Source organism: Mugil cephalus, chromosome 19 (assembly GCF_022458985.1).
Source record: "Mugil cephalus isolate CIBA_MC_2020 chromosome 19, CIBA_Mcephalus_1.1, whole genome shotgun sequence".
Lineage (NCBI taxonomy): Eukaryota > Metazoa > Chordata > Actinopteri > Mugiliformes > Mugilidae > Mugil > Mugil cephalus.
This window is the reverse complement of record NC_061788.1, coordinates 13,605,302-13,749,109: the sequence shown is the minus strand read 5'-3', so window position 1 is coordinate 13,749,109 and position 143,808 is coordinate 13,605,302. Positions and strand designations below refer to the sequence as shown.

General features: G+C 43.1%; 4 protein-coding genes across 7 annotated transcripts; 2 read left to right on the top strand and 2 right to left on the bottom strand.

The window, feature by feature from the left end:
• Positions 1 to 23,219: 23,219 nt before the first annotated feature.
• noc4l (nucleolar complex associated 4 homolog) lies at positions 23,220 to 27,972 on the bottom strand. The gene is made up of 15 exons (XM_047569193.1): positions 27,788 to 27,972; positions 27,514 to 27,634; positions 27,210 to 27,316; positions 26,796 to 26,903; positions 26,531 to 26,680; positions 26,339 to 26,441; positions 26,222 to 26,256; positions 26,079 to 26,129; positions 25,860 to 25,971; positions 24,614 to 24,674; positions 24,408 to 24,518; positions 24,104 to 24,267; positions 23,938 to 24,020; positions 23,669 to 23,782; positions 23,220 to 23,571 (listed from the first exon to the last, which is right to left on the bottom strand). The coding sequence occupies exons 1-15, from the start codon at positions 27,938 to 27,940 to the stop codon at positions 23,458 to 23,460; spliced, it is 1,587 nt and encodes a 528-aa protein (XP_047425149.1). The 5' UTR covers positions 27,941 to 27,972; the 3' UTR covers positions 23,220 to 23,457.
• A 1,262-nt stretch (positions 27,973 to 29,234) lies between these two features.
• Positions 29,235 to 31,593, bottom strand: pus1 (pseudouridine synthase 1). Of its 2 annotated transcripts, none has more exons than XM_047569195.1 (6): positions 31,480 to 31,593; positions 30,836 to 31,062; positions 30,610 to 30,747; positions 30,334 to 30,436; positions 29,537 to 30,237; positions 29,235 to 29,446 (listed from the first exon to the last, which is right to left on the bottom strand). In XM_047569195.1, exons 2-6 carry the CDS (start codon positions 31,034 to 31,036, stop codon positions 29,414 to 29,416), a joined length of 1,176 nt encoding a protein of 391 aa, XP_047425151.1. In that variant the 5' UTR covers positions 31,037 to 31,062; positions 31,480 to 31,593; the 3' UTR covers positions 29,235 to 29,413. The 2 variants fall into 2 exon arrangements, with proteins under 2 accessions (XP_047425151.1, XP_047425150.1); XM_047569194.1 differs by having other exon boundaries at positions 31,226 to 31,546.
• A 4,313-nt stretch (positions 31,594 to 35,906) lies between these two features.
• Positions 35,907 to 59,246, top strand: atp2a2b (ATPase sarcoplasmic/endoplasmic reticulum Ca2+ transporting 2b). 2 transcript variants are annotated; one of them, XM_047569192.1, is made up of 24 exons: positions 35,907 to 36,557; positions 36,882 to 36,899; positions 37,000 to 37,082; positions 39,468 to 39,572; positions 41,088 to 41,226; positions 47,532 to 47,612; positions 48,358 to 48,443; positions 48,706 to 48,861; positions 48,976 to 49,117; positions 49,346 to 49,512; positions 51,256 to 51,344; positions 51,457 to 51,559; positions 51,647 to 51,778; positions 51,894 to 52,013; positions 52,395 to 52,613; positions 52,703 to 52,826; positions 52,929 to 53,140; positions 53,282 to 53,502; positions 53,627 to 53,829; positions 54,013 to 54,098; positions 54,203 to 54,336; positions 54,467 to 54,584; positions 55,619 to 55,739; positions 58,156 to 59,246. In XM_047569192.1, exons 1-24 carry the CDS (start codon positions 36,440 to 36,442, stop codon positions 58,167 to 58,169), a joined length of 2,991 nt encoding a protein of 996 aa, XP_047425148.1. In that variant the 5' UTR covers positions 35,907 to 36,439; the 3' UTR covers positions 58,170 to 59,246. The 2 variants fall into 2 exon arrangements, with proteins under 2 accessions (XP_047425148.1, XP_047425147.1); XM_047569191.1 differs by lacking the exon at positions 58,156 to 59,246 and having other exon boundaries at positions 35,908 to 36,557; positions 55,619 to 57,250.
• Positions 59,247 to 60,719: 1,473 nt separating this feature from the next.
• On the top strand, positions 60,720 to 140,572 carry bcr (BCR activator of RhoGEF and GTPase). 2 transcript variants are annotated; one of them, XM_047569190.1, is made up of 24 exons: positions 60,753 to 60,786; positions 60,872 to 63,250; positions 108,289 to 108,473; positions 113,202 to 113,306; positions 113,971 to 114,156; positions 118,592 to 118,699; positions 120,053 to 120,110; positions 120,221 to 120,273; positions 121,069 to 121,209; positions 125,774 to 125,895; positions 126,358 to 126,523; positions 126,772 to 126,891; positions 127,205 to 127,280; positions 128,514 to 128,618; positions 129,022 to 129,096; positions 129,289 to 129,386; positions 130,052 to 130,183; positions 133,343 to 133,402; positions 133,750 to 133,859; positions 135,114 to 135,253; positions 135,495 to 135,629; positions 135,824 to 135,929; positions 136,608 to 136,770; positions 136,862 to 140,572. In XM_047569190.1, exons 2-24 carry the CDS (start codon positions 61,630 to 61,632, stop codon positions 136,949 to 136,951), a joined length of 4,155 nt encoding a protein of 1,384 aa, XP_047425146.1. In that variant the 5' UTR covers positions 60,753 to 60,786; positions 60,872 to 61,629; the 3' UTR covers positions 136,952 to 140,572. The 2 variants fall into 2 exon arrangements, with proteins under 2 accessions (XP_047425145.1, XP_047425146.1); XM_047569189.1 differs by having other exon boundaries at positions 60,720 to 63,250.
• Positions 140,573 to 143,808: the final 3,236 nt, after the last annotated feature.

Sequence of the window (143,808 nt, the reverse complement as noted above, 5' to 3'; positions counted from 1 at the left end):
AATAATTAATCCCCTTGTTCGGCTAACCTAGACATATAAAGTACTTAGACACGCTTTTTGGGATAAACACAAACTTCGACATCGTTCTTTAATTAAACTTTTTTTTTTTACTCTGCAAAAGTTTTTGATAAATGAACACGAATAAATGAAAGGACATTGTTCTTTTTTTAGTGGGCAAATAAAGTTTTTTTTTTTTTTTTTTTTAACGGCATGTTTTTTTGGGGTTGAGGAAGGGAAAACCGGGTACCGAGAAAAAAACCCCCCCGGGCACAGGGAGAACATGCCAACCCACCCAATGTGAAACAGACTGGCGGTCACGGAAGTGTGGGGGCCCTCGGACGGCTCGAGCTGGACCCAACCCGGCCCTGCTCGTGGGGGGCGTGGTGCTAGTCACCAGCCGCTGCGCCCCGTGCAATAAATACAATTAATCAAATAAAACGTAGGGAGGGCCCTTGGTGAACGTGTTGTGGGACAAATTACCTCAGTGTAGCATAAAAAAATTGTAAGGGGCTTTTTTCAAAAAATATTTATGTTCGCTCATTCCCGATTTTTTTTTTTTTTTCTAACGTGAAACTTTACCCCAAAAACTGAGCTACCCCACCCCGGTCTTCTCGCTTCGTGTAGTCACCATGCCGCTGTGCCGCCCGTCCAAAAACAAAAAACAACTTTCGAAAGGGCTGGGGGGCCCCTGCGGGGGTACCGTCTAGTCAACATGGGAATTTGCAACTTAGCCTTTTACATGTTGCTTACATTCAGCACAGTTAACCCACATTTAGCCATTAGCCTACATTTTGCAAAGTTGTACGTTAACCCACTTTTTGCACAGTTCTTACATTAGCACATTAACCCCCCATTTAGCTGTTAGCTTAACCTTTCACATTAGCCTCATTTAGCAAAATAAAATTTAAATTTTAACTTTTCCTCCAAAACATTTTAAGCCACAAACCATAGCCACAAATTTTTATTTCATTGTAATAGTAATTTTTTTGACTTACTAGCGTATTACCTTAAACCCTAAAATGACATTTCAAACCCTTTGGTAAAGCACGTTTTTAAAAAATTTTTTCACCCTTATACGAGTTTTTTTTTCATTAAGTTACATAATTCTGTTCAATAACACCTCTGAAACAAAAAAATTCAAAAAAAAAGTTTTCCTTTGAAAAAATTTCCCCCAAACTGTGTCTTCATGTGACGAGCAATTTCTTGCTCTCACTTCCGTTTGAAGAAAAAGCTGAAAAGAACGCCCCAGCGCAGCCCACCTCATGATTTTTTTTTTGCATAGCGCAACAAACCAAGTGCAGAGATGGGTCTTCAGGTTTAGATAAAATCAAAGCATTTTTAATGAATATGTGACCAAATGTCGTCTACCAAACGGAAAAAAGGTTGCAAGAAACCTTAAAGGGGTTTAAATTAAACATAATATTTTTTTTTTTAATCTGCAAATGTTCTAATAAAGAACACAATAAATAAAAAGACGTTGTTCTTTTGTAGTGGTCAATAAAAGTTTTTTTTTTTTTTTTTCCCAACGTGCATGTTTTTGTATTTAGGAAGGAAACGGAGTCCCGGGGAAAACCCCGCGGACACAGGGAGAACATGCAAACCCACCCCAAGGACAGACTCGGACGGGTCACGGAGGTGTGGCTGTCGGGCGGCTCGAGCTGGGCTCGAACCCCCCCGCTCCTGGGGGCCCGTGTGCTACACCCGCCGCTGCGGCCGCCCGTGCAAAAAATCAATTAATCAAAAAAATAGTAGGGAGGACGCACTTGGTGCTAACGCGTTGTCACAAGATTAGCCTCAGTGTAGCATAAAAAAGTGTAAAGGGCTTTTGCAATAAAAATTTTTTTTGTTCGCTCATTCTCCTGATTTATTTTTTTGTTAACGTCAAAAATTACCCAGAAATTGAGCGGACTCGGGCGGCTCACCCCGATTTCTCGCTTCGTGTTAGTCAACCTGCCGCTGGCCCTCCGTGCTCAAACACAATAAACATAACTTTCGAAAGGCCGCTGGGGGCCACTGCCGGGGGGACCGTCTCAGTCAAAAATGGGAATTAGCACACTTTGCCCTTTTTGCATAATTAGCCCCAAATTTTTGCCCAGTTACTTTCGGTTAGCACAGTTGCCCACATTTTTCAAAGTTACATCGGTTAGCACAGTTAACCCAAATTACAGTTAGATACGGTTAGCCAGTTAACCCACATTTGCGTTACATAGGTTTCACAGTTGTGCGCCATCAGGCCTGTCATTGATATAGGGGGGGAGCCTGGTCAAAGTCTGGTGAGTGGTACATGTCTAAGTAACACCACATAAATCCCCGGGCCGAAGCTTTCCCATTTCAACTTCATAAGATGGTCGTGTTTTTTTCTTTCCCTGCAAGGGTTTTTAATGTTGTGGCTGATCAGTGTATCACCTGATTCTTAAAGGGGGGCCATGTACACACTTCCCTCCTGAAACTAGCGAACAACACCAAATGAAAACTGCATTGACTTAATGATCTTTTTCCCTTAATCAGGTTATTTTTTGGTTTAAATGTTAACCCAAATTACTCTTCTTTAAACTGATCCCTGGGCGTTATGAGTATACAGAAATTTTTAATTCTTTCAATGGTATATTAACTACTGAGAAAAATACATCATGGGTTTAATTGTGTCAATGTGTCATTTTTTAAACGTTTCGTCGAGCAAAGGAACAAAAGCTCTATGTTTCATAATAATTGGACGAGAAATAATAGAGACAAACTGAATCAAATCTGAAAATGTTTTTTTTGACAGAAAAAAACGGGCAACATCGACAGTCACAGGAAAAAAACTTTAAAAAAAATAAGAAAAAAAAAAAACTCAAATCTAAAATCTGCGTTTTTTGTTGTGGATGTAGCTGTTGCTTTCCTGACAAAGCAGCGATAATCAAAGCTGTACAAACAATTTAACTTGAAAGGTCGGAAAAGGGGTTTAAGTTTTTTTTTGCTTGTTTTAAACCAGACAGAATGCCCCAAAACCCCCCCCCCCCCTCCTTTTAGTAACTTGGGTGTAAAATATGAATATATATATAGAGGTAATTATAAAAGCCACTGTGGGTTTTTGCTTACACCGACAACATCTGGCAGGCATGAAAATGAGATATTTAACAAAGTAATCAGGAAAAAGAGTCTAGAAACAAGCGCTTCATAAATAGGAAATTAACAGGCCTGGCAAAACCCATGTTGCTCGTAGCGACTTTCGTTCCTATGCAAATGGGGGTGGGGTGAAATTTGGGGGGGTGGTGATTAAATGTTTAAAACAGCAGCAAAAAAAAAACACACCTACAATAACACGTTCACAATACAATCATACAGCTACACACACTTTCTTATGCCTACATCATGGTTTTCAATGGTCTGAAGAAAATTTTCAACTTCCCCAAAAAAGTATTGAATGAAAAGACTGTGCACTTGAACCTGAACAGTAAAATATAAAACAAAAATAATTTAACTGTAGTTTTTTTGCGGAAAACTTTATTACTGAAATATGACTATGCCTTTCTAGCCACTGTACTATGCACTATACACCAATATTTAACTATTTTTGTCTGACAAACGTCAAATTAAACAATTTCCCTTTTTGGGGCCATGCCGTACCCCCCTCCTAATGTCGGCACGGACAACAAAAATGAATTCTTTGGGTACACTTTCCCTTAGCCCGTCATTCTTTCAAAACCAAGAAACAGGAAACTTACGATTTTGTCGTTTGTCCCCTTTAGTTATTTTGAACATCGTTTGGCCCACGTATTCCGTATCTTAACTTTTTAACTTTTCCTCCAAAGACATTGAGGAAAAAGGATTTGAAAGCAAATAATTAATCACCTTTTTTCGTGCTAAACCCAAAACATATAAAAAATTACTAGACACCGCATTAGCGGATAAACACAAACTTTGACATGTTTTTAAATTTAAAATTTTTTTTTTTTCTCTGCAAATGTTTTTGAAAATAAAACCAATAAATGAATGGACATTGTTCTTTTTATGGTCAAGTAAAAGTTTTTTTTTTTTTTTTTTCCCCAACGTGCATGTTTTGGGTTGAGGGGGAAACCGGAGTACCCCGGAGAAAACCCCCCCGGGCACAGGGGGAAAATGCAAACTCCCCCAATGTGAGCGACCGGGCGGCTCACGGGAAATGTGAGCGCCTCGGACGGCCGAAACTGGACTCGAACCCGGGCCCCCTGCTGGGGTGGCAGTGGTGAAATCACCACGCCCCCTGCCCGCCGTGCAATAAATACCAATAAATCAAATAAATACTGTAGGGGGGACCACTTGGGGAACGCTGTTGTGCACAAAATTTGCCCCATGTACATAAAAAAGTAGTAAGGACTTTTGCAACAAATATTTATGTTCCTCATTCTCCTGATTTATTTTTTTTTTCTAACGTGCAAACTTTACCCGAAATCTGAGCTGGACTCGACCCCCGGGTTTTTTCTCCTTTGGTAGTCACCATGCCCCTGTGCCGCCCGTGCATCAAAAACAATAAAAAACAACTTCGAAAGGCCCTGGGGGGCCATGCCGGGGGTACCGTCTCAGTCACCAAAGGGGAAATTTGCACACTTAGCCTTTTTTGCATAGTTAGCTTACTTCAGACAGTTAACCCCATTTAGCACAGTTTGCCTCGGGTTAGCACGTTTTCCTACTTTTTGCAAAGTTAGTACATTAACCCCACATTTAGCACAGTTAGCTTACACTTAGCACAGTTAACCCACATTTAGCAAAGTACAGTAAACTTTCAACTTTTCCTCCAAAGACATTGAAGCGACAAGCCATAGCCACAGAAAATTTTTATTTTTTTGTAAAAACTAATTTTTCTGACATTAGCACGTATCTACCCTTTACCAAAAAAGACATTTTAACCATTTGGTAAAGCACGTTTTTTTTAAAAAAATTTTTTCACCCTTATACGATTTTTTGTTGCATTAAGTTACAAATTCTGTTCAAAACACCTCTAAAAAAAATAATTCAAAAAAAGTTCTTACCTTTGAAAATTCCGCCAAACTGTGTCTTCATGTGACATGCATTTTTTTGCTCTCACTTCCTGTTTGAAAAAAAGCTGAAAAAAACAAATGCTCACAAGACCAGCGCCACCTACAGATTTTTTTTTAGCAACGCAAATAAACCAAATGGCGAGTTTGGGTCATTTAGGTTGAGTTAAAATCAAGCATTATTTAATAGATATAGTGACTCAAATGTCGTTACCAAAAGGAAAACGGTTTTCAAAAAACCTTAAAGGGTTAATTAAACATATTATTTTTTTTTTTAACTCTGCAAATGTTCTAATAAAAGAACACAATAAATGAATAGGCGAGTTTTTTTTGTATGGTCAAGTAAAAGTTTTTTTTTTTTTTTTTTTTTCCCAAAGTGCATGTTTTTTTTATTGAGGAAGGAAAACCGGAGTACCCGGAGAAACCCCCCCGGACACGGGGGGAACATGCAAATCCACCCAATTAGCGACTCGACGGCTCGAGGGGACTCGAGCCCGGGCCCTGCCGCTGGGGGGCAGTGGGGTATCACCACGCCGCTGCGCCGCCCTGCAATAAATACAATTAATCAAATAAATACTGTAGGGGGACGATTGGGGCTAAACGCGTTTTTGCACAAAAAGCCCGTGTAAGCATAAAAATGTAGTAAGGACTTTTGCAATAAATTGTTATGTTCGCTCTTCTCCTGATTTTTATTTTTGTCTAACGTGCAAACTTTCCCCCAAAATGTGAGCTGGACTCGGGCGGCTCGACCCCGGATCTTCTCCTTCCCCTGTTAGCCCATCCGCTGTCGCCGTGCATCAAAACAAAAAAAACATAAATTTCGAAAGGCCGCTGGGGGCCCCGCCGGGGGTACCGTCTCGTCAACATGGAATTTGCCACTTAGCCTTTAGCATAATTAGCCTACATTTAGCCCCTTTTCTTACGGTTAGCACAGTTAGCCTAAAATTTAGCAAAATTTGCATACGGTTAGCCAGTTAACCCACCTTAGCATTGCATCGGTTAACATTTAACCCACATTTTGCAGTTTGCATACGTTGCACAGTTGTGCTGCCATCAAGGGCCCGTCATTGATATGGGTGGGGGGGCCCCGGTCAAAGTCTAGGTGAGTTACATTTTCTAAGTAACATCCAATAAATCCCAGGTCCAAGCTTACCCATTACAACTTCATAGATGCAGTGTTATTTTCTTTTTCCCCGCAAGTGGTTGTAAGTTGTGGTGATCGTGTATCCCTATTTTAAAGTGGTGGCCATGTACACACTTAAAACCTCCCGAAACTACGAACAACAAATGAAACATGCTTTTACTTAAAAACATCTTGTTCCTTAATCAGGGGGATTTTATGGTTAAAATTTCACAAATTTCTCTTCATTTAAAATGATCCCTGGACTTATGATATCAGAAATTTTTTAATTCTTTCAATGGTATTAAATTTAAATACGAGAAAATACATCTGGCTTTAATTTTGTCAAAGTGTCATTTTCAAACGTTTAGTCGAGCAAAGGAACAAAAAACTCTATGTTTCATAATAAAGTGACGAAAATAATAGAGACAAACTGAAACAAAACTGAAAATTTTTTTTTGACAGCAAAGCGGATCAGACTCGACATCACAGAGAAAACACTTTAAAACAAATAAAGAAAAAAACAGAAACCAAATTACAAAACTGCTGTTGTTGTTGTGGGGAAACTGTTGCTTCCTGACAAAGCGAGCGTAATCAAAGCTGCTAAAACATTTTAACTTGAAAAGGTCGAGAAAAGGGGTTGAAGTTTTGTTTTTGCTTGTTTTTAAAACCCAAAAGAAGTGCTGTCCAACAACCCCCCCCCCCCCCCCCCCCCCCCCCCCTCCTTTTTAGTAACTGTGGGAGTAATATAAAATATTTAAAAAAGGTAATGTAAAGCCCCAGTGGGGTTTTTGCTTACACCGATCAGAAAATGCCGGCATGGCATGAAAATGAATATTTAACAAAGTAGACGGCAAGAGTCTAGAAACAAGCGCTTCATAAATAGGGAAAACTAACAGAGCCTGGGAAAACAATGTTGCTCGTAGCGGACTTTTTTTTCCTATGCCGTGGGGGGTGGTGGGAAAATTTTTGGGGGGTGGGATTAATAGTTAACACAGCACAAAAGGACAACACCTACAATACACCAGTTACATCATACAATCATACAGCTACCTCACTTTTTAGTGCTCTACATCAGTGGGTTTTCAACTGGTCGAAAAAAAATTTCAACTTCCCCAAAAAATTTTTTGAATGAAAAAAACGTGCAGCTTTAACCGGACAGTAAAAATAACACAAAAATAATTTAATTTTCAGTTTTGCTGGAAAACTTCACTTTTGAAAATATGACTAGCCCCTTGCTACCACTGTACATGCAGCTTTAAAACACATTTTTATACTATTTTTGTCTACAAACGTGTCAAATTAAACAATTCCTTGTTGGGTCCATGCCGTACCCCCCTCCATAATTCGGCACGGACAACAAAAATGAATTTTTGGGTACACTTGCCCCTTAGCCATCATTCCTTTCAAACCAAGAAACAGGAAACTTCGATTTTGTCGTTTGTCCCTTTGATTATTTGAACATCGTTGGCCGACGTGATTCCAGTTCTTAAATTTCAAAATTTTTCCCCCAAAGACATTGAGGAAATGGATTAGAAAGCAAGTAATTAATCCACCTTGTTCGTGCTAACCATAGACATATAATAGTACTTAGACACCGCATTGAGCGGATAAACACAAACTTCGACGATCGTTCTTAATTAAACTTTTTTTTTTTACTCTGCAAATGTTCTGATAAATGAACACGCGAATAAATGATAGGAAGATTGTTCTTTTTTTATGGTCAAGTAAAAGTTTTTTTTTTTTTTTCCCCTAACGTGCATGTTTTGGGGTTGAGGAAGGAAACCGGGGTTTCCCGGGGAAAACCCCCGGGACACGGGGAAAATGCAAACTCCACCCAATGTGAGCAGACTCGGACGGCTCGACTGGCTCGAACCCGGGGCCCCGTCGCTGGGTGGCAGTGGTGCTAGTCACCACGCCCCCTGCGCCGCCCTAAAAAAAACAATTAATCAAATAAATACTGTAGGGAGGGGGGGCACTTTGGTGCTAACCTGTTGTGACAAGATTAGCCTCTGAGCATAAAAATGTTGAAGGACTTTTGCAAAAAATATTTAGTTCGCTCATTCCCTGATTTATTTTTTGTTAACGGCAAAATTTACCCGAAATGTGAGCTGGGGGTCGGAGGCCGACCCCGGTCTTCTCGCTTGTGTTAGTCACCATTTCCGCTGTGCCGTCCCGGGATCAAAACAATAAAAATAATTTCGAAAGGCCGCTGGGGGCCACTGCCGGGGGGGACCGTCCAGTCAACATGGGAATTACACACTTAGCCTTTTTGCATAATTAGCCTACATTTTCCCAGTTACTTACGGTTAGCACAGTTAGCCTACTTTTTAGCAAATTTTGCAACGGTTAGACAGTTAAACCCCCACTTAGCAGTTTCATACGGTTGCACATTAACCCACTTTAGCGTTTGATACGGTTCACGTTTCTGCTGCCATCAAGGCCGTCATTGTATGAGGTGGGGGGGCCTGGCAAAATCTAGGGGAGTGGTACATGTCTAATAAATCCACATAAATCCCCGGGCCGAGCTTACCCATTACAACTTCATAGATGGTCTGTTTTTACTTTCCCTGCAAGTGTTGTAATGTTGTGGCTGTCAGGTATCACCTGATTCTTAAGGTGTGGCCATGTACACACTTTACGCCTCCTGAAAATAGCGAACAACACCAAAAAGAAAACATGCATTGACTTAAACACTTGTTCCCTTTAAACAGGTGTATTTTATGGTTTAAATGTTACATAATTTTTCTTTTATTTAACTGTCCCGGACTTTTGAGTATACCAAAAATTTTTAATTCTTACAATGGTATTTTTTTTTCTACTGAGAAAAACTCAGGCTTTAATTTTGTCAATGTGTCATTTTTAGAACGTTTCAGTCGAGCAAAAGGAAACAAAAACTCTAGTTTTTATAATAATTTTTGACAGAAAAATAGAGACAAAAGTCAAATCTAAAAAAGTTTTTTTTGACAGTCAAAGACGGATCAAAACATGACAGTACAAAAAAACACTTTAAAAAAAAAATAAAGAAAAAAACAAACTCAAATCTACAAATCTGCTGTTGTTTGTGGATGTAGCTGTTGCTTCTGAGCAAAAACAGCGATAAATCAAGCTGCTAAAACATTCAACTTGAAATGGTCGAGAAAAAGGGTTTAAAATTTTGTTTTTGCTTTTTTAAACCCGACAGAAGTGTGTCCTAACACATCCCCCCCCCCCCCCCCCCTTTCAGTAACTGTGTGGCAGTAAAATTTTAAATATATATAGAGAGTAATAAGAGAAAACCACAGTGGGGTTTTTGTTACCCGATCAGACAGCCGGCATGGCATGAAACTAGTATTTAACAAAATAGATCAGGACAAAAGTCAGAAACAAGTGCTTCTAAAAGGGGAAAACTAACAGAGCCGGAAACACAATGTTTCTCGTAGCGGCTTTCGTTCCTATGCAGTGCGGGGGGGGTGAAATTTTGGGGGGTGGGGATTAAATAGTAACACAGCAGCAAAGAGACATCACCTACAATACAACAGTTACATCATTACAATCAACAGAAACACACATTTTTTAGGCTCTAAAATCATGGTTTTCAACGGTCTGAAGAAAATTTTCAACTTCCAAAAAAGTATTGAAGAAAAAACTGTGCAGCTTTAACCCGAGGGCGAAAAAAAATAACACAATAATAATTTTAACTGTGCATTTTAGCTGGGAAAACTTCATACTGAAACTATGACTTGCCTTGCTAGCCACGTATATGCAGCTTATCACCAATATTTATACTATTTTTGTCTGACAAACGTGTCAAAATTAAACAAATTTCCCTTTTGGGCCCCGCCGTATCCCCCCCCATAATGTCGGGACGGACAACAGAAAGTGAAATTTTTGGTCACTTGCCATTAGCCAGTCATTCCTTTCAAACAAGAAAAAAGGAAACTTACGATTTGTCGTTTTTTCCCTTTGAGTTATTTTAACATCGTTTGGCCGACGTATTCCATATTTAAACTTTTAACTTTTTTTCCAAAACATTGAGGAAATGGTTTGAAAGCAAATAATTAATCCCTTGTTCGTGCTAACCTAGACATTTATAATAGTACTTAGACACCGCATTGAGCGGATAAACACAAACTTCGACGATCGTTCTTAATTAAACTTTTTTTTTTTACTCTGCAAATGTTCTGATAAATGAACACGAATAAATGAATAGGACGATTGTTCTTTTGTAGTGGTCAAGTAAAAGTTTTTTTTTTTTTTTTCCCTAACGTGCATGTTTTGGGATTGAGGAAGGAAACCGGAGTACCCGGAGAAAACCCCGCGGACACAGGGAGAACATGCAAACTCCACCCAATGTGAGCAGACTCGGACGGCTCACGGAAGTGTAAGCTGCCTCGGACGGCTCGAGCTGGGCTCGAACCCGGCCCTGCTCGCTGGGTGGCAGTGGTGCTAGTCACCACGCCGCTGCGCCGCCCGTGCAATAAATACAATAAATCAAATAAATACTGTAGGGAGGACGCACTTGGTGCTAACGCTGTTGTGCACAAGATTAGCCTCAGTGTAGCATAAAAATGTAGTAAGGACTTTTGCAACAAATATGTTATGTTCGCTCATTCTCCTGATTTATTTATTTTTTTCTAACGTGCAAACTTTACCCAGAAATCTGAGCTGGACTCGACCCCGGATCTTCTCGCTTCGTGTTAGTCACCATGCCGCTGTGCCGCCCGTGCATCAAACACAATAAATACAACTTTCGAAAGGCCGCTGGGGGCCACTGCCGGGGGTACCGTCTCAGTCAACATGGGAATTAGCACACTTAGCCTTTTAGCATAGTTAGCTTACATTCCGCACAGTTAACCCACATTTAGCACAGTTAGCCTACATGTAGCAAAGTTAGTACAGTTAACCCACATTTAACACAGTTAGCATACGGTTAGCACAGTTAGCCTACATTTAGCAAAGTACAGTTAACTTTCAACTTTTCCTCCAAAGACATTGAAGCCGACAAGCCATAGCCACAGAAGTTTTTATTTCATTGTAAATAGCTAATTTTACTGACATTAGCTAGCGTATCTACCTTCACCATAAAATGACATTTCAACCATTTGGTAAAGCACGTTTTTAAAAAATTATTTCACCCTTATACGAGTTTTTTGTTGCATTAAGTTACATAATTCTGTTCAATAACACCTCTGAAACAATAATATGTCAAAAAAATGTTCTTACCTTTGAAAATTCCGCCAAACTGTGTCTTCATGTGACGATGCAATTTTCTTGCTCTCACTTCCTGTTTGAAGAAAAGCTGAAAAAGCAGACTGCTCACAGACGCAGCGCCACCTACATGATTTTTTTTTAGCATAGCGCAACTAAACCAAGTGGCAGAGATGGATCATTCAGGTTGAGATAATATCAATGCATTATTTAATGAGATATAGTGACTCAAAGTGTCGTCTACCAAACGGAAAACGGTTGCAAAGAACCTTAAAGGGTTAATTAAACATATATATTTTTTTTTTAACTCTGCAAATGTTCTAATAAATGAACACGAATAAATGAATAGGACGATTGTTCTTTTGTAGTGGTCAAGTAAAAGTTTTTTTTTGTTTTTTTCCTAACGTGCATGTTTTTGTATTGAGGAAGGAAACCGGAGTACCCGGAGAAAACCCCGCGGACACAGGGAGAACATGCAAACTCCACCCAATGTGAGCAGACTCGGACGGCTCACGGAAGTGTGAGCTGCCTCGGACGGCTCGAGCTGGACTCGAACCCGGCCCTGCTCGCTGGGTGGCAGTGGTGCTAGTCACCACGCCGCTGCGCCGCCCGTGCAATAAATACAATTAATCAAATAAATACTGTAGGGAGGACGCACTTGGTGCTAACGCTGTTGTGCACAAGATTAGCCTCAGTGTAGCATAAAAATGTAGTAAGGACTTTTGCAATAAATATGTTATGTTCGCTCATTCTCCTGATTTATTATTTTTGTCTAACGTGCAAACTTTACCCAGAAATGTGAGCTGGACTCGGACGGCTCGACCCCGGATCTTCTCGCTTCGTGTTAGTCACCATGCCGCTGTGCCGTCCGTGCATCAAACACAATAAACATAACTTTCGAAAGGCCGCTGGGGGCCACTGCCGGGGGTACCGTCTCAGTCAACATGGGAATTAGCACACTTAGCCTTTTAGCATAATTAGCCTACATTTAGCCCAGTTAGCTTACGGTTAGCACAGTTAGCCTACATTTAGCAAAGTTAGCATACGGTTAGCACAGTTAACCCACACTTAGCAGTTAGCATACGGTTAGCACAGTTAACCCACATTTAGCAGTTAGCATACGGTTAGCACAGTTGCTGCTGCCATCAAGGCCTGTCATTGATATGAGGTGGGGGAGCCTGGTCAAAGTCTAGGTGAGTGGTACATGTCTAAGTAACATCCACATAAATCCCAGGTCCGAAGCTTACCCATTACAACTTCATAAGATGGTCAGTGTTATTTACTTTCCCTGCAAGTGGTTGTAATGTTGTGGCTGATCAGTGTATCACCTGATTCTTAAAGTGTGTGGCCATGTACACACTTTACGCCTCCTGAAACTAGCGAACAACACCAAATGAAAACATGCATTGACTTAAATGATCTTGTTCCTTAATCAGGTGTATTTTATGGTTTAAATGTTCACATAATTACTCTTCATTTAAACTGATCCCTGGACGTTATGAGTATACAGAAATTTTTAATTCTTACAATGGTATTATTAACTACTGAGAAAATACATCATGGCTTTAATTGTGTCAATGTGTCATTTTCAGAACGTTTCAGTCGAGCAAAAGGAACAAAAGCTCTATGTTTCATAATAATTGTGACGAGAAATAATAGAGACAAACTGAATCAAATCTGAAAATGTTTTTTATTGACAGTCAAAGACGGATCAGACATCGACAGTCACAGAGAAAACACTTTAAAACAAATAAAGAAAAAAACAGAAACTCAAATCTACAAATCTGCTGTTGTTGTTGTGGATGTAGCTGTTGCTTCCTGAGCAAAGCGAGCGATAAGTCAAAGCTGCTACAAACATTCAACTTGAAATGGTCGAGAAAAGGGTTGAAGTTTTGTTTTTGCTTGTTTTAAACCAGACAGAAGTGCCGTCCTAACACACCCCCCCCCCCCCCCTCCTTTCAGTAACTGTGGCAGTAATATATAGAATATATATATAGAGAGTAATATATAGAAGCCACTGTGGGTTTCTGCTTACACCGATCAGACATGCCGGCATGGCATGAAACTGAGATATTTAACAAAGTAGATCAGGACAAGAGTCTAGAAACAAGCTGCTTCATAAATAGGAAATCTAACAGAGCCTGGCAACACAATGTTGCTCGTAGCGGACTTTCGTTCCTATGCAGTGGCGGGTGGTGGTGAAATTTGGTGGGTGGTGATTAAATAGTTAACACAGCAGCAAAAGAGACATCACCTACAATACACACAGTTACATCAATACAATCATACAGCTACACTACACTTTCTTAGTGCTCTACATCAGTGGTTTTCAACTGGTCTGAAGAAAATTTTCAACTTCCCAAAAATGTATTGAATGAAAAGACTGTGCAGCTTGAACCTGAGACAGTAAAATATAACACAATAATAATTTAACTGTGCAGTTTTAGCTGGAAATCTTCACTTACTGAAACTATGACTATGCCTTGCTAGCCACTGTACTATGCAGCTATATCACCAATATTTATACTATTTTTGTCTGACAAACGTGTCAAATTAAACAATTCCTTGTTGGGTCCATGCCGTATCCCCCTCCATAATGTCGGCACGGACAACAGAAAAGTGAATTCTTGGCTACACTTGCCATTAGCCAGTCATTTCTTTCAAACCAAGAAACAGGAAACTTACGATTTTGTCGTTTGTCCCTTTGAGTTATTTGAACATCGTTTGGCCGACGTGATTCCAGTATCTTAACTTTCAACTTTTCCTCCAAAGACATTGAGGAAATGGATTAGAAAGCAAGTAATTAATCCACCTTGTTCGTGCTAACCATAGACATATAACATTACTTAGACACCGCATTGAGCGGATAAACACAAACTTCGACGATCGTTTTAACTCTGCAAATGTTCTGATAAATGAACACGAATAAATGAATAGGACGATTGTTCTTTTGTAGTGGTCAAGTAAAAGTTTTTTTTTTTTTTTCCCTAACGTGCATGTTTTGGGATTGAGGAAGGAAACCGGAGTACCCGGAGAAAACCCCGCGGACACAGGGAGAACATGCAAACTCCACCCAATGTGAGCTGCCTCGGACGGCTCGAGCTGGGCTCGAACCCGGCCCTGCTCGCTGGGTGGCGGTGGTGCTAGTCACCACGCCGCTGCGCCGCCCGTGCAATAAATACAATAAATCAAATAAATACTGTAGGGAGGACGCACTTGGTGCTAACGCTGTTGTGCACAAGATTAGCCTCAGTGTAGCATAAAAATGTAGTAAGGACTTTTGCAACAAATATGTTATGTTCGCTCATTCTCCTGATTTTTTTTTCTTTTTCTAACGTGCAAACTTTACCCAGAAATCTGAGCTGGACTCGACTTCTCGCTTCGTGTTAGTCACCATGCCGCTGTGCCGTCCGTGCATCAAACACAATAAATACAACCCCCTGGGAAATGTCGAAGGGCCACTACCGGGGGTACCGTCTCAGTCAACATGGGAATTAGCACACTTAGCCTACATTTAGCACAGTTAGCTTACACTTAGTGTAGCCAGCACAAGGTTACTAGGGTGCAATCCCCTATTCTACCAGAGGGTGGCGTATACGCCCCGGGGGATTGTCAAAAAAGACGCTTAATTTTCCTTTCTTCCTGTCAAGACGTTGCCCAACGCATGGGCTGGTATGAAAATATCACCAGAATAACAGAAATTCATAAAGTTTCACATCAAAATACTGAAATATTGTGTCCGTTAGGTCGAACGCTGTGAGGAAAAGAGTTGAGCCGCATGGAGTGAAAGCTCCTCAAGATACCTCCGGTGAGGATGATAATGCTAACACGAGTGTTATGCTAAATGTGCAAGCTCATTGTAATGTGAAATGCCGCCGTACAAAACCAATCGGAGATATGACTTTTCTTCTTACTGTTGACGTCTTATAAACACGGTTTCAAGTAGTTTTATATTGTTAAAAATGCTTATAAAAGATCGCGCTAGCCGCGTGCTAATCGCTAGCATTTGAATGTGGATTTGGTTGTTTTAGTTCTGCTGCTAGCACGGTTAAGCTAGTTACCATTGTAGCACATCTTTTTCACCGTTAAATGTGCCTTTAGACTCTGTTTGTAACGTAGAAATCACTTGATTGAGGGAATATTTATCCTCTTGTCTATATGCAAAATATGGGTGATTTAATGCATTTAATTACCAACATGTTACATATGTATGTTATATGGATACGAGAGGTAACAAAATTTATCTAACTGCTAAAATGGTAAATATATTAAAATGTTTAAAAGGTGATGGTTAAAATGTTAAAATGCATAAATAGATTTAAAAGGTTAAAAAACATAAATATATGGTTTCATAAATTTCATGATTTTATTTCCATGCTGTGAGGTGGAAATACATGATTGATTGATTGTTCATTAGAGGTGACCAATCCATGGTGTGATGTGTACATATTCATTTACATAATGATTAGAGTATTCATATCCTTAACAATTGGGTATATTTGATTTGATATTTGAATGGAGATGACTTGATCAGATTTAAACAGAAATGAAATAATAGTAACTAATGCATTCTGGTCTGTATGTCGAGGGCTTGGAGCCAGAAGGGCGTAAGTGGCATTTTGGGCGAATATGAGTTCTATACATCAAAATAAAGGTCTCAATGAGCTCTATCCAATGGTGCAAAAAAGACCTATCTGAGATCAAACTGTATTGAATAAACCAACAAAACAACAAAGACCTAGCACAAAAGTGAGAGTAATGTTTGGAGCTCTGAAAAATACATGTACGTCCACATGTTAGTTCAGAGCCAGAAGGGCGTATGTGTACTTGGCGCCCTTAAATGGCATTCAAAATGGCTGACACAGTTGCAGACATGGAACTGTCTGAGGCAGAAAAGATTTTGATGAACATTATAAAACAAACTGGTGAGTCCTATATTGAAGAAGTTAAGTCAGAGTTGGTTTTGAATGTATTTCCTCACAAGAGTGATGACGATAAGACATAATCCTGCCTTGAGAGCCTTCCCTTGTTAGGCTAGCCTGGCATGGCTAACGCTAATCCACATGTTTTGATCTGATCTGGCTAACTGCGCTTGCTAACTAGCCTAGTGTTCTGACATAGCATATTCTTTTGAACTTTCTCATAATCTACTTTACCCTAGCCTTGAACTCATAGATTCAGGGCACTCGTGTAGGATATTAAAAAAATATTAATGATATGATTTAGGGACACAGCATGAGATGAGGGAGAGAGACGAGGAGATGGAAGAGAGAGAGGGACACATGGAGACAGCGGAAGATGGAGGAAGAGAGACAGATCATGCAATTGTTGAGGGACACATGGAGACAGAAGAGAATCGAGGGACTGAGACGGTAGACACTGTGCTAGAATTTGTTGACGGTGGAGGGGCTAACAGTGACCAGGAAGAGTATGCTAACACACCACAAAGAGGGAGAAAAAGACAGAGAAATGTTGAAAATTGGAAAAGAAACCAACGTAAAAGGCTCAGAAATTCTGGTCAGAGCTACATTAATTCTCATGGTATGCATGTTCAACGAAGGAGGGTGAGGGAGAAGAACTGTGCCTCTTGTCATTACAAATGCAATCAGAACTTCCCAGAGCCAGTGAGGGAAAGTATATTTCAACATTTTTGGGAGATGGGAGATGCAGCAAGGCAGAAAGACTTCATTGTCAACCACGTTATCAAAAGAGGGAAAAGAAACAGTGAAAAAATCTCAAGAAGAACTCATTCATTTGAGTATTATCTAACCTTTGGGGGAAGGCAGATAAGGGTATGCAAAGACTTCTTTTTGAACCCTTGATGGTTCTGAGAAATTTGCGAGGTCTGCTGGTGGCCATCCGTCTACTGAATTGGGAATTTCATCTCCAGGCAAGAAAGGGCGGCATGCACCTCAAAACAAAGTGCCCGAGAGTAGCAAAGACAAAATACGAGAGCATATCAAGTCTTTCCCAAAACTTGAATCCCACTACTCCAGGAAAGAAACAAACAAGCTCTACTTGGAAGGATCTCTGAAGATGCCAAGAATGTATGCACTGTATATCAATGTCAATAAAAAACATTTTCAGATTTGATTCAGTTTGTCTCTATTGTTTCTCGTCACAATTTTTATGAAACATAGAGCTTTTGTTCATTTTGCTCGACTGAAACGTTCTGAAAATGACGCATTGACACAATTAAAGCCATGATGTATTTTCTCAGTAGTTAATAATACCATTGTAAGAATTAAAATTTTCTGTATACTCATAACGTCCAGGAATCAGTTTAAATGAAGAGTAATTATGTAAACATTTAAACCATAAAATACACCTGATTAAGGAACAAGATCATTTAAGTCAATGCATGTTTTCATTTAGTGTTATGCGCTAGTTTCAGGAGGCGTAAAGTGTGTACATGGCCACACACTTTAAAAATCAGGTAATACACTGATCAGCCACAACATTACAACCTCTGACGGGCAAAGTAAATAACACTGACCATCTTATGAAGTTGTAATGGGTAAGCTTCGGACCTGGGATTTATGTGGATGTTACTTAGACATGTACCACTCACCTAGACTTTGACCAGGCTCCCCCACCTCATATCAATGACAGGCCTTGATGGCAGCAGCAACTGTGCTAACCGTATGCTAACTGCTAAATGTGGGTTAACTGTGCTAAATGTAGGCTAAGTGTGCTAATTCCCATGTTGACTGAGACGGTACCCCCGGCAGTGGCCCCCAGCGGCCTTTCGAAAGTTGTATTTATTGTGTTTGATGCACGGGCGGCACAGCGGCATGGTGACTAACACGAAGCGAGAAGATCCCGGGTCGAGCCGTCCGAGTCCAGCTCACATTTCTGGGTAAAGTTTGCACGTTAGAAAAAAAATAATAAATCAGGAGAATGAGCGAACATAACATATTTGTTGCAAAAGTCCTTACTACATTTTTATGCTACACTGAGGCTAATCTTGTGCACAACAGCGTTAGCACCAAGTGCGTCCTCCCTACAGTATTTATTTGATTTATTGTATTTATTGCACGGGCGGCGCAGCGGCGTGGTGACTAGCACCACTGCCACCCAGCGAGCAGGGCCGGGTTCGAGTCCAGCTCGAGCCGTCCGAGGCAGCTCACACTTCCGTGAGCCGTCCGAGTCTGCTCACATTGGGTGGAGTTTGCATGTTCTCCCTGTGTCCGCGGGGTTTTCTCCGGGTACTCCGGTTTCCTTCCTCAATCCAAAAACATGCACGTTAGGGGAAAAAAAAAAAAAAAAAAACTTTTACTTGACCACTACAAAAGAACAATCGTCCTATTCATTTATTCGTGTTCATTTATCACAACATTTGCAGAGTTAAAAAAATGTGTTTCCTCAATGTCTTTGGAGGAAAAGTTGAAAGTTAAGATACTGGAATCACGTCGGCCAAACGATGTTCAAATAACTCAAAGGGGCAAAGGACAAAATCGTAAGTTTCCTGTTTCTTGGTTTGAAAGAAATAACTGGCTAATGGCAAGTGTAGCCAAGAATTCACTTTTCTGTTGTCCGTGCCTGCTTTATGGAGGGGGATACGGCATGGACCCAACAAGGAATTGTTTAATTTGACACGTTTGTCAGACAAAAATAGTATAAATATTGGTAATATAGCTGCATAGTACAGTGGTTAGCATGACTTGCTACCACAGGGGATTTTATTGTGTAGTGCAGTGTCGTTGTCATAGTTTCAGTAAGTGAAGATTTTGAGCTAAAACTCCACAGTTAAATTATTATTATTATGTTATATTTTACTGTCTCAGGTTCAAGCTGCACAGTCTTTTCATTCAATACATTTTTGAGAAGTTGAAAATTTTCTTGGATTTGGGTCACAGCTTGTCATTAAGGGTCGTGAAGCCAGACAGGTTAAAAACCACTGATGTAGAGCACTAAGAAAGTGTAGTGTAGCTGTATGATTGTATTGATGTAACTGTGTGTATTGTAGGTGATGTCTCTTTTGCTGCTGTGTTAACTATTTAATCACCACCCACCAAATTTCACCACCACCCGCCACTGCATAGGAACGAAAGTCCGCTACTAGCAACATTGTGTTTCCAGGCTCTGTTAGATTTCCTATTTATGAAGCAGCTTGTTCCTAGACTCTTGTCCTGATCTACTTTGTTAAATATCTCAGTTTCATGCCATGCCGGCATGTCTGATCGGTGTAAGCAGAAACCCACTGTGGCTTCTACATATTACTCTCTATATATATTCTATATATTACTGCCACACAGTTACTGAAAGGAGGGGGGGATGTGTTAGGACAGCACTTCTGTCTGGTTTAAAATAAGCAAAATTTCAACCCCTTTCTCGACCAATTCAAGTTGAATGTTTAAAGCAGCTTGGACTTATCGCTCGCTTTGCTCAGGAAGCAACAGCTACATCCACAACAACAACAGCAGATTTGTAGATTTGAGTTTCTGTTTTTTGTTTGTTTGTTTGTTTGTTTTAAAGTGTTTTCTCTGTGACTGTCGATGTCTGATGCGTCTTTGACTGTCAATAAAAAACATTTTCAGATTTGATTCAGTTTGTCTCTATTGTTTCTCGTCACAATTATTATGAAACATAGAGCTTTTGTTCCTTTTGCTTGACTGAAACGTTCTGAAAATGACGCAGTGGTTTTTAGTTTTTCTGTTTTATATTTGTTGCAAATGGTATTTGGCTATCCCGGTGTTATACAGTCTTGAATTTAATTATTAAAGTCCTCTGCATGCAAGAGGTTAATCCTGCAACCAATTAAAGCCATGATGTATTTTCTCAGTAGTTAATAATACCATTGTAAGGATTAAAATGTTCTGTATACTCATAACATCCAGGGATCAGTTTAAATGAAGAGTAATTATGTAAACATTTAAACCATAAAATACACCTGATTAAGGAACAAGATGATTTAAGTCAATGCACGTTTTCATTTAGTGTTGTGCGCTAGTTTCAGAAGGCGTAAAGTGTGTACACTTTGCAGGTGATACACTGATCAGCCACAACATTACAACCACTGGCAGGGAAAGTAAATAACACTGACCGTCTTATGAAGTTCTAATGGGTAAGCTTCGGACCTGGCATTTATGTGGTTGTTACTTAGAACAACCCACCTAGACTTTGACCAGGCTCCCCCACCTCATATCAATGACAGGCCTTGATGGCAGCAGCCATCCCCAACAGGATGCAGCCTGACACAGACACGCACAAAAAGGAAAAATAAAACGACATGTGGGTCAGCTGTGCTAACCGTATGCTAACTGTGCTAAATGTGGGTTAACTGTGCTAATGTAACCCTCTTGTAACCCTCTGTTACCAGGTAAACATAAAAGGTAGTCAATCAAATTAAAGCTGGGCTGATATCAGAAATTCTAGATGCGACTATGGAGCCTGAAATAATAAAAGTCAGCAGAAAACATCACACAACACAAAACAGGTAGGTTTAGAAAATTATATTATACAAAAAATCAATTACAAACCCTGCCTACCTAAGCCGGCTTCCTAAATGCACATACGCATATTAAAAGGGCCCAAGAAAATAAATATTCGCAACAAAAAGTTCAAAGTTAAAGTTCAAAGTTAAAAAGTTCTTGGTGTGTGTGTTCAGTAAAATGTGTTCCTTCACTACCCGGGTAGACTTGTTCTTATGTGTGTTTCAAATGAAGTAGTAGGATGATGACGATTCCAAAACGCCACGGCTGGCCACATCAGGCTCTTGGTCCTTTCGTCGATTCTGCAGTTGGCTCGCCACTGACTGCTAGAGTCAGATTCAGATGATATCTCTCTCTCTCTAAAACCAATCTATAATATTAGTGACAGTGATCTTCATGTTCTTTATTTTAAAACAATTGTTAATTCATTGTCTTAGCACCACTACCTTTATCGCTACAATTGAACTGTTAGCATGTCATAGCATGTTTTTAGACAGTAAAAAATTATTCTTATAAATTAAATTATTATTCAAACATGCATATGATGGAATATCATCGTTATCACTATCATATCATTTTAATAATAATGAAGGATCACAAGTTTTTTATTTCATTGGAAATAGCTAATTTTACTGACATTTGCTAGAGTCTCTACCTTTACCATAAAATGACATTTCAACCATTTGGTAGAGCACGTTTTTAAAAAATTATTTCACCCTTATGGGAGTTTTTTTGTTGCATTAAGTTACATAATTCTGTTCAATAACACCTCTGAAACAATAATATGTCAAAAAAAAATCTTACCTTTGAAAATTTCGCCAAACTGTGTCTTCATGTGACGATGCAATTTTCTCGCTCTCACTTCCTGTTCGAAGAAATGCTGAAAAAGCAGACTGCGCACAGACGCAGCGCCACCTACAGGACTTTTTTTTTTTTAGCATAGCGCAACTAAACCAAGTGGCAGAGATGGATCATTCAGGTTGAGATAATATCAATGCATTATTTAATGAGATATAGTGACTCAAAGTGTCGTCTACCAAACGGCTGCAAAGAACCTTAAAGGGTTAATTAAACATATATTTTTTTTTTAACTCTGCAAATGTTCTGATAAATGAACACGAATAAATGAATAGGACGATTGTTCTTTTGTAGTGGTCAAGTAAAAGTTTTTTTTTTTTTTTTTTTTCCCTAACGTGCATGTTTTTGGATTGAGGAAGGAAACCGGAGTACCCGGAGAAAACCCCGCGGACACAGGGAGAACATGCAAACTCCACCCAATGTGAGCAGACTCGGACGGCTCACGGAGGTGTGAGCTGCCTCGGACGGCTCGAGCTGGACTCGAGCCCGGCCCTGCTCGCTGGGTGGCGGTGGTGCTAGTCACCACGCCGCTGCGCCGCCCGTGCAATAAATACAATTAATCAAATAAATACTGTAGGGAGGACGCACTTGGTGCTAACGCTGTTGTGCACAAGATTAGCCTCAGTGCAGCATATAAATGTAGTAAGGACTTTTGCAACAAATATGTTATGTTCGCTCATTCTCCTGATTTATTTATTTTTTTCTAACGTGCAAACTTTACCCAGAAATGTGAGCTGGACTCGACCCCGGATCTTCTCGCTTCGTGTTAGTCACCATGCCGCTGTGTCGTCCGTGCATCAAACACAATAAATACAACTTTCGAAAGGCCGCTGGGGGCCACTGCCGGGGGTACCGTCTCAGTCAACATGGGAATTAGCACACTTAGCCTTTTAGCATAGTTAGCTTACACTTAGCACAGTTAGCTTACGGTTAGCACAGTTAGCCTACATGTAGCAAAGTTAGTACAGTTAACCCACATTTAGCACAGTTAGCATACGGTTAGCACAGTTAACCCACATTTAGCAGTTAGCATACGGTTAGCACAGTTAACCTACATTTAGCAGTTAGCATACGGTTAGCACAGTTGCTGCTGCCATCAAGGCCTGTCATTGATATGAGGTGGGGGAGCCTGGTCAAAGTCTAGGTGGGTGGTACATGTCTAAGTAACATCCACATAAATCCCAGGTCCGAAGCTTACCCATTACAACTTCATAAGATGGTCAGTGTTATTTACTTTCCCCGTCAGAGGTTGTAATGTTGTGGCTGATCAGTGTATTACCTGATTTTTAAAGTGTGTGGCCATGTACACACTTTACGCCTCCTGAAACTAGCGCACAACACTAAATGAAAACGTGCATTGAATTAAATGATCTTGTTCCTTAATCAGGTGTATTTTATGGTTTAAATGTTTACATAATTACTCTTCATTTAAACTGATTCCTGGACGTTATGAGTATACAGAACATTTTAATCCTTACAATGGTATTATTAACTACTGAGAAAATACATCATGGCTTTAATTGTGTCAATGCGTCATTTTCAGAACGTTTCAGTCAAGCAAAAGGAACAAAAGCTCTGTTTCATAATAATTGTGACGAGAAACAATAGAGACAAACTGAATCAAATCTGAAAACGTCTTTTTATTGACAGTCAAAGACGCATCAGACATCGACAGTCACAGAGAAAACACTTTAAAACAAATAAAGAAAAAAACAGAAACTCAAATCTACAAATCTGCTGTTGTTGTTGTGGATGTAGCTGTTGCTTTCTGAGAAAACGCGAGCGATAAGTCCAAGCTGCTATAAACATTCAACTTGAAATGGTCGAGAAAAGGGTTGAAGTTTTGTTTTTGCTTGTTTTAAACCAGACAGAAGTGCTGTCCTAACACATCCCCCCCTCCTTTCAGTAACTGTGTGGCAGTTTCAAACTCCAGTGGGACACGCTTGACCTGCTTCAGGTCCCTCTCCATTATCTGTGGATGAGAACACGGGGCGTGTTATTCAAATGAACCATGGGAGGAATCAAGATGAGGAAGAAAAGGAAAGTTAATAATGAAAGTGTAACATCACCTCATGTGTTGTTATCTCTAGCACCTCGCTGATGTCATCCTCCTGATCCGGCAGCGGTTTGTTGATCAACATAGCAGCTTTGGCCACGTCTGGGTGGTAATGTTTCTGCAGCGTCTGCAGAAAAGGTGAAAAGAGAAGGTGTTGGTACAAAGGTTCAAAGTCACATTTCTTCCTTTTGCTTTCAAAAAGAACAAAAATGTAATCTGTCACTGATAGGTCAGAGGTCATCTGAGTTACACGCAATTCATTTGTGAATCCAAAAGCATCACCTTAATTTCCCACAAGCTGCTCTCTAAGGCACAGCAATGAACAGGATCCTCTTCATCCATTAGATATGGGTCCTCAAGAGGATCTGTGACAGCAAACAGAAACAAACATCTTCATTTATTCTGATTTAACCTGAATTATTCAAACAGAAATCTGACTGAGACTCACCGTCTTCCGTGCTGGGCTTGTGTATCAGGACTCTGCAGGACGGGTGGCGCCGAATCAGGTTGTAGATGAAGGGCAGCACTATGAGAAGGGCTGTAGGTGGCGCTGTGAGGGCGAGGCGAGCCAGGCGTTTGGCGAAGGCAGCCACTAGGTAAACAGGCAAGTGACTGGAGGCAAACGGAAACGTACAGTTAACGCGATGCTGACTTGACAATTATCTACTATTTTATAGACAAATATTTGAAAGGTGTGAGTATGTTAGGAAACACAGTCGTCAACTGGTAGTATCTGTAGCAGCGAGTGTTACCTGGAGCTAAGGAAAATGTTGGCCAGATGGAAAAAGCGTGCTCTGTACTTCACATGAAAAACAGAAGGCTCCAGAAGATTATACAACTTCTTGTAGAAATCAGGATAATCTCTGCAAATACAAGACACACACAGAGTTTTAGTTATTCAACACATCTTTGTTGTCTAGTACAGATATATAGAAATGTCTCTTTATATGATACTCACAGGTTGTGTTGATGTATGAGGACGAAAAGGCCATTGAGGGCCAACAGACTGATTGCCCCACCTGTCCAATAAACACACATGACACGTCAGGGCTGTGTTGAAGGCTGGTCAGATATAGAGGCAGCAGTGACTGCAGCCCTTCTTTTAAATAATGCAATGAACTCTCCGTGCTTGCAGGACTTCACACCTCTTACTGGACGAAAACTGAATTCAGACTTTATTTACATAAAGTCATCTCAGTCCACTTTACATATTAAAGTTATGACCTCACAATACTAAAGAGGGAATCGCAACAATTTCTCACTTCACGTTGAGATGCACGTCTACCTTTGCCGTTCAGTGTTCATTTAACACATTCAAGGATCACTAATAGTTTTCCATCCCCTGCTAAACCTATACACAAGAACTGTATCATTTATTTCCTTAAGGCCGTGACATTAAGCCGACAGTCGGCCGACAGCCAATGTCAGACCACTGTCAAGTGTCTGTGGTCCTGGTTTTTGTAGTGTGTCACACACCACTGGCACGAGTCCGACCTCTGTCAGCAGATTTTTTTTTTGCCTGATTGAGCATTTCGAATCTGCAGTAGGAGCCAGTGGGTGATTGCCTGCTCAGTGCTCAGTTAAGGGATGAAAAGGACCAAAGCAAGCAGACAGAAAATGTGCGCACACACAGAAGGATCGCCATTTTTCATTTTTACCTCCTTTGAACATCTCAGTACGTGCATATTTTCACATTTCATTGACATGTCAACAGAGAATTTAAAAAAAAAACAGACCAACTAATAACTGAATGATAAAGCAGCACTTGAAAAAACGCTTTCTTTGGTTTTCTGGTTTCTTCTTTTGTAGGACGAATAAATATGTTAACCTGATTTCCTCTATTTGATGTTAGTTAGTCAGCCTTTAAAATGGGTATTTACATTAGTAATGTACAGTAGAAAGGTGTGTTTGCTTCTTTGTGAAGTTTAATCTAATTAATTCCACATCAGTCAGTTTTGCTCTTCTGTTACATCAGTCTATAATAACACACATATTGCCTTTGTCATGATTCCAGACTGGGTCACAGAAAGACACAGGTTAGAGCGTCTGTCCATCATCACAGTCCTTGAAGGCAACAGAGTAACGGAGGTAAGATGCACCCATCATTTACTAACGCAGCCCTGCCTTAAAGAGATATTTCTTTAAGGCCAAATATGAAAACGCCTGTGAGGCTTAGTCGCTATGGAGATATGTGCATAACTTACCAACTTCATAGGCAGCTGTCAAGAAGTCAATCATCAGCGTGGGTTTGCTCATGTGCGGCAAAATGGAGTCGTGGAGGATCACCAAGACCTTTTTATACATGCTGCTTGGCAGCTACAGTGCAGATGAAATATTAATGAGACAAAGAGCAAACCTAACAGCACACTGTCAAGAGATGTGAAAAGAGAAGAAATCATCTGAGCAATATAGACATTATTTACCTTGTGCTTGAGGAAGCCGAGCCACATCCTCTCAAACACACGCTTGTGCTCCTGTAGAGAGATGAAATATTTAACCACGTGATCAGAAAATATTTAGCTGCCAGCATTAATGTGAAGACATGAATAAAATCTTGTTTACTTACATTCAGTTTAGCAGCTTTCCAGTCTTCATGCTTAGCTGGGAAAACACACACACAGTTAACACTTCAGCATCTCAGTCACGACAAACACACTCGCAACATCGTAAAAGATCACCTCACCTTCCTGATTGACCATAAAGTTGGTCAGCTCTGACTCCTGGCTCGGCATACTGATGTTAGACATGAGGGTGAAGGCATTGTTCTGATATACGGGCAACACGGCCTGAGAGGGACGGGCGAGCAGCTTTTAGCACAGCAAGTGACATTTAACAACACAGAAAGCAGGATTTACAGGATCTTGTGCTCCCCTACCCCTTTGCTTTTGTCCATGACTTGGCCCATGTTCTCGCGGATGGAGCTCATTACGTAATATCGCAAATCCTCCATCTCGAGGAACTCCTGGAACCTGGAGATCAGCAGCGAGGTGTCCGTAGTTTTAGACAGAAGTCTCTCCACCACGGCCTGGTCACAGAAGGAAAATCAGAAGATGCCTGAGCCGCTCACGACATAAAACAAAAAGAAATAAAAATAAAATAGAAATAAACAGAAATGGTTGGCGTTAAAAAAAAAACCCTACCAGGACCAGTTCCCTGGGGAAGCTGTAATGTTCGCTCCAGTCCAAGTCCTCAAGAGGATACTGTCCTTCTCCCGTAGCAAACTTTATCAGGCAGCACAGGGCGCTCTCCTGTATATGGACAGGTGTTTATTTGAAAAGAATCCATTCATTTCTGTTAAATGGTACATTACAGGACAAAACGAAGCAAAAGAAAAGACAAATGTAAAATGGCATTGGCAGACCTAAGCTGGCGTGCAAATCAGGAATTCTGTTAGATACTGACTAATGAACCTCAAATAAGGTGCCGCTTTAATGAAAAGCTGCACAAGCAGAGGCTGTGGTATAATGCCACCTACGAGCCTTCAGCCATCAAAGAGTGACTAAACCTGCTAACAAAACAGACATCCATTAACCTAGATGGAAAGATCATTTCACCTTGACGGCATGCAGCTCATGACTGAGATGTTCAAGCAGGATCTCCACACAACTGTTGTAGCGGTGGCGCATGAACATCTGGTACTTCTCCTCAGCGCTGTACCCCCCTGGACCAAAGGACACAGAACATGATGAAAATGTGATTTACAGCTTCAGTGGCAACAGATCATGAACCAAGAAACAACCCCAGAGCAGTGGAGACAGATCTGACTGGACTGAGTTGCTTCGTTGTTATACGACTAGTCTCACGAGTCGTAACATCGACCTCGTAATTATATATTATAACATATTGTCAGGTACGCACCACTCAGCGCCTCGTCCTCTTCGGGCAGTTTCCCCCTGAACATCTCTTTCCTCTCCAACAACGTGCAGAAGAGTTTACAGCAGGCGTTGACTGCACTGACGACATCCTTCTCATTTTCTGACTGCAAGAACATATAGTGTTAAAAAAACAACACATGTTGTAAAGTGCTTTACTAACTCATGATACACAGCTGGCTTCGTATGGGACAATGCTAAGCGTTAGCTAAACAGTACACATACAGCACCGGTCAGCTAACAAATGGTTGAACCGATACCTGAAGGAGCTCGAGGATGTCAAAAACGTCGTTGGCGTGCTTCTTGCTTTCAGTTATACGCTCGACGGTGCTGTCGAGGTCGATTTTGGCCTTTTTTCCACTTTGTTTTGTAGTTTTTCCCGAACTCACGTTGCGTTTTTTGGCCGGCGCCATGTTTACTGACCTATGCGACGTTCGCTTGTCATCTGAGGAATAAGAAAAAACAGACACCAAAGTCAAACCTAATCCTAGAACATCTTGTATCAGTTTTAACATCAAACTCACAGTATATTAAATATTGTATACATTATACTACCCATTAGACTGTATTTATAACACAGACGTATTGTCAAATTACATTTCAGGATTTTGAAATCAGTCGAAACGTGGGAATCCTATTTTACAGCGTCCAGAGGTTATTGAACGCGACATCAGTCCTAAACACGTAATTTTAGTGTCGCCTCCTAGTGACTGGAAGGCGAAGTTGATCTCACAGCTAATAGACACTCCTCCAAAAGTACTGGAACAGTGAAGCCATTTTATTTATTTTATTTTATTTTTTATATTCATTTTATTTTATTTTATATTTTTTTGCTGTGGACTGAAAACTTTATGGTTTGACACTAGATGAGGAAAGATGAAGATGAGACAAGGGGCCAATATTTCAGCTTTTAATTTATCCAGGTATCTAAATCTGGATAAGAAATAGAGCCATAAAGAAGGTGTTGATGTCAATATCAGTTGTTTTATGGCCTAAATGAAGTGCTAGTGACATTTGCGACCACCTCCACCAACCACCTGAGAGAATCACGATTTACTATTGGCCGACAACTTCATGGACAAAAATACAGCAAGCGATGCACACCACTCATTATCAAGAATAGGAAGGCCAGACTGGAATTTGCCAAAAAAGTGCAGAAACAAGCCTCAATTTATTTAATTCATTTGATTTAATTTAATCCGTCTCTTCCATTACGTTTGCTCACCTAAAACCTTTTACAAACAATGCCATTTTCAATTTGTGTATCAGATCCAGATGAAAATACTTCAAAATAAAAGCTGAAATGATAATCTCTTGTCTCATATTTGTCTTTCAGGAATTGGCCTCACTGTTCCCGTACTTTTGGAGGAGAATGTATTTTAGCAAATATGTAGGCATATGTGTAGTCATGAATATTTTTAATAAACATGGCATGTAATAACAAACTTCATTATTTCTGAATATATGTGGTCAGATAAAAACAGAGAAGCTGTAAATGACCCACAACGTCGTGTTCCTCCAAACAGAGATCGCGTTTGACTAAGCAGTGTGGCCACTCCTCTTATACCATATTTTTAAAGGGCACCTTACAAGACTCAAACAGCAAGTGTAAATGTCAATGTCGTCGCAGAGGACACATGAACCAGACTAACAGGGTATCTACATTTATTTCTGTGAGATGAATATGTGGAAAGAATACAATTTCAATAAAGAACAGTCGTTTTTATTGTTGTGTTGTTTGTATAAGATACATTTTTAGAAGACAAATGGGATTGAATCCCACTGAAAAGCAGGTATTGTCACGTTCAAAGAGTACAAAAAGTTCATTCCCGAGAAAAAAATGAGAATGCTTTGGTGAGATAATGATCTTCTTTTTGCGGGGCGGCCTAATCTGAGGCATTCCCTTCATCTGCGTTGTCCTGGGGGTAAAAGGGAGCAACAATGAATGAGCGTTATAAATGGATTTTCAGAGTCAAACATCTGCTGTTTTAATCTGAATTCACAGATACCTGTTTCTGATCCTTATTGTCTTCCGTCACAGTTGCTGTGGCTTCAAAGTCGTGTTTAGGAAGTGTGGCCATCCAGCTCACCATGGAGCCCTCCTGACATTCTGTCTCTACAATGGTTGGGTAGATGTGAGCCTCCTTGAAGGCCTTGATCGCGTCCTCCTCGTGTTCCCACTCCAGCCTCTCGTGTAGACCGTCCCCCCCGTAGCGTTTGTTGTAGCGGTCATAGTGAACCCTTTCCAGAATCAGGCCCAGGCCTGGAGCTTTGGGAACATCCACCTTCTCATGTCCCCAGCTCCGCTCCAGCACTTCCTCCTTCGCGTAGCCCTTGATCACCGCGATCACCAGGCCGATCATTTTACGGATTTGGTGCAGCATGAAGCTCTGGCCCCGCACAGTGATCACCGCGAACTCATGACCGCTGCGGACGAAGGGCTCGCCACAGGACATCTCTATGATGTAGCGGCGGGCGCTAGGGTCATTCGGAGCCTTCTGAGATGTGAAGTTGTGAAAGTTATGAGTGCCTTTATAAAGGGCAAGGAGACGATTCAGCCTCTGAAGTGTCTCTTGTTCCAGGCGATAGGCTGCTATATTCTCTGTGTCATAGTCTTTTGGGGCAAAGGCCACCGTTGGACTCATGTAGGAGTAAGTGCGAGCGTCGCAGTTGTTTTTTGAATTGAAACTCTGGGTCACCCGTTTAAGTCCTGAGGAAACAAAAGTAATTTATTTTTTTCCCCCCATTATTCAATCACATTTGGCTTCAGCAAATTTGAAAAGATTTCTGGAAACCGGCGTCTCACCAAGAACTCTGATCTGTGGAGGTAGATGCTCGTTGATTTTTGCCATAATGTCGTCGATCATCCTCAACTTCAGAGACACCACTTGGCCAGCTGCAGACACGCCCTAAACACCAATATACCTCGTCAGTGACATACCAGTAAAAATGTAAAAAAAAGTATGTCAACAGTCCACATGAAATACATGCACATAAATACATTACAACAGGAGCACTCCTTACAAACAATTTCATTTTAACCATGTTCTGGCTGTGCTATGAATTGTGTCCCGACACATACCTTATCTGTTCGGGCACATCTCTGGAAAGACATCTTCTTCATGTCATCTGCATGGTTATCAGGAATACAGCCAGATTTGACAAGAGCAGCAACCAGATCATCTTCAATGGTCCGAAACTGAGCGTTTCCAGGATTTCTCTGAAACGTGGAAATAATTTACGGGTTTACAAAAAAGAAAAGAAAAAAAAAGAAGAAGGGCGAGAGAGAATCCGGCTTCATAACATACCTGCATGCCATAGTATCCCTTCCCACAGTATGCCAAAAGGAGGGTCACTTTCTTTTTGGGATATTTCTTCTCATCTTCAGTGGATTCCTCATCTGCCTTCATTCTTTTTGTGGCCTGCACCTTCTCAGCACAGTCCTCATTTTCCTCGTTGGCTCTTTTCAACAGCTTAGCTTCCTGCTGAGCTGTGGGGCTTTCGCTCATCGTGCAAAACAACTTGTACAAGGTTCCTGCAAAACAACAAAAAAAAAAAAAAACGGACATAAGCGGTGCGCATCCACACAACGGGCTGTTCATAACGCAGCACAACTAACAAAACCAGGGCAGCAAGACCCGTAACAACAGCTGGGAGACTGAAGAAATCCACACAATGTTTTAGTTAGGCTGACTTACCGTCACTCTGTCTGTGGTTAAATAAGGCACTTGATAGTGATCGGACTCGAAACATGTCACGCTAAACCATCATATGAAGGACACCGGCAGCTAACGGATACAAACAGCAACTGAGCTGGGAATGCTAGCGCTAGTTAGCACTAGCTATGTTGATAAAATTAACTTGAAATGGTCCGCGGGCTTAAAGTAAAAGCAGTTTTAATGTCCGTGCTCATATATTTATACAAAAAGACAAACACTTTAGCCGTTTCTACCTAAAATGTTCAGCAGTAGATGGGGCACCCACACATGGCGACGTCAACTTTGACCTCTGAGTAAAATCTCGCGAGACTTTCCTCGTTTTGTCTTTTCATCATCCCGTAGCAGCCACACAGTAAATGGTCACCGCACTGCGTTTGACAGCCATCTAAATAAGAGAAATTCTGCTCGGAATTATTTTTCAAAGCTATAACTTCACAGCGTTCAATGCAGTCTGTTAACGCAGACGAATTTTTGAGTTATATGTTAATTTGCATTCACGGCACGTGCAATAATATTTTGGTCCACTTGAGTGCAGCAAAATGACACAAACAGAATCGTGAGGCTGTGAATACGCAAAGATCTGTGAAGATTCTCAATCATCCACAAAAAAGAAATAAAATAAATAATTAAAGGCAACTTGACTGCAGTTCTAAGGAACTGGTGGGAAGTTGAGGTTTAAAAACATCTGTGGGTACACCCATCAGAAACTCGCTCGACTTGTATCTGTTACTGGCACAGCTAGACATTTGTGGTTTGGTGGTGGAACCGCTCGTCCCTGTCCTCTTTTCCCTATTTTCCCTATGAGCAGTGCTCTAATGATCCATTATCAGTCAGAGGCTCCAGCCTCAAGGTGGTGAATGAGGTTGACGCTGCATTGTAAATTGATTGGCAGATTATATCTCAGTCCTCCTCCTTCTCCTCCTCCTCAGGTGTAGGTGCACCACTCAGTTGTTTCCAGATGAGCTGGCTCTCCTGTGTGGAGACATGCGTTTGTGGATGAGTTGTTTGGTTTCCCCAGTGTACAAGTCTGTACATTCCTTGCTGTACTGACCAACGTACACTATTGTTATGGGCCATGCTGGTCTGAAATAAAGTTTATACTATACTACATCATTCTATTTCTGCCTGGGCGTTTTGTCATTGAGGTGGGCAAGTTTGTGCCTGAGTGTATTACCAGGTTTGAAATAAACTGGAATGCAGTGTTTCCAGAAATATCTCCTGAGTTTCTTCAGTACACCAGCCATGGGAGGGAAATGTTCTTCCTCTTGTCGTTCTCCTCCTCTCTGCCCTTTCTGTGATATCTTTTTGAGCCCTTGACAAAGGCCCAGTTGGGATATTCACATGTCTGGAGTGTTTGTTTGATGCGTTATTGCTCCGTCTCCTTACCATCTTTACCGTTGCGGGGGTGGGATGAATCAAATAATAAATGCTGAATCAGTGTGAGTGGGTTTTGTTTATACTCCGATGTTGAGACTTTGGCCTTCTTCCACGTCCACAAAACAGTCCAAGAAGGCCGGACTATCTCGGGTGACGTCCTCCAGAGTGAACTTGGTGTTACTGTGCGCCAAATTGAGTGTGAGTTTGGCCACGCTGGTGACCCCTCGTCCAGCCGTGTCCATCTCCATTATGATATCTGTATAATTTCCATTTGAGTAATCTACAATTTATGTGTTAAAATAGAACATGTTGTTGCTCCTGTTGCTGAATGTGTCAAACCCCTTTTCTCAGATCTCCAATTTCCCATTAACTTAGCAGACGCTGCAGGTAGGCTGATACGTATATACATAAAGTATAAACCAAAGACACTGTGTATACAGCAGAAGAAGCCATTCTTTGTCAAGAAGTCCTACTATATTAATACACGCTCAGTTCCCATTATAATGTGCCCTGACTCGTGTAACTGTTACATATGCAGATAAACTAAAGGCGGCAAACAGGTTTGGCACTTCAAGGGCAGAGAGGTGTTTATGCTTTTCTCAAGGACACCACGGTGCAGTTTCCAACAAGGCAAATTAACTGCCTCATCACGCTTTTTCATAGCACCTTATAAGGTGATCAACTCATTTTCTGCTTTAAACTTGACGCCAAACATAGGCATGCCGGTGGGAAAAGGTCGCTGCTTGCCACAATCTCATATCACACAAGACACGTGCCTATTACTTCCCAAAAAAACAACTCTTACCCAATGCTCTGATCTTTAGCATTTAACACTGATTTGAAATGCTGCTGGAAGTTTTACTTTATGAAGCAGCGAAACCAAAGTGACATAATATAAATTAGAATATATATATATATATGCAAACAACCATGCATTTTGTTTTTGGACAAGAAAACATTATATGGTACGCTAATTGCGTCTTTTGTGAATTGGCATAAAATTTCATCAATCTCCTGGAGTCACACAACAACAAAGTAACAATTGTCCTCTGTGTCCTCAGACGCTTCATCTCAAGAAAGGGGAACCAATCTGATGCTAAAAGGATTCTCCATTCTCCAAAGAGACTCCACTGGCCCTTTTCGCTGTCGCTAAATAAACAGTGGAAAGAGATCTAAGCGACTTTTCTTTTTTCTTTCTTTTCTCTTTTGTGATGATGATGTGTTCTGAAAGGAAAATAGTTGAAACCTTCAAATTCTGGGACCGAAAATCCACAGCTTTTACCCTGCTATCGGAGTTGTGTAAGATGATAAGTTGATAAAAGCAGTCGTCTCACATTGTCTCTGTTAAATGTAAGAATGATTCATGCGCAGCACTGGACGTAGTGCCAGCCACTCTTACTCTATGCATAACTGTTCATCCATCAACAGCTTGAGATACTGTAATCAGTTTTTAGCTCTGTGTGAAACAGACTCGACTGCTAAGTGTCTATTCAGACAGTCAAAGAGTGAAAGACCGGTTTATTTTTAGAAGTTCATCGTAGTATAGTGACAGTTTAATCTTGGTCTTTAATCTCGACCATGCTGCTTTCTGGTTGAAGTCACTGCAGTTATCCGAAGTACCTGCTTTAACATAAGTTCATGCCACGGTGTTCCTATAGTTCCTTATATCATAAAAACTATTACAGTTTTAGATTTTAACACTCGAACAAACGCAAGTGTTTAATCACAGATCCTAACATTTGTGATTAAACTGGGTAATTTCTTGTTTGACGAAAGCAGTCATGTTAAATTCTTGTGATCGTGGCATTTTATTGCCATTAATTAAGCCTGGGATTTGTCAGTTGCACAGTCAAATGCAGATTAAACTGTAGTTTATTATGTAGTCGTAAACTTAGACAAAGTCTGTGACAGTCTGGAAGTCGTTCGCTGGACTTTATTCTTCGCTTTTATCTCGGGCTGTTGTGGGCTGAATAGCTGATTGACAGACAATCTTTGTTTCTATCAGGCAATCTTAGCTTCACAGATTTAGCCTTTCCTTTTCACTCAAACAAGAAGTCTCGCTGTGGCGGCAAACATTAATCTGTGTGCCTGAAAATAACTTGTCTTCCAGATAGACAGCAGATACCGCAGTCTGCAAACCATTTCACACAGGCAGTATCTTGACGTCTTTGTGAGATTTAGATTTTAGCAGCTTAAAGTAGTCTTTTTTAACCCAGTTCGCCCCGGCAACTTAAGACGTGTGACTGCCTAAACACTGAGCACATTTCAAACACAAGTTGTAGGACTACTTTTAATATTTTCTGACAGTAAACTAAATACCAGCCGGCAAAAGAAAATGCCGGTTGTGTTATCTCACTCTAACATTCAAACAGGGGCCGATTTTTCTCAGACAACTCAAACCACAGTGACAATTAAACAAACGCTGAATAAGTTAAAAATGTATCTGTGGTTTTGATATAATCTATGAACTATTCAAATTACAAGCTGCGCCTCACTGCAGTTTTAAGAAATGAAAATGTCAGAGCTTTGTATGAAAATTTGTCACAAAATAAATTAAATCAAGAATCATACCAGGCAAATTCCATGATCATTTTCATAAACTTTAATCGCTATATCTCAGTGAAGAGAAAAATAGGTCAACCGTTTACAATGAATGTTCTGAATCAGTCTGGGGTAAGCACCCTTTCTTTGTTTTCCCTAAAATATATTTGGAAATTTGTTTAAATTCTAAATAGAAAATCTGTAAAATAAATATTATATGTATATTTTGATGTATATAATTTCCAATGCTCAAATTAATGACACTCTGATAATATTTCATGTACTATTAGAATTAGAAAACCTTTATTTCAACCACAATGGGGAAATTGAAGTTTACAACACCATACAAAAGAGCAGAAAAAATTGCAAGAGTAAAGAGTGTAGCGTATAAAAAAGATAATTAATAAAATAAAATAAAATAATCCAAGTATTGGCATAGGTACAAAAAGGACTGAATGTTTGACGCATATTGCACAGATGGACCAGATGTAACTGGGTTGTAAAGTTGTACACGGTGCGTAGTAAGCGAGCAGTGAATGGTGAATGTGTTGAACCTTGAGGTGTAATAATATTGCATATTGGGAATGTTTATTGTGGACCAACATCAGCAGGAAGGAATCATAAACGCTGTTTGATCTTGCTCCATGGACACAGAGAGAGAGAGAGAAAGAAAGACAGAGTGACTGACTTCCGGTGTCTCCAACCAATGAGCTGATTCCACATGCGGACACTGAACACCGCATTACACGAAGAGACGCGATTGGTGCCGATCAGGACGCTGGTGATTCCGCAACACACACGCAGAGCGAACGAAGGGAGCCGAGGCGCAACTTAACCACATGTCCATGCCATCAATTTGGACAGTATATTGTCGGATTCGTTTTGTAAAACGAGGGGGACGACACTAACGACAGCCAGTCGAGACTGCGGCGACGCGCGTGGCTCATTTCCTTCAACGTCCCACGAGAAAAGCTAGCGGAGCTCAGCCGGTGAATCCACGCAGAACAACAGCCCAGCTAGCCTCAGTTAGCCTGTTAGCTAGCCGTTAGCTCGGCAGCCGCTAAATCGTCCACTCGCCCCGCACACCTGTCCTGTGCTACAGCCGGTAACGGCGTACACCGTGGACTTTCCGTGGCCTTCCGCCATAGTAACACCCCCCCCATCCACCAACGTTTTAGTCTTAAGTAACGCGGCGGCACCGAATCAGAAGAGGACCGTGACGGGTTGAGGTCGGGACCAGTGGTATCAAGCGGTGTCCTCAAGTGGCCGTTCACCATGGACAACGCACACACAAAGACCGTGGAAGAAGTTTACAGCTATTTTAACGTGAATGAAAGCACGGGTCTGAGTTTAGAAGAGGTGAAGAAACAGCGGGAACGATATGGACCAAACGGTAAGGAGCTGTTTTACGTTGGTTTGCCCCCCAAACAAGTAGCGCTTCTCCCGGCGGCGCCGTGTATGGCCCGCGACTCCCGGTTTGTAGCGGGCGAGCGAAAACGGGAAACTGGTTGACGTCACGAGCCGTGTGTCGAAACACCGGCAAGCATCACTTTTCTAGCCGAGAGATTAGTTACTCCTCGTCATGTCTCTTTTTTTTTTGTGCAATCGGTGTATATGTGCTTCACTGCTGCTACTGCAACATGGTATAATTGTACATGGCGTTACCTAACTGCGTGTCCGTCTCTTTTGTCTGCGGCCTGAATGGGGTGATCTGCAGAACTGCCAGCCGAGGAGGGTGAGTGGACAACTGTTTATTCAAGCAATGAGTCACCTGTATGTGTTTTGAGTACTGACATCCACATTTTTTTTTTTTGTTGTTTTGTTTTCTTTTATAGGCAAATCCCTTTGGGAACTGGTGGTTGAACAATTTGAAGATTTGCTCGTGAGGATCCTTTTACTTGCTGCCTGCATATCCTTCGTAAGTACAACATACACACACACAGTTCAGTGTTTATACAACCACTAATAGCCAGCTCATATGTGACTCCTGTACAGCCAAGTGTTTTTTTTGTTACACGTTATGGAAATGTCCGGAACAATCTGTAAACAGGTTGTTGAGGTCAATGCTCAAGATAAAGAAGAATGTAGATGGTATTTTATTGCCAGAGAGCAATTCAGACCTGGCTATTAAATACAGTAACTTTTCGCTTTCCGTGGAATCTGAATATTTAGTGTCAAGGACAAAATAGAAACGGTCGAGCTTGGCATACTGTCAGTGAGCCCGTGTTAATCTCCCCCACCATCTTTCAGTGATGAGTTCACTCGGGTTATTTTCTCAGCGCGGCTCTGTCGGCCTACACGCTGTGTGTATATAGTCGTTTTCTGATTGAGTCTGTGCAGATCACAGCCTTGAAAGAAGGCTTTTCAAAGTGGAAAAGAAAGGCGCCCAGAATGTGTCCGGTGACACAACCCAGATGAAGATTTTTTTTTTTTTTTTGTCACGGTTCTGTTTTAAAGTGTTATAACATCAGCGCAAACCCATGCTTTTCCTACTGAAACAAATCATAAATCACTGCAGCCTCTTGGAGCGTGTTGTTTTATAAAGGTTGTGTTAACACGACAATAGTTGGGAGCGACGACACGGAGGTAACCTGGTAACGATTGTTATCGGTTTCCTGAAGTCGTTTGCTGCGATTCATAAAAGCACAGATGGCTTTAGAGATATTTTAGCTTTGAAAGATTTTTTGCTTAATTATGTAAGAGATTTTCAAGTAACTGTTGGTGTCATGGGTTTTGGAGATGTGCTGTATTTCTTCAATATTTTACCTTTTGTTGGCATATAGCTTTGCTTCCGCCACCCATCGACTCTGAGGCCTGGCAGTGCTCTCAAAGTTGTAACTACTTCATGTTTTGGGTCTCCCTCACACATTAGCTAATCTCATTGAGACTGCAGCTAGATTTCTAACAAGAGGATGTCAGATGTAACATACGCTTTAAAAACCGATCCAAGGATTTTATAAACTGATATTGGAGCTTTCAAAGGTCACTGTTAATCAGACAATCTATTTAAACCCACAGTCCCATAGCAGATATTATGTCCATTTAACCATGTTTGATGATTATACTTCATGTCTAACGAGCGGCCGCGTGCTACGTGTTTGGCTCTTGAGGAATGAAAGCAACAGACACCCGAGAAGCCGGCATGTCCCTCCAGCCATTAAATTTCAGGGCGCTGACATGTCGCTATGCTATAACTGTAACGGGAGGCCTCCACATTACTTGTCAGGTTTTCATGATGTCATTGTGATTACAACATGACTGATCCGTTAATGGCCAGACATGGTTTACGATACTCGTGTTCTCATCGCCGGCGAGTGGCAATTCCTAGCATAGTGTTTTTGCGCTACGGTGGTAGGATCACTATCCCGTGGTCCTGTTTCTACTCTCGAGATTGGCCGTTGGCCCGCCGGCCCCGAATATCATCAGTCACCAGGGCATGTTGACAACAGCCAGCTATGCTTACAAAGCTCTTAAATCATCAGCTGTATTATGCAGTGTGCTCTTAAACACACACCACACATGCAGACATGTTTCCATTTAAATGTGGCCACTTGTGACCAGATTTGACAGCAAAGTTAAGAGACAAACATTGACTAGACTTTATATTTAGACTCAAAATGTAACTGACGTTATTTGATAATCGCAGTATTGAGTTTGATGTTTGATCGGCTGTTCCTAAATAGGTTTGAGTAGGAGAAAAGGGGGGCAGCTGGCATCTCATTTGACACACTTCACTCCTGGCACAGATTCTAAAAGAGGACAGAGTGGTTACTACACTCTTTCTAACACGCTTGGCCCAGTTTTAGCGCTGGCAGAAGCTGGCCTAAGTTTCTTTTCTTAATTTTTTTATCATGAATTATTCAGCATCGATATTTAAACCCTCATTATTCCAAATATGTGCAAGTCAAAGTGGGATTCTGGCACAGCTTCACAAACTTTTAGAGGTGCACGGAAAAGAGAGCGAGAGGAAATTCCTTCAAAGGTGATAGTTAGCATTGTGCAGAAAGTTGTTAGAAAGACCTCTAAACCGGTGGAATTGGGGCTCTCTGTAGCTCTTATTGTTTGTGCAACTTGAATAATGAATAGAAACTAGTTGAAATTAGATGACTTAATAGACAATCAGCCAAGAATAGCCTTGGCCTTTCCACCTATTCATGCAGTGGCAGACCATGCTGTTATTTTCTCTTACATTGTGGTGGGGACCGCGGTTAGAGAATCAGCTTCCATGGAAATTAAGCAACACAATTTCACGATGTTAATTTCAAATTAAAAATTTTTTTTGTTTGTTTTTGTGTGTGTGCAGGTTCTGGCCTGGTTTGAAGAAGGAGAAGAAACGGTTACAGCCTTCGTGGAGCCTTTTGTTATCCTACTTATTCTCATAGCAAACGCCATTGTAGGAGTCTGGCAGGTAAACACACAATTCAGATGCCAATTTATATGATTATGGGTCATTAAAACTTGTTCTGTTGCTCTGTATGCTCTATATTCCAGTTCTATATTACTCCCCTGCCTACACACTTTGTATAACCTTGTGTTAATTGCTGAGACATCTTTAAATTAGATTAGTTGTATGTTTGCCGTTAGCTTTATAGGAAATCGTAAACAGGCACTTACTGAAATAGAAAAAGTGTTGCCTTACCAGACATGATGTTTTGCTGTAATATTCATGCCGTATTTATTTCACAAACAAAAAAAACTTGCATTTCCATATGTATTTATACAGATTTTAAGAACAAATTGTGGTTAATATCTGCAAAAGAATTGACCTCTCCTCAGACACCAGGGTGAAAAAAGATCAGACGGGTTTCTCCAAGTCTATTTCTCTTAATCATAATAATAATTTAAGTCTGCAAGAGGATAAGTATCTTAAAACCTAGTTTTAGAAATTTAGTAATTATAAAGCATAGCACTATTATAGGGCCTCCTATATATAGGGCAATAACTTGGAAAACATGTGCACTTATACTTGTACATATTATTATATATATATTTCCTATATTTTTTAAATTCTCTTACTTATTCTTTGTTCTTAACACTGTTACACTTTGGGTAGGAGCTGCTGTAACGAAAAGTAATTTCCCCCTGGGATCAATAAAGTGCTTCTGATTCTGATACTTCGATGAAGATGTGATGTAGATGCGTGAAGCAAATATTTGTAAATGTAAATGTTTGTTGAGGGTCTTGTGCAAATGTGATGTTTACTTTGCTTATGCATACAAAGCCACTATGAATGGCACAGGAGGCTGTACCTGCTGCTTTGTTTTTTTGGCCTACCTGTTGTAAAGGTTGGAAACCGAATTCAAAGCCGCTCTAATTTTGTTTGCCTTTTGCAGGTTTCTTTAATCGTGTAAAATCTCACCTTTGCTGGCAGCCATTTTAAGACGTTTGTGTCCCAGTTGCCCTTACAAAGACTGATTTCCTGGGATTGTGTGCTGTGCCTTGCTCTGCCTATTTAAACACCGACTGCCTCTAAAATGACCAAAACTGTAACCTTTCAGACAGACGAGGAAATGTGACAGAAAGTAGAAACGAGCCGTAATAGGAAAAGAACTGTGCAGCCATGATGAGAACGCTATAATCTTAAAATGGTTAAGAAGAATCTTGTATTAGTACAACTCTAAGTTGTATTGTTTTTAGTCTGAAAATCAAAACACGTGACTACTTATTTCAGCCTTTTACAGCTCACCCTGGTGTTTACATAATTCAGTTCCACTGCCTATCCTAATTTGCTTTTGATGTGCGCTATAACTCTTATTTGTCTCTTCGAATCACATAACTCCAACTCATAATAGTGTCACACAGACGGACACGTCCATTTTCCTTCTCATCTACTTCTTGTGAATTTATTTGGTGTTAATCTGAAACCTGGCTTCTTGTTATTTATTTATTTTTTTAAACCTGATTTCCTGTTTCCACCACTAAGGAACGAAATGCAGAAAACGCCATTGAAGCGCTTAAGGAGTACGAGCCGGAGATGGGGAAGGTGTACCGGCAGGATAGGAAGAGCGTCCAGAGAATCAAGGCCAGGGACATTGTACCTGGAGACATTGTGGAGGTGGCAGGTAAGAAGAAAAACCCACACTAGCAGGATGTACTCTGACACACTTGTATGTTCTTTGCCTTCTTAAACGTACAAGCAACAGAGTCAGAATATACTTGACATAATGAAAGCTATTGAACGACTCTTTTTATTGCTTGTTTAGGCATTACCATGCAACACATTTAGTGGAAACAAGACGCTTGGTGCATAATGCTAAGTAACAACATAAAATATGTCAAATCAATTCATGTTGGCTACTTGTGAGCCTCTGCAACGCTTTGATGCTCATATCTCATGTGCCTGTAATTCATCAAAGAGATGCTGTTGTTGACCATAGATGTTCACAGACACACAGCTTCTCCTACTTCCTTTTCTTCACAGTTTTAGGATAAAGGTAGTATAAAGTAAATCTGTTATGCAACACGAGTGCAGAGATCCAATCTGTTCCTGGACATTTCTTGGCTAAACCCTAACTTGGACAGAGCCGCACGTGTTTGTGCGTTTTACGTCAGTGCTCTGTGTTTCTGCTGTTTTCTGTGTTATCTTAACAAGGCTCCATGTGACCTCTTTTTTTTTTTTTTTTTTTTTTTTTTGGAGGAAGCTGCCTTTCATCTTTCTTGGTTTGGATTGTTTCACTCCTGTTAAATATGTAATTTTCCGTTCAAAATTTATTTTCTTTAAAGCAGTCTTGGTGGTGTAGGGTAACAGAAAAGATTAGTTTACGGCCTCAACAAAAGCTAAATGAAATCTTGTTTTTTTTTTTTGCTTTTTTCAAGGAAATAAGCAAAAAAAAATTATAGTGTTATCTTGTGTAATAAAGCCTTTTTATTTTTAAATGAAAGTAAGGCAACAATGGAAGCAAATGCATATTCAGCACTTAAATAATTGTTGCCTGGCAGCGTGCCGTATAGTGACAGAGGCTGCAGCACAGCTAATGAAATCTCTTATATACAAATTGAATCTTAGCCGTCTCCAAAAAATGACACGCAGTGACGGGTTAATGGTTTTCTCAAGCGAGAGATGGAATTGTATGGCCAGTGTCCAATTCCTGCTTGTTGATTACTCAAAGAGGTTTTTCCCTGCTGAACCTCTGACTGCTTCACAAGCTGCAAACACATCAGTGTCTAGACGCATAACAGAACTATAGATAAAACAAAATATAATTACTCCTATCTGCCTCACATGTCAGAGTGGTTTCTGCAGCATGGCATCATTGTAAAACAACTAATAGAACCACTTTGTGAAAGAAACACGGTTAAAATTTCTGCATGAAAAATATGTCAAAGCTCTTTATTACAGTAGTTCTAGGTTGATACAGGATCTCTTGTAGAGTTGTTCTGATGTAGATACCAAGACCTTCAGCTCTGGCTACGAGGCGGGTTTGGATGTTTGCCAATAGGCCAGTCTATGCACTGATTTGATACTATTTTTATCCACTGTAAAATATCGCCAGATGTTTTGACATTTTGATTGTTCTGCATGTCTGTAGGCTGCTGTTTTGGAGGCGTGATGAAGAATTGATTTCCTGTACTCTGACACTGCCCACTGCAATCAAACTTGATTCTCTGATTGTTTGTGAGCCCCTTCATGATACTTTATCTGTACAGTAGATCTCATGGGCTGCTGCTACTGTAATCCAAGTGAAACCACTCAAACGCTAGTCAGTGCTGTGTCTTTTTTGCTAGTTTGGCAAATTTTTGTTTCCACTTCCTGCTTCACTTTCAACACTGGCGACTGAAACTTTTGCTACAATTTTCCCAAAGACGAGTCATACAAATGTTCCAGAGCAATCAATTTGATTATGGTGGAGATGGACAACCAACCAATTACAGCCCTCCATCACAACGAGGCGTAGTTACATTTTTTGGGAGGTGCATGTCGATTACGGCGTTAGGCTCCGCGTAAAGGTCTTTGTTGGCATTGTAGCCTTTGCATCAAGGCCCGTGATATGAGCACTATTTACAAGCAGCCCTGTCGTTGCATTTACTTCAACATAAGAGCGATGTGTGCTTGCGTTCCTATTAGCAGCATTTGGGAGACCAGCCAATGAGTGTAATGCTGGCTAATGATTTAGAGCCATGCCAGGCTGTAAAGTATCCCGTCAGACCAAGCGTACAGTTTATATTCATCAAGTGCTGTTTTTGTCGTCACAGTCTCAGACGCTTTGTCACAGCAATTGTTGTGAAGTGGTTACTTGAAGTCTGGTCTTTGAGTGTGTGAACTATTATGGTTGTGTATCTCTCTCTTTGTTGATAACACACACTTCTCCAGTCCCGTCTATGTATACACAGTGAAGGTTATACCTCATTCTTCCTGTGTCACAGGTTTAATGTACCGCTTTCTACCTTGCATAAGAGTTAGCCATCTCCTAGACGACGTGAATCATCAGAGGACACGTTCTCATAGCGAGAACATGTTCAGTGTTCAGGCTGTTTTGTTTGTTTGGCAGAACAAAATTGGTATCATTGACCACAATTAGTTTTTGGGTGACACACCTGCTTACGTTTACATCAGTTTTATAGGTCTGAGCTGTCGGCTTAATGGAAAAACGTCCACGTAGCGCAGCCACCATCCAGTGAAGATGTTTTAGATGGACGACGATGTGAATTTGAATTTGAGTTACAGCAACGCTCAACATCGCTGCTGCTGAAGACTTTAAGTGAGCACAGGAAAGATTTCTGTTCCGCTGTTGACTGGTTTTACGTGTACACTCACGGATGCTTGCAGCTTGGGGGTTAGATGCCACAGTGTCATCATAACCCACATAGACATTTTTAGTGTTTTTGAAAGGAAATTCTAGTTTAATGTTATTTTGTATGCATTTCTATTTTTGGCATCACATTTGAATCGTCATCTCTGACTCTAACCTCTAATATAATGTTATATTAGAGGTTATATTAGATGTGCCCCCTATAGCAACGTGAAATCTTCAAAAGTTCCTCTTTACATTTTCTGGTCTGAAAGCTGAATGTCAGAAATTGTTGCTTAAGTAATTTACAAGGACCAGGATATGACAGACAGGAATCAAGGTAAACCTCTGCGTGCTTTGAATTTGCTCACAGTGGTTTAAAGGTGCGTTTTCACTTCTGAACCACTTTTTTACCTACCCTGGTTATTTTCAGTTTCGTGTCACATATATCACACTGACCTGCTCTTCCTTAGTTGAGCCATTTACACACAGTTTGGTCTCTTGACTGTCGGAGGTTTCATTAAAATCCCTTAAGACACCGTCCTGGGCTTGTTCGCTGCCAGCAGTCTATTTTGTCTTGCTTTTGTATCACATATTTGGACAGTGGAGACTGATCGCCTCTGTGCTTTCTGACTTATAGTTTCATCCTAAACAGTCCGCACACAGTGATCGCCATTAATGCGGTTTCACACTGGGGAAGAGACAGCGAGGCAGGATGTAAGGACGCAGAAAGGATACAGATTCGCTTCGACAAATAATTTGTGCTCCAGATGGCCAGATTTCCTCGTTTATGTTTAAGAGCGTAGAATTGTCTGTCTATTGTCACCGCTGCGGCCATTTGTCCTCCGCTGCTTTGCTGTTCAACGTCGTTCCTCAGCCTCTCACGTGTTCGAGGCGTCGTCGCAACACACTAAAACTTCACCCGGATTGTGTAGTGTCACGTCTGTGTATGTTCAGAGTTTGTCTTATGATTCTCCCCATTCATAAGAAGACAAGAGGACTTCCTGGAGGGGCTGTTGGAGCTAATGATGGGTCCCAGAAGGCTGCTAGCCTACGTGTTAGCGCACCAAAGAGGCTGAGCCGCTGGGACAGAAAATATACAACCCCTTAAGGCCTCTAAACTTTCTCTGGACCCCCCATGATGAATAGTTGGGTTCTGGGTTGGATGACGTTGACTGAGTTGGATGATGTTAACTTCTCAGACACTGTTATAGCGACTCTCTTATGTAAGTCACATTTCCTGAGATTACGCCTTGGTGTCCAAGCTTTCACTCAAATGGGGGAAGGGGTTTGTGTCCTGGTTAGTGTACGGTGGGAAAGGCAGCGATGCAGACACTGGAAAGTGTCTGAAGACAGCTTCAGTCTTAACAGATTGATGGAGTGTTATCAGTTAAGTGTATGCGGCCTGACATTTGTGCCTCACTCAGGGGAACAGATAACACAGATAAAGTCCTTTGTTAACAAGGGACCGGGAAAGGTCGTTATCCCAGAGGCTGTTCACATTTTCCCATAAAAATTAAGAGCTAAAAAGAGCGTTGTGTCGGATCAAAGGAAAGATGATGTCACTCCGACTGAAGCAGCTGCCAATTTTTGTCTCGGTGCCAAAAGTAGAAAATTGTCAAATAATTACCATCAAGTTATGACTGCTTTAATAAACTGGCATGATGATACCAGGAGAAAAGGATGATGAACCTATTTGTTGTTAATTTCTTAAGGTTTGGCACTGGAGAGATTTTATAAAGTCCTCTTCTTGCAAACTTTCTCACATCCCGTTAAAGTGGGTTACTCTCCTTGATGCGATTTTATTCCCACTGTAAACCAACGGGTAAAAAATAGCAGGGTTTTCGCTATTACTAGAGTTGGAGGTTTTCTAATCGGTGCCTTTTTGTAGTAACCTTCCCTCAAGGCTTTGAGTCTTTAACATTTCTGGTGACTTCCTCAGTTCCTTAGCGTCCTTCCCGATGCTAGTTCACCTCCGCCACTATCTCCTGTTTGTTAAGGGGGATCTGTGAAGGCAGGCAGGTGATGATGAAGTGTTTTTAGTGTCTGTACTCAACTGGACGACCAAATTTGGTAGCGCAGCCGGTTCAGTCCACTGGCATTATCACTCACCAAAACCCCGGCATTAGTACACGTTGCAGTAATAAGGATTTTAAATTATCGGTACAGTGCAGGCAGAATGTGAAACGGTGCTGTTTATTTAATCGGTTACTCGAGTGCAGTTTTCTCTCTTCGGGCCTGATGGCTAATCTGTCACAAACTCATGAGAACGATCAGAATGAATGAACCGTCTGTACGCGAGCGCACGTCACACCGTTTCTATTTCAGCTCGCTGTGCGGGTTCTCCTCGCTTTAAAACACAAGTTTTTTCATCATGTCCCCCACCCCCCGAATCCCGCAGCATGTTTTCGGCCGATCAAAATAGTTTTCCCATTTTTGGATGTGCGTTTTTGCGAGACTCATCTAATCCCTCTTCCCATTCTTTCTTCTCCTCCATCCCGCTTCTCTTCCTCTCCGCTCAGAAGGGCACTGCAGAGGCCCAGGGGTTGGTTTACATGTCTGTCACCACTCTCCCGTCCACAAAGGATCTCTTAATAGATTCTGGGTCATTGCTTTTACCTTCTCCCTTTTAAGCCGTCTGTTTCCTTACTGTAAGCTGAAAGTAAGGTTTCTTAGGTGTGTTCTGGCATTTTCCACTGTGCCTTCCATATTTAGACTTTCATGAAAATGTCAGGACGCCAATATTGAGTGCTGTACTGTAGGACAACTCTCTCATAGTCTTGTTGTAATAGTTTCTTCCAAGGAGCAGATTTATATTAATATATTACCTGACAAAATATTTGAGGGACACTCTGAAGTACATATTTCATATTATTATTAGGGATTTGACCTTCCAAAATGTTAAATATTGCATGTTTATGTTTCCAGTCCTGTCTCAAAGGGATGGAAAATGCAAAGAAAAATAGCTCTTGAAAGCAGACAATGCATCTCCTCGCAGAACAACTTTTTTTTTTTTCCTCCACAAATCTGAGAGCTTCATTTATCAGCACTTCCATCTGTGCAAGTTGGTCCCAACTGCGTGTGAATCCATTCAAACAGTTTCCTACCCTTTTAGGCGAAGCTCATAAATGTCTGTTTCTTTGATGGTACTTACTGGCTGTATACAGAGAAAACAATTTGGTGTGTATTTACATTTTGCATTTATTTTACTAGGGATTGCTAAATCCCCTTGTTAGTGGAAAGTATGACCAGCAATCTATTTCCAGGAGATAAGTGGTACATTAATCATTTTTGAACGCTTGACTCTCCCCGAGCCTCTCCAGCGAAAAAAAACTCGAGTTTGAGTTTATTTTATTGCTCAGGAGGAGTAGGAATTGGGATAACAAAAGATTTTACTACCAAGTATTTAGTGTCTGTGCGGTGATTTGTGTTTGTTTTTCGCCTTTTCTCTTTTTTATGAGTGGATACCTTTGTACATCTTTGTTCTAATTCACAAGGCTCAGTGCATCAAATTCACAACGCGCCTTCTTTTCGTAATTTATTTCATTCAAAGTATCCATCCACCTGTTGCCAGCGCCGTGTTTAACTTGTCATGAGGTACTTAAGTGTGTCCTGTGCTTTGTTGTTTCTGTTCACAGTTGGTGATAAAGTTCCTGCGGACATCAGGCTGTCCTCTATCAAGTCAACTACACTCAGAGTAGACCAATCAATTCTCACAGGTAAATACATTTCTAAGCTGCTCAGACAGTTTTCGCCACCGTTAACTCTTGTGTCTTCAACCCTGACATGTTATTGTATGTGTACATGGTACCAAGCAGTACTTACTTTTCCCTCCCTTTGAAAATATCTCTCCTCTTTTGATCAAGCCAGATGCATGACAAGAAGAAATGGTGCACGTGTCCTCATTTCTCCCAGTAGTGATCATTGCTCAGTCGATACCAAAACACCGAGAAATAAGAGCGATGCCGCTGAAAGACGAATGAATCAGTAGATGGGTAATTGGACGATGCAGTGGGTGAAAGATTAGAAGAGGAGAGCATTGAAGGACGGATAATGTACAAGAGAGGAGGTTGATGTGAATCTCCTGTCTTGTTCTGCTGCCTTAATTGGTAGCAAATTCCACGGGATATTTTAGAGTTTGAGCTATTTTCCCTCTTCTCTTTCCTTCCCCATTCATGGCCATACGGTCTGTCAAACGCTCCCTGCCATACTCTGTCAGAAGCGTGCAGTCCTCGTACAGCTGATTACACACACACACACACACGGAGTAAGGAAACACAAACCAGGATGAAGGGCTTGAAAGACAGCGGCAGGGATTGATAATCGTCGAGCCCGCTCAGTCAGCTGCGAAGTCTTTTCCACGCGCATCGGCCCGAAGTGTCAACAAGCTATTACTTCATGCACTGCTACGTAGAACCCTGCTCCTTCTCCCCTTCTCATTGTCTTTGCTGTCTCTTCCTGCAGGAGAGTCTGTGTCTGTGATCAAACACACAGATCCGGTGCCCGACCCACGTGCTGTCAACCAGGACAAGAAGAACATGCTCTTCTCTGTGAGTGACTCTGAAAAACCATTTAAGGCTGTTCAGTCTTACTTAACAGTTAGTTTTTAACTACAGCTATAGAGAATTCCTCTTCTTGTGTATCTATTTTATATATGCAACAAAAAGCCTCTGCATGTTCATTCATGTAAAATTACTCCTGTGCCTCTTTAAATATTTAGTGCTCGTAAAACTAGTTTTACCCCTTTTCCAGGATCTTGGTGCATAATGTTTTTTTTTTTGATCTCATCTTTTTTTCCCCACTACTCCACAGGGTACCAACATCGCAGCCGGTAAAGCCATCGGTGTGGTGGTGGCCACAGGTGGCAACACGGAGATCGGCAAAATCCGGGATGAAATGGCATCGACTGAGCAGGAGCGCACACCTCTGCAGCAGAAGCTGGATGAATTTGGGCAGCAGCTGTCCAAGGTTACTGGAAGTTATACATTAGTGCCGTTTGCACCAAGTCGCGCGCAAAAGAACGAGCTGTAACTTATTCATTCATTTCATTCATGATTAATTTGAGACGATGTGTAATTTAAGGTTATTACACTGATCTGCATCGCCGTGTGGATCATCAATATCGGCCACTTCAATGATCCGGTCCACGGAGGGTCCTGGATCAGAGGCGCCGTCTATTACTTCAAGATCGCGGTGGCTCTGGCAGTCGCTGCAATTCCTGAGGGTAAGAAGGAGAGTTACTCAGTCATGTCCTTGACACGGTTGTTGGTCTGAGAGGGTCTAATGGAAAATCCTGCGACGGGCAGTTTGTTTTCAGTACATCATGATAAAGTGACGAAGAAGGACAAGACGGTGTCTTCATTTACTGCAGCTAAATGATATAAATGGCAGACCCGGTTTCTTTCTGGAATTGTTTATCCTCCCACAAATCTAATGAATCCTCTTTTCCCAGGTCTGCCCGCTGTCATCACTACCTGCCTGGCTTTAGGAACGCGCCGCATGGCCAAGAAGAACGCCATCGTCCGCAGTTTGCCCTCCGTGGAGACCCTCGGCTGCACATCTGTCATCTGCTCTGACAAGACTGGCACGCTGACCACGAATCAGATGTCCGTGTGCAGGGTGAGAGAGCGCTGGAGACACTTATAATGTTCTGTTAGCAGCTTTCTAAACATGCAGCAATGTAAAAGACAGTTTAAGAATGGGTGAATTAACAGAAAGTTAATGTTGAATGGGCATCTGTTCATGAGCATGAGGGCATGAGTTCCAACTTCCTTCCCAAGAGACATATTAGGTCAGTAGATGGTTCTAAATTGGGAGGAGATGTGCGTGTCAGTATGAATGGTGTCCAGGGTTTTCCAGGCTCCGGCTGCTTGAATGTTTTAGAGTAAAACACATATAAATATCAAAATAGGCTGTTTCTTTGCAGAAAAGAAACAGTTTGAATTAATATTATTATCATAGCTGCTTAGCTTAGCAAGTTTAAATAAGTTGATAGTTGCAAACTTCTTATCACCAAAGTTTTTCTTCTCTGTGATTCATTTTTAGCTCTCAAATTGAACCCTGTAATTAATATTAATTCTTACGTCCAAATTCTAGTGTATATCATGCTTATTATGTCAGCACCGTGTGTCACGGATGCCATATATGGATTGTTTACATTCTACCAGGTCAATAGTGCATTAAGTTTTGATTTATCCCGCCCTGAATTCTTCTTAGGACGAGCGAATACGCAGGCAGAGATTCAGAAATGCGTGTTTTTATTTCCATTGCGTGTGTTATTTGTTTTCTGTTTAGTTTCCAATGTAACAGGCAAATTATGAATTTCTCCCTCCTCTTCCACCCCTCAGTCTTTATCATTGTTTTTCATCAGCCCCCACCCTCCTGTCAGACAGCTCGCTGATCAGTATGCAGTAGTTAGTCAGTTGCAGCAAAACCAGTAGTTGCATAACTGACCTTGTGTCTCCTTTTGCCGTCTCTCTATCTATCCAACCCTTGATCATCCCGCAAAATTTTCTTCCGAGTGAGAGCCGTGCTGAGCGGACCTTTAAACGAGCTACAGTAGAATGCGCCTGCTGTATTTGATGCCGCATCTGCAGCATCCGAGTGTTCTCTGTCCAAATAGGGCACGGCTAAAATTAGTTGCCCCAAGTGGCTTGAATGTTTCTGTTCAGCTCAGTTTCTTACTTGCTCCTGTGTTTTGGGGTAAGACCGCCACCGCTTTTTGCAGCCTCGCTGATGCTTGAGGGTTGCGCGGCTATAACGCCAGCTCATCGTTTTATTCAGATATGTTTCTATTTTCGTCCCTCTTACATCTCTGTTCCACCCCTGTTTTGGGCAAAAGGGGGTGCGTTAGTTGTCGGTATGAATAACTGCATTTATTAGACGTTGACATTAACGTGTTTTCAGACTTGCAGCATCAGCTGTTCAATTATTAGAGATCTGTTTATTTGTAAAGCCTTGAATATGAAAAAAGGACCAGGATCACAATTCTCCAGTGCTTCCACCTAGATTTTCTAGTCGGATCACATTCATGTGACATGACTGCACGCAGAGGAATTCTGTGCCCAAGTCGCTTCAAGGTGACATTTGCAGACCCCCCCCCCCCCCCCCCCCCCCCCCCCCCACCGCAGTGCTCAGTGTCTGCTTTGACTGCGTTTCATTATTAGACCATGTTCTATGTAAGAATTGATTTGTGTTTGATTTTGTGTTAATTGTACTTTGCTGCCACCTGCTGGACGCACTAGTACGACTCTTAAGACACGGCGTGGGATGCTTTACTTAAGCCAGAGCTGTGTTACAGGACATTTCTTTACAGGAAAGAGGTGCATCGTGTACTAACAGACAATTTTTTTGTGTTTCTAGATGTTTATCATTGATCGAGCTGAGCGCGATCACTGTTCGTTGAAGGAATTCACTGTCACTGGCTCCACCTATGCTCCAGATGGAGAAGTGTGAGTGTTATAAGATCAAAGTAAATTGTATATGAAGTAATCCAGCACGATACTGTCTGATTTTTTCCATGAAAACTGCACATTTGACCCTCTAGTTCCTTCTTTGTTTCAGGTTCCATGATGGAAAGCCAGTCAAATGTTCCCAGTATGATGCCTTGGTGGAGCTGGCCTCTATCTGTGCTCTCTGTAATGATTCCTCACTGGACTACAATGAGGTTAGTAGTGTTAAAGGGTAATTACATCTTCTTTTTTATGTGGCATTTTCTGGTGATTGACCGTATTGCTTGTCTGTGTTTGTCCAGACCAAAGGTGTCTATGAAAAGGTGGGCGAGGCCACAGAAACGGCTCTCACATGCCTGGTGGAGAAGATGAACGTGTTTGACACCGACGTTAAAGGCCTCTCCAAGATCGAGCGAGCCAACGCCTGTAATTCTGTACGCAGCCTTAAATTCTTCCAAGTGAAATCCTTGCAATACTGTTACATTTTTCTTACTTTGGACTTTAATACTTACACACTTTTAACGTTGTTTTATTTTATCATATATGTAGGTGATCAAGCAGCTGATGAAGAAAGAGTTTACATTGGAATTTTCCAGAGACAGGAAATCTATGTCTGTGTACTGCACTCCTAATAAAGCACGCTCCTTTGTTGGCAAGATGTTTGTAAAGGTAAGAACTGAAACGTTTAAATCACAAAAGAGAAACACCTTGGATGAATATGTTGTAACCTGTTCAATATTAACTCACTGGACTGATCAGCTGTTTAAGCTTCTAGAGGAGAGTAGAAGAGTCTCTCCCATGTCTACGGCATGTGATATAGTCCTTGCTGTGTGCATGGCAATTGTTGCATTTGTTTGTTTTCTTCTATGCACAGCATGAAGCTTGGACAACGCTAGCTGACATGAAAGAATAATCAAAACAAAATCAAATCTGAAACCCTCCAACTGGCGTTTTCTTCTTCTTCAAAGTTACAGTGTTGATCAATCTTTGTTTTGTTCCCCTTGTTTTATGTTTGGTCCTTCTCAACCTCATCCTGTCATGTGGTTACAGGGTGCCCCGGAGGGAGTGATCGACAGGTGCACACACGTCCGTGTCGGCAACAACAAGGTGCCCATGACCCCTGGCATCAAGGAAAAGCTCATGTCTGTGATCAGAGAGTATGGAACTGGCAGAGACACCCTGCGCTGTCTGGCTCTGGCCACACGGGACAACCCCATGAACAAAGACGAGCTGGCGTTGGAGGACTCCACTCGCTTTGTTGAGTATGAGGTAAGAGCTGAAACGGATGGATGCGCTTAAAAGATTCTCCTAAAGCTGAGCGTGACTTTTGATCACATGCATTTGTTTTTCTCTTCCAGACTGACCTGACATTTGTGGGCTGCGTGGGAATGCTGGATCCTCCCAGGGCAGAGGTGGCTGCCTCTATCAGGCTCTGTCGTCTTGCAGGCATCAGAGTAATTATGATCACTGGAGACAACAAGGGTATGTAGAGACAGTCCCATCTGGGAAATTAAACTTTAATTCATTTATTCTTTCCCGATGTTTTTGTTTTTTAATTCGACATACTTGCGTTTCATACTTTAGGGACGGCTGTGGCTATTTGCAGACGTATTGGTATTTTTGGAGAGGACGATGACGTCTCCAGCATGGCTTTCACTGGCCGAGAGTTTGACGACCTGTCACCAGCTGCGCAAAGGGACGCTGTGGTTAAGGCTCGCTGCTTCGCTCGCGTTGAGCCTTCACATAAATCCAAGATTGTTGAGTTTCTGCAGTCCTACGATGAGATTACTGCTATGGTAAGAAAATTGGCTTTCATCGTGCATAGTTTTTCTTATTAAGACCAGAGCTGTTGTTGAGTCTAAGGTGACCACTGTTTTTAAGTTTAAAGAAGTTTATCATAGATTGACTTGATGTCCTGTGTTTCCTCCTTGCTTCAGACTGGCGACGGAGTCAATGACGCCCCCGCCTTGAAGAAGGCCGAGATCGGCATTGCCATGGGTTCAGGCACGGCCGTGGCCAAGACGGCCTCTGAGATGGTGCTGGCTGACGACAACTTTTCCACCATCGTCGCCGCTGTGGAGGAAGGCAGAGCCATTTACAACAACATGAAGCAGTTCATCAGATACCTCATCTCCTCAAACGTGGGCGAAGTTGTCTGGTGAGCGCGGCCGGTTTATACAAACACACACTTCACCTCTTCAGCGCTGGAAGAGGACGTTAATAATAACATTTATAGGTTATAATAACCATTGACACTTGTGTGTGTGTGTGTGTGTGTGTAGCATCTTCCTGACGGCAGCTCTGGGGTTCCCTGAAGCTCTCATCCCCGTTCAGCTGCTGTGGGTTAACTTGGTGACCGATGGTCTGCCCGCCACAGCTTTGGGCTTCAACCCACCAGACTTGGACATCATGAACAAGCCTCCTCGCAACGCTCGCGAGCCCCTCATCTCTGGATGGCTCTTCTTCAGATACCTGGCCATTGGATGTAAGTAGGAATATGTGTTCAGGTCTTAGGTCCACTCATGGCTTTGGGTGATGCTACCAAATCACGTGGATATTTTGTCAACTTTGTCTTTTAAAATGCTCACAGATCACTGCAGTTTGTCTCCTAGTTTGAGTGTCCAGGGATCATTTTTAAATGTTACTTTTTTGGTCATGTCACCACAAGGTTATGTTGGTGCTGCTACTGTTGGTGCTGCTGCTTGGTGGTTCGTTGCTGCTGAGGATGGACCAAGGATCACCTTTTACCAGCTGGTACAGCTTTATAACTACAATTTTCTAATTCAGTGCACAAAATAAATCCTCCTGCTTTTAGCACTAATAGTTTTTTTTTTTTTACCCTCTCCCGCCTCTTATAGAGCCATTTCCTGCAGTGTGGTCCTGAAAACCCAGACTTCAAGGATTTGGACTGTAAGGTGTTTGAGTCCCCTTATCCTATGACCATGGCTCTGTCTGTGCTGGTCACCATTGAGATGTGCAATGCCCTCAACAGGTTAGTCGTCTGCATCGTGCCAAACCTCGTGTCCTACGTGAGGAGACGGCGTCACATCAGGGTCTCGAAGTGCTGTCTCTGAAGTCAGTTTGCGACTTGTTAACGAACACGTTTGTTTGTTGTTTCTCAGTGTGTCAGAGAACCAGTCCCTGCTGAGGATGCCTCCCTGGGAGAACGTGTGGCTGCTGGGAGCCATCTGCCTTTCCATGTCCCTGCACTTCCTCATCCTCTATGTGGAGCCTCTTCCAGTAAGAAAATAATTTAATACTTTAGTGCTCGTGCGTCGGTGTGTTGGCATCGTTCTTTAAAGGTGCTGCTGAAATGTTACTCAACGGTGTCATTTATATTTTTATGCTGTGTTGAGTTTATTTCCCACAGGCGACTAGGACAAAGTAACTTTTGTATGAACTAATAAATGTTGAACAAACACTGACACTACTGCAGGGGAGAAATCAGAGAAGATGTGTACGACCATTTAAGTTACCATTTAAGAATCTTTTGTTCTTGGGAAAAGCTTTGTTTTGGGACCAATATCCTAAAACAAAGCTAAAGTCAAGGCATCTGGACTTGATTGAGACGTTTCATTTGTTCATCTAAAGTTCTTGTCTAATTCTGAATGACTGTCCTGTTTTATGAACAACACATGTGCATATTTTAGCCAGGATACAAATGGTTCAAGAAGAGATCATTCTTAGTTTATCCATATATGACAAGACACATATCGCCCCCTAGTGTGGAGGAGGACGAGGAGACGTTCCCATCAGTGTTTTAGATTTTCTGTTTAATCAATCAGTCAGACTTTATTTGTGAAACACTTTTCATTTTGTGTACAATATTCCCTTATCTACCCCCCACCCCCTCCTCGGACACAGACACACATCCCATCATGCACAGACTTAAAAATATAAAATTCAAAAATACAAAACAATATTCATTAGAGGAGGAGCACGCTATTGTATGTGAGGAAAAACGACACCCTAAAAACCCTGAAAATAATATATAGACCTAAGAACATACATGTTGCATGTAAACTGGAACCACATTCACACATTCAGAAGTGCATGTAAACACACTGACTATGTATCAACCACTTACAAAACAGTCCCAACATCTTCCCCCAAAGGTTTCATCTCCATTCACACCTCAAGGCTGGATTTTCTGGAGTTTTTGGAGAACCACTAATTGAGAACAAAACAAAACAAAACAGTGAATCTCGTTCTTCTGAAGTGGTGACCCCATAGACTGAACCGCCGTTTCACTAGTCTTGTGTGTTTCCTTCCAGATCATCTTCCAGATCACTCCTCTGAATCTGACACAGTGGCTGATGGTGCTCAAGATCTCTCTGCCCGTCATTCTCCTGGACGAATTCCTCAAGTTCGCTGCCAGGAACTACCTGGAGCCCGGTAAAGAGCTGGAGAAGCCTGGCGGCTCCAAATGCTGCCCCCTGTCTGCATGTATGGAGGGCATCTCCTGGCCCTTCGTGGCCGTTTCCCTCCCCTTGGTCCTCTGGATCTACAGCACCGACACTAACATGGCCGACATGTTCTGGTCCTGACTGACTTGAGCACAACCTCGATATTTTGTTTTCTCCCCCATTCCCCACCCACTGCCATCACGTCCCTCTTTCCTCTCCTCTCTCCTCTCTCTCCCCCCTCTCTGCCTTCCTAAATGTGCATAGCTAGCGTGTGTGCGCGTTTGTAGAGTTAGTGTGTGTGCTTGTGCGTGCCTACTGCGTGCGTACGAGAAGGACCAACGTTAACACATGAAACGTAACGAATAATATAAGATGTTAACATTGAGAAGCTGCCTGTTTTAAGTTGGGTTAGGACTTGTGAATGGGTGGGGCTTTAAATGTGAGTGTTAGAAGACCATCGCTCCCATAGCTGTGGATTTTGTTGCTGGTTTGAAAGAAATATACTGTTGCCAGTTCTTTTTTTTTTCCTATTAATGTCAATATTGCCTTCAAGGTTTATATTTTTAATGATGTTGGGAATATCCTATGTCCTATGTCACTACAATAACAACAGCAAAATTGTTCTGTTCAGCTTCCCTCTTGATGAAAAGAAAATTTAACACATCGAAAAAAAAATTATTTGATCTGTACAGAGATTGAACACTATTTTATGCAACTTTTTTTTAAGGCTTTGTAAATTGTTTGACCAGTGTGGCTTAGACATACCGCCTTCATTTATCTTCTAATGTTTACCATTGTGTCTTCAGTATAAACTCAGAACTCTTTCAGAGAGGACAAGCTCCATGTGGCAGACAAGGACCCGGGGGAAAGGTTTGGGATGTTCAACTTAAACAAATGAGAGAGGAAAAAGAAAAAAAAAAGAAAAAAAATCCTGAAAAACAAAAAGCCGCATGTCCTGTGACCAAGCATGAACTGTACGTGGTTTCTCATTTCTAATTTAATTGTATATGTGCCCCATGTTAGAGCGTAAATTAACTTCCTGGATGTTTTTTTTTTTTTTTCTTTTTTTTTTTACTATTTTGATTGAGAATAAGTCAATTTTTCTGCACTGGGCAGAGCACAGCTACCTCAATATGATAAAAGATTTTGTTTGCTCATCTCTGGATGCTCCTCAACAGTCTTGCTAAAGCGTAACATCTGAGGTGTGCCCCTATTTGCTTGTGCAGAAAATGAAGAACAAAATCTTCCTCGCCCCTCTTAACAGTTTTAAGGATATATTTTGTTTGTACTGATTTGTGACATTCATTAACTTTATTTGTGTTTTGCTCTGGAGACGGAACTGGGTGGGGATGCTGTGTGTTAATTGCCATCTCCATGACGTTTGATTCAAAGGACAGTAACATTAAAATTTTATGGAAAAAGATACTAATATAGAAAATACTTCAAATGAAGTTGGATTACAAATAAAAACCCAAAATGATTCCTTTTTTTTTTTTTTTTTTTTACACTTCATGGAAAAATACACTCATGAACCCTTTGAATCAAGTGTTTTCTGTCTTTATTTAATACACTTGAGACCCGTGGTTATAGACATTATTCATATCCAGTGTTTTTTTTGGGTTTTGTTTTTGTATGTTCATATAATACTTGAATACAGATCATTTCAGACATAAGAATGCTTTTGATTTTCTTCATACCGTGGCAGGCAGGAGGCGATCGTGTGTGCGTGTATATTTGACTCTTTCGGACTTGACGAAAGAGTGTGTGTGCTTCATAAACCATACTCGGTGGTAGTGTGTACGTGTTGGATTAGAGCCTAGCCGCGTTAACCTTAAGCGTCATTGCGTGTTTGGATGTTTCCATGTGAGGAAAGCCTCATCTAAAGCATGCTGTCTGGGTAGAAGCCTGGGTTTGTTCGCACGGTGTGTGTTTGTGTTCCCCCCTTTAACAACTGTGTGCTTCTCTTCCTCAATGCCTTCCATTGGCTCCCCTGTCACTAGAGTGAGTATCCATTTGTTTTATTGCTAAATACTACAGAGGAATCTATTGAGCAAGAAGATGGAACTTATTTGTTTTAGATAAATATGCCAGTAATTTGAGAAACATTGAAAGATATATTTTTTTAGACACTTTGTAAATAGCAGGTCTAAATGTGTGTATATATGTATATATAATTGGCTACCAGTGTGAAGAGAGAACCAAAGGAAACTTTTCTTTATGTTGACCACACGCCACAACTGTGAATGCCACCGTGTGCTGTTCTTTTCACCCCTCTGACACTTGCTTATAATCACGACACCTATTTTTATGGAAGAAAAATGTACAACTGGTGGGAAAAAAAGAAAAAAAAAAAACAACTTTTAAGTGTGTCCTAACTTTGTCTTTATCTCCCCCCCTTTTTCCAGGTTGCTTCTCGTAAAAGCTCCGTATAATTTAAGAGCTGCCTCAAAAGTCGGAGCCGTTCCACTAATGACGCGGCGCTCTCTCTCTCTTGACTTCGCACACCTCAGACACCATGACGACCAGCAGTACGTAACCCCCCCCCGCGCACAGGCAAAAGGGATGCGTTTTCACAATGAGACCAAATACGTTAAAAGGTTCTGGGCGAGGAGATAGAGCAGTTCCTTTTGCCTGCTGCGCCACACCACGACCACACACACACAAACACACACACACACACACACGCACGCTTCTCGACACACTTATACCTCTGTGTAGATGACCAATCCATACGACACTGTCCCGGGTTTTGTGTGCAGGGAAGTTGTGAACACGCTCAACGATCCTCCTTGCATGAAGACCTTAGTTCGACGTCCATGGTAGCTTAATGTCACGTAGAGAACTTTTTAAAAACACTGGGTTGAATGGTCTTAGCTGTACATCAGTGTACAAAAAACATCCATGCATGCGTTTCAGCTGTATGTAGGCTTTTGCGATTTGTATTTATAGATTCTAATGTATGATACTCAAATGACATATTAAGATGGATATATCGTAGATATTGGGAAAATCACTGTTTTTATTGTAATGGTTTGGGGTAATTTGCACAATATTAGACATGGAGACATGCTGATCCTGACTGTGCTCTACTTGAGGATTTTGTTTTCTTGTTATTATATTTTGATTTAGTCCTTCAGTTATCTACTATAGGCTGTTCATTGATCCATTTCATGAATTAGTCCTTCGCGATGAGTACAACAGGCTCTACACTGATTCATTGGTAATCCTGCAATACGACAGTGTTCTGTTTTTCTCGTTGCCTCCACACTATTCTTATTATCTTGTATCTTTATCAATTGCTGTAAAACTGTGATCCAATGTGAGAGGGTGGGCCCGTACGGTCGCCTCAGAGACACCTGGTCGAAGAACCATAGTAACCATGTGTAAAAGGAGAGGAAAAAACGAAAAAAAAAGACGATCGTTATTGGTGGTTAATAATGATTGTACATGCATTACTGAGGTTGTGGTTTCAGGTAAATAAAACATAGTATTTGAATTGCCAGTTTCTTTTTTTTTTCTTGCACGGTAAACACACAATATCAGACATGTAGAGACTCAACATATCACTGGGTTGACAAACAGTTCTGTGATCTGTTAAAATGCAGACTCTGAAGCTTCTGTTTGAGGGTACTTGCACCCACAATTGAGTCAAAATGTATGAACTACATTTGAACCACACAACTACCCAGATGTATGTAATACATCCCCTCCTTATTTCTTGATCAGTGAAGCAGGTTGAAGGTCTGGAGTTGTTTGCACATGTTGCATTTCCTGGGAACGTTCCAGGATCTCACTATGTGTTCAAAGTAGCTCTCAATTCATGACAAACGGACCGTCTTTAGGTGACTAATACATCAGAGATGGGGACATGGGAAGTGGTCGAATCAATAGAGTGAGTATATTCTGAGGGGGAGAAAAAAAAACAAATTGGAGATCTAAGCCACATTAAAAGACCTGGACGTCCACAGGAGACAATGGGTGATGGAGGACCAGAAGATCTTTTCCATGGGAGAGAACCCCCCCTTCACAACAAGTAAAGAACGCTACAGGAGAATGACATCACAATCCAAGTCTACAATATAGAGAAGCATTCATGGTTGCAAATACAAAGGGTTCACTACAAGATGAAACCATTTCTGAGCCTTAAGAACACAAAGGCCAGATTAGACTTTGACAAAAACGTCTAAAAAGCCTGGATAGATGAGACAAAGATTAAATGTAAGGAGAAGATCAAGGACTTAAAGCATAAAGAAGAAAAACAAGCGTTTGAAGGTAAGGATATAGAACATTTTACAACATCAACCTGATCAAACTCTTTCTTAGCTGCTGTCCATTGTTTCCAGATGCTCAACAAAGATGTTTCATCAATTGCCGTACCGCTTTTGACTCCCTAAAAATGAGGAGCTGTGCCTTTCTGTCTTTCTGTGCAATTTCTACACCTTTCATCCATAATGTGACTCCGCAATTTCAACATTTTCCGACAGACGGCTCAATGAAACCGTGCGAACGATCAAGCACGTTTCGAGTTAACCGTGCACAACAGTTCTCCACTAGGGGGCAGTGTTAGGTTAAAATTGCAGCACACCTCCATGATCAGTTACACCTGCCTGACAAGTAAAGGGGCCCCTGGGTAGTGATGTACTGTATTGATGTGTGATCTCTCTCTCTCTGAATAATAACCCGTGTTGATAGTTTTTACTGGGAATAAATACAAGAAGGTGGGAACATCTGGAATATCTACTGGTAAGTTTATGTTCCTTCATACACTTGGAAGGATTTGGAGCTTGCTGACTTGACTATATGCTGCTACTACTACTACTACTAGAAAATAATAATAATATGTTTGGTTAAATTGGGACTTGTGCAAAAGTTTGAGAGCAAACCAGGATTAACGCTCAGTCGAGGGCTGACTGCATCCATGCTCTGTCTCTTTAACCAGCGAGGCTCCCTGTCACTCCGGTCCCTCCCATTCTCACAGCCCTTCTCCTCATCAGACGGGAGCGCACCATCACCACGGCCGCCACGAAATCTGGAAGGTATCGCGAAAATCCAACAATACCAAGAAGGCGCCGTGAACAAAAAAAAAAAAAAAAAACTAATTTTCTTTTTTCTTTTTTAAAGAAAATGGGATAACCAATGGTTTGACTCGCGCCGGATCCCTCCGCTTCCCCTCGAGGAACTCAGATGTTGTCGCCGCCGCTTTGCGTTTTGCGCTTTTTTATCCATTCTCCAGGCTGCTGGTACAAAGGCGCTGGGTCCGGAGCAGCGGCAGCGGCACCTGGGATTACAGCCATATGAATGGGTGAGAGTGAACGGACAGGCTATCACTTACGAGCCCTGGATGGCAGACACAGGCAGTGAGTAAACCGAGCAGGATTAAAACACTTTATCATTATTTTTCTTTCTCCCCCCCGGGAACAAGACCCCCACTGTCACCCCTCGAAGACACAGATTTTTTTTTCTTCAGTCGTTTTTTCAAAGTGGCCTTTTTTTCTGGAATAATGCACGAGGAAAATGAGTTCTGCTACAGCTTCTTATTGCTTTTTTGTCTTTGGCACATTCCCTGTTTTCCCACTGACTGAACAGCCGGTTTCTCTTGTTCAGAATGGGATGTATTGTTGCGACTGCGCAACCTACGACAAGTGTCAGCAATTAGACGGCGTGTCAGTGAACGGGTTACCTAAAGGCCTGTTATAATCACTGTCACCGCTTTTTCAACTGGAGGTGGCCATTGTTGTCGACAAAGAGTCTGTGGCGAGCTGGACTGATAAAATATAAATAAATAAAAAAGAGAAAACTGTGCGCACTTGACATCTTCCCCATCTGTGCGTCTGTGTGTGCGTGAACCGGGATTGACCACAGAAATAATTAGGCACAATATGGTGGAGCCTGTTGGGTTCATTGAGGCGTGGAAGGCACAATTCCCGGAGTCGGAACCCCCCAAGATGGAGCTGCGGTCTGTTGGAGGCATCGAGCAGGAGCTGGAGAAGTGCAAAGCGTCCATTAGGCGCCTGGAGCAGGAGGTGAACAAGGAGCGCTTCCGCATGATCTACCTGCAGACCCTCCTGGCCAAAGAGAGGAAGAGCTATGACAAACAGCGGTGGGGCTTCAGGAAGACCCCGCTGAATGAGGGGATGGACCCTGCAGCCACACAGGGTGCAGAGTCTCAATCCCAGCAGCCCCACATGCAGGAGACTGGTGGAGTCGGAGTAGGTGGTGGGGGATATGGCGGTGGCGGCAGCGTGGTCGTCGGGGATAGGAATCGTTATCAGCCTCTCGGAGGGGATGGAAGCAGCAGGTCTAAACCGAGGCCTCCGCCGGCCAGGAAGTCGGCCTCCCACGGCGACGGCCTGGAGTCGGCGTTTGACATACCCCAGCAAGCCGAGTCGACATCCTGCGATAACCTGGACGGCCTGTCGCCGTCCAAGCAGAGAGGAGGTGTCTCGGTGTCGCCCCGGAGGCCCACCCTTCCACCCCCAGACAAGGAGCTGCCCTCTGACCCCAAGGACAAGCTGGGGATGGGACTTGGCGTGGCAGCTCTTAGGTCGAATTTTGAGAGGATCAAACGCGCCAACTCTCACTCTGCGGGTGATGTAGCTAAAGGCCAGGAGAAGCTGCCGCCACCGCCACCTCCGTTCTACAGCAACATGGAATTCCACCACGAGAGGGGTTTGGTCAGGGTCAACGACCGCGACGTGTCCGATAAGATCAGCTCGCTGGGCAGCCAGGCCATGCAGATGGAGAGAAAGAGATCTCTACACTCTCTCCCAGGTAATCTGGCGACGGTGGCAGGAGAGCTCCGCGCCAGGCCGGTGTATCGAGGACGGTCCACTGAAAGCACCTGCGGCTACGATGCGGAATATGAGGATGGAGAGCCCAACCAAAGACATACAGGCAGGGCCAACGGGGGCAAACCTCCGCCCCCTCCGTGGCAGCCCTCCGAGTTCCAGGCTTATTCCAGCGTCTACGTCGGTGGGGTGATGATGGGCGAAGGTGGCAGCGGAGATGGAAGAGGGGGCGGCGGAAGCGGCAGCGGAGTCACGATGAGAGATCACGGGGGTGCCGACGACCACCTCCTGACATGGCCACGCCGCTCCTACTCCCCAGGTAGCTTCGAGGACGTCGGAGGAGGCGGCGGCTACACGCCAGACTGCAGCTCAAACGAGAACCTGACGTCCAGTGAGGAGGACTTCTCCTCGGGCCAGTCAAGCCATGTCTCACCCAGCCCCACCACGGCCTTCCGCCGTCCCTTCAGGGAGAAGAGCCGCTCGCCGTCCCAGAACTCCCAGAATTCTCAGCATTCCTTCGACAGCAGCAGCCCTCCGACGCCGCAGTCCCAGAAGCGTCATCACCGGCAGCAGGGGGGCCATGTGGTCATGTCCGAGGCCACTATCGTGAGCGTTCGCAAGACTGGTCAAATCTGGCCACCTGCTGCCCACCACGACCTCATGCCCCACGGCAGAACATCCCACGACAACAGTTTCCATGGAGACCACCTAGGTGAGTGCTATGTTTAATCTGTGTTGTGTTGGAAGGCAGGCGGGCTGAAGTGCGAAGGACACCCTAGAGCCTGCACAGAAACAGAGTCTCGCCTGTTGTGTGTGGAGGAGGGAAAAGTGAATGAGTGTAATTTAGTCATGCTGGAATTATGTTCCATTTGTTCTTTTTTCATTTTTAGACCCTACCTCATGCAATTTGCAATCTCTCAAAAACCACAAAGCAGCCGAGCATTCAAGTGATTGATACCGTGTGCATTTGAGTGTGTGCGCGCAAATATGCAGAGCTGCGTGTCCTTTGGACGGCCTTGCGTGGGAGACGGATGAAAGATCCACCTCTGCTTGTTCCTGGAATGTCAGTCGGGTGGGTGAACAATAAATGTGGTCAGTCTGGGGTTGGAGCTCCAGGTCTAGTCTTTCTCAGAAGACTCCCGCAGCTCTTGGTATGGAATTCAAATCACAGGTGTCTGACTGTCTTGCTTTATATCTTAGTGAGACACAAAGTGTTCTTCCCTGAACCACAGGCAAAAACCCGTCACGAGTTTCAGCACAAACGCGAACAAAAGAAATCCACTGTCCTCTCCAAGCGATTATCTGCCGAATACCTAACCACTAAATTGCAGCCTTTGAGTGATGGCACCTGTCATACTACAGCAGAAACATGTGCAGCCCGGAGCTAAAAACCATGGGTACTAGCTAGCTAGGCTACCAGGCTGAAGCACAACAACAGAGGAGTGTGCTCTGAGGGAAGCACATTAGCAGGGCTTTTTTTAGTTTACCATAATTACTCAGTAAAGTTTCCATTGTAAACGCCGTGCCAGGTCATAAGAGGTAAAACCAAACACCGCTCGGGTAGTTCAAATATTTGACATAATTTTTAGACATGGAGCGTTGTTTATCGAGGCGCGGTTGGGACCGCAGCCGTGCGCATTACGGTGTGTGTCGTCCCTCTATAGCTTTCTGCCGAGGAAGTGAGCAGAGTTTTAGCAGGCCGCTGTGTTGTAACAGATTTGGAACCGGGGCCCTGTTTGACCAGACAGGCAGCAGGGTGCTGGCATCGCGCACCCGCGACTGGTGCCAGGATGGACTGGAAAGAAGGGAGGAGGCAGTTGGATAGATAGTGAGAGAAACACATGCAGTGTTATATGGGGGGATGGGAAGAGGTCAAAAATAAAGAAGCTGTACCTGCAAAAAAAAATAAAAAATCAAGCTAATGAAAGTAACATTAATCCCTGATTAACCTTCCTGTTGCAATATTCCCCCCTTGACCACATCGCCGTTATTCTTGGTAGCACTGCTGTCCGCAACCCGATATGGCTCATTGCCTAAATATCCTGAACGGCGAACAGGTCTCTGTGCATCTATAATTCATTTATTTGAATGGAACCACTGGCGCAGAGGCCCTGGTGGAATTGGCCGAAGCGCTTCTCCAGACTGGATGCGCTCCCGGGCCCTGGCCATCCTGTTTGGGGAAAGCTAGAAACACTTGAAGAGAAAGTGAAAGAAGCTTTTAATTAACATTTCCTCCCCCAATGGCGGGCAACGGTCAAACGTCATCAACAATTCACGTCAGATTATCTGCCCTCACAGCAATTAAGATTGTGCGTCTTTAGCTGCACGCCCAGATAGCGCAGATAGCTTCCCGGAAAAAGGGCTAGCTAATTCTCCAGCTGCTGCATTTAGGATTATCGCTGCACTGTCTGCCCTCTTTGTTTTAACATCTTTTCCACAACAATGAGCCCTGTGGGAAGTTAGGCGAGCCGGAAGAGCGCGGACGGAGGCGGGAGGGCGGGGGGGGGTATGCGTTGCAGACGGTGATGCATTTAGTGGGGATAATCTGGAATTTGAGCATAAGAAGTAAAAATGTTGGTTAGACACCCCGCAGAGCGGTCTTGATTTCTGGTCGGGGTTAAGCTGAGGGCAGACGGGCCCGATCTTTAACCGCGCGTGAAAACAATGAATGTTCTGTCAACGTGCACATTCAGATTTTTTTTTATTAATTTTTTTTGCCAGCCAAAGGACGGGGAATCGAGCGTGTGTTTTCCTGCGCGGCGGATGATAATAACGAAGAGTGGGACGGTGTGTTGAGGAAGACCGAGGGAGGCAGAGTGCAAGGCAGAGCTGTCGTTTCTCGCTTCATTGGTCAGGGATGCGGGGGCTGCAAAGAGGCACAGATGGGAAGAACTCTCCCGTTGTGTAACAGAAACACACAGACTCGGGCTCGAGCACAAAGACACACATGCCTGATGTTTACTCTTCCACCTCGAGGAGGCTGCTTTGCCTTCAGCAGTAGGTGTGCAGTGTGTGCGCTCCCTCGCTGCAGCCTGACATAATAACGTTCAGGAGTGCAGGGGGAAGAAGCAGTTCTTTCCTCGTAATTGCTTCATGCTTTGGTTTGTTCATTTAAAGTAGGATGAAAAGCGCTGCATGCTGAGAAAACCAGAAAGACATGAGTTAAAGATTAAAATAAATATCTGTACTTTGAGAGTCGTTCAGTGGGAAAAGCTTGGCGCGCAGACTCACACAAACAAAAAGAAATCAGCCAGACATGTTTAGAGGCAAAGGCTTCAGCTGCCAGCTAGTCATATTCTAACCGAACTGAACAGAACGGGAGCACAGCAGTCTTACGTCAAACATTTGATCATTCATGCAGAGTTACATGACTAATGTCTCTTTTAGCATCACAATGAGTTTAGTTTTTGTCTAGGCTTGCATCTCCGTAAAAGAGGACAGGACGTGCACACGTAAGACGAGGGGGAATCAATAAGCGGTTTGTGTAGAGGTGGGCGTCTTGCAGCACCGACGGGTCCGTCCGGTGGCCTTGCCCAGAGTTCACCCAGCAAAAGTGTGGTCAGTTCACTGGAGAAAAGGAGCTTTCACCGCCTCCCATAATAAAATGTGGGCTGACCCTCCGTACGTTGTTTCCATTCATTCATCTTGAGTGGAAATCTGCCTCCAAACCAGTGAATACCTGCGGATTTGCGTCTCCGGCGACGGGCGATACCAAAGCAGCGAAAAACGGGGGGAAAGCTTCAATGGCTGCATTGTCCGCAAACTCCAACTCCCTCAGCCTCGACTGAGTTTTTAGGCTTTCGCTTTTCTGGCCTCAGGGTTATTTATTGAAACTCTTTGTAGACGAAATGCTTCCGCAGGTTTTTGGAGAAACCTCGTGATGCACGGTCCTGTCCGCATGATGAATTCTCATGTGGCTAGTGACCGCTACAGAATTCATTTCGATGCTCTCGCATGTACATTCAGGTAATTCAATATTGAAAGACATAATTCAGTCGCTTCGCAGCTCAAAAACGCAGCACTCTTATTTGGTTATACACGTGTGTTTGATTTATGCAAAGGTAGTTTTTTTTTTTTTTTTTCGGCGCTCCCCCTGTTCCCTTAGGTTGTTTTAAGCTTCTCACCTCCTGAATAATGGCGTTCAGGGGTCCATAATCTGGATTTAAAGTTGTCAATTGGTGCTAGTGGTCTGAGCTGGTTAAACTCGCTCTGCTTAGTATTTTGAGCAAGAACACAAGTGTTTTAAAAGTGAATATGTATCTAATAGTTGCATAAGAGAGAGCCTGATTTATGGTTTCGTGTCACATCCATGCCGTAGGTACACCAGCATAACCAGACATTATCCACTCACTCTTGGCAAATGAAGACGCATATTTCTCCAGTAAAATAATGACATTCAGAAATGAATGGGAGTTACAGATGCTGCCTACCAGCCTATTTAGAAATGACTTTCCTGATTAGCTAAGACTCTTTTTAAATTGTCTAAAAGTAGCTACCATCCGGTTTAGAAACTGCTTGAAGGCTTATTAGCAGCTACTTTTTTTCCCACATCCTCAGCAAACTATATAAACAAAGCTTGGTGCAGCCATACGTACCACTGCCTGAAACAGCTGTTGAAGTCTAAAAAGTCTTTTGCACGTCAAGCGTACGTGTGCTTGCATGCACATTATTAGATCATGTTAGATTATGCCGTCAGTGTTACTCTGTGTATCATATCAGGGTCTTTTTCTAAATTTATCTTGCTATGCTGCCGAACACACACTCTCACTGTGCGCCTAGGACGTCAGACTGGAGTTGGTTGTGTGTCTGTGTGTTGGACTGTCTCACAGGTTTTCCTCCGGCCGCACCAGCCAACAAGCAATCAATGGAGACGACAGCCCCGTTACGCGCTATATCTAGGCCGCCCCGTGTACGTCCAGTACTGGCCTTTGCGTCACGTCGTTCTGCACGTGTACTCATACGGGGAGAAGCCACAAGATGGAAACTGAATGCTGTACAGTGGTCTGGTGTGGCACAATGACCCCCCTCTTTTTACACGGGGTGGGGAGTGACGGCGGCTCTTTAAAGGCCCGCGTTCAGCCAGTGTAGTTGAGTGAGCTTGGCAGCGAAAGCCTTGCTTACCTCTGCCTGCGCTTAGGAGCTGCAGGCTCCCGGGTTGAGCCCTGAGCGGTGGAAGCAGAGGAGAGAAACATGGGAGGGTAAGGAGAAGAGGTGGAGTTGGAGAGTGGAAGCGGATCTGCCTTTCGTGCCAGCTGGGTGCTCAACCCTTTCATTGAGCCAGTGCAACCTGCTCAGACCAATTGTGCGGGCAGAAAACTGACCTTTTGTTCCATTTACGGGGCTCAGCTATGGATGAAAACTTATTTACTGAGAAAAAGAGATTTGTATGATTGTGTAATTGTACCATGGTGGACATTATAAAGCCACATAATATTGTGAAGTATGCAGTGCTATTTTGACTATAGCTACCCTACTTACTACTTCTATAAATACTACTTTGCGGACATGTGACCAGTGTTGATGGTAATAGTTGTACACTTACACTCCTCGGTTCTTGCTACTTCAACTTAAAAGGCCTAGCCGAGAGTTGTTTTGCTTGCACAGCATGCATCGCGATGCCTACATATACCAGGATACCAGGATACCCAATTACCTGGGTGTGCCGGCTTGTTATTTGTTACTTATAAAAAGTAAAGGCGCCTGAAATAACATTACATCACTGTTTGACCGGAACAAAATGACACAAATTGAATGACACTACACTTGGGTAGAAAGATGTCATGCTAATAGTGTAAACATTTAGAAAAAAAACAACACAAATTTAACTTTGCAACACATCACCACCCTAGCCTGTAGCGGTTACTTTGTCGGCCATAATTAGCATTGTGTGACTAAAGCACATATGCTCTCTCCGTCCTGCTGGTTTTTGTTGTCTTTTCCAATTTATCTTTATGGCCGTGTAGCTTCCAAGCACAGTTTTGTCCAGTTGAGGACATTTTCCATGCAATGTTTAGCAACATACGTGTGGCTTGTGTCGGTGATGGTGTCGCCAGCTGAGAGCAGTGCGAGTAAAGCTGCCACCAGTCACTGTTTGCTCTTGGCAGCTTCGTTTCTGGACGGTCCTCGCCGTATCCTGTGTCCTCTGGTAATGCTGATACAGCTGCAGCCTCGAGCTGTCTCTGCTGGACTGTTTCTTCATGTCTCCGCAGCGTAAAATAAATACTCTGGCTTTCTTTCAGAGTCAGCCAATGCTGTCTCAAAAGTACCGTCTTCCATAACATTGTCTGCTCTCATATTATAAGACGCCTTTGTTTTTGTGGTTGGTTATTGTTTGTTTGTGCTAAAACCAAGCAACAGATTTTGTGGAGTAGCTTGAAAATCAGTGAAGTTTAAGTGATCACATGAAAGACCGAACCAAAACCAGTCACCGCATATAAAGTATAACAAAACGACACGGCCGTGTTTCACAAAGCCCCTTGCAAGTATGGAATACAATACAGCTATATGATGACTCGTAAATGTGATGGGGATAGATGTAGTTTTTAGTAGCGGCCATAACGCGGCCATGTCCCGTGTTTCTGCAGTAGAAGTCGAGCCTGGCACTGAGGCCGGCGTGGCGTTGACGGGTTGGCAGCGGACAGCAGGGTGGAGCAGCTCCAGTAACTCCCCAACGAGAGTCAAACTGCCTGGCTCGGTTTGTGGGGCCGGAGTTGCCAGTTACAGCCCTACACTCAACCACAGACCTCTGTGTTTGTGTGTGCTCGGCGTGCACGGAAAAACCGTTTAAAAAGGACCGTGCACGTGTCTGCCCGCTGTTGGTTAGTCTTAGGCCTGAGGAGAGTTTGGGACATTCGGGATGACCTTTTGAGTGAAGGGAAGCAGATTGGATGATCATAACTGGACACTGCAGACAGACATGCGAATGCAAACACACATAAACACACACTCATAGCCCTCCAAAGGGTAATTACCCTTCACTGCTTCTGTTTATTTCTTCTCCTTTTTGTATGTGCTTGTATATTTCCTATGCCAAGAATCAAGCCACAATCTTTCCTCTTGGTGACTGACGGCACATGCGAAGAAAAAAAGAAAAAAAAGAAGCAAAACTCGGAAAATCCCTCACATAAATTTTCTGGTGACTTCTTTCTCCCCATTTGTAACTGCCTTTCCTTTTGAACGGTGGCCATCCTGGCTCTCTGGATTGTAACTCTTGTTGTTGCAGTCAATGGGCTTGTCATCTGGATTGGCCACAGTGCAGGGAAACTGCTATAACATCCACTGCTTACTGCTTACCACAGGTCTTTGGCCTTGCAGTATAATGACTTTCTGGTGTGTATTTTCTGGTTTTCCATGGATCCTAGGTTAACTGAATGGGTTATTAATCACAACCAGCTCTCTGAGGGACCTGGTTAAGGTTGGGGGTGGGATGGAACAACAGACCCGGTTAATGGTTTCTGGTTGAGACCACAAGACAATATGGCATCTACGAAGACTAAGACGGCTATGACTCACAGGGCCCCCGGAGCGGAACAGCATTCTGCTTTATCTGTCCACATTGACTAGTGCTCTAGTTTAGCCATTTAAGGAGACCTCAGCCTGTTTTACACATCAGTTTTATCATGTCATGTGTGCGTCCATGCTTACTAAATGTGGCTGATGTCGCACTGATGATTAGTGTCCCCGAGAGGCAGATTTACAAACTGACCAGGCCCCTTGTGAAGCCCGTAAGAGCGGCTTCAGTCCTGTATGTGAGGTGCAGATAAAGACATGTTACATACATGTGTAACTGAAAGCCAGGGGATTTTTTTTCTTCCGGATTAAAGGGTGTAAACCTGTCTAGGCCTGCAAACATGCAAGCCTTAATCTCCACTCTTTAGTCTGGGAATTAGAAAGTGCCTAACGATCAGATTAACATTTATATTCTCCCCTTTTGTGCAATGCATCTGACACCACACCACACCACACTTGGCCCTACGGTAGTTTTTATATACGACCCTAAGGGTCGGCACTGGCATGTACACAAAAACCATTAAGGCGCATCTTTCATTTACTAGAACCTTCTTTTTCTAATTTCCTATGTCATTCCTTCCCCTCTCGTTTACCACATCTGTCCCTTTTGCCCTTTTTACTATCTCTCTTTATCTGCTCTCCAGCAATGCTCCATTCAAACAGCTGCTTCTAGTTTCCTTTCCTCGGAGCCAATTAGGAGTGCATCACCTTTCCGTCTTTGTTTCCACGGGTTTTCTGCCAAGCAAGGGGAAAAGCAGACCCAGATCAAAGTCACGGTGACTCCCCCCCCACCACCACCACCACCCTCCTCTCCCTGTAGTCGTTGAAGAGGGGTTTACCTGATGGTTCCCTTTAAAACAACACAATCAATGCCAACTGTCAGCAGCAGGCGTCCTTGCTGCGGAGCAGGACTAGACTGTCGATTCCCATGATTCTGTTAGGATCCCTGCCTTTTTTTGTTTCCTGCCTCGCTCCCTCTAGCTAGCTCTCTGTCTACATGTTGGGTTGTTTGACCCTTTGGACATGCGTCATATCTTTAATCAATTTAGCTTTAGTGTGGACAGAGCACAGAAAATAGTAAGCTGACTTTAATAGCTTAAAGTGAAAATGCCGTATTCCCACGTCTTTCACTTCCTGATGTCATTTGAATAATATTGCGTAACAAAATAATCTCTTATTGTAATGCTTTAAAGAAAACATCTTGAGATGAAAATTATACTTGCAAATGATACCAATTGTTATACGCCAATACATTTGATTTTATTGTCTATTACCCACCACTACTGGCTAGTTAAGCTCCTTTTGTGGATAATGATATGGATATGAATGGATATTTGTGAGCGTGAATGAATCCTCGCCTATAGAAGAGAAACAGACGACATATTCAAAGATGTTCATGTCCAAAATATTTGCTCACTGAATAGCTTGTAGTTTAAAGCCTTTTTTTTAGTTAGTAGAGAGGAGACATGGTGCACTGATAGACAAATGCCTAAAGTCGTTTCCACCACAAAGCTGAAAGACCTTATTAGCTTTCCATTGCTGCGGATGTTTAAGAACGTCACCCTTCGTCTGGTCTTCCCCTCTGCCAAACCAGACACAAACCATACATACATGTTCTCTCTCAAACCTTCTTCCTATCATACAAGTATAGATGGAGACAGTCTCTCTTCTCCAGAGAGACACGTTGCCTGGACCCTGTTTTTTTCAGTAGCCTTGAATCTGACATAGATTTGCAGTCAAAGAACTACAAAATCTACCTAAAAATAAGATGACCAGCAAACAGCATTGAATGTCTAAGATATCCATTGTTGGATCTATACGATGTATGATATATGATATACAATGTACAATACTGGACGGCAATACGAAGTGTTACTGGGACATCCAGACTGGCGATACTGACGAGATGATTTCCACTAGACGGTTTCACACAGCACAGACTGATCATGTTCAGCCAAGACTTACGTGGAGCTGTTCTTTGTCCACAAAATTATCTTTGGCCAAGTGTATGACCCCATTGCGGTGGGCATTCCTAAGCGTGAGATAGTTACAGATTTTGTTAGGGAATCCTTAAACTTTGTGGATCCACGTGATTTTCTTAACCTGAAACAGATGCAAAATGGATCCATCGAACCGAACCCCATCTCTGTCTTGGACACACACTTGCACCAACACAAACAAGTCATTATAACCGAGTGATTCTGTTACCTGTTCTGCTACACTACGGGCGTCTGCTTCCTTCGAGCTTGTCAACTCCTTCGTCTTCTTTCTCTTTCTGTCTATGTGAGCGTGCGTGTTCATTTCTTTCTCCCTTCCCTCCGGCTCTATGTTATTGGACCTTGTTTGCACTGGGCAGCTTGATGGGTTTGCTCAATAAATGGCAGTTGTTTAAAGCTGCCCAGGCTATTAGACACCGGTGTGTGTGGGCGCCAACCTGCTGTGATAGTGAGGGTTAGTATGGTTTGCAGCAGTGAAATTGCAACATGAGGAAGCCAGGCTATAAAATTACCACATTGTCAAACTAATGAGTGAAGTGGCACTGGCTGCTGATCAGCTGGCTACTTCTGTCTGGTGAGTGCTGTGAAAAATGACTGAACGAAATGTTTCCTTTCATGAATTTGTTCAGGAAGTAGCACATCTTTGGACACTTCTCACCAGATGAGCCAGCACATTTATAAACTTCTTGACAGAATGACAGTATGCAGGGACACATAAGAGTCGAGGTGATTTGGGCATCTGGTGAGGACGCCTCCTGTTAGAGGTGTTTCGGGCATGTCCCACCGGAAGGAGGCCTTGGGGTTGGCCTAGGGCACGATGGAGATATTACATCTCCTGTCTGGCTTGGGAGCGCCTGAGGGTCCTTCAGCCCCCACGACCCGGAACTGGATAAGTGGAAGATGTAGGGGCAACACCAAGGCCAGGTTTGCTTTTCACTGTCATCTGTGAGTTTAGAGCCGATGCATACGATACGTCACGTGTTACTCAGAGATTGACGAGATGAGCTCAGCAAGATGGTTGCTGTGATGCCTCATCCCCGAGCTCCATTCAAACTGCTGATCCTTGTCCCTTTGTGTTTAGAGCCTTTTTAGAGCCGTCTTTGGATGTGATACAAACCACACCACGCTTTTGAAAAATAATACTAACGCGGCCCCCCCTCCTTTGTTGCTTCCACCACCTTCGTGGGTTGCTCGCTCACATGGAAAAACCAAAAAGTCTTTCATGAGGGTTGAAAGTTGGTGTGTTTCGACTTCCAGCAAGAAATGTGAGCTTTTCGATTTGGCACGCACTTGTACGCCAGCCTTACAAACGGTTGGGGTAGTTGGTTGTGGAAATTCACGGAGATCAATAAAAGTCCAGTGAAAACTCAGTTCAGCTGTATGCTGAAGGAACGTGTCCAGTGAATGCTCCTAAACCCAGAATAATACCCCAATGCCTTAGCTAAAAAATGCTACATTTGGATAGAGGCTTCATTTGGAACATCCAAACCAGATATGTTTTATACATGATATGGTAAAATTCAGAACATTGACATATTTGTAATAACAGAGGAATATTAATGTGTGTGCAAATGACTTAAGATGGTGTTTGGATGATGTCCACATAGATGAAAAGACGGGGAGAAAATCACACCGACTCCACTGTGGCTCAATCGATTTTGGGGAAAAGCACATCCATCCGCTTCTGGAAGCTATTTGTTAAATGTCAGAAAGCACGGCAATGAATACATGCATACTTATGTATTATCACATGCAACTACAATTTAGAATTTGATTTCCATTATGCTTTGTCTTTCTCTGGCTCTTTATTGTCTGTTATTTGTTGAGCCGCCAGTTGCAGAGGGACTGGATAACTGTAGGCTCCCGGGGAAGATCAGATTTCATGTTGCGATCTGCCGCCCTCCCCTTCCTCCATCTCTTCCCTAAATGCCCTTCGGTAATATCCCTCTTTCTGTGAAATCTCTTTTATGTCACTTAATATCTTTTCTCTATCCCCCTGACCATTCCTTCCTCACTCTCTCTCTCTGTCTCTCTGCCTCTCTCGCCCAATGCTGTTCAGCCTGGAGCGCACTAGACAGTATAAAGGTTGATTTTAAGCTCAATTTGGCCATGACAACTGATCTTTAAGTTAGCGTAGAGACAGCTTCGACTGGAAAAATACAGGACACATCACGGCTCATAGTCGGCAAATGTTAATCTTTACAGTATGTCTTTGTTTCCTCTTGGTTCAGAAGTAATCGTGGTGATATCAGCTGAGTTCTGGATGGGTCTGAATGTGATCCCGGACAGGCTAACAGAAATGTGAATGGGTGATTTCCATTATCTGCCGAAATCTGTCATTAAATGTGTGATGCGGAGCCTTTTCAGCCTGTCAGAAATTCGAAAGCCTTTTATTTGCCGCGGCATTGTCTCTTTCTGTCTTTCGACTCCAGCCCATTGTTCGTCCTCTTTTCTTCTGACAGGCGGCAGAATCCGAGCCAGGGTGCTCTGAGCCCGATTCTCCTCCTACGTACCTACATGGGAGCAAAATGGAGATGAGAAATCCAACTCTCCTGCTTTTCCAGTTCAACCTGTGCCCCCAGCAAAGCACTTAAAGCACAAAGTTTCCAATGTTGGAGAGGCTCAGAATGGCTTAACAGCCACTCCAGGTAGTTTCTGTCAGAGCAATTTTCTGGATAGGCCTGGATTCTGTCGGACTTCAACAGAAACCTTGTGCAAATAACCCTGGCAGCAAGATAACAAGGCCACACTGAAGGTGTGTAATGTTTTCCCTGCTGCTTTGTTTTTGAAGGCTAAAGGCCAAGTGGGCAATTTGAATCAAACACCTTTATGATATTAGCACATCGAAATGAGGCCCCGAAAAGCACGAAATAAATATACTTGCGCGACTGTGTTTTTCTGCGTTAATAGAACCGAACTGAGTGACAGAGCTGTATATGAATTTAGGAGGAAGAGAGTTTCCAAGTGATTCCATATGTGCTGCTTTGTTGTGGGACGTAGAGCTTCCTCAGTACTGCCCTCACGGTCAAAACAGACACTTTACTGAGCTTTTTTACTTACTCATTGTCAGCTTTTGCTTCTTTCCTTCTCCACGTTTCCATTTTTCTCCCTCCAGTGCTCCAGTTTTACATATCATCCTGTGTCATTGTCACTGCGGCTCTCTTTTTCATTTGGCCCACTTTGTAGACCTATAAATGGCAGAGCGCGCTCAGGGCAGAGTGGCTGGGATTGGCTTGGAGTGACAACTCGCGACTTATTTCCTCTGTTGTTGTTGTCTGGAAGGAGAACACGGTAGTGGCTGTCTTCGCTGAATTTATACACTATTTGTGACAGCGTGTGTGTCTGAATGTCTGTGCTATACGTACAGCGCCTCTCCTGCTTTCTGCACATAACTAAACAGTAAACACTAAAAATGCAAATACATCCATTTAAGAGGAAACTTTCAGATCTGCATATCCACTAATTGACTGTTAAATTTAAGTCGCACATATCACTCTTCCAGCCATCCTACATCCTTTCCTCTGTCATCTATTATTGATGCTGGAGCCCACTTGTAGTAAAACTGGAAACTGACTATTGCCACACACAGGGTGTCATGTTACCCGTTCCCCACCCACCAGCCGACTAGTCTACATGTACTAATTCACTTAGATAATTAGAGTCACAAAATGTGCACATTCTCGTGTCACTCACACTTCTCTTGATCTAACATCAAGACATCTTGACAGTAAAACATCTAAAGCTGCAGCTAATCGTGTTTTCTCTTTATTGATTTTATTGTTGATTCAGCTTTTGTCTATGGATGATTGAAAAATGGCCTGACAGAGGTTATAAATTTATGATGATCATCTTATTCCTTGAGCTATAGATTATTTAAATTGGAGTGTGCTTTGCCAGGTAGTTTTTCATGGAGTTAAACATTTAGTAGGTACACTTGCAGAAGCCTTCCTTCCTGATTCCTAAGTAATCTTTAAGTGATAATTGTAGCTTGTCTAGTTTGAGCAGCGGTTCCACACAAATGCTAGATGAAAATACAACACCTTTTACACATACCACACAACTTTTCATTCCTACTGAGGTTGAAAAGCTTTTAAATGTGGTGATTTTAAAAGCTTTCAACCTCACTAGGAATGTAAAATTTGTCTGGCCTAAAGCCAGACTTAAGGAGTCCAGGACTTTAAACAAGATGAATATCTTCACTGACGTCACTATGTTTGTGTGGATTGTTCTTAACTTCACAATGTATTACGTTAACAGGTCATGAGGATGTTTACCGTACAAATAAGGATCCTGTTCTTCCACTGATATTTTAAGAACTGACACTTACCACTGGGGAGTAAGGAAAACTATGAAACCAGTGACTCCCAACACCACAGAAGCAGTAAAATCCTGCTATACAGAAAATTCCTTTTATGGTTATGTGTCCTGTGAGTATCTCAGATTATGAGAATTATCAAACGGGCCTTTCCAGGGTAATGACTCTCTACGTAGGTTGAATGTTGGTTGAAAGGTTGGCTCGAACCCGAAGGGGAAAGTTTACCACAGTGAGTGTGACGAAGCCCCACTGCAGTGCTTACGCTAAAGACCAACAACAGTACAGCCTACGGTCCCAGTTCACGTAATGTTTGGCAGAAGTGGCAGTAGACTTCTGGAAGACGTGCGACTGCAAAGCTGTGAGTAGCACCAATGGTACCAAGTACTGGAGCAATGACTGCCTTGTATCACATATCAAACCAAGGAGCCAAGGTCTGGGTTGCACCACCGTGTGACAGGTCGTACTATATCCAAAAAAGCTAAAGTCTAGATGATCAGACAGTTGCCCTTGATCAAAAGATTGAGGCAAAGGCAACTGAAACTAGGGCAACTGGACCTGTAGATAGATCTTTGAAACATCTTCAAGACATCTTTGCTTCTTTCAGTTTGTTCTTCGGATACTGCTATGTGACTGTACTTTCGTGTGACTCGTTTTACCTCTTTGACCACTATCATTGATTGGTCCACACACAGTAGTTCAGTGTTAAGTGCCTGTAAAGACTCTCATGGCTGATGACTCAGCCCCCACATGAACACTGCCGAAGGTTGTATAGTAGCAAATGATGATTTGCAGTTTTCAGCCTATATGCTCAGTCACATGACTCAGTCTGTCACGTGAAACCTGGCAAACATCAATCTAACCCAAAAACAAGAAAATATATTTAGACCCAGAGATATTACAGTTTGAATATGTGAAGGGAAAGATCTTTTTTTTTTTTTTTTTTTTTTTTTTTTGTTCTGACAAACAGTGAGAGAATTATTTGTTAGTGGACACTTACAGACCACACACCTAAGTCACAGTTTGGAAATGATGTTCCACCTTGTCATGCAGTAATGTGCAGTAGTTTGGGCAAGGGACAAAGGACAAGGTGTCTCATGGAGTCCCTGTGTCACAAGAAAAGCTTTGGCTTGCATACACACAAAGATAAACACACCACAGTGATCTACTGTTTACTCTACACACACACACACACACACACACACACACACACACACACTCACCTCCTGCTTCTTTCCTCCTGAAAGCTTATTTTCTCATGTGTATTGTGTTATTGGCCACAGAGGGATGCCACTCCCTGCTGTCGATGTGTGGGCACAAATATGTTCTTGTGTTACTTGTGTGTAAATGCACATGCTCTTGGCAGTTTGCCTTCAGAGTGACTTTGTATTTAAACAGAAAGTGATCTATATGAGGACATGTGGTGCCCACAGTCTGTTCTATGGGCCAGAGGAAAGGGGGATAATTGCATTACTGTTGTACCACGCCAAGAGATATTCATAACTCTATTGATTACTTAAGTGAATCCTTAGATGGTGATGGCTCCCGTTAATCTTTCAACAGAAGATGGCTGAACCCTGACAGAGGAAGATGACTACACTATGAATCTGTTGCGACTGGGTAGCCATGTTTCCCCAGAGGCTTTGCTCCAACAAACTTTCACCTTGCTTCTTTCGAAAGCGAATACATGGCATAGATGTTCACTGCTATGTAGACGATATACAACCTTATATGCCACTGTCTGATGGTGGCTTACACAAATTCGCATCATTGTCTTTCTGACATTAATCATTTAAATTTTCTCAGTGATGCAAAAATCTGAGGTTGTTTTTTTCTGCCACTGCCAAACGCAGGAGGAATGCTCAATTCAAGGCTTACCTTGTTATTTGGGAATCTGTCCTTAAATGTTACCGCTCAAGTGTTCAGCAATCTGAGTCTCTTTTTGACATGGTGGACAAAACACAACATCATACAATCCTGCTTTCTCAAATTTGTGAATATTGTAAAAACTTGACTTGAAATTCCTAGAGACATAACCATTGGCCACCAGCATAGAACAGATTACTAATATTTTTTTTTTAAGCCCCACAAAGCATTGCTACATTCCTACATTATAGATCTAGTCCCTATCAGCCCAGATTGTGGTTGTCAGGTAAATCCCTGCTCACAGTTCCCACTTCACACAGAAAACAGGATATTTCTGAGCTCCGCATTTGTGGAACTCATTACCAAACTTTAAATCATGCCTTAAAGCTGACCTTTACAGAAGAGCTTTTTCTCATGGATCATCTTCTAGTTCTCTTGTGTTGTAATAATTTTTACTCCTATAACTACTCACTTGTATTTTCCACTTTGCTTCCTTTTTTAAATCTGAAAGTATGTGCTAACTGGATGTTGCAAACAAAGGCATGAAAAGAAATCTAGCTACCTGCCAACTTTGCTCTGTCTCAGAAAGAGAGACGGCTTACAGAAAACCAAACAGATGGCTTAACTCTGTGAGGACCCACAGTACTCCGCATGGTGGAAACTCGCTGTGTCTTACGCTGACACAATTAGCTGTAATGAATTGAATTAGCCTGCCAAGGTAGTGATAGCTTCAGTGAAAAACAGCGCAGAAAAAAAGAGGTTCACTCCTGGCAGACACGTCGTGGCATCTCTCTGCAAGGCCTCTGATCCAGTGAGGAAAACAGATGTGGTATGCTGGGCGCAGACTGCGGGAGTTTTGGGTAGATTTATCCCCGGATTCACCCCTACTGTCAATCGAGGGAGAAATCACGTCCAGACATTGTGCTGTGCTGAGGTTCAGCCCAGATTAACTGGTAACCTTAAACCTTCACAGACTCATTGGGTCTGCCACAAATAATATTAATGATATTTAAGAAAGAACATCAGGATGATTTCATCCAGACTAATAAGATCATTACAAGAACTAATAGGAAAATCTGTTTTAAAAGGACACTTGTAAAACACTTTGCTGGACCTCTCAAGGACTTAGTGCTTCTTCTACTCGTTCTTCTTCTTCGTCTTCATCTGTTTGGACATGACGGACACCAGAGTCATTCAAAGCCAAGTCAACCTGATCTGGAAAATATCATTCATGCGTTTATCTCATCGCTGCTGCAACTCCTTTTATTTTTACTTCTTGATTGGTTGTTGGCAAAGCAGCTTGTCGCCGTTTATTATTAATGTAGCTCACGTTTGAGATTAGACAGATGAATATATATGAGTTTTAGTAGTGTGTGTGTGTGTGTGTGTGTGTGTGTGTGTGTGTGTGTGTGTGTGTGTGTGTCTTTTTGGCCAAGTGTGTAAGTTATACTTTGGATCAGAACCATTATGTGCCTGAGCCTCTGTCAGAGTCCATCCAAAAGCTGCATGAAATCTACAGTCCTGGATCCATAAATGTCTCTCCATGTCTCATTCACTCTGTGAAAACAGGAGCCTTGTGACTAATAATAGTATGATTGTCACTCACAGTGCGCTCAGCTTCACTGTTACCTTGGTAACATACTGTAAAATACAGAATATGCCGTGGTCTCAAACTGCCCTCTTTATTTTCTTTCATGTGACCTGTTTCTGAATGAGCGCGGACGCGTGAGCAGGGGGAAATTCAAATGTGAGAGCACGTTTGTTAATCTTTGTCTCAAACAAAGGAGCTTAAAGAATGTGTTAAGGAGATACTGATGAGCCACTGTCTGAAATAAGTCCCATTCTCTGGTGTGTGTGCACATCAGGGAAAAGGTTCTCGTTAGCACTGATCCATCTGTATCCATCAACCTCCAGTCGATGTTGTTTATTTTGCTGTCAATTGGCCTGTCAGTCAGCCTGGTAATAGTCGCCGTCGCTGAAAAGCAGCAGTAGCGCATTGACTGTCAGTCAATATGTGGCAACGGGGATTAGGAAAAACCTGAGTGTGTGTGTGTGTGTGTGTGTGTGTGTGTGTGTGTGTGTGTGTGTGTGTGTGTGTGTGTGTGTGTGTGTGTGTGTGTGTGTGGGCAGTTCTCCTATGTCAATGAACAAAGCTAAGAAAACATACATGCTGGAAACAGTGGTTCATGTAAAGAGGAAGAGCAGAACGGTCTGTCTCGATTCAAGAATAAATCCAAAGTGGCGTGTTTCCGAAAATACTTCTGGAAGAGTTACACTGTCGTCTGGGGTGTTGATCATAGTTCCTTGATCTGTGTTTGCGCGTTCTGGAGATGATGTGCGGGGGGAAATCTTCACAGTGTGTCTGAGGAATCCACTGAAATAAAACAAAATCCCCTGAAGCGCAGAATATATTTTACAATAACTGCAGTCTAGATTATGTTTTATGCCATGTTAATACAGTGTGTTTTTCGGGCTTAAAAAGTGTGATTTGAAATTCATAGGCTTTTTCACCCCCTCGTGTGTTCTCTGGTTGTGTGTTTACTCTTTGTATTTCTCTGTGTTGGTGCACTTTAAAATTCATGCCTCAGCTGAGGCTCTTATGTAAGTGAATTAGCTGTCAGTGTAGCGTTTCATTTTTGATGCGCCGTGCTGGCGATCAGAGACTAGCTGGATTATGCCGGCGCTTTCCAGCTAAGGAGGAAGATTTCGACATGATGTTTGCTGTGAATTTGCAAACCTTTAATGCTTTCAGTGCTTCTGTTTGTCTCTGTCCGACATAAATCTCATAGAAACCCCTGGTGATTCAGTTTATTTTGGGTGATATGGCCCAACTCTAGTTTAGGATTTGGAAAAAACAAATCTTCTAAATGATTAAAGTGTATATTTGTAATGTTTTTTCACTAGATGTACTTGATCTGTGTTCCGGCCTAAGGGCTATAAAGCACTGTCTTCTTACTCTTTCCATGAGCTAAGTCCCATATCCTGTTATTCAGACGTGTGTGTGCTTATGCTCTCAGAAGACATGGAAAGACTATTAAACGTATAGCGGGACCTGTCAAGGGCAGTGCGCCTCAAAACGACACATTTAAAAGTATCAGTCCATCAGCTCAAAAGTCGCAGTGTTTTAGAGCAGCAGAGGTTAAACTGAATGTGAAAGTGGCTGTATCCAGGTTTACGGGTGTTATCCTATGCAGGTGCACTGGCTCGTATCGACTGTGGGCTTTTCTGTTGCCGTTTTAGTCCCGAGGCCAGATCCCCGGAGGCTAGAACAGCTATCTGCCAGTAAAAAGCCATCATCTCTCTATCCCTGCCAAACAAAAAGGCCATTTCCCTGCTCAGGCTTATTTTTAACTCCACTTTACAGTGGAAGAAGGGCAAGATTAGATAAGATGCTAAGTGCGAATTGTTAAATGTTGATTGGTAAGAAGTTCTTCTTTCGACAAACACCACAAGTATTTAAATTAAGCATCTTCTGGAGACTTCGCAAGAACTCCAGGCTGTGCTAACGTGGACAATATGTCTTCAACCCATTCCTACTTAACCGGTATCTGATAGGATATATGCTTTTACATGCCCTGCTGCTTTTTAGCCACGTGCGAAGCGGTTCTGCCAGGCGTGGAGCGTCAAACCTGCCAGAAATAAAACAGAAGAAACAGTATGTTCGGGTTCTTGTTTGTTCGTCTTATCAAACACCTGTTTGAACAACTCATTGTTTTGTGTCGGGCCCTCCTGGAAATTCGTCACGTAACCTGCTCCACGTAGGGTGAACATGCGCAGAGAGAATGTATTTATTACATCCAGGAGAGACGTGGTCAGGTCAAGCGTTTGCGTGATTGTTAGGCGCTAATATTTTCCTGTTGAATTGATTATCAGAGGTTTACGGCCCCCTCTGTCAGTTCAGTTGAAAATACAGATTCTGATTAAGGTGGTTACATAAGACAGTTTTCTTGGCTATTTTACAGATTACTAGCAGAATACTAGCACCAACATCTTCTCAACTTTTATAGTTATCGATGCAGAAGATGCACAACATGTGTTCCATGTCATTTTGGGGATTTAATGGCTTTCATTGAGGTTACTGCTGGTGCAGCACGGGTGTGTTTGCGGTTGAGGCTGGACGGCAGCAGAGATGCTTCTTCTGCTTAATGCTTTCAAGCCCGATGTAGGCAACGCTGCTATATTTTGACGCTGATGTCACCGTCACTCGTCCCGTCTGAGTGAGGCTGATTCATGGCTCTCAGGCGGAACATTTGGCTGAAGGAACAACAGGGGTGGGACATCGCATATTAGCAGCACATACAGGCAGGTCTTGAACTTTGTTTGCTTGAACGAGAGCGGATCTATTTTGATCCCAGCAGCGTAATTTTAAGGCGGGGAACATCAGAGGAAGAGAGGGCGAAACAGGTTTCTAAATAAACTCATTGGGTGAGTAATGAAGTCCGGACCACGGGCCATAAAAGGCTTGCAGCCATAAGAGCGACCGCCACGAGTGCTCTGAAGTATTCTTGGACTGAGACGCAACATAAGCTCAATTAATTTCGCTCTGGACGCAAATCCTGTTAAAGCATATTTCAGACGTACGCCATTTGGTGACTCAAACAAAACAAGCCTAGGTCCCATATGGCTGTTAAAGAAACAATCTGGATAATGCAGGTACTAATTTGGATCTCAGTCACATCTGCTGTAGTGCCATGGTGGGCCTTCTCATAATTCTTTTGATAATTAAAGCCCGACTTTCCCTTTGAAAATGGTGCTCTATTGGCTTTTCTGTTAAAATAATACGAGCCCAGGTGTATCAGAGCTTTGGTTAATAAGAGGTGATGTCAAATGTAAAAATATCAAACAGAGTTACTTAACATATAAGAAGAATATAAGAATAGGAGACATGCCTGAAGAATCTAACTGAAGAATCTAAAATGCATGTGAGTTTGAATCTTTATTTGTCATTCTGAGTTAGTCCTGTGATAGATTAGCAACCTGTCTCTTGACCAGTGATAGCTGGGATAGGCTCCAGGGCATCCACGACCCTTTGGAGCATGATTGCCCACTAATGTTGAGCACGATGACACAAATGCCAAGATGCTGTAAATGCAAGATTTTTCATGTAAATTTGTCAGTGGGTCATGGGCTCAATCACTTGATGAAAGACGGTGCCTCAATAGACATTTTAAGGCACCGTCTTTTTAAAAAAAAACACCAACACCCTGCAATAGCACATTTGTCACTGCTGCGTGATATTAACACTAGCTAACGTCAGCTGATAGTAGCTCGCAGACAACAACAAGGTTATCAAAGCGAGCGCAGAGTTGTATATCTTGCAGGCCTCGGAGCTAGCGTGTGTGCGTGTGTGTGTTGGTGTATTCACATGTGTGATAAAAGAGAGGTCGTGGGCACCTGACAGCTTGTCAGCCTCCCTGATACCGCAGTGAGACCTGTGCGGCGGGTTATTGATGGCCTCAATTAGAGTCTGAATCAGCCCGAGAAGGCGCTCGCACCTTGCCACACCTGTTTATTATTTTTCCACGGTAGCTTTTTTTCTCATGGGGAACATACTGGAGTCGTTCTCCGCATGCACAGATAGGAGCAATATGCTGCTGAGGTGGCAGAAAACCAACCAGACCGACTGATACTTCAAGTGTTTCACTGTAAATAGCGAAATATATTCTTGTTTTCGGCCTCATTGACATTCAGGACGTGTTTAAATCTCTGTATCGGAAACTGTTAAAGCTCAAACCATTGAAAACTGTCGGCTTGTTCTTCGTTTTCTTCATAGGTAAAACGTATTAATTAGTTAAACAAAACAGTCCAGAGTCAATTAACCGATGAAGAATAGAATCAGAGAGATGTTGCAGTGATCGGAGAGATAGAAAAGGGGGAAAGGGCAAGGCTGACAGATACAAAGAGGTGAAGATGAACTGAAGCACATGCTGCTTTCCCACGCTCCGCCCTATCTTTCCTGACACATGCACATCTTGCCCCACCCACCCACATCCCACCGCTCTCTCTCTCACACACACACCTTCGGCCTCACGGTTATGGGTGACTTGCAGATCATTCCGCTGTGCAGAAGTATCACTGGACGGTAAAAAGTGGGTCAGTCTGGTGTCTCGTTTGGTCCCATCTTTCGGGTAGCCATTATTTGTCCTCACTCGAGTGTGGCGAGCCCCCCCCCCCCCCCTGCCCTTTGTCTCACTTCTCAATGGAGAATGGTTTGCCCCTCTCTTTCCACCTCCCTCTCTCTTTCTCTCCGTTCTTCCGACAACCACTGGTTGACCCTGCGCTGCCTCAGGCTCACTGCCAAGGGCCCCGCAACTCCATGCTAAAAGGTTACTAACTTTGGGCAGCGCCGTTGAAGAGGGTTTTAAAATCGCTCAAATGTTTGCTTGAGTGCACTGACAACAGCGTGTCAATGTGTTTGTGTGTGTCAATTCACACGTAGTTATTTTGCAATTTCTTTTTGTTTCATAATCGTGATGAAAGCAACTGGAGAATAGCGTAAGATGCCATTTTTAATTCATAAAGGTGCTTTAGTTCAGCTCCATGTGGTATTGCAGTTTTCAGTTTATTACCTCAATAGAGTAGTAATATGTCAGTGATATAACATGTGTAATGTTGACACAGTTCGAAATGAACCCCATTGATATTTTATTAAGAACCACCATAAAACGCTGAGGAGCGGCATTTGTTTCCACATCTTTAAAAAACAGGAAGTTACTGAGTCTCCGCCCACCCCACTCATTCTGTCTGCTCTGATTGGTCGACAGCCTGAGCAGGCGGTGCCCGTGCATTTTTGGACCTCGTGGTGCTGCTGCAAAGGTTGGAGGCCGGTGGACAGGACAAGACATGAAAATACAAGAAAGCATTTCATCAACAATTGCATAATTAACACACGCCACCCAAGTGCAGGATGAGTCATGGGTATCCGGTTAAGAACACCTACATAATAATGTTCCGTTATGATAGCAGCGATATTTTGCAAGACATATCATGTAAAACCATATGTATGTTATGGTATGTAAAATAAATATTTGATTCTCGTGGAGAGTCGTTTTGTTTTTAATACATTTCTGTACATTCAGCTACATGTTCGAACTTTTTTACTTGCTCTCAATGTAGTAACTGCACTCTGTGTGTCACAATATGCAAGGAAATACTGTAAGCCGACTCTCCTTAAGGCTTAACAGTGACTTAGTGACCTAACAATGCCAATTGTTTCTACGTATATCTTTTCAGTTCGCAGAAAGAATGCCTGCCCAGAGACCTGGCCCGCCGAAAGCTCCCACGTCTTGATGATTTGTCATGCTTTGCTACGTTCTACGGAGCGCTGCGGTGGAAACCGTTGTGCTTAGTTTCTCTTGGCTTTGGAATTGTTACTCGCGAAACCTCAAGTGCAAATGCAAATTGCACGGCTTTACATTTCTGTCGCTAGTTTGGATTAATTGTTTCCAGGCGTACGGTGGAAGTGGCGCTTCCCTGCACGTCTCAGAGCCCGTCTGACGGGCCTGATGACACACACACACACACACACAGACACACACACATACACACACAATCACCTCATATCCTAGCCTGCCAGTCAGACACTCGTGCAGGATTTGGGTCAGACACCTCCTCTCACACAATGGTTTGTGTGTCCGTGTGTACTGTGTGCACATGTGAGTGTATGGGGTCCTGGCCCCTGTATCCCACTGATATCCCAACAGTAGCTCGCTGCTATCTGTTTCTGCTTATTGTCAGTCAGACAAGTCTCCTGCAGCGCTATATGGAGGTTGCTTTTGTTGGCAGATAAAGGACAACAGGAGGACACATAGCAGGCTGGAATCTGGCAGCAAATGCACGTTTAGTTTTACAACTGATGAATACTTTCCTTAACACAAAATCCTTCGGGTAGCAGAGGGGGAGAATGTGTTTTTTTTGGGTGGGTGGGTTTCCTCTTGCGTTGTGTTTTTCTCTCCCGTGTCCCGTCCCACTCTCGCCCCGTGCACGCTCCGGTGCTTCACATCCGATTTTGCACTTTAATCATTTAAAGAGTTTAAAGCCGCTCACTGAGGCGTCCGTGATGCCGCTCTCCTGGTCCGAAAACCAAACATCCGAGTGCAGGCGAGAAGCCGTCAAGGGCATTTCGACGTGAGAACGACCATCCATCGCATCTCAAAACATCATAACACCCAGAAAGCAGACGGATCGAATCTTTTTTTTTTTTTTTTTTTTTTTTTTTTTTTTTGTGGCTGGAGTTGCGGTTCTTGTTTGTCTAAGCGTGTGGGAGTATTATTAACTCAGACGCATCTGATGACTCAGTGCATCTGTCTGGTGAGGGTTTACTGAGCTGCAGATGGAAGATGTTGTTTTGAACTTGACTATTTAAAAGTCAAAACGTGAATTCCGCCGTATATGAGCAATAATCAGGAAGACGTGGAGGAAGCAAGCACCATATATAGAAACGGGTTAATACAATGTAATCCAATGGTGTGGGACCGTCATTTCATGTTTCCCTTTTTTATTTATTTATCATACACTTAAAATAAAATGAACTCCCGATATACACTGGAGAACAGCAGAGATAAATGAGGTGAGGTATTTCATTTAAACGGCTCTGAATGCTGCGCTGGCTGCTGCTCGACGGAATATGCAGTGTGACTGATAACATCATGCATGCAGCACTGCATTGTCTAGAGACTTTGCTGCCCTGCTTGCTGCTTACCACCCGGTGAGCCTCATCATGTGTGCGTGCGTGTACATGCTGACAGTGTTTGTTGCAGCCGGGTGCTGATGCGAGCGCTCATTAGAACAACAAGGCCAACTACAGCTGAGTAATCCACATTGTAAATCCACGTGTAAACAAAAAAAAAAATAATTAAAATTACACATAATATAATATACATACGGTCGCGCGTGCAGAAAGGAGCTGCATGCACCCACTCTTGTCGTCCGCCTCCTTCTCTCCATCATTCAGTCAGTCAGTCAGAGCAGGGCAGGTTGGTGAAGCGCACAGCCCCCGCAGGGGAGTAGCTGCATTTGCGGCTCTGCAGAGTTTACAACCTTTCAGAGACTCGTGCCTCAATTTGAATTCTGTTCCCGAGGTCACGGCTCTGTTTTTAAGGCTAGTTCTCAATGTAATTTGATTGTCTGCCCTGTGCACGCGCTCGTGTTTCCAGATGAAGGTTTGCCTACTCAGAGGAAACGGCTGCAGTTACGGGTAAATCCGTGCGTGCGACCTGAACGTAAACCTGCCTGGGAAATACTGGTTGAAAGATTTAAACAACTAACAACAAAAATAGAGTGCGAAACATTTTTGAGGCCTTTTAAACTCCAAGAACGCAAATGTCACGAGCGCCGTGTCAGGCTCTGAGACTTGTTGTTGTGCTTGTTCGACGGCCTCCATCCACCTCTGGGCGAGCTGTGAGCGCTGGTTTGGCAAGAAAGGGCAAAATGTCAAAGTTGAGCGAAAGTGCGAACAAAGACGCAGTGTTTGCGGTAACAATACACGTGCTGTTGCTCTGTAGCTGAGAAATTATATTTGATTGTGTAACTCCTCAGGAGGAGGCGCGGCGGAGACAAGACGTTTTCTTCCATCTTCAAAAAGAGGTTAAAAATACGAAACGCGATGGTGCCGTGCCGTCGCCTCTTGTGTGTCCGTGGACCTGGTTCGTTTACCTTCCTGCATCGGCCTGTGTCAGTGTGTCTGCCTCTGTGTCGTGCCTACATTGAATCGCGTGCCTGTTTGTTTGCTCCTTCCTGAGGATTTGTCGTCAGCCCGTCGGCAAACGATGAATGACTGATCGATTCACGTCGACGCCAGAAGGAGGAAATTCTCATCTTTCCATGAGCAGATCTCAGTTTATTACCTGTTAGTACGGTTCAAAGACGTGAGTCGTGTGGACCGCTGCAGAGCCTTGTGGAATACACAAAAACTTTGACAACATTTACAGCAAAAATGTGTTAAATTGAATCTTCATAATAGCTCATTTTGACCAAATAACGGGGTCTGAAGAACCGAGAGGAGAAGAAAATATTTGGGGAGGTTAAGTGACGCGACAAATCCGGTCAAAAATGTGGCTGACGCGGGAAATTGGTTTTACAATTAGATCTGTATCTAGAGAAGAAGAGGGAGCACAGTACACAAGATACACATCACTTAGCTCACACAGCCTCTTGGAGTTGATTCATTGTCGTACACCTCGCAGGGATGATGACAAAAATGACTCCTTTGTTCCTTTACTTTAGTTCCACGTGCTCTGTCTCGCTCTCATCTCTCGCTCTTTTTTTTTTTTTTTTTTTTTTTTTTTTAGGCCGTGAGGAGTTTTATATTCCTTTCTGTCTGTCTGTGTGTTGAAGTGGACGGAGTTGTCGTCTGGTGCAAAGCATCTGGCCTGATGTGTGCGATGTATGACTAGAGTCGCGGGAAACTCCGTCTCCGTGTTGATGGATGGCGTTCATGTGTCCTTGCGTTCTGTTCGATATGAGGTCATGGTAGCCCAGGCAAGCTGCGTGGAAGTGTGTGTCTGTGTATATGTGTGTATATGTGTGTGTGTGTGCGTGGCTCCCCTGCCTTGCCCTTGGTGTGCAATAAGCACGTGAGACTGCGGCAGCTTTGCACATCTGTCTGGTGGTCGGGAGACCATGCCGTGCTGCTGCTGCTGCGCACCATTTCCACCCAGGGCTGCCCCACCCCCCACCTGCTTTGCCCTCCCAGCCACTTTGTACATACACACACACACGCACGCACGCACGCAAAAAACACCAAAGGAGGTCGTTTGCACGGAGTTGGAGGACGCCCACGCTCCACGGGGAAATCTGCCTTTGTCTCAGTGAGTACGGGAGCCTGCTGTGCGTTCGCCGTGTTTCCCCCTCGCTCTGCGACACGCTCGTCTCCTGGCGAACGCGTCACAGATGGAGGCGCAGAGCGTAATGGGAGAACACTAAATAATAGTACAAAGTGCACAAAACGGAATTAGTTTTAAAGAAGGATTGTGGTAACACCTTGTTGTTTTTTCAAGCCCAGGCTGACCTTATAATGTTGAGATCAGAATGGTGCGCCCTCTTAAAATCCTCAGTAAACCCTGTTCTGCTGAAAGGGCACCGGGACACAAAGGCACGGCTGAAATTTCATGGGCAGTCATGCTTTACTCATAGAATGACTAGAAAAGATGGATGGAGCCTAAGTGACATCACCTATTGGTAGCCGTTGCCATCTTTTTTCTTTTTTCGTTTGTAGCCAGTAGTGACCATATTTGGGTGAGGCGGAGGAGCTGGGGTGGAGCGAGGGGTGGATCAGAACCCTGAGACCCGTCAGACATGTTGGTCCATCAAGGCATTTCTTTTAACAAACCTTTCTTTGAGGTATGCGGCCACGAAGCCGCTAATGGAAAGAGGCGAATTTAGCTAATGCACTCGAAGGGCTCGAAGAGTTTTTCACGGTAGACGTTGACAATGTTTGAGTGAGAGTTTTTGGAGGCGGCACCTTGCAACTATCAGTGGTATTTAAGGCGCTTTAAGCCTCTCCGGTTTCAGTTTTCAGTCCAGACTAGGTGAATCTGATACATGCTACCTACGGGTTTACTGCGCTTGCTGATTTTCATTCAGGGTCCTGGGACGCAATGACAGACGTGACACATTTTGAATCAGAGGAAAAGAAGGAGCCTTGATGACACGTCTGGGCTGGTTTTTGATCCAGTTGCATTTCGGGCTGGAGCTGAGAAACAATCTCGGCCTCTCTGCAAGCTAGCTTTGCAGCAGCAACTGTAGCATCAGTCGGTGGGGTCGTTATTTGCTCTCTCTTGTTAGTGTCACTGCCTGGACGATGCCACAGTTTGATAGTTTGAGCTTCTTAAAGGAGGACTGAAGTGAGTGGGTGTCTCTGTTTTGCTATTGAGTTGAAATACCGGTAGTCTTTTCCAACATTGACTGACTCCACCTTTAAGAAGCTGTAGAATTCCGTCACCAGATGTGCTTCAAAGAAAATGTTCCGCTGCTTTACAAAGCATATTCTGGGGGAAAAATACAAGATTAATCTATCTACTTCCTTCTTTCTCACTTTATATTCAACCTCTCACCGGGCGATTTATGTGTTAGCATTACAAAACCGTAGCCCCAGTGAAATGTAGCCGGCCTCAGCTTTAGCGTACGTGTGCAGCATAGGTCTTATAACGTCGGTGAGAAAAGTCCACAACCTTGAAAGCAAACATTTTCTGAAAAGCTCGGATTCAAAAGCTGTGATGGATTTGCTGGCGTTTACAGAGAAAGCTAAAGGTAGATGTTGAGTTCATATATTGTAATTTAGTTTCGTAACATTTCCTTTTAATGTAATTTGTATGATATGTCAGAGGACGGAGTTGCTATTTCACAGCCAATGTTCCAATGCCAGCTTCAGTGGCCTCTAGACAGGAAAGGTTCTCGCGCCTTATAGCTCATGTGACAACTTGAGCGCCTATAGTTTAGTCTACGAAACTTCCCGTGTCATAACCACAACCAATACAGAGGCAGCAGTAGTATATGATCATCAGTATTTCTCCTCTATCCATACTATCAAACCACAATTTCTGTTCTTAGGAACCCCGTCTTTACAACATTTTTAGCGGCTACATGAAGCGTTTTGTAAAATATGAAATTTAATCGCGTTATTTCGATTTTGAACACTTTCCTTGTTTTGGTTTCACTCCACATCTCTGTTTAGTCACACAAAATCAAATAAGCTGCGGCTTCGCCCGACGTAAGTGCTCGTTTTGAATCGACCGCTGAGCGTAGTGGAGCAGACACGCCGACACGCTCGCCCGTAGGAATGGCAGCCTTAAATGCATTTATATGCTCCTCTGCTCTCCCACAATGTACTCAAGTCAAATGACACCCGTGGGCGTACACCCATGCATACATATGAGGCCGTACAACCCGCGCCGCCTCGCTCTCCCTCGCTTGTAGTGTCTCGTTACATAAGCGGGCTAATGTTACCCCGGCGGGCCGTGTAACTGGCACCTCGGTGCCGGTCATCACCCCGGAGAGAACAAGAGGAGGGATGATGGTGGGGGGAGAAGAGGGGCAATGAAATGATTAGTAGAAAGTTAGAGACGTGGCAGAAAGAGATGTGATTGGAGAGGCGAAGAAGGAGCAACGCCGCGAGTCTGTAGGTTTTTCGCTTCGCTTTGCTGAGTGACGGCGCTCTGCCCTCATGGCCATGTTTGTAGTTTTCCCTGACACCTCGAAGCCTTGATCTGCCTTAGTAAAAAGCTACACTCATGAGTCTCTCAATTACCAGCCAGCAGAGAAACATGGTAAAGACATTAATCCTCCGATCCATGCTTCTTTTTTTTTTCTTTTTTTTTCTGCGTGCACTCAGGGCCTATCGGACTGTTTCCTTTCTAAACGCATTCTTTTAACCCAAATTGAATATATCATTCCTCCCTCGAGGCGCCGGAGAAGAAAGACTCTAATTCATGCCGCCTCCCTCACTGTCTCTCTCTCGCTCTCTCTCTCTCTCTCTCTCTCTCTCTAAGCAGTTAATGCTTTTGAGAGGCTCCTATCTCCTTTCATCTCTCTGTTTTCCTCTCACTAGCTTTCTGTCGGCCCCCGTCACTTTTTCTCCGCGGGGTCGTGTTCACTTTTTAGCCCGAGATCACGTCTGCGAGGACGGTTTGTTTTGGGAGACCCGATTCATCGTACCCCAGCAGAAGCGGCCAGCGTGCCACGGATTTACGGACCGATTGGAACCTGTAAATGCATTTAAGCACACTGTGTGTATACTCAACGCATGTTTTATGGCGTCTCTAACGCCAGATGTTCTATGGAGCGTTGTGCGGCCGAAGAGTGATATTAAACGATGTAGCCGCTATTCCCACGGCTCTTCTCTTTGGCCCGGATCTTCATCTGTGGCCAAAAAAATAAATGATTCAATTCATCTGTTTTTAAATGCTTTAGGGTGTGTTTCATGAGCTTTTATTAAATCATGTTGGATGGATGGGTAGATGGAAAGTCATGCACTTTGAAGAAGAATCTCGCCCTGTAAAGTTGTACCGCTGCATTTATTATTTAACCTGTACTATTCCAGCACCATGTTAGTGGGGGCTATATTTATATACATATACACTATATATACCAATCAGGCATAACATTATGACCACCTTCCTAATATTGTGTAGGTCTCCCTTGTGCCTCCAAAACAGTTTTGGTTTGATTCATCAGAGATTGGACATGGTCCTTCTGAGGGTGTCCTGTGGTGTCTGGAAACAGGATGTTGTTAGTGGGGGGCCTTTGGGTCCTATGTGTTCAAGGGAGGGGCCTCTACTTGATCCAGTGCATCCCACAGATACTTGATCAGTTTGGGATCTGGTGAATTTGGAGGCCATTTTTCATGTTTTTTTAGTTGACCTTAAACTGTTTATGTGTGTGTCTGTGTCAGGCTGCATCCTGCTGGGGATGGCTGCTGCCATCAAGGAGTGTCATTGCTATGGGGTGGGAGTGCCCAGTCTGGTCTTGGTGGGTGGTACATGTCTAAGTAACATTCACACGAATGCCAGGTCCAAATCCTAGCTTCACGGAGGTAATGGCATTCAGCATTTAGAATATCTGAGACAACTGTGTTTACATACTATTTAGTAGCCCCTTGAATATAAAAATTCCAGCTTTGATTGTAAGTTTCAGCCTGCTGCCATGCTAAAGCAGGCATCTGTCTGCAAACAAGCATCTGAACTTCTGCCCAGTGCTCCAAGCAAACATAAGTGCATAAAGGTGATCTCATTGTACTTTTGTGACTGCCTGTATGACGTTGGGTTATTGCGTCCTTGTGGGGAAGCTGCGGAGGACAGCGTGTCAGTGTTTGTTTCCAGAGGGAAGCAGAAAAAGCAGCAAGGACACAGGTCCCGTAGCACTGGTCCTGTTACCGAGGAGACTGGTCCCGGACTGTGCTTCTAGTATAAATATATGGAGGGGATTTGGAAGTGAGGGTCCGAGAGGTGTTTGCTTTGGTAAAACATCATAGGATCCATACAGAGGCATCAAAATACAGTGCAGTGGGATTGGCCGCATGCCACTGTTGGTTTTAGCGTTACAGATGTCTTGTGGAATCCATCAGAAATCCTTAAATCTTTGTGACACCTGAGGAGAAAGCTTCGACAGAACGTCTTCATGTTTTGAGATAAAAGACAAATCGGCTCAGGTTATTGACAAGATCTATCGTGGGATCTTTTTGGGGAGGGGCCATCAAATAGTAAACTGGTTCCTCATGACTCACTCCCTTAGGACAGTGTGGTGAGAGGAGCCCATAACCTTCAAGAGACAGCAGCAGCCAGACAGGCAGATAATTGAAATGACTGTCTGTGCAGGCTCCTTTTTTTTTTTTTTTTTTTTTTTCATTTCCCTAATTATTCACTGTCCTCATTTAGTGATGTTCAGGGTTTTTTTTTTTTTCGTGAAAAGACTAGGTCTTTTGAAAGGCTTTTTAAAGTGTGTTTAATTCTAATATTTGAGTGTGTGCATTTGATGGGGTATTGCGTGCGTGTTTGTGCATGGACGAGTCATGTGCTGCATGTAAGGGTGCGTAGGTTTTTAGAGCCATCACGGGAATGTGTGAGGGCTGGATTCAGGTAATTGATGCTGGAACGCTTGAAAGCTGGCAGACGGTCAGACTGGCCCAGCGCCAGTGCAAAGAGGAGGAAGGAGGAGAAGACGATTGGGCGAGGAATGCATTGAATGGATGTGAAATGACAGTTTACCATATGTTGGGATTTTGGTTTTCAATTGATGGCTTTCCTATTGAATCATCACAGAGCCATGTTGACGAGACGGGTTAGATCCAGAAACCAACATGAGCCACTGCTGGGAGTTTTCTAGTAAAAATAACCATTCATTAGACGTTCACCTGGGATTATTCCACTTCTTCTTTTTTTTTTTTTTTTTAAATAGCATGCATAAAAGCCTCTTCAGTATCCTGACACGTTACCTAATCCGAAATGAAATTCTCTTCCTGTTGGCTGTGGTAACCTGGGCAACGGTTCCCCCGGAGACAGGCTTTGGCATATCTCTACGGTCTGTTTAGCAAAGTCCTAACGCGTGTCCCCTGAACGGATTCCCGCATAAAGCAGCAGTTTATTGCCCTAAGCAGTGATGATGCTGCGGCTTGTGTTTGACCAGAGATTAGGCAGACTGGAGCCTTTTGTGCTCGTTCTGCTGTTCGCGGATGATAAGCGCCGCTGCGGGCCGTCGTGTCTGAGCCGGGGGAGACGAGGGACGGGCGACGTTGGTTGAAGTAAACTGTGGCAGCGGTTTTTGGTTTGTTCTCAGGTTTGAAATATCAAACCGATTCCATAGATTGAGGATTTTTTTTTTAACATAATGAAGCAATACAATGTTGGATCCCTCAAGCAGTGGTCTCATGGGTTAACAGTAAATATAATAACATGGTATAATAATAAACTGCAAACAAGGAATTTGAAGTAAGCAAAAAATCCTTGTTTCAAAGAAATACATCTTATATTTTGTTCAGAGACAAGAAAGAAAACAGCTTTTTTCAGATTTTATTCTTAATACAAGATGATTTGATTGTATTTCAGAATAATTTCTTTCTAGTAATGCATATATATGTATGTATACATATGGCAGATTTGAGGCACAATCATTTTGTGCAAATCCTGAGATGCTCTTTCTGCCTTATCAGATAATTTTATTTAGTGACCGTGTAAGCAGTTAAGTTGGAATCTCCAGTCAAGGAAATATTGTCCATTCGGACAACGATTCAACAGGAAATACCACAGCCCAAAGAATTACTTGTTCAGAATCTGGAAACTTATCAGACTTTGAGCCGGAGGCGTTGATGCAGTTGTTTGTCACGCAGCCCTGATGCAGGCTGCATGCATTCGATGCGGTTTCCTGGAGACAATGGCAGCAGGAGCATAACGTTACCTGCGCTACGGTGCTCTGGGGACTGTAATGAGGATGCCGTGATGTGAGAGGAAATAATATCAGAAAAACACGTTTACCGAATCCTGCCCTGCTGTATGAAGCGCTGCGTGTAAATGATCCTAATGAACCACCTTCCTGCTCGCCAAGAATCTTCTAGCTTCAACGTACGCTGTCGTTCAAATAACCCCTACTTATTCTCCAGTATGTGGGGTTGCACAAATGTGTGTCTTCACATTTAGAAAATCAATAGTATAGTATGTGGATGCAGCCTCCAGCAGGTTGATGAGTCTTTTTCTTTTATCTGCTGCGCAGCCAGAACAAATATCTATTATGCAGCTCCATGTCACATAAACAGCGCATACCATAATCTCATTATGGAACTCACAACCACTTTATACAGAGCACTTGCAGAAGCAATTCTCCAGGGAAATCTTTTTAAATATTTGTCTGAGGTTTACTTTGCAAACCAACCATATGTTTGCTTAAGTGCCGTCATCACATTATTATATTATTACATTGAACGGTAAATACACCTCTGCTGAGTGTCTGCCTGTCACACAGATAAGTTTATTTATCTATCCTAGCCCAGCTAATTCATTTTTGCTGGCACAGTGTATTAAATCAAATCTAAATGCTAGATTGTACTGTACACCAGACACATTGTAGCACGTATGCTTCGCTCCTCTTTTGACCTCATTAAAGTTTTACACAGTGAATTGGATGAACACTCCTGCCAGTATAGGCTTAAACAACACCTTACATTAAATGTGGTTTCTGATTGTAAGGCTCCAAGCTTTCTGGTGAGATCAATAGTGATGCGCTTTGGATAATTTAGCGCACTTAATGGCAATGACAACTGTAACACTTTTTCCCACTATCACGATTACAGCTATATATTTCTTTCTATTTAAATACAGTCAGTCAGTCGCTTGTTTTTATTGTTTCATGGTATGATCAAGGGTTTTTGTGCAGCTGCTTAGCTCCACTGTGCATTTTTTAGCTGGTGGTTTCATTGATTGAAGTAGTAATATTGTTTGGTAATTGGATTTCTGCTCCAGGCACACGCACATGAAGACACAGTAACACAAAACCCATGTGACCTTTGCCCCCACTCCTCCAGCGCGTTAACCTCTAACCTCTAACCTTTGCTCTGTGTGGAGCTTTAAATGCCTCCAGCTTCAAGCAACAGACACACAAATACATTAAAAAAAAAACACCTGCGATTGTGTGATAGTATTTACTTTTTACTGTAGAGCTACCACTCTTTAGTTTTTAAGTACAGCTTTGCAGCATGTTAGCTAACAATAGGAGTTATAGCTTTTTGAAGAGCGCCACGTGTTTTGACTTTCCATTCGATAGCTTGTCTGTCTGTCAGTAACCTGAAGATGAGGCGTTCATAGAACACTGGTACAAAATAAAGTTAGAGAAAGTAACCTTTGTGCCACCGACTATCGTAAATACTGTTCACTTTCAACCCGGGGGAAACACTGTGGTAAAATTTGGGCACCGTAAGAAAGATAAGTTTGCAATTGTGCCAACGAGGTGTTAAATAGGATGTAATCATTGGCTTTAGACTCTTGCTGCAGTTATAGGTACATGTGCATGGCTGAAATAATATATAGACCCCTTCATGGCCTACGTCATTGTGACATCACACTGTCTTGCTGTATTTTTTGGTGCCAAAACCTTAAAATTAGAAACACTAACTTCACATACCAGCCACTGCCAGTCGTAGACAACTTTGCTTTGGCTTTGCCGATTAAATGAAAGGATTGGAGTGAGACAATCAACAACGTGCACACTTTTTATCAGGTCAGATTAATATGTAATGCATCATCAGTTTTAGCCTGGATAAAATCATGGGTTAGACTAAATCGTGACTGAAATTACATTAAGTTAATCATTATTTAGGAGGTTCTTGTTACATGTCAGTGCTAATGCTAACCGCTAGGTAATGCAACGTTAGTTGAGTGTTTCAGGGTTGTCCAATCAGAAGTTGTATTTACTACATTGCCCTCCACAGTGGTTCCACTTCTTGTCATATCTTTGTAGGAGAGGCTTTACTTGATAAAGACAGACCAGACTTTGTCCCGTCTGTGTCCTCTTTTGGTCAAATCGTCCATCCAATAAGTGGGAATGTAGGGGTCGGTGAATGTAGTCCCATCAGTCGGAGTCAACTTTTTAAAATAACACTCACAGTCTCAGGGAGTGAGTGTATTGGTATATTCTCTAAAATATGCGTTTTCCTTGTCCGTTCGTGCCAAAACAGTCCATTTAAATATGCTAACCGCCATTTACAGGCTATAGTGTTTGAGATGTTTGGCCTCCAGTTAAGCCCCGCCCCTCAGAAAACGTCACATTATTTACAAACCGTGAAGACGTCTATAGCAAACATTCAGTATTATTCATGTTCTATTTCAAATGTTTGGGCCATCAAACTTAATATTTATCTTCTAGGCATTTCTAGCCCGTGCTAACAGATGAGTGTCATTCATAATGAGATACAGTACGTTAATGTTTCTTGTCCACGTATGAAGGGGTTCCCTTGTTTCCTGTTGCTTTGTAGCTGACAGTTGGCCACTAGTGGACAATCTAAGCCCTGGTTGCCTAGGTAACCCTCTTGTATATTTCCCACCTGAAATGTTTCCAATAAAACAAGCAGAACAATGCTGAACATTATGGACTGCCAAGAACTATGTACTGTTGTCGTCACTGTTCTGTATTTAACAAAGAAAACACCACCATCTGGGTTCACACAATGCTCCAAGCTTGATGTCAGCATGAATTTGGTGGTAGGAACCAAAGTTGTGGACAGTATCTCCTCACTGGTTGCCTCAAACATGAGATGAGTTCAACCTGGTACCTGTCAAATGGTTTATCATCGCTAGAGCTTGCTGTCTCCTGTCACCACATTGTTGCTTGTCACTTCCTGTGTCTCCAACTGTTTTTGCAACTGTGTTAAAACCTTCTAAAACTTGAAAGTGTCTACCCGAGAGGATTTTCAGTCCGTCTTGTAAAACTGTGTCAAACTTTGTTTTGTTGCTTCAATGATCTAACACATTCTTTGAGTTTAACAGCTCATTCAAAGACAAAGAAAAAGCATTTTTTTGTTGTCAGTCAGTGCATGTGAAACCCACACATTTACTTGCAGAGGGCTGTGGAGTGTTTTTCAGAGAGCCGTGGAGATTTAAGTGCCTGCTTCAGTTTATATAAATTAATGAGGCTGCTCTCCACCGCCCACGCAGAAACGAGCGCGATCGCCGCGGCGCTCATGAGGCATTAGAGATGCTGTCACAGGGCTGAGGTCCGCCCTTCGAGACCCGCGGCCGTCGCCGCGAGGTCCCCGACTGAGTCCTGCAAAGGCCAACTTGGAAAGGAAATGAAAGCACATCGAGGGAGAGCGAGAGATGTCGAGGAAAGATAGTATTCATGGGATGAAACAGCTGGAGGGACAGAAAGCTCTTCTGTTGCGTAATGAAGGGGAGTGTGGAGACGGGAATGACTTATTGCTGTGATTACTTTCATCAAATGCGAAGGGACACACAATGCGCGCGTTATAAATCACCCCTCCACGTTAAACTCCCATAAACTACCTCTCGCTGACTTCACATCCTAAAGCCGAGCGTCTCCTGCTCTTCATCGCGCATCATCTCTTCCTGTAGCTTTCTAACGAGCGACGTCCGTAGCTGGTAATTTAGCCTGCTGTATTATTAATCAGAGTCTCTGTGTGATTCTGCCGCAATTTGAACACTTATTTCCCCCATGATGCTTCAGGGGTCGGAGTAATGAGTCTCTTTCCTAATGACTTTAGCGCTTGACAGAGAAGACACGACAGGCGCTTATGGAATCAAAGGTTTGTCTGGCAGGATAAGGGTAGAGCGGTGTGTGCGTGTCTGCTGAGCACGTGTCCGCTGAGATGGGAGAGACTCGAAAGTCTTGTGCGATGAAAGGAAACGGAGGCAAGACAGCGAGAGAGACAAGACAGCGAGGGAGAGTAGGATGTAAAACACACAGCAGAGTGAAGTTGACGGAACACACAAGAGACGACAGACTTTGTGACCGGCTGAATGATCGGTTGTGTAATTACCCATGTGTCCATGTCTTTATTTCCACTGCAATTATATTTATTTATGTGACCGGGCCATTTCTCTCTTTTTGCAACCTGCCTACATGCCAGCTTCCCTCTCTGTCTCTGTTCATCTGTCTTTCTTCTTATCGAAGCCCTTTTCTGGTGAATTTTTCGTCTCCCTGTTAACAAATCAGTGACGGCGTCCACTGGCGGCGAAGTCTTCAGAAGTCTGCAAGGATCAGACCAAACAAAAATATCTACAGTAAATATCTGAATGATAGACATTGATTGGTCACTTTGTTTTAAACCTTAATTGCCAACGACTCTGTTTAATTAAAAAGAAAGAAATGACAGACATTTATTGGTGTCAGCGTCTGTGTTATGTTGGTTCCTCTGTGTTGTATTCATGGAAATTGTATGCCTTTATCTTAATTATAGCTAATTAGGTAACAGAGTGGTACCATAAATCCCTTTATGACAGTAGGGAGGTGCTCATTCAAAGACAAATTAGCACAAGAGGGGATAATAAACCATGATTGTTGTAATTATAATGTCAGTGCTATGTGCATTAGGTATCACACTGTACACACCATATTCATGATCTCTATGAATAGAAATCTGGACATGAATGCAGAATGATAAGTCATGATCAAATGATGGGATGGGTTCAGGTGTAAACTTAACATTTCCCGCTGCTTTAACTTCATATTAAAGCATGAAAGTGTAGAAACACAAACCGACTTTTATTATGAAGTAGTCCCATGTGTTTGTCAGTGAACGCCCGATACTATCAAAAACAAGACACGTGACAGGAGATCACTCTGAAACAAAGCAGGAAGAAGCAGAACCGGAGGGAGCAGCCACAGTGAGCTGTTAGATGAAGAGCTGCACGTCTCCAGCTTCTCACCGGTGCTGTTCCTAAGTGCATGAATGAATCAGATCACGTTATTATTGAAGCAACAACATTTGGTTTTGCTGGCCTCATAATTCGTTGACTGCACTGAAATGTCCAGGATTGTCCCCTAAACACATTCTTCTCAACGTTATAACTCATGTCGGTGTTCATTCTGTGCTGTCAGAAAATTCACCTCCAGTCTGCTGTAGTACTTAAGTTGTCTCCTGGCTGAGCGGCGCAGCCTCAGGCAGTGCTCCAGGTGAAATAACTCATGCCTGGCTGACATGTGTGACTTTCTTTTTCTGTGGCGGAGATTTATGACATGGAAATAACATGGACAAACAATTTGCATCTGTTCCCATGAGCAGTTTAGGAAAATGCACAAAAGCACATAGCTCATAGTACAAACTGTAACACCGTGAAGCCACTGAGTACACAACGACACCGCCGCATGCGAACACACTGTATATACAAATATCCCCATTCCTCTCCCCATCTTCCTGTGTTTTGGAGCCACAGAAGTTTTCTTTCATCCCGGTTTTGTCTTTCACCCTTTCATCCTGAGACAAAGGGGCGGCTGCGTCACTGTAGGGGGCGCTGTTACCTTTTAAAGCAGCAGCAGCAGCGTCTCAGACCTGGCTTTCGCCCCAGCTTTATAACCGAAACCGGCTGCTGCGTGTTTCCACAGAGATTATCAATTCCTAGGCAAAGAGATTACCTCCAGCAAACAAATTGGTTTATTATGATTTCTCAACTGGAGTATGTTAATAAGCGGGGAAACAGGGAATTTGCCAGCAGATAGGCATCAGGGGGGCTGTGACTGGTGAAATAGTATTCATAAGTAATGGAAAACGAGATGAGGAAAGTTGGGTCTTGATACAAGGAGTGCTTGGTTCCCCCAGGGTTCTCTCGGAGGAGAAATACAAAAATAAATTCATGAAAGAAAACCAGCTTCCAGGGACACATTGTCTCCACAGAGATGTGTTTTGTTTTTTTTTTCTTTTTTAGTCAAATGCACACGTTTAGTGAAGCAAAATGACTCTTGTGAGAATCACTTCACTTCTGCTTCTAGTTACATTCGGTGTTTGCCCGCACGTCTACGTCTCCAGAGCAGATTTTTTCTTTTTGCGTCTAAATTGCATATATTCCGGAGTTTAAGAATAGAGCCACTTCCAATTTATGACACCGCGTCTGCCCTCTAATGACACGACAGTGACATTTATCAAATTAAATGCTGTCAAGTGACTGTGTGGTCGCGGGAGGATTACCGGAGGAACGCTGCGCTCAAGTTTGTTTGACGGCACGTCTGTACCCTCCAGCGATGCTGTGGCTGAGGCTTCACTTTCATTTCCACAGCTTTCCACTTTCACTCGTCAACCAGCCCCTTCTCCCCCGCGCTAAATTGTCTCTAAATTGGATATTTAGCGGTTGGAGGAACTCAAGGGATGTGGTGCCCTTTCCGTTTCCTATATATAGCACATATATATATTTAACTGTAATGAGAATTGCAGCATTGTTCAGGAAACTGGGATGCATCCTATTTATCTCCAGTATCCAGGCTGGGCCTCTTCAATAAGCTTAGCCCTCCCATTTCCACTGTGGCCTACTAGGACACTGTAAATGAATCAGATATGGGGGTGGGGGGGTTTTAAAACACACCATCCACCTCCGATTACATTCTCCTCTCTCATCAAATGGCTGGATTAGGAACGACGGCTCTGAGCAGCGTAACATTAGCATCCTATGGGGCTGGGCGGGGCTTTAAGGTGTGTGTTACTCGTGTGTGTGTGTGTGTGTGCGTGTGTGCGTGCTTGACAAAGACCAAGGGCTGGGGTTATATTGGCAGCGTGGGGATGACAGGCCTCTACCCCAGGTCCAATAAAGGCGTCGGCAGACGGGGCAGATTTATGACTGCCACGCTGAGTGCATAGCCTGATGGGGGATGGAAGGGCAGCTCGCTATCGAGGATATCTTATGCCTCCTTTGAGAGTCAATCCCTTTTCCTCTTTAATTTCACGCCTCTCAGTCTGTCGCATTGTCCCCGTGCTGTGGATTGCTTGCTATTTATCATTTACTTTATTTTTTTTGTCTAAAAAAAAAAAAAAAAATCTTGCTTCCTATACCACATAGATAATTGCAGGGCTTCGGGCAACAATTGTTTCCTTTGTCTGTCAGCTACAGCTCTCTTTCAATGCATGCTTTTAAATTCCTTGTATGTGTGAGAATGAGGGGAAGCACAAATGTGGTTTGCCAGCGACGGTATGTTTAGATGCAGAGGGACAGAGGGAATCAAAGGGGGGCGTTGCAGACTGAAAACGACATAAGGTTATCTGTTCTATATGTTAGCGCTAGAAAACGCATGAAAATGTCTAGATACAAGAGTCACTGACAAAGAAAATAAACCTCCTATAGTTATTTTCTAGAAATCCCTTTTTTGTTTTAAAAACAAGAAGACCTATCGTTAGCCTAACTTAGATTCCCTAACGACGGAAGCCACCCAGTGTAGCATCAGCCGTAGTTTTCCTTAAGGTTGACGGTCAATGGTTTTGAAGCTCAGTGATGTTGCCCCAGCTGTTACCATGTTGACAATGACTGACTCTTAGTCAATCCAAAGATTGGCTAAGAGGGGAGCGTGAGTGTAGGACGGTGGTGGTAGTGCAGCCAGGAAAAAGTCAAAAATTCTGTTAAACAGGGAAATTAGCAATAAAGAGCCAAACCATTTTGTTGCACCAGGGTGTAAAACATGGAACATGGAAGGATCAACTTGCCAGAGCTGTATATTAGAGAGAGTCTGGCCAACTAGGGTACGGACCATCTGAGCTAGTTTGAAGTTAACCAAGCCTTAGGCTAGCCTTATGCTAGCTAGTTATATAGACTAAAGGCTTAGAAAAATAGCAGCCACCATCATACATACTGTGAAACCCATCACATACAGGCTCTTTTAAGATGTCTAAAGTAAGTAGATGCTGGGATATTTAAGTGAGGGCCTTGTACATATTGACAGATTTACAGGCCCGTTAATGGTGAAAATAAGACATTTATTTCAACACAGCTCAACTGTCCCAAAAGGTTACAGTGTAGAATATTCTCTCTGTATCTAACATGGCGCCTGTGATTTAAGTTGGCCAGACTCTCTCTAATAAATGGCTTTGCAGTTTGCGTTTGGAGCCTGCCTCAAGTGGTCGTTTTAGGAAGTGCAATTTTTGGCTTGCAACATTCAGTGTTTTGAAAAAAAGTGTCACATTGTGTTATATTGTGTTTCTAGAAGTTAATCAAATTTTCGCGATTCCTCCCAGTGTTTGCTGGTAAAAAAAAAAAAAAAATGCCTGTCCTGTCTTGGGTCTAGCTCCATATTTGGACATAGGAGAGGTTCGAATCTTCTAATCTCAAAACTATTTTAAACATTTCCTTTAAGAAAAGAAACCTAAATGTTTATTATTGATTGACGTAGCCCTAAGACATATTTTGTTCTCTAATAAAATAAATAAAATTGTGAAGTGACAGATTATGAGACCTCCTGATTGAACATTCAATGCTTTTCACTGCCTCATAGGCATAACAGGGATATTATCTGTTATATCAATAAATGAAACCCAGCCATAGTCTCCTCAGGATTTGGTCACAATACGCATATCTCCAAATAGTATACATACTAGTCTGTGTGTCATGATTCAATATATGCAAGCATCTTCTATACCCAGTCTTCTATTCTAGGACATCCCATTGACAGATCAGTGTCACATGACGCCCTGATACCCTGATACCCCTGCCCTGCCTATGATATTGTTTTGGAAAAGCCTTTGTGTTGCCATGGCAGCCGAGCACCAGCTAGTCCCCGTGTGATTTTAGTTTTCCACCTGCAGCAGGAAAAAGACCTGTTCCCCTCCCAAACACTGTTTCCATGTAAACATTTTACAGGAATGTGTGCGCTCGTGTTCGTGTGTGTGTGTGTGTGTGTGTGCGCGTCTTATTACTGTGGTTCAAAGCAGAGTTTGGCTGTTTTCTTTTGCCAATAGCTCCGGGAAGAAATCAATGGGTCGACTGTTTTTTTGGAGAAGAATATGAGACAGTGCTCCGCGCGTGAATGTGCGTGTCTGTTCGCGCCGCTCCTCGGGCATAGGTGCTTTTCCTCACACGGGTTTCGTTCCGTTTACTGTGGGGGATGGTCCGGCGTACGAGGGAGGAGGGGGGGAAAGAGCACCGGGTCACAGCGAGAGGAGGGAGAGATGCGGATCTGTGAGCAGCGCAGGAGATGGAGGAAGATGAAGAGGCCAGCTGTGGAGGCCACGAATAAGAGGAGGTCGGTTCGCAACGTGGACAGAAACGTGAAAAAGGGAAAAAGATAGTGAAAATGCAAAAGTGTGCGAGGGGCAGACAGAGAGAAGGTGACTCAATGCCCCGTTAGAAGCAGCGTCTGGGCCGAGATGAGGTCAGACGTGGACAGACTGGAACCTAGTTTAACGACCACAGGCTGTAGTGACCCATTAACAGACTCGTTAGTCCCCTCCCCATTTGGAAACCGCGAGTCAGGCTCATATCTGTTGCTGTTATCATGCTACGATTGCTTGAAAAGACGATTTCTGTTATAAACCTAATTTTAAAAACTTCTAGTTAAATTCACTGGAAGCTGTTTAGTCAGAGCCGGCTTGAATAATTTGGCATTTCCTCTTAAGTATTATTATTCATGATTGTTGTGTGGTGGCTTATTATTTGTGTTTTGATAGCGATATGTTTGGCCTCAAGGCTGCTGAGGCGTACCACCCAACAACAACACAAACACAACACACATACACACAGTCTCAGTGTGTGTTTTCAGTGACAGCACTTTTCCCAAGCAAGGTAGGATTTTATGTCTAAATTCCTACTAGAGACACAGCTGGAGGAGTGATTTATTCTGAACGTGAAGCTTCAGATGTCGGGCTTCCTAACGTGATCATCCAGAGGCGGGCGGGGTTAGGGGAAAAAAAAAGGGAAAAAAAGAAAAACATTCTACGAGAGTTAGTTGCTCATTTCCCACTTGTTTTTCAAATCCACACCCTGTGTTTATAGACAAGCGATGAATCACTTCTAAAAGCGCACCGCGTCTTTTTGTTGGCGCGCTTGTCCTCTGAAGGTGTCTTTGCGGTAAAAACCGGAGATGATGCAAGGTTATGGCAAGACGCAGCACCGGAAATGAGGCTGAGGGAAGGCATAAGATTGTGACCATCGTCCTAACATTGTGTACATTGTGTGCCTCCAGAACAGTTGTGAGTCATCAGAGAACGGACATGGGCTTTCTGAGGGTGTCCCGTGGTGTCTGACAACAGGATGCTGGGGCCTCTGGAGAGGCCTCTGGATCATCCCACAGATACTTGATCAGATTGTGTTTTTGAGTTGTTCATAAACCATCTTTGCGTGTGTGTCTGTGTCAGGCTGCATCCTGCTGCCATCAAGGAGTGTCTTACTAAAGGGGGTCTGGTCTGGTCTAGGTGGTTGGCACATGTCTAAGTAACATCCACACTAATGGCAGGTCCAAAAGTTTCCCAGCAGAACGCTGAACTGTCACAAGACGGTCGATGTCATTTACTTCTCCCGTCCCGGTTTTAATGTTGTGGCTGATAAGTGTATTTAGTCGATTGAAGTTGTGAAATGTGTACTGCCGTAGAGCATCCTAACGCTAAAATGAATGAAGAATGCGTGTTACACTACTGAGTTCGGTTCGCTGAAATGTTAGGTAACGTGGGAAGAGGCTGTTTGCACCAAACACACACACACACACACACACACACACACACACACACACACACACACACACTTACACAGGGCCCCTATGTTGGTCTTCGCCTGGCAGGATGCCGTAAGTCGAAGAAGCAGGCGCACCCACACACGAGCCGCCGTGAGTACGCGGAGCAAACGGTGGGTGGGCTGAAGGTCAGGCAGACCCCGGACACGCTGGCATTGTTCGTGTTCTCTCTTTCATCCCTCTATTCATAAACTTTATGTCCTCGGGTCTGCATATGTGCATATAAAAGCCACAGATTCGAAAAAAAACCCCAAGCCGAATGTGTTTTTAAAAATACACACTCCTTAGAGCCGGTGCAAACTGAATAGTAGTCTCTGTGTGTGTGTGTGTGTGTGTGTGTGTGTGTGTGTGTGTGTGTGTGTGTGTGTGTGTGTGTGTGTGTGTGTGTGTGTGTGTGTGTTTGTGACTCTGGACAGGGTTCTTGGCATGTTATTAGTCTGAGTCAGCAACCCAGAGGAGGCCCGGCCAGCTCTCTGAGAAGTGCAGCTCTGTTGAATGTAGACGTGGGAGGAGATGAGCAAAAGGTCCTCTGTGACATTCAGAGATGTATGATGTCTTCCCTCCAGCTGTTACACACCGCATTCCCCGAACCGCTGACTGTACTCTCCCATCCCGGAAGAACCGTTTTAACTGTTCGGGGTTACAGAAGCCACAGCTTCGGTGCCTCACTGAGTGTGACGTTGTAAAACAAGTCGTTCCCAGCCAGTAGTTTGTATGCATCCAGCTCGGTGACCTGCGCTTCTCCTTCTTGCCGTCTCTCTTCTTACTCTCTTTGGGCTATTCGCCCGTGATCGCGGCGAATAGCCACCGTTTTCCCACAGAGGAAGTGACAGCGGCCACCGCTGACGCGGGTCGGCGGGAGGCTGCCGAAAATTTCCCCGGAGAGGCTGCGCTTCGAATAATTTGAACCTTGACCCAGTTTTTAAGTTGCTCCTTTTAAGTGTTGCCTCGTTAAGTTTTATGTTTTTTTGCGCAAATGCACAAGGAAAAATGCAGGAAGAATTCATTTGGTGTGCCCCAGATTCCAGGAGCGCTTTAATTAGCGTTGGAAATTAACTCCCCAAGACCCATCAGCAAATGTAAAGTAATGTGCGATCCTGCTCAGTGTGCTGCAGGTACATCTCCCTACCATTGTCTTAACACGGAGTGCTGTGCGGACGGCTGCATCGTAACCATGAATTCAGTCATTTGTCAAGAGATGTTTGACATGCGTATTGAATTACACTCTCAGTACCGCGGTACACAACTGAAAACAAATACTCAGAAAGGTGGTAATTCACCACTAGTTGGCGACGCTGTTGAACTGGATTGAATTAAACTGTGTTTCTGTTATTTAGCCCAGCCCACTGACTAAAATGGTTGAGGTTGTGAAAAATAACAGAAACATGTGTGTCAGTACAACACAACACAGTACAATCAGGGCTGTTTCAAGACACTTTGGGCGTCTCAAGCAACAGGCACCTTGGAGGCCCCCCCACACCCCCCAAGTCCCCATGAAAACATGAAGCGTTTCGAAGAAATATTTTACCATAAGAAAAAGGCAAAATTGGCTTATATTATTTAAATAACACACATAAAAATGACAATAAAATACACAAATGCAACAATAAATCAATATCTGAAGTTTTTATACTTTTGACTTGTGCATTTTTCTTTTAAAAGTGCTGCTTGCGGGCCTCGGCTTGGCCCTTTAAAAGCTTCAGGCTAACCACTGTCTAATTAGCATTAGCTGTTGTTGTGCAGTCAACAACAAACATTTGTGACGCTTGGTGGGACTGGGACAAAGTGGCGTGTGGTAATAACTGCTTTTAATGTAACACATACTTAAACCACCGTTTAGTTTTTTTTTCATCTACCACTTGTTTTTTTTCTTCTTTTCTTTTTTCTTTTTCTCTTTTGCAAGTAGGGGGTCCTATTAAGGAGACCCCCCAAACGTGTTGCAGTATCTAAGGGGGTTCCATCATTGTCTTTTGATAAAGACCAATATCAGCCATCCTTCAAGCTCAGGGCCCTAGGCGATTGCCTAGTTTGCCTGTCTGCTTGCGGCAGCCCTGAGTACAATAGCACTACAAACCATAGTATGAATGCTGTAACCTTCATGAATTTAGTGCAGGAACATGACAATGCATTCAAACTCACTAGTTCACTAGTTGAGGTTTAAAAGTGATTGAATTTTAAGCGTCTAGGTTGCAACGGTTTTATTAATTCAAATGACTATATTTTACTACAACTATGCAAAGAAAACATGGATATTGGGCTTTAACAGCGGCCAGACAAGGTTGGGAACATGCAAATGACCTGCAAATTAAAGCCAGACCGCTAGTCATTGTAGATATATCTGTGTCTGTATTATTTTTAATAACTAACATGGAACTCTGCAGAAATGAAACGCAGCAGCCTCAACCTTGGTTTCCTTTTTTTCTCCTCACGTAGATGGACATTTCACCGGGACCCCTCCGACGTACGGGTACGACGCAGACCGAGCAGAGGAGCAGCGGAGGCACCACGACATCCTGCCGTACATCGATGACTCGCCGTCGTCCTCTCCGCACCTCAGCTCCAAGAGCCGCAGCAGCCGGGACACCCTCTCCTCTGGATCGCTGGAGTCCTCCAAGTCGGTCAGTGTGCCAGTATTCACTGCCAAATGTTTCTCTTCCTTTTGGGGTAAACGGCAAAAACTGAAGCCGTGAAACGTGGCTGGAAATCTTCAGCGGCAATTCACGCACACTCTGGCCTCATTGCAGACGCTGCCGTGAAGTGGGCTAATCTACTCTTACTATAATCCCGCTCGGTCAAGCAGCCATCTATTGAGAAACCATATCTGCTATTTGAGAGGATTGATAAGGTACAACGTCTCCTGCCTCGTAACCCCAGAAGCAGTCATCCAGTATAGAAACTCATCCGCCTTAAGGGTCTTTTTCATTTAGGGTATTAGGCAGAATTACTTTTCACCTCTATCAGCACATCATTGCCTTTATCCTCTTACCCTCCCTCCTTCGATCTGTCTTGTCTGCGGAGCGGAAACCGGTGATCTATGACGTCTGGCGCTCTTTAAAGGTTATTGTCGGAGAGGATGCAGACACGCACACAAAAGGAGTCAGAAAAGACGAAACAGATCAGGGATTATTTCGTTTTCGTCATTTACGTGTAGTCCATTTCATTCACGTCGTTCCCCGCGAAACACAGACGCGATGGACATGTTTTAGCCATAGCTCCGATTAGAATAGAGGGCCATTGTGGGAGAGCATAATAGGCTAATGCTGCCTCTGTCTACTGTGCCCTTGGAGGAAGTAATCGCATCAGTGGTCGCGAAGCTGTATCAGTTACTCTGCCCCCTCGCTCTTTGCCAGAACTGGTGAGCGAGCGCCTTTCAGTCTGATTGATGCCTTGAACCTGCTAATAAATTATGAGTCCCCTGGCTGCACGCGACCTTTGACCCGTGAGTTTCAACTCTTACTTACATTAATTTATACACGCGTCATCTCTGCTGCTCGAGGTGGTTCTTCCTCTCACCGCACATCACTTTCCCCTCACACAACGAGACGTACATGTTGAGTATTTGTCATGTTTAGGGACGCTGCGCGTTTCTGGCCAGCAGAGGCGCCGTCTGATTGTCGGGCGAATGCATCGCAAACGCCAATCATCCATCAGCAAAATTCCCCCCACGCAGCCAGACAGGCTTTCAATAACCGTCGTCAGAATGGAGTTAGCGTCGTCCTTGGCTTGCCCTTGGATGATCCCTCTCCAGCCCAGTCTGCTTCTGCTAATTGATGAGTCAGAGCCCGGGCCGAGCTCCCATTGGCTCGCCGGCCGCTGATGGTTTTGTGACGTCACCGCGATGAGTCATCACCGTCGGTAATATGGGTGACTTAATTATGTTCTCTTGCAGCGTTGATTATTTTCTGCCCCGGAGAGAGACAGGGAGGGCGGCGTCATTTACTTTTATATTATTTATTAAACATTTTATTTTAACTTTATGATTACAGTTGACAGTGGATAGACATTTTAAAGTCAGAAACATGGACGTTAACGGTTTCTAAACCCAGTGAGATGACCTCTCCACAACATCCTCACACATGCTTAAGATGTGTGGCGTCTATAATAATAATCCTTCGCTGCTTCCTTCTTACAATTAAAGTTTTTTTGCACGTCATACCCAGGAAAAGCCCTGCAGAGGCTGTGAGCGTTAACGTCTATCACATTTGACTATTAATAACCAGAGGTAATTTGGCCTCTTAAAAGTGACCGGATAACACCGGGACGGCTCCATTTGAAAGGCAGAGCTGCTCCGAGAGAGTGAGGGACGGCGGAACGGGACGCCGAGTGGATCGGAATCTGAAAAATGAAAATTGAAAAGAGGTTTAATAAAGTGCGGAGCGTGCGTAACCATTGTCTCCTTTCCAACCTGGCTCTGGGTGTTTATATGAGCTGACAGTCCCCAGCACACCGCGGGGGGAAGATGGAGAAGAGAGAGATGGAGAATGATGCTGTTACAGCCGCTCAGTCTCAGCCTCCTGTGCAACATTTGTGTTCTCGTCAGATCGACACAGATTCCTGTGTGTCGCTCGTGAACGTCATTAGTCCGGGAACAAATCCTAAATCGTGTTAGGCAGAGCTGAGGGGCCTGTGAGTTGGAAGGGTCTTGGCGTGTGTTCACATGTGAAATATTAGCTTTTTTGTGTGTGTGTTTGTGTTGCACACACTGGAACCGGAATACACGGACGCACAAAGATAAATATACTCCAAGCAGAGCCGAATGTAGACAGACACCCTTTTTAGTCTGAACCCGGAGATGGGCTCATTAGTTGCCACGGCGATGAATAAAAGATGATATGTCTGCAGATGAGGGTGCTTCCTAGGGGAGCCGTCTGGGGTCTGAAACGATGAATAAACACTTTATGTCTCCCCTAAGCTACTCCAGTAAGCCTTTGGTAGATGTTCGAGCTCCCCTCCCCGTGACTCTCGCAGAGCGTTACTTTCAGACGGACCCTCTCGCGTTGCTTCACCTGGCCCGGCAGGCGTTTTCGCGAGGGTGAAGTCTCTCAGCTGCCGCTCAGCGACAATTTCATTCATTTTTCATCAAGTCACAAATTATTCCGGGGGCTCCTCCACTGCTGCCCCAGGCTTTCCCTTTTTAAAGTCAGCGGAGACGAAGAGAAAGCTTCCGCAGTGCAATGTAGCGAGTTTAAGAGCGATCATAAATCATAATTTAATTACTTATTTACTTTCAGTACACTGTAATTAATTAGTAAACCCTTAATTGTTCCTCTTTTGGCTGCGTCTGCGTGTACTTAGGGCTTCTTTTCTGGTGAAACTGATATTTGTACTTACGGCCCAGAGCCCCAGACAACTCTGAGCGACGCATAATGCATCATCTGTCAGATGAATTCCTTTGTCCTCCACTTTAGAAAGACAGGAAGATGAGGAACGAGGCAGTAGAAGCGTCAGCAATTACGATAAGATGAAGGCAGGTGAAGAGGAAGAGGCTGTGTACACATTTAAATCCATTCAAATATGATTTTCCCTCTATTTTCACTAAACCATGTAAAATGAGTAAAACAACGTTGGAGCAATAAGTGTGTTTATTGATCAGCTGACTGGCAGGAGATGAATTTAGATGATCGATTCATGTGTGAACGTTTTTTTCTTTTTTTGAGCAGAAACACAAAACAATCCCTGGTTTCGGCTTTTTATTATGCCTTGTTTGCAGCTGGTTCCATCATAATAACATATTCAAACTGCCACAAATGACTAATGCTTATTATAAATAAGCGAAATATAACAAACCATTGTTATAATTAAAATCCAGTGCATATGGCCAATTTAAACATAAAGTCTAAATTAGTTTGTCTTTTGTTCCGATTAGCTAATCAACAGAAACCAAAGCGTATTCATACCAGCACTGACCGTGCTGCTAATGGACTCCTATGTACATACTGGAGTCCGTAATAAACCGGGAGCGTTTCATAATCTTCTGGGCTGTAGCCGTCCCTGGAGATCTGCGCTAGCATCTGCTCACGCAGTGGCCATGGAAACAGGTTTCAGACCCATTTACCCCTTCAGTTAAATAAACGCACACACCCCCACAGACATCCAGGAACACGTGTGCATGTAAATGCGGCTCACCAGTGTGCACATACCTTTGGTGCGGGTATTTAGACACGCGCAGTCCTGCTGATGATAATTCGATGCACAGTCGTGGGAGTGCAGGTGACACACAGACAAATATTCATAAACTCGAAGGCTGGTTACGTCACGCTGGCTGCGTCCCACGGAGGGATAAACTGCTTAATCTCCAAAGACTGCAGTTCCTCAAACGACCACTTGAGGCTGGCTGCAAGAGTGAGTTAATCCCTGTGGACCTCCATGTTAAAATGTCCTTTTAACTTTACAGCAGAAACAAATGTTTTTCAGTCCAGTGCAAACCGTCTATGTCTGGTTATATAGTTTTGAGTTTTGTGTAGTTTAGTTTTGTTTAAAAAAAAAAATAAAGTGTGAACAAAAGCTAAAAAGCGCACACACACACACTTATCCGCTCTCATACAGAATTTATTGTGTTTCTCACAGAAGTCCACCAGGTTCAAATGAATGAAAACCAAAGCAGTCTGAATGTACTATTACAGTGAACACCTCACATGCTCCGTCTTGACCTTTCCTCTGGCCCTTTCACACCTCAAATCGATATGAGCAGACATACAGTATTGGTGTGTGCTGTCGATGACATTTAATAACACATGACAAGACAGCTCCTGGTAGCGTAGTCCCGCCTGAGATCTTTACGTCCTCTTCATTGTACCCTTCCTTTTCAGTCCTCTTATAAATTTGCCTTCTTCACCTCTGTGCTTCTCTCTCTCGGCCATCCCGTAAATTTTTTTTTCTCTCTTTCCTCCTCCTCATAGCCTGAGGCACTGGATGCCCACAACATGCCGACCGTAGCTGTGATGTGTGTGTGTGTGTTTGTGCAAATGCACTTGACACTCACGCGTGGTCTTGTGCGTGCACATATTTAAACCGAGCCTTTTTTTTTTTTTTAAACTGTCACGGGACACCCTGCATGTTTGAATTATTTCAGAGAGTTTGTGGTTAAATAAGAGCCGCCCGAGGAGTTTCTCTGTCTGTTTCCTCTCATGTCTGTGAGCATGAGGAGGGGATGATTTCAAGTTTCACGCTCGGGCGAAAAGCAGCAAAAAGAGCTGGGAACCCTTTAATTTGAGACTTGAAACGATCTGATTTATTACATAACATTTCAGTGTGAAAACGGTTACTGAACTATTTTAAAGAGTAAGACTGGCATCGCTACATGACATTGAAACTTTATCTTAATACAATGTGTGTGTTTGTTACAGACTGAATGTGACTTGGAAAAAGGTTTGGAGATGAGGAAGTGGGTGCTGTCTGGGATCTTGGCCACCGAGGAAATGTACCTCAGTCACCTGGAGGCACTGCTGCTGGTGAGAACACACACACACTCACGACTTATAACATGTCCGCTCTTATCGTCTGTTCACCAGACAACGTGAGAAGGTTGTGGTTTATTCCGGTTTATGCCTCGGTTTTCCAGAGTTTCACCTGAGGCCGTTTTCTTTCTTTTTATTATCATCATGTGAATGTAGCTGGATCTTCAAAATGTGAATGGAACAAGGTAACAGAATCTGTCCTTCTTTAAGAGCCTGACCTGGATACTGGTTTTTCCAGAACAAATGAGGCTGAATTAGCCAAACCTATGACTGTACTTCAATGAGCAAAGTGGAAGAAACAATTATTCTCAGCTGTGCTTCCACTGAAATTACCAAGAATCTTTTTTAGGCGACTTATCATTTTTGTGCAGAACTATACATAAACTATAACTAAACGCAGAAAACTATACTCAGCCACAATAGTATATCAGTAGGAGCAAAGAGGATCCAGAAAACCCAAAATTCCTTAAAGTGAGCAGACGTCTTATTTGTTTTACACAGTTTTCCCAGATAGCAACATATCCCATTTATCCAGCTGATGTTCGTATGACAGAGGTTCTCAAGTTTTCATATTTTTGTAGTCCTATCTGTGAAGTGATCCCACACACTAATGATCTTTACACGCACATTAACAAGCTGATTCTCTTGCTCCCCTCAGCCCATGAAGCCTCTGAAAGCTGCCGCCACGACGTCTCAGCCCGTGCTCACCGTCGCTCAGATAGAGACCATCTTCTTCAAAGTGCCTGAGCTCTACGAGATCCACAAGGAGTTCTACGACGGACTCTTGCCCCGCGTCCAGCAGTGGAGCCACCACCAGAGAGTCGGGGACCTCTTCCAGAAACTGGTGAGGTTTTTCCTCAAGTGCAGGTTCGGGATTGATAAGAAGAGAGGGACGTTGGTGAGGAAAGGGCTGGGGTACTTGTCCTCGAGTGTAACTGCCTCACATTCCTGTTGGGAAAAAATATATATAATACTACAACTACATGGACCCAAATCATCACATCAGATCTTATCGTTATGTTGTTCCTTTAATATTGAGGCTGTCAAGCAGAATTTATTTTTGTAGCGATTCCCGTCTTTATCCTTTAAACAAACTCAATCTGATTTGCCCTTATTTGTTCTTCTCAGCTTCTGCCAAAGATGCCAGGGCCAAATGTGCTCTGGGTCTGTTTAATCATTTTCACAATGGGTCAATTAACCCACAATGAATCATTTGTGTTAATTCTCCCAGAAATGCTGCTCGTCTCCCACTGGCGTCTTCCTCACCCGGCCTGTCTCCCTCTATTTCCCCCCCTCAGACTCACTTATGGTTGAACACACACACACACAGGGGCGAGCACACACACACTCACACACACACATAAAGGGAGGTGCAGTCACAATGCCGCCTTTCTGCCCGAGGCAGCTGAGGCCATCACAGAAATGTGTGCTTTGTGTCTCGAAGACGCTGCTATAAATAGGAGCCCCTCTTTCTCTTTCTCTCTCTCTCTCTCTCTCTCTCTCTCTCTCTCTCTCTCTCTCTCTCACACTCACACACACACACACACACACACACACACACACACACACATTCTTATTAACTTATCTCAGTAGGCTCCCCTTGAGGCTCAGCTAAGAAATTAGGATTTAATTTGGATCTTTTACTGTCAAAGGGACACGCATGGAATTTAATTTTTTTACGTTTCAGATGCTAGTAATTATCGAATTGTTGAGCAGTCTGTCTTTTGCTATGTTATATACGCTTCAAATTCACTCTGGTGGTGTAGCGAACCAGTAGACTACATATTTGAACTTAATTTAAGATGGTGGAGTGGATCTGCGTAGACTGCCCCATTTTTTTTTTGACTGTCTGGGTCAGCCAGGCAAAGATTTCTCACACTTGTTCCATCAACCTTGTGAATCTGTAGCCGTCTTTGTCATTGTTCACTCGCATTTTTTTTGTGCCACACGTGCACTCTGGTATAGTCACATGCGTGCTCCTGCTGCTTCCATCCGTTTCCTCCCTCACTCCAGACAACAGTTCATAGAAGTCAGGAGGAGAGGACGCTGAGCTCACAAAAAGGGAAGAAAAAAAGGAAAAATGCCACATGACAGCCGTTCCGATCGGAGGAGGAGGAGGAGGAGGAGGAGGGAGGGAGAGATTAGATGGGAGTAGAGGAGGTGATACAGAGTAGGACTAGTGGGGGGGGGGGGGGCTGAGAGACGACAGGAGTCGACTAGTCAAGTAGATTTAGGCTGCCGAGGCTCCTGATGGAGCTGTCTCACCGCGGCTCTGAAATCTGTGAGAGGAGACGGGCTTAGGCGTCATAAAACATCATAAAACACCATAAAACATCGGAACAAGGGAGGCGAGCAAGGGAGAGGCAAAGCGCCAGTGACAGGTTATGATCATGGGTGTCAGGGAGAAGCGTTTGAAGGCTGAAAATAGGGCAAAATCGCACTCGTGTTTCTTCTCATCGTGCGCAGCAGGGACCGGGAACGCTTTAGCGCCACGAAGACGGACAAGCAAGCTGATAAACTGGCTTTGAGTGGCGTTCTTGACAGATGGAGGACAAAAAAAAAAAAAAAAAACCAGCATGATGAGACATTTTTCTTTTTAACTCTAAGTGAAATTCTGTGCAAACATTCAGGATGAATTGATCCCCAAACGTTTCGTCTGGTGCAAGATTCCACGTTGTTTGATGTGTTTAAGGACCACCTGTAAATCAGAACGCCATCAGCCACGGCCTAGCTAACTCCTGGTCAACATTACACCTGCCGTTAGCATTAGCAGCATGCTGGCACTGCGCTCAAATGAAATAAAAGCTTTCTTCTTCTTCTCTCCGTTCATATCAATCCATCATCGGGGACTAATGCTTCTTTTTATATTTTCGTACAAAAATGTGCCAGGGCCACTCACAAACCAAGGCTAAATCCCACCTCCTCTCACAATGGCCGTAGACTGTCATGAGGCTGTTTTCTTAATGTCGTTTTCCGCTGTGGATTACACACATACTCTCACACAGGACAAATCCCAAACTGAGAAATCCAAACACCCAAGCAGCTCCTTTCATCACCCAAAGCCATTTTCTGCCACGGTGCCGCAGCCGTACGCTCGCGGTAAGCCTTCGCGCATTCTGTGTGTGTGGCTCTCTCCACAGTCGAAACTGTCACGCTCTGAATGGCCTCTGCTGCGGTGCAGATTGTGTGACCCAGGGCAGGACACAGGATGGCAGGATTATAGAAAACTGCTTTGCGCCTTACCTTTTGCCTACGTTCTTCTTTCTGATGTGCAAAATGTGGGTTTAACAACATATTACGGCCTTAAATCCATCAGACGTACTGAATTTAAACACACCAATCAGTACAGATAATCACTGACAATCCTGCGTTTGTTGTGTTTTCTTGTGGCACGCGCAATTAAGCTGAAAAGTTGTTGCTCACGCAAAAAAAAAAAATGTTTTCAGAAATCTTGTGACTCTCTTGCCTGAATCGATTCACTGGGATCACAAGGTCATGTCAGAAAGGTCGGGTATCCGTCTAAAAATAGGCTGCGAGAGAATGAATGAGCTCAGTCAGAGGCAAGAATAGTTCATGGCACATGGATGTGAAATAGTCCTTTATTTCTGCTGGGTTTGGGTTAAAATGTTGGATTGGATTATAATTGGACAACAATAATATACGTACTATCCCACCAAACATCAGACGTCATTTCAACGTTGGTTTTTTGGCTAAATCTGGTCGGTCCGTCATAGTCTTGATTTAGTCCAGAAATAGTCGTTGAAAATTGGGTTGTGTTTGGTCCGTCTGATTTTGTCCAAATTTAGTCCAAACATAGTCCTTGAAAATTGGGTTGGGTCTTTTCATTGACATGAAAATTACCGCTTTTCACCTTTTACATTTCAACCAAATTTAGACGTTGTTTAGACGCACATGAGTGACGTCTTTTCAATGTCTTTTCAACTACTTTTTGCTGGGTGGGATATAGTACATTATCCTTTGATTTTATAATATTTCCTGTCAGTATTTTCTGTCAATAAGTAGAGATCCTCTGAGAATAAAGAACAAAAAATTGTGAAGTATGAAGAGCTCAGGAGAATAAATATGTCAGTGGTTGGGCTCAGATGAGAAGCAACTTCAGTGAGTCCCAGATGAAGGTAGTAGATAGGAACAGATAGGAAAACACCCAGTCAAGGCACTGGTGGTGGTGGTGGAGCAGATAAACTGAGATCAGCTGGAGATCAGAGCTGACAGGAGAAGTAAACAACATTGATCATGTACCACCCACATAGACCAGACCATGCACCTCAACCTCATAGCATGCAAAGACGGTTTAGGAACAACTCAACAAACATGAAAAACAGCACAAGGTGTTACAAATGATGGCTTGGACTATGAAAGTAGCACCCAAGTTGTAATATACCTAAGTTACTCTTCTAACCTGGAGCAGATTATTGAAGCTCCTCATACTGTAAGTTCATAAATAAATTGGTGCCATAAGCTCTGGAATCTTTCAATGCTCGAGGTGCTTTGAAGGAAATAATAATGAGACACCCTCATGCTGTTGGTTTTCCAGGTGCGCGAGGCTTTCGCTGTTAACACACGGAGCGCGTCTCCACTGTACTTCCTCCTCCGCTGGCTTTTGTTCAGGAGAATTGATTGTCCTTTTGTTCGCCGCCGCAGAGATGGATCGCGGCGCTGGCAGGCAGCGTTTGGTGGAGTTTTTATTCCTCCATCCAGCTTCCTAAATGTGCTTTCATAGCCTCAGTTACACCAATCATTAATTACTCGGCCCGGCACGGGGCAGGTCTTGCGCGGTTGCTGTGGCAACGCGCTTCGGCGAGGACCACCGCAGATACCGCTTTCTCTTCTTTTCCCTTAGCTGGATGTTTCATTCGATTGTCTGCGAGCCGTATAGAGTCTCCCACACACAGCTGACTGGACGAAATCTCCGTCTCAGATATGAAATTTCAAGGATTATGCATCTCACTGTTGCAGCTTCGCATTTTCAAGGTTGAAGTGTACTTGGCATGTCTAAGGAGTAGTTTCTCTTCTCTCCATACTGATATTGTCAAGTTTCATTAGGGGTCTAGAAGAAGAATTACAAACCGTTTTCAGGGACTCAAACATAATTGGAGTTAAAAGCTAGGTGGTAGGGGATACTCCTTTATCGAACATACAATCGTCTAACTGTTGTCGGTCAGAGTTGGACAGCTTTCCGCTGACATTTCTTTTAATATGTTGCCTAAAACTCGAGCTTCACATTCATCCTCTCTGTCTTTGTTCCTGCTCTCCTTCAGGCCAGCCAGCTAGGAGTGTACCGGGCGTTTGTGGACAATTACGAGCTGGCGGTGGAGACGGCGGAGAAGTGCTGCCAGGCCAACACGCAGTTTGCCGAAATCTCTGAGGTAAGAAAGAGACGAAAAGAACCTTCGTCCCCTTAAGGCGTCCTACAGGACACTTTTGTGTCTCTAGATTTCAAATGGCAGTTTCTGCTGAAAGCCACATGATAATGTGAAACTGGGAGTCAGTTCTGAACAGCAGATCTAGTGCAGCGGTGCTGATATTTCTTTATAATGTCATTTACAATATGTGGAATTTGTATTTATTACACTAACATTATCCTGACAGTAAGTGAGAGAAAGATGGGCTTCACATCGAACTACATCTTAGTGGGAAAGACAGTTTCTGAAAGGTGTTAATGCTTCATTTACGTACTTCAAAGTGTATGTCTGGACTATATACTTAATCTTCTTATGTTCTGAGAAAGTAGCGCATACTGTGCCAAACATTATAGTTTTATTTCCATCTGTATTCTGAAGGTATTTACAGTTTTTCGTGTCATTGTGTGAACACCTGATTCTGTTTCTGAAATGTAAGCAAATAAGAACATATTAATGTGACCCTACCTCATTTAAACCTCTAAACATAATATGTCAGAAGACTTTAGACATTACTACCTCATGACTAAAACAAATAATTGTCTTGGTGTGAGTAATCAGCTGGGAAAGAGTTACGTCTTTAACTGTTAGTTAAACTTCTCTCCAGCCCTCAGCTTGGCCTCCTCTTCAAACCAGACCAGACAAATGTGACGACATTTACTATTCTAACTTTTTCATGGGCTCATTTTCTTTTCTCTTGGACAAAACAGACATTTATACTCGTGTCTCAAGGTTTACATCGCAAACATTACCACCAGCGTTATATTCTAGCTATTCAAGGACACTCTGTAAAAGCTTTAACAGCATTTCATTTTTTTTTTTTTAACAGTAGCTATGCTAAAGTGTTCAAATGCAGGCTTTTAGAAGAAACCCTCCGGGGACTGCTTTTAGCTTCTTTTTGCATTTTCAAAAGGAGCAAATCTACACCTTCTCATTTCCTTCTGATTTTCAGTAGGTGGAATAAAAATAAGATTTAGTGGGTTTCTTGAAGCAGTTTCTGATACATCATCAGTCTTTGTCTGTGTCTTTTACGAGGTCTACCAGTTAGGCTGGTGTCTACACGCAGGATGGAGAATTCATCACCGAGGGTTGTTAATGGACTACGTAATGATGCATGACTCTCAGCCATCTGAGCAAGATGGTGGGGGAAAAGCTGCTGAGGATGGCATAATTAATCTGGAAGTGGATGACCTAAGAGCTAAAGCAAAGACCTCGCCACGTTTTCATATCGCTTAAGCGCTCTGGAATAGTTTCTGAAGGACTTTTTTTTTTTTTTTTTTTTTTTTTTTAACTCCCTGTTTGTGTTTGTTATCCAAACAGAATCTGAAGGTGAGGAGCCCTAAGGACTGCAAGGAGACGGCCAAGAACTCTCTGGAGGGTCAGTAATCGCATGCTGGGTTTAAATGAAATCATTATATATATTTTTAAATATTTACATACTCCATGAAATATTTATTCAGCCTGATCTTGCCTTTTTCTCATTTGCAGCTTTGCTTTATAAACCGGTGGACAGGGTGACGCGCAGCACATTGGTACTCCACGTAAGTAGAGTCCAGGCAGGACTGCTCTTTAGTGATTTCACTTAAATCCAGAAGATATGACATAAGTGATGAAACGCAACCTGCAGTTTTGTCCCTGTATGTAGACACATCCCAAGTCACAAACGAAAAGTAAATATTGTTTTACTGGCTCATATTAGATCCTTTTTTGTCCACTTATTCAAAGTCTGCTCCAGACGTCCCGCTTCCTACATACGTTTTCTCATGATGTCATCCCTCGACTGGATGATGGTTCTACCCTGAGGTCTCCTCCTAGCTGCTAAAAGTTCAATTAGTGAACAGCTCTTCTCCGAGCTCCTTTTGTATTTTTAAGCTCCTGATTTTGGCCACTTTCTAGAGATGTTGCAGAAGAGTCGAGATGGTTAAGATTCATCACTTGCAAATCTTGTTTTTGATTACTGTACCATCTTTAGGATCTTCCTTTAGTACTTCCCCATTGATTTTGTGGTTTACTGGCAACTACTTCTAGTTTATTGTAGGCGGTCTGACTGTTGTAAACTTCTTTACATGTATTTTACTCTTTAAGAGTCGGGGTTTAGTTTATTGCATCTTTTCGAAAATGTAATAAACTTGAACCGAACTGCATTTGAAGTTACTGGGCTGTGTTATACATTCCCTCGGCCGCGCTGTGTTTAGCAGATCTCTGTCTCTGTTTGGACGGCCGAGCTGTTTACAAACCCGAGGAGGAAACGAGTCGCTTACTTGAATATCCAAAAACTGATGTGCGCGCCTCGGTGCCTTTCGCAGCTCATTATTTCTTCACCTTCTGCTTCGCAGGACTTGCTCAAGCACACGCCCACGGGCCACCCGGACCACCCGCTCCTGCAGGACGCCCTGAGGATCTCCCAGAACTTCCTGTCCAGCATCAACGAGGAGACGACGCCTCGGCGCCAGTCTATGACTGTCAAGAAGGGGGAGGTGAGTGCCCCCCGAGATTCACAAAACAAACGTCCTCGTGGCTGATAGATTCTCCATCATCATTGTGACTTGTAATGTTGTTATTTAGATGCGTGTGATTCTCCATAATATCTGTATGATGCCCATTAAGAACGATGGCTGCATATGCATGTAAATGCACCATCTGCAAAACAATGGTTGACTTTTCACCTGCTTTTTGGCAAGTGAAACTGATCTATTTTCTGAATTAGACTCATCTTAAATTAAATTAAAAAGAACTACTTCCTATTGTATTACAATATACAGTAAATTAGTGTGCGTGATGACGTCGTGACCCCGCCCTCGAGGCCGCTGCCAAACGACTGAGCCTGGGCCGCCAATCTGCAGCCTAAAGCAGAGCCCATGCCCTTATATGGTCATAGCAGGGCTGCCTGGTGGATTCGGCGTTTGCGCTGCGTCTCCCCGTCACCACCACCGCCGCCCACCCCTCCCCCCCATCACCCCCACCGCTGCTGCCTCTCCCCTCCCCGGAGATGACTTGACGCACATGAATGGATGCCTCTTGATTGATAGCTTGCGTGACACGGCCGCGCATAACGCCACGTAATGAGCCGCCGGTCCGCTCTGACTGGCAGATTTCGAGTTAATTATTCATGAATGGAGGGGCGGGAGGAGGGAGCCGGGGAAAAAGATGCTCCTCCTCCTGCTCACAGGGGGGTCATTACCGCAACCTTTCCACACACACACACACACACTTCCCTTCCCTCTGCTCAACACTCTCTTTCCCCTCTTGTTTGCCTTTGAACGTACAGTAGAAATCCACACACATCCCCCGTTATCCCCGCAGGCCTCGGTTTCCATCTCCGTCCGTCCAGGCCTCCACACCAGTCATCAAATATTTATCAAGGATACATGAAAGCAGCACATGGAAATCAATGAGGCTCATTATATTGTACCTCACAATAGATGCAGAGCGTAAACCCAGACAAATGCTCACACCGGTGGGGTGGAGGAAGATGAGGCTTATAAGAAGACACAGCTCGGATGAGCTTCTCGTGGCGTTTTTACAGAATTGTTCGGCTACGTACAGCAACTCTTTAAACCATCTAATTTAATCTAATTTGAATAATAATGATTGAATATGGTGTATTTGCAAACACACACCGAGGAGAGTTACAGTTTAAGCTTTCCTCAGTGTTCACTGTGGTTTATTTTTCATTATTAATGCAATTATCACGAGTGGAAAGAAAGGAAAGAGGTCACGTTGCCGTGATGCATTTAAAGGAGGCAGGCAGGGCTGAGGGGTCATGGTCGCCCTCCACACTAGAAAAATAACCTCTCCGTTGGTCACTGGAGGCATGCAGGAAAAAAGCAGCACAGGTGGCCCCCAGAGGCCCCCCGTCCCCCTTTCACACGAGGGGAGGAGACAAACAGAAAGCGCTTAATTAAAATGCAAATGATAGCGCTCGCGTCCTCGCTCCGCTTTGTTTGCCTCTGGGAAAGATGTGCTCCAGACGCGAGTGTTGCTACTGGAAATGCACACACTCCTCGCTCTAATTACACAAACGTATGCGGCGCACACCGCTCTGGGTACGCAAGGCGGAAAAAAGAGACGCGGGAGTCGCGTGAGCTGCCCCCTTAAAACGCAGATTCTAAATATAAACGCAGGCTCCTTCGCAAACTCTCGGCGAGGCTCCTCCAGGAGGCGGTCAATATTTAATCCGCGCCCTGTGCCATCAGCGCGCTCGGGCCTCGCGCCGCTCTCCTTCCGCTCCGGCGGCGCCGACGCGCCGGTCAGCTATTATGAGAAACGGGGAAAGTCACATTTCTCCTACCGGCTGTTTGATTTTATGAAAATGTCATCTGATGCGCTGAGACAGCTGGATGTGTTTTCCTCGGTGGCAGAGCAGAGCGGCTGCAGATTTGGAAACTCATCAGATTTCCGATTTTAGGGATCTGGAGTCTTAACTGCAATTCATCTGCATCCAAAGAAGGACTTCAGTAAAACAAAGAAATGACAGTTACGTGCCTTCGACATAAAACAAATAAAAGATACTTTTTTACGAATCTAGCTTCTATCCTTCCATTTATGCAGTTTTTATCGCAAGATCGGTGGCCCGATTGAGGCCTGATGCTCAGTGTAGCTGCAACTTTTGGCCAAATCTAATAGTTCCTGTGTTAAAAGGAATGTGCCCACCCTCGATTTGCATGAGTTACCATTTGTCGTTCGATAATTAGGGTGCTTACTGGGCAGTAGTCCAGCCTAATCTGCTCTGTCCTTTCTGTCCCAGCAGCCTTTTCACTACTTATCTTGTAGAAGAGACTAGCTGCCAGGGAATCATGATTGCACAGTAAAAAAAAGAAGGCATTCCATAGATATTCACTCATTTGTTGCAGGAAGCTGCAGCAAAGAAACTAATCACAGAAGAAGTTTGATTATTTTCTCAATTTTACTCGGAAAAATGACTCAGGCAGTTCGGTTGTAGTTGGCGCTGATATTCGGGACAGATGCATTGCGGTATTGGATGTGTGTCCCTCGCACCATCATGAGACACACGAGCTTCCAAACTCTGTGGCCGCCTGTGTTCGGTAGAGCCATTATAGCCGGGCTGCCCGCCCCTCTCTGCACTCACTTTTTCCACTATTATGATTTCTGAAGGGAGCAGAAGTACATAATTCAAACTACATAATTTACCATAATCTTGTGTTTGGTGTACGTGCTGCACACTGTTGTGATTTTCATAGTTGCCAGACACTGGTAAGTAACACTAACATTAGTAAAACTAAAACATCATAGCTGAGAGCGTGTCTCTATGCAACTAAAAAGATGGTCCATCTGCGCGTTTAATATGCATGCGCAGATTCAGGTTGGAGTTCAAACTCCATCATTCCTCGCTCAGCTGAGTGTTGAGCAATATGCCAAACCTAACTCAGCCTGACGTCTCATCAGCTACTGTACAGGACCCGTCCTAAATATAGCCTGGCACGGCCGCATGTAGGCTGGCAGACGTACGGCAAGATCTTTGCTCTGCATTCGAGTTTGGAAATATCCTCAGGGCATTGTATCACATGTGGACTGACTTCACGTGAGGTCAAAACATCCCCACATGAAAACAGAGGTTTGTGCGGCGGCCCGTGTTACCACACCAAGGACCGGGGTTTTGAGGAGTCTCGTGCTCGTGCGTTGTGCGCGGATTGGCAGATGTAGGCGACAGCTGCACGCGGATGTTAGCTATCACAGGCCGTCCTATCACAGACAGCCTTCAGCGTGTAGGTAGAAACGAACGCTTACATCCACTGTAGGTCTCTCGTAGATCTTTATTTCAAGGGTCGGCATTGGTGTCTATCTCCAGAAATAAACTCCGACCCAGTTCCTTCCCCCCCCCCCCCCCCCCCCACCTCTCATTCTCAGTGATGCTTTGTCTGCCTCTCCTCACCCTCTCCATTATTCACACGCATGCACTCGGAGAGTGACGCAGCGTGAGCCACCTCTTAGCGAGCGGACGTCCAGTCAGGTTTTGGAAGCGCGTAAACTTCTCTCTCATGAGCAACAGCTCCACTTCAGCGTCCACTTCTGGCCATGACAGCGACTGTGTGTTCACGGCGCAGAGGGGGGAGGGGGGAGGGGGCAAGGGGAGGCCGCAAAGATGTGGTAACGTGTGATGCTGCATGGCTTGAATCTGGAGGTGGGCAGTCACATGAAAGCAAGATGTGTGCTTACGATGTGAACTAAAAGGTATAGTTTTGTTTGTTTAGTAGAAGCTTTTGCTGTTGTGAGCTTGCAGTCTTAAATTTATTTATTTTTTATTTTATTGTATTTTATTTGTCTCAATGCCAACGTGTTCTTATGATATGGGCTCATACTGAATTTAAATGATTCAAACTAATGGCTCAATCACCAAACCGCTAACAGAAACTAGCGTATCGACTGCTTACTGCGTTCTCTCGTTCTGCACGTAAGCCTCTCCTACCTAACTGTGTTTATACCACAAGTAAGACCTAGATTATGAGCTCTAAAGTGAGCCATTTACTTACAGAGCTGCGGTTTGACATTCGCCTGCTCCCCGTTAAGTCTCGACTCCGTTCTCGTAAAGCCCGTCTCCGTCTTTAGAAAAGGACTTCACTGCCCCCTCTTGACGAACGGCGGTATTACACACCTCATTATATAGTCTGACATCAGTGGTAAGTCCTGGGCTCCAGATATCACTCTTCCTTTTTCTCTGCTGCCTCGTTCATTCGTCTGTTAGCCGCCCATTGATGATCCAGGCAGAAAAAACGCAATTGGTTTAATAAACGTGGTTTAATGTAAATGAAATGTTCAGTGGTTATTGTCCCTATATAGTACGTGACTCAAGTAGACGTTGTAACACCCGCCGTCCTCTCTTTGTCTGCTCTTTGACGCAAACTAGCTCTTCACAAAATGTAACGCATTTGTCGTGATGGGGCTCGCCACTACACGTTTCTTTAATTCTTTGTATGTGTCACTGGTCCTGTTTCCACGCACATTCAGCCAAGACTCCGGCAGCAGACAATGTCGACATTTAAAAGCTTTGTCGTGCTGACGCACATGTGTTGTCCGCCACAGAACCGCCAGCTGCTGAAGGACAGCTTCATGGTGGAGCTGGTAGAGGGAGCCAGGAAGCTGAGACACGTCTTCCTCTTCACTGACTTGCTGCTCTGCGCCAAGCTGAAGAAGCAGATCGGAGGGTGAGAAATGTCTCTTTAGGGACACAGAGAAAAAACTGAGTAGAATACGCAGATAACCAGAAATCGCTCTGATCCAGTGGTTACTGTAAGTAATGCTGAGGATTTATCTTGAACAGTTTGATATTAAATGTCAAGAAGTGAACACAGAGGAAAAAATAGAAACGCAACACAGCACTAAAACAATCATCACAGACGGATCAGCCACAACATTAAAACCACTGACAAGAGAAGTAAGTAACATTGACCGTCCTGTCCATCCCCAGCAGGACGCAGCACAAAGCCCGGCCTCAAAAATCACTACATCCAAACTGATCATGTATCTGGGATGATCCACAGTCACAACTGCATGCTGTCAGTGCCAAACTGTTATGGACAAATGAAAGCTAAACATTTTTTTTTTTTAAAACCTGGTTTTCATTCTCCCCCTCCCACACGCCTTTTCCCATCCCGCCCCGGCTGCAGTAAAAACCAACAGTACGACAGCAAGTGGTACATCCCCCTCTCCGAGCTGACCTTCCAGGGCCCCGAGGAGACAGAGCCGCTCACCATCCCCCAAGTCCCAGACGAAGAGCTGGACGCGATGAAGGTCAAGATCTCGCACCTCCGCAGTGAGATTCAGAGAGAGAAGGTAGCGTGGACGTGCACTCATCTTGATGAACTGACACAGATATTCAGGGGCAGATGTTTCTTCTGGTTCAGTGCCTCATGTCATTAAGAAGGGTTAGTTTGGCCTGCAGACTGAGAGCGGCACATCCTCTGGAATAGTTTCAAACATCTTCATGGATAAAAAATAAAATAATAATAATAACGTTTTCATCCAAGTGCGAACTGTTTTGCAGCGGTGATTTGCTTCAGCGTTCTCCTCTGTGATTTCAGAGAGCCAACAAAGGTTCAAAAGTTATCGACCGTCTCAGGAAGAAGCTGTCCGAGCAGGAGTCTCTGCTCCTGTTAACGTCCCCCAGCATGCCCCTCAGAGTCTACAACAAGAACGGGAAGGTGACAACGCCGCTCGCCTTAAACTGCCCCTCTTTCCCTTTTTCATCAGCTTTTCGTTCACATCGTCCTCCTTTCCCTGCTCCACACTCACACTCCTCTGCTCCTCCTTTCACATATTTCATCTGTTCTTCTCGTTTTCTGCTGTTTGCTTTGTTTTTTTTTCTTCATTCCCAGCTCTGTACCTACCTCCCTTATCTTCCCGAACGTTAATTCTCCTCGATCTGTCTCAAACCCTCTCAGTCAGTACATTTGCGCCCGTGTCCTCATGTCGGTGCGCTCCTCTCAAGACAACCTCTGTGTGTTTTGTGTTTAGAGCTACAGTTTCCTCATTGCGTCCGACTACGAACGCGCCGAGTGGAGGGAGATCATCAAGGAGCAGCAGAAGAAATGTAAGTGACACGGACGGGTCCCGTCTGACTCAACTCAAGATCTGAAGGCGTCTTCATCTCATTTCCCCGAATCATGCGCCTCTACTCCATCGGCCCTGTGAAGGGAAACAAGTATTTTTAACACCTGCCGTGTGCACACACACACGCGCACACACACACGCACAAAAGGCCCAGTCTATTAAAAGCAGACCCGATGGGGGTGGTGGTGGAAATATCCGATGGAAATGAAGAAATCAGAACGCTCCGGTGGTTCAGTGTGTTTAAGTCAGCGTCTGCTCACGTCACAGACAAGGCATTGAGAGTGACTAATGAGCAAAGAATACACAGCGCAGATCCGTTTTATCCTTCTCGTCTGCTGGAGGTCACATTGTCCACTCCTTTCCGCTGTCTGTCACAGACAAGAGCGCTACATATCATATGATACGCACCAATCAGGCGTAACACAAAGGAGAAGTGAATAATATAGACCAGCGGCAGCCGTCCATCTTCATAATCAAACCTGATGAGAAAGAACAACAACTATTAATAGTCAAATGGTTGCATTGAGTGTATATTTGGTTTAATATAAGACATATACTGCTGTACAAAGGAGAATATGAAAACATAGAAAAGAGCAACGTTGCCTAATGCATTGTAATGACTAGATTCAGTGATCTATGACGTCATAGTAGAAGGTAACTGGACATTCCTCTGGTTCTTGACCATGTCTCACCCAAGAGGCTTCCTGATTTTAACTGAATCATCAGGAAATCGAGGTTACTCACTGGGCGTCTGGGATCGGCGCTGGAATGCCTTCAAGGACAGCTCACTTCTTTGTTATGTGCCTCGGAATATAATTGTTGGTTTTTGGCTTGCGTTTCTCTCGGGAAGCGGCACGAAAAGAGAGTAGAGGAGTTTTCTGTGGTAGAGCCAGGGGGTGACAGTGGCAGCGTTTAAATGCAGCAGGGCGAGGATCATAACGAGGGGGTAGTTAAGACACGCTTTATTTTGGTGGCCATTGTCTGGAAATGGACCGTCACGGACTTCGCTAAATATCGTGGTTCATGCTTTTCTCTCCTCGCCCAAATTTTGTGGCCGGCCGCCAGAAATAACTGCGGCTGCCTCTCCGACCCTGACGTTCAACAACTTCCACTTAATCTCTACTAAATCCTGACAGAGAGACCGTTTAAATGTGGCCCATGGTGTTTTCATCCACAGTGTCGTTAACAGTCCCGTTCTGTTGTCTTTCCCAAGGTTTCAAAACTTCTTCCCTGACTTCCATGGAGCTGCAAATGTTGACTAGTTCGTGTCTTAAACTGCAAACTGTCCACCACATTCCACTTAGTATTAATAAAGAAGGTAAGTTAAGCTCTGGATTTATGGGTTGTTTTCTTTTCCAGTGAGTTGTACCATCTCAAGTGTTTTTGGAAGATGGAGTAGAACCATTGTGAGGCGTTTACTGCCATATTTTGAGTTCAAATTTTTTTCCTGTGCATTTGGCCCTTTTGAAAACTATGAACTAAACCCCAAAACTGCCCTGGATTAGAATAATAATCATTAATAATTATGGGCAAATTGGGGGGAAACAGTAGACGATGGTTTAGAGCCCATGTTTAATAAAGTACAGTTCTGTTTTATCTCTTCTTTCCATGTCTGATTCTGCTCCAAAACAAACAGATCTGTGTGCTTTTCTAATCCCTCCTGGCTCTTTTTTTCTTTCTTTCTTTCTTTTTCTGTGTCTGCTCTCTGACTGTTTTTCCAGAGGAAGAATCCCCCGGCCTCTATGGGTTCCTGAATGTAATCGTCCACTCTGCCTCCGGCCTCAAACAGAGCTTGAGTGAGTCAAAACAGAAATGATCGCACCAAATTAGTTATTCAAAGAGTGAATAACCCTTCGAGTTTTTACTGACTCGTTTGTCTTTCTCGAGATAACGTCAAGCTGTCTCTTCTTTTGCTAATTTTATATACCCGCACAAAGAACGCTTGCGTGTCTGTATAAATGTAATTTCCTGTCAATCCTCTCTGTCAGATCTCTACTGCACATTGGAGGTGGACTCCTTTGGCTTCTTCTCGAATAAAGCCAAGACGCGAGTGTACCGATACACCACTGAGCCCAAATGGAATGAGGTAAAAGATACAAGCAACGGGACATGTCACCACAGAGCTGGTATCAATAGCAAATCATGTAGTTGAAGACCTTTTTAAACAGTTTACTGAATCACATGTGGACTCCTAGGAAGCAAAGTTTAATCTGAATTATTATTTTATCAGTGATTCTCGCCATTGAAGAACAACACAATGCATTTCTTTGTGATCTCTGTCTACACCGCCCGTCATGTATCTGACATCCGGTCTTTTAACCGAGTTAACTGTCCATATTTGGGTTGTAAAAAAGAAACCTAAAAAAAAATACACATAATAATAACAGGGCGAAAGTCGGAAGAAGTCAACGATCAGAGAATTGGGTTCGTCTCAGTATTTTCCACCTTGGACCCGGAGACTCTTTGAGGTTTTTGCTCAGCACAGTGGAAATAATATTAACTAATGAGGAGCTGCTGGTGATGACTCACATCTGTCCAAAAGCTAAGTGAACCAGCACAGTGTGGGCCCCGGAACAATGTGCAAACCATATGCAGAGTGCTACCTTACATAATAACGGCCGCGTGCTGCATAGATTAAACCGCCACGGGTTCGGGCGTTTCTGGCTTTTTAATCTCCATGTTTGTCACATATTTCTGTGCAAGACAATCTGCTTACAACTGTTTTTTTTTCTCTATTTTTCATCCCTGAAGGAGTTTGAGATTGAGCTGGAGGGCTCTCAGACCCTGAGGCTGCTCTGCTACGAGAAGTGCTACAACAAGACCAAGCAGAACAAAGAGGATGGAGAGGGCACAGACCGCATCATGGGGAAAGGACAGATCCTGGTATGACATGACGTCAGCCCCCCCCCCAGCCCCCCCCGCCCTTTTCTGCAGACCCACCGTGACTCATTACTGATAGGCGGTTATGTCACCATCACTGCCACAAAGCATGAAATCCAAATTACTGCCCAGCGAACGGCTCCGATTGTGCGCGACGTACGCGAGCAGCTGATTAGATCAATTAACCGAATGTGTGATAGATGGTTGGTTTTAATGGGGAGAATCGGATGATACCGCTCAGTTCAGTGCCGGTGAGTCCAATTTAAACATCGATATAGTCGTTTTCCGCCCATGTAATGGGAGACTGTGCAGCGTTTTAGTGGAAGCTGTAATTTTCATGCCGTTAATCTGTCATTAGAGCTGTTTAAACCATTCATCACAGTCCGGCACGGGTGGAAACGACATCAATGCCACACAGTGGTCTGTCCATGAGCAAAAATGACCAAAATCCAGATCACTGACGTCCTGAGAAATCCGGCCTGCATGAGTGGCTGTTTGTAGCCCGGCGGCAGATCGTGATAGATGCTGATTAGGTTGCCAGGACAACAGCAGCCAGCACAGTGACGCCAAGCATCACTCAGGAGAGAAAGGCGAAGATGGAAAATGTATTGGTTTTCATCAACAGCCAACAGAAACCTTCTCTTTACTCCTCCACAGACAGAATGGCAGGTGAATGTAGTTTTACACACACGGAAACACTCAAACCGATCTTGGCGTCTTAGTACCTGAACGATGAGTAACGGCTTCATTTCTCAGCTGAAAAATGGAAATTGCGTATTTGCTGTTTACACCGGAGCAGGTCTCTGTTGTCTGCCAAGCGGTAACGTCACACAGTCACACGCTCCACCTAGTGGCTCCTCTGGTAATCCTCACACATGAAGCCCTGTAGACAGATGATGTCATTGAAAACCACCGGAGTGGCGAGAAAGTTGCCTGGCAGCATTTTCACAAATCCGACTCAAGAAACGTCCGCTTCTCTCTTCAGATGAAGTCACAGCCGCCGATTAATTCCACCACTTACCCTGTAAAATATGGAGTTTGGCGGTTTTCTCTGTCAGCTGTGAGTTTGCGACAGAAATAGTCGTCTGTGCACTGGCCAGAGTTAATTTAAAGTGAGCTCTTTTATTTTATTGTCTGCTTTGTTTGCCTCATATGGAACAGTCATACTGGGAGTGTTGCACCTAAATGTGAAGTGCATTTGAGTTCAGGTGCTGGTTCAGTTCCAGCCTGGAGCCTTCGCTGCTCGTCGTTCCCTCCAACTGACCCCTTCACTTCCCATCATTCCTCACTACCACGTATTGTGAAAGGCCAAAAAACAGAAATAGATTTCAGTCCATAAATGCACTAGTCTCAGTAAAGCAGTATTTTATTGTATACACCAGCTAAACACAAAACCACTGGCCAATTATACAGTCAAACATCAGTGTAAACTAAAGTTGAACCATTTCCTGAACACATAAAATGTGCTGCATATTTTCATTTTTAGTTTTTTTCTTTAACACACACATACTCCTCTTACATTTATCCTCGTGCTTTCAGTTTGAATCCACAATTAGAATTAACAGTACAGTAAGTTGGCCCCTCTCCAACAGGAACACATGTTGTACTACGCTGGGCTAACTGTTGTCTTGTCTTTATTTTGTAAACTGTGGAGTTTATTTCAACATGTAGTGTCATGTAGTTGTTGAAATTTAGTTTATTAGAACATTGCGTCATTAACACAGGCCGTGCTAAACCCTCAGGCATTCAGTCAGAACCCGGGATGAAAAGCTTGAACTGTCAAAACATCTTCAAGAGATGGGAAGAAAAGCAGTTTTTCAGTGGAATGCATTCCTTTATAGATAAGAGCCTTAAACCAAAGAGAAGCAGAGACTGATTCAGTTATGAGAAACACGATCTAGCCTTTTTTTTTTGTAAGCAACCAGATGGGACTTAGACTAGATAAACATACAACATATAGTATACTGGGAGTGTTTGATTCATTGTGTCACTTGCCCCAGATGGCATGGCTCTTCAGATCTGGGTGTATTTGAGTTTGGATTAACTCACTAAATTAGCCATATTTGCTCGCCATGATGCAGATTGCGTCTGAAAACGTTCTGCAACAGCAGAGAGAGGACTTGTGTAGTTGATGCAGCTATAACTTCATCGTCCCTCATAGCTGAGCAGTACATAAATATGTAACGATAACTTCATCCTCAAGTTAATAAGCACTGAACATTCATAAGTAAACACTGTGTTCCTTCAGTTGTTTCACATATAATTTTTTGCTGAACCAGTACGACGTTGTGCCAGATTGTTCCCATCAAGTTCTCTAAGCAGAAGTTTCATCGTCGTTTAAATATTATAGATCTGTTGTTTATATAGTATTATATGTAAAAGTCCTATTATTAGCTCTGTGTGCAACGTACCGATGTCCTTGTAACAGACATATTATTAGAAATAGGACTATTAATGCATAAGAATTAAATTCACTGATGTGCCGTTTAACTTTTATTTTTTTAAATATAGTAAGTTGTTAAATGCATCTAAACCTATGGCTGGCATCCCCCAAAGGATAATCAATGAAAGAAGGAAGAAGAAAATACAAAGTTACACAACACATCTCTGCTTATGGATTTTCCACTTTTTTAATTAATGGATAAATGTAAGAAGCTGTACGGAAATGTCAGACTGGTGGAACTCCTAACAAACTAAGAGACCCAGCTATGCGCTTGTTTATTGAAAGGTCACAAGCCGAAAAGGTGGAAAACGACACATTTGAATCTGTAACACTGTGTTTTGTTTTATAAGATAAGAAACATTGTTATAGCTCTCAAATAAATGTGGTAGGCTAAAGAAATAAGGTTTGTCTCTGAAATGTGGTGCAAGGAAAGTGGAAACCAGCAGGAAATGAAATACTGAAGTACAGCATAAGTTACTATATACAGTAGGTTTAGTGCTTGAGTAAAGGTACTTGGTGGCTATTTACCACTTCAAATGGGAGACAGTTTGACTGGTCAAAAACGGCTGCTCACTATTTAAAGATCCCGTTCCATTTGAATCTAATCCTTTTCCTCACTAGATAATCCTTTAATTTGTCCCATCGCGGTTAAACCTTTTTGTAACATTGTAATTTGTAACATTGTTAATATGTATTCTCTGTTTGTTTCCTCCACTCAGCTTGACCCTCAGACTCTCCAGGGCAAAGACTGGCAGAGAACAGTTATTCCCATGAACGGGGTAAGTGCATCACATTAATGATGTTTCACTTACCTGTACTTCCTAACTTCACTCTTATCAGATCTGATAATTGTGTAAAATGTCCAACTATTCATGTTAAATGTCACTTTTCACTTCGGTTCAGCCGTACATTTAAATTATAGTGGCACACAGCGCTGAATGGTAGTCTAAACAATCTCTCCAGGATGTGGTTCAGCACTTCAATTTCTCTGTGAAGTCTACATCTGGTTTAAACATGGCAGGATTTCCTCCAATCAGGAAAGCTATCGCAGATGGATTTCAGGCTTGTTTATTGGCTTGTCGCTCTGTAAACCTGTTTTAACGTTAAGTCCTTTTTCCTGTGTCAGATCGAGGTTAAACTGTCCATGAAGTTTACCAGCAGAGAGTTCAGTCTAAAGAGGATGCCTTCACGGAAACCCATGGGTGTGTTTGGGGTCAAGATTTCCACAGTGACCAAGTGAGTTGTATTAAAATTGAGAAACTAACGAGTTAATAAATAATGATACTGTAAATAATATGTAATCACCTGGCCACCTGTAATGTGAAACCCAGAGCAGATCTTCTTGTTTTTGTTTGTATTCTCTAATCCTCTGGCATTCCTCAGGGCTTGATTTTGGGGCCTCCTCTTCTTTTGTCCATGAATTTATTTTTATTTTGTTTGCTACAAACTCCAGTTGTAATTTAATTGCCACAAGCGTTGAAACACTCTTTATCTAGCCTAGCATCTCTTACACTAAAGTTACACTTACACTAAACTTGTAGCAGGCTCTTATTAGCATTAGTAACATAATTATAATTCCACGAAAACCATATTAGTGGATGTATAGGAAGTTGAGATTCATTACTATGTTAGCATGGCACCGTTTCCTCATTAGCGCTAAACACAAACCACAGCCGAGGCTGGTGAGAATACCATCAGTGTGTGTAGCAAATTACATTGGAATGCAGTCATCACTTGCCAACATATTTAACAATAAAACAGATATGGTTTCATTGAAGTAAAGAAATAAACATAATCTGAGAACCATGGATGTCTGTAAAGAATTTGTAAGTGGTCCTAGGATACGTGATATGTGAACTTTGACCTGCCAGTGGCGGATGAATCATAGCCTGGACACCATGTACATTTTAAGTAAATGTACCAGTAAGACTTTAATCCAGACATTTCAGTCTGGATTAAAGTAGTGTGCCAAATAATAAATTACCATGGTCATTCCTAGAATGATGTCATTAGCATGGTTAACATAATCTTTTACTCTTACACTGTCCACAACATATTAGATTTCCATTTATTCCCCTTGCTGTGATTATTACTCTTAGACATTAGTCCTTTTAATTTCTTTGCTCAACATAAGTGAAACAAATAGAGGGACCTGGTTGGGACGGAAAAGAGCTTGCATATGCATCAATGTTGTGCCTGTTTGCGGCTGTTGTTGGCGACGAGTGACGTTAATGAGGAGCAAAGATAACATGTGGCTTTAACTACATTTGCCGGCAAAAATCAATTGGCCTTGCAGATAAAACACAAAGAAACACAAAGGCCCAGAGGCTTTAGTAGTGCTTGCTGTAATCAAAACAGTGCAAAACAGAGCAATTATGCCTTTTCCTTTTCTCATTTTGTCACATTCATTACCTATTTTAATTAACATTTCTTCTTCTACGTACATTTGTGGTCATAAATGTGTTGTTTTGTTGTTTTTCCTCCAACCAGGCGAGAGCGCTCCAAGGTGCCCTACATTGTTCGGCAGTGCCTGGAGGAGATTGAAAGGAGAGGCATGGAGGAGGTGGGCATCTACCGTGTATCGGGAGTTGCCACCGACATACAGGCCCTGAAGACCGCCTTTGACACCAGTGAGTGCAACCTCCTTACATATGCAGTAAATACTTTGAACGCGTTATATAAGATCAAGCTTTTAAATTGTAGTGACGTCTGTAATACAGCCTTTCATTATATTCTTTCGTTTATTCTAGTTTTTATAATGCTTGCATTTCTGGGAATGAGGCCCGAGACACTTTATTGACCACAAGGTGTTTTCCTGTCTCTGTTTTCTCATCGCAAACATCGCGTTGCCCTTGCCTCTGTGTCCCGCAGATAACAGAGATGTGTCGGTGATGATGAGTGAGATGGACGTCAATGCCATTGCCGGGACCTTGAAGCTATACTTCAGAGAACTGCCAGAGCCACTCTTCACTGACGAACTCTATCCTAATTTTGCAGGCGGCATCAGTAAGACACTAGAGTTTTGATGTTACACTCGCATGACGTCGCTTATAAATGATTGACATGTCGATTGAGCATGCTGTTAGAGCTGAGGTTGATCATAGCAGATGTAGCTTCTACACGTCTTCTAAAAGTCAAAAATATATAGGGGTCGTTTTTTCTTTATAAGCAGCTGTATCTTTTCCTTTGCTCCTGTGCAGCCCTGTCTGATAGTGTTGCCAAAGAGAGCTGTATGTTGAACTTGCTGCTGTCGCTGCCAGAACCCAACCTGGTCACATTCCTTTTCCTTTTGGATCACTTAAAGAGGTATGGATGACAACATTACACACACATATTTGCATTATGTCCAGGCATCAATGTGCACACGCGCAAATTCAAATGTGTTTCGTGCACTCAACCACAGACACATATACATTAAGACTCCAGAGAGATTCTAATTTAATTTAATTTCCTTTCAAATTCTCCTCAAAGCGCTGTAATGGAGTGCGCAGCGTTCAGCCTTGACAACAATTAGATTTGCCAGTCCTGTTTTTATCACGGCTGCGAGGTGTCGTTCAGCTGCAACGGCTAAATATCTCCTGGTTACCATGGTGACGCTGAGGGGGGGGTCAAATATTATATGAGCTCTAACAATACAGAGGTTTCCATTTAAAAGCAAAGCATGAGTGTGTCATGAATAGGGCTGGAGATGTGCTTTTTACGTTGAATTCATTTGTAGACACAAATCTTTGGGCTGTTTGGGATTTATTCCATATCCGCTCCAAATCCAATATTCCCAAAATAGTAAAGATTACCATCACAGTTTGCAAGGACACACAATTACCCTTTTCAGTATTAAAATAGATTGAATGAGTGTGACCGAATCTGTCCTAAAGTAGACAAAACCATCCCTTTCTATCCCAGAAATCATTTGCTCTTATATTAAGATTATCACTTGTCACTTGTCTATGCCACTAATAGACTTCTCTGTCTTCTTATCCCAAGGGTGGCAGAGAAGGAGTGTGTCAACAAGATGTCTCTCCACAACCTGGCAACAGTGTTCGGGCCAACTCTGCTCAGGCCCGCCGAGAAGGACAGCAAGATCCCTTCTAACCCCACACAGCCCATCAGCATGGGGGACAGCTGGTCCCTGGAAGTCATGGCACAAGTGAGTCGCACATGTCCCCCTCTGTTTCTTCCTCTGATTTTGTCCAGCTTTTTCACTAATCTCTCTTTGTCCCCCTTTTTTTTCCATGCAGGTCCAGGTGTTGTTGTATTTCCTTCAGCTGGAGACGATTCCTACCCCGGACAGTAAACGACAGAGCATCCTCTTCTCCACTGAAGTATAGAGCTGACTCTGTCTGCCTGAGACCCGGAAGGTTTGACAAAGGGACAGACGTTGGCTCAAAGTGAGCCTTTTTCTAGTATGTTTCTGAGCTGAGTGACTTCATTCGCTTTAGCTCTTGCTGCCGGGGAGGGTTGTCTCTGGCGTTGCCTGCCGTGCTTGAACACAAGAGGGTGCCACCGGGCTTCCGAAGCAAAGAGGAAGCGAGGTCCTTGCCATCTGTATCTCATCACCACGTAATTAGTGGGGATTCCTTGTACCTCCAGTTCTTCTGTGGGATCACCTGCCATCTTAATCTCTGGCTTTTTGTTGGTGTCAGTCCTGAACCTTCACAGCAGTGGTTCATGAATCGAGAAGTGCGAATGATCCGAATCAGACCATCTTGGTTTACAGAGCTGGTTTGCCAACGAACCAAAATCTCCATGTACCTTTTCCGTTTGGGCATTGTTCTTTATTCGTGTTTCAGTTTGGACAATCATTCGAGTCTTGCGAAATGTGTTTCTCCATCTCAATCGTTGCTTACGTCCTGGTCAGGTGTCTTACATAATCTCAGTGCATTCTTTCAGACCAGAGGAGACATGTCTTTGTTGGGGTTGAAAGTCTGGAGCTGCCACGGTCCCGGCTTTCTTTTTATTCCTGTGTCACATGCGGCACAGGAGTCCAGCACCTGTATGTTAAAGTGTTTACAGCGTAAACAGAAACTGGTTGGAGTCAAACGCTACGGCTTGAAGAAGTGAAAATGAAATAACCCGAATGATTAGTTATAATCATTTTTCTGAATTTAAAAGCAAATTTCCTCTGTTCGTGTTTGTGTCTCAAGGTAGGAAGCAATATATTTTCTAACATAGGAATTGTCTTTGTTCATATCTTTGCTGACGACATATCCTTCTTACTGTAACATAGGACGTCTTGCCAAATTAATATGTTTTTTTGTTTGTAGGAAAAAGGAAACTGTTGTATTTACGGATACAACACCTGTACATAATCTTAAAAGTTGTATTTTTCTTCTTTGGTTAACAGTATAATCATTGTTGCTGTTATTTATTTCGGGGCCCGGTGGAGAAATCGTTTTGTTTTTTTCTATGTGAACTTATTTTCTGTTTATAAGGAAGTGGTAGGTCTTAGCCTTGACTCCAAGTCTTGCATTTAAATAAGCAAGATTTAGCCTTGTTCTAATAGAAACTACTCAGCTGTTCTGTCCGGCCTATCAGTTATTCATTTAGATATTATTATGAAGGTAACACACACATTGTAGTTACATACTGTATGCTGCTGTGGAAAAGGCACAAGCTCTTTAACTGCTGCTCAGCAGAGCGTCTCACATCCAGGAGACCGTCGCCTGTCTAGTGTAGACATTATGCAATGTCATGATACGGCACACATGCACATATGACATCGTCTCTTTTTGTTACCTGCGGGTGCAGAAGTGCACTCATGCCATGGTAGAACTACTGTATTATCAAGTGACCTGACTCCGCATTTATTTCCATTGAAGAGCATATCCGTTCGATGAAGGAATATTACTTTGTTTCGTTTCTGTTTTTCCTACTAATTCACTGTCCGCAACTCATAGGCCAACTTAGAGAAGAACTTGTAAGATGTCTAGTTGATTCTGATTTCTGTCATTGATTTAACATGCAGGCATGTTTTATTGATTCGTGTTATGTTTTGTTTTTTTTTCCCCACCCTATTACTGCTGTCTTCTTCACAAATGTGTCATCAGAAAGTTGAGATGTTGGAGGATCCTGTTTACATTACTACAGCAAGCCAGTTTAAGGGTAAATATCACTGGTTCCCTCTTTATTTTACAGGCATGAAACTGAAACCGATGGATCTGTTCAACTGATCCAATAAGGCTGACGTGCGTAGACGTGGTAGTTTAAGTATGCATACGCAAGTAATTGACATCGATAATTAAAGTTGTTTTTTCCCTTTCAAATCGTGGATGATAAGGTTGATATCAACGCTTAAATTCCCCCCCATTTTTAACCTTTAAAAGCAGTTTTGTGGCCTGTAGTCAACTTAGATGCAGATAAGAGATAAAAAAAAAAAATCCTTACTACTGTCAATATTCTTTTACTTTACTGCCACTGTGTCCTTCCGCTAATCTTTACCCACTGTAGCATTCTCTCATCGTCGCTATTTTTATGATGTGAATGAGAGAATATATGAATCCGCCGCTCATTCGTTCATCCCTCAAGTCACGTGTCACCTTCGCAACAAGTCCCGATTGCCTGCACTACTCAGCCCTATCGTGCCTCGACACCTACGCTTTCGTTCGCCGCCTGCGGTAGTACTCTTAGATGTCAGCCAAAACGCTGACGAGAGGAGGAAACGTTCATTCTCCCGTTGCCTTTGCTGAGGTCAGCCACTCATCTTTCATCTCTTACAGACTAAGACAGGACCTTAACCTTAAGCATGGTCTTAGCCCATACTGTACATGTTTGTTCTACTTGCCACCTTCACGTGTGCTGTGAATGAAGCTGTTGTTGAAGTCTTATTTCGGGCTGTGGAGTTTCCCGCCCATGTCCTTGTTTAGCTCTTGAAATTCCATCTCCTATAATGCCTTCTTCTTTTATTTATTTATTCTTTTTCCCCCCAGTTTGGTATAAGACGGTCTGCTGGATCTATTTATTTATGTTAAAATGCCACTTAAAGCTAAATTCAGCTTAGAAATGGGGAAACTCTTTCTATTAGCTTTTGTATATCGTACACCGTGTTGAAGTTCCGACTGTTTGTCCCTGTTCCTGTCCCAGAATGAAAACCACTGTGTAGGACTGCTTCTAACCCCTGCGTCGTCAGCTGAGTCATCCTGAGTTATTTGTGTTGTACAACAGACTGGCCACTGTGATTGTTTAGCTATATGATTTAGATAAACGAATAGCGGGTGCGGGATCTGGTCGATTTGAATGGTGGATTCCGCGACTTTACCTGACTCAAACTTCTACTTTTCTGTAGAGTTGTATGATATGTATTATACTAAAGAATACATGATTTGGCTCCCCTATTATTTATTGTGGCGTCCACTGTATCACTGAAGATTGAGCTGGCACACCACCTCTCGTCTCTTCTGAGCTGTCACTGTGTGGTAGAAGAGAAAAAGAGTCTTATATTACTCTAAATCTGCATTGTTTTGGTCTGTTGATTGTCACTGTAAATGCATGTATCGTCCATAATACAGTACCCTCCATAACCTCCCAGCCAAAGAGGGTTTCATTTCTTTGTGGAGTAGCCTGAAGATATGGTACATATTGTTCTATATGAAAGTAACAGATCTCTTGCATTTATTATACATGACCCTGGTATTTATCTGCGTTCCCATACTATACTTAACACTCTCAAATGACCCTCTGATATCACGCTACCATTAAATTAGGCTACTTTCACCTTAATTTAGCATATAACAATGTACAGCTGAGGGTGAGACTTCCTGAACCAACCACAAACACCTTCTCTTTTTAGTCCTGAAAATTTTGGACTCTTGTTCCCGTTAAATATTCAGTGCTCTGCCTGTAGAACTGTAAAAAGGAATACTGTACTTCTGAGGGCAAACATGTTTGGAAGGCATTTGCAGCCTATGTTTGTACAAAAAAAAAAATGTTAAATAAAATCTCCTGTATCTACATGGAATGATTATTTCTTTTTGTCGCCTTCACATTCACAAGTGCTTCTGACTGCTCGCGTCGACAACGTCATCATTAGAATAACAATTCACTTATTCACTTTAGTTACACGCTTTAGATACACTGAGAAGGAGGCCTTACTGTCTGGAAGAAAAAACTTAAGAGAAAAATTCTGATCAAATGACTCAAGTAAAATGAGAATATTGAGAAACAAGATATGATATGATATGATATGATATGATATGATATGATATGATATGATATGATATGATATAAACGAGGCAGATCTTAGATTTTGCTATGGGCCTTATAAATAAATGAAGCTCATTGTCTACAAAGAGGACCGGTGCAGCCTTGGTATACAGCACACACTGTTGAGAGCTATATTTAGGACCAATAAGATATCTTCAGGACTCGACATTTAAGGATTATCATATGGTATAATTTCTGGATTCCCATTTTTGGACGTGGCAATGATTCAAATGATAATAATTAGTGATGCTTTGATAATATACATGATCAACTTTTTTTTTTAAAAGGTTTGACTGTCCTGTCCCCTCTACTGCTCTGTCTGCTTCGGCTCAGATAGCTGCACGCCCCATGCCTCCCCTAAGTAACACCAGGCTTAATAGCGCCTCCCCATCACTTTCCACAGTCACTGCTGCAGACAAGTGCTAAGGAGACGCCGTCCCAGCAGAGGAGCTGGACCAGACAGTGTCCCCAAGATTACTCGGGGCCTGTGCTTCAGAGCTGGGGGAGCCCCTTCAGCATGTGTTTAACCAGAGCCTACACCTTAGGAGGGCCTCCCCTGCAGTAGATGACGTCATGCATCATCCCTGTCTAATCAGTTGGAAGGACAGGTCAGCAAAGATCACCTGAACACATCATTACCTCTGTGTAGTAGCTACTTTTCTAGCTGTAACAAGTTAGCAAGCATGAATTAACACAATACCAACCAGTCAGGAGCTAACATGTCTGTCCTGCAAACAGCATTTGCCCAGACAAGTTCACGGCTAACTAGCTGCTAGCTTTTGCTAGTGACTGAAAAGCTCTTTGCGTTTAAATGTCGAAAATGTGTAGGTGGCCTTTTCCATTAATCTACAATATACTGCACAACACTCAGCATAAAATGCACGTATCGTTTTAACTTTATTTATTTAGATTAGAAAACTTACCTGTGAAAAAAAATGAAATGACTAACGTTAGCATTCAAAGCTAGTGTTAGCATAAAACTACCTTTGACACTAAAAGTCACTTAAGCATCAAATAAACTAAATATACAATAATAAGCACAAGAAGCTAAAGTGAGCATGGAAATAAAAAGCTAAAGAGAGTTTTGACAGCAGACGTTCATTTAATGAGGCCTCCACTTCAACATGAAAATGTTTGCAATCCTTTATCAATGTTTGGTGACGAAGCGTGGAGGTCAACACCTTTCTGACCATGCCAGTGATTCTTTCCCATGCTCTGCCATGATGTGAGACATTGGAAGTATAGAGATCCTGGCGTCACGTGACATATTTACAGGAAAAGTGAGGGGAAATGACCGCTGCCAGTGCTGATTTTTAAGCCATCAGAGTTTACTGCACTTTAAACAGATACCAAATGTCCAGTAAATAGTCTCTGCCAATCGTTTATGACTTTAACACAGTTTAAATGAATGTCTGCACCATGCACAAACTTATTCTTTTATCTTTATTATCCGAGTTCAAGTTTTCTGAGAATAATCTCTGTTTCTTGAGGGATCTCACTGCTCCATTTTCTCATTCCTGTCTCTTGCACGTTTTATTGCATTAATCCACATCTGCCATCTTGCGGGATCTTTGGGAATCCTATAAAACGATTTTCGCTTTGCTTGTCCCCGAATGTTCTGGCATCCTGGGCCACAACAGCCCCAGGTTAATTAGTTAGTTGCTCACAGTTGTCACCCAATAGTCATTAGGAAAGCGCACTTTCCTGCCAATATGCTGGTGTTGTGATTAACGGCACAGGGTGACGTCAACTCCCAGAGCTCTACTGAAGCTCCGTTTCACTCCAGACTAAAGTAATGTGTCTTGAAATTTACTTGTGATTAAGAGCAGATAGCGCCTCTCTCATTTCGTGTTCTGCTCCCACAAAGTTTGTTCCATTGTCCCACCTAACGTGTGACACCTGGCCTCTTCTTGAGATGAACCGGTGCAGTGCTTGAATGCAAGACCTGGTGTCTAGTGAGTATGCCATTTCTAAATGCACAGCACTGGTGGACATGCATAGTTTTACTATTTATTCTAATGATATGTGTACTTATGGGTGGGTAGCATCAACACAGAATGATCTGTACATCTTAATTAGATGAAATTAGCTTTATAAGTGAGATTATTATTCCTGTTATAAATTCATAAGTTCTGCTTCTATTTAAGGCCAAACATGATGTAATTTAAATCTCCATGTCATTAATTAAACATACAAAGAAGGACCGTTGTTCTTGAACTCACAAACTCGCTATGAATCAGTTGCTACTGTAGAAATATAATAGACATGTGACACAAAGATTTGTGTCATGTGTCTTTATTATTTTAATTTATTTAAATTGAATTGGAATTATTTTTAATTGTAAAATGTATTTAATTTGACTATATTTTAGTTTTATTAATTTAATTTACAGTGGTGTGAAGAAGTGTTTGCCTCCTTCCTGATTTCTTATTTTTTTGCATGTTTGTCAGACCTAAATGTTTCAGATCATCAAACTAATTTAAATATGAGACAACGATAGCAAAAGTAAACACAAAATGCAGTTTTTAAATGAATGTTATTTTAATACCCTTAGGAGCAACAACTGCAATCAAGTCTTAAGTGCAATAACTTGCAATGAGTCTTTTACAGTGTTGTGGAGAAATTCTGGTCCACTCCTCTTTGTAGAAGTGTTGTAATTCAGCCACATTTGAGGGTTTCCCAGCATGAACTTCCTTTCTGAGGTCATGCTGCAGCATCTCAGTAGTAGTCAAGTCACAGTGGTAAAACTTCCCAGGAGTGGCCAGCCAACCAAAATTACCCCAAGAGCACAGCAACGCATCATCCAAGAGGTCACAAAAGACCCAACAACAACAACAACAACAACTTGGGTTCTGCAGTAGCAGCACAATGATCCAAAACACATCAGCAAGTCCACCTCTGAATGGCTGAAGAAAACCAAAATTTTTAAAATAGATTTTTTTTTAGGTGCCTGGTGATGTGGACAAATGTTGTACAGTTTCATTCC

Bases quoted from the DNA above. Each gene is read 5' to 3' on its own strand.
- noc4l (XM_047569193.1), bottom strand. From the start codon at position 27,940: ATGGCGCCGGCCAAAAAACGCAACGTGAGTTCGGGAAAAACTACAAAA. The intron at 26,257-26,338 runs GTGAGGTGATCT...GTGTTTTCCCAG, and splicing joins CTTTATGGTCAATCAGGAAG to CTAAGCATGAAGACTGGAAA. The intron at 23,783-23,937 runs GTGATGCTTTTG...CCTTTTCTGCAG, and splicing joins GCAGCTTGTGGGAAATTAAG to ACGCTGCAGAAACATTACCA.
- pus1 (XM_047569194.1), bottom strand. From the start codon at position 31,280: ATGTTTCGAGTCCGATCACTATCAAGTGCCTTATTTAACCACAGACAG. The intron at 30,748-30,835 runs GTATGTTATGAA...TCCACGTTTCAG, and splicing joins AGGGATACTATGGCATGCAG to AGAAATCCTGGAAACGCTCA. The intron at 30,437-30,609 runs GTATGTGTCGGG...ATTGGTGTTTAG, and splicing joins GATGTGCCCGAACAGATAAG to GGCGTGTCTGCAGCTGGCCA.
- atp2a2b (XM_047569191.1), top strand. From the start codon at position 36,440: ATGGACAACGCACACACAAAGACCGTGGAAGAAGTTTACAGCTATTTT. The intron at 37,083-39,467 runs GTAAGTACAACA...GTGTGTGTGCAG, and splicing joins TTGCTGCCTGCATATCCTTC to GTTCTGGCCTGGTTTGAAGA. The intron at 49,118-49,345 runs GTAAGAAGGAGA...CTCTTTTCCCAG, and splicing joins AGTCGCTGCAATTCCTGAGG to GTCTGCCCGCTGTCATCACT.
- bcr (XM_047569189.1), top strand. From the start codon at position 61,630: ATGGTGGAGCCTGTTGGGTTCATTGAGGCGTGGAAGGCACAATTCCCG. The intron at 63,251-108,288 runs GTGAGTGCTATG...CTCCTCACGTAG, and splicing joins TTTCCATGGAGACCACCTAG to ATGGACATTTCACCGGGACC. The intron at 129,387-130,051 runs GTAAAAGATACA...TCATCCCTGAAG, and splicing joins CTGAGCCCAAATGGAATGAG to GAGTTTGAGATTGAGCTGGA.